At 34.9% G+C, this 144,179-nt stretch overlaps 1 protein-coding gene across 1 annotated transcript; it reads left to right on the forward strand.

The window, feature by feature from the left end:
- The first annotated feature begins 55,552 nt into the window (after positions 1-55,552).
- LOC118202999 (uncharacterized) lies at positions 55,553-109,945 on the forward strand. Its single transcript, XM_035375242.2, has 2 exons — positions 55,553-56,402; positions 95,576-109,945. Exons 1-2 carry the CDS (start codon positions 55,734-55,736, stop codon positions 95,843-95,845), a joined length of 939 nt encoding a protein of 312 aa, XP_035231133.1. The 5' UTR covers positions 55,553-55,733; the 3' UTR covers positions 95,846-109,945.
- The last annotated feature ends 34,234 nt before the right edge of the window (positions 109,946-144,179 follow it).

The following is a 144,179-nucleotide window of genomic DNA, read 5'->3' on the forward strand; positions in this document are numbered from 1 at the left end:
GTCTCGAAGATTTTGTTTGAGACCATCAACGACATTTAAAGATATAAAAGTGGGGTCGGACTGGTATTGAATAAGACATCGAACCAGTTCTCCTAACATTCTTTTCTTTTTGCTTTTTTTTTAAATCATTAAAAGGTAGGCTACTTTGTTCAAATCGAGCAACATATATTGATATTTTTCTTCGGAGCGGGACGATAACCAAATCATGACTTCTTTCAAGTAGCGACGATTCTTTGTAAAGTGGGAAACGTATATTTTAAATCCTTCTCGGGTCCATAATTCATTATTTCGGTAAAACGGTAGCCAATAATTACATTGTTCACGATTCACGTCGAGGAACGTTTCATGATGGAATGACGCAATCATGGGCGAAACATACATCACTAAAGACATATTCAAAACGACAAACCAAACACCGGTTAATTTCGTGTCGTCAAAAGTAATTTCACAAGTATAAAAGTCCGATGGTATAGAATCCGTATGCAGATAAGGTGGAAGGGAGCGTTTCCACAATTTATGAAGTTTGGTAGCCAATTGAGCACTCGCAGCTTGTCCCGTTAAATGTATGAAGGGGAGGATGAGCATGGGATGTAAATAGTGATACCAGTCGGACCACGATTCCCAGACGTCCGTATTTCGTTTGAAAAATCGGAGGCGCATGCAATGCTCTAACTGGAAAGGTTCTCTTTTTATGTAGGTCATCGTCAGATCGCTTAAGGCGCGAAAAGCCATATTGCGAGGAAGTACTTTCCAGAACAAGGAAAACGGATTGATGGTCGAACAAACAAATAAGGTATTATTTTCATAGTAGACCTTGATAAAATCTCGAGAGGGAAATAAACTTTGTAAAAACTGATCGGTCGTATCTCTAGAGACGTTAATCCAACGAGGATCCTCTTTTGTTCCATGCACGCAAAAGACTAAAGACCCATGAGGAAACGGATAGTGTTTGTCTAAATTTTCTCCTTGGAAAATGAGTCGATTTTCACTGACCACGAGAATGCAAGGTGTTCGAACGAGACCCGACCTAAAATGTTTCAAAGTATCGACATGGAAGATGGGTAGTTTGAAACGAACAGCCATAAAATAATATTGTCTATAGACATTTCCATACGCTTCCACATAATCCGAAACATTGTAGTACTTTTCATTATCCATGACAGAGCTTACTTTATCTCGCCTTCTTCCTCGAAAGGAATAAGTCTACAGAGCCAACTTACACGCTTTATATATACATGAGAGATGACGTCATTCAAGGACATAAACAAGGACGTTTATGTCTAGAAAAGTAAAAGCTGGCTGGGAAAAATTTCTCAGATAATCTGAAATGTATATTAAAAAAAAAAAAAAAAAAAAAAAAAAAAAAAAAAAAAAAAAAAAAAACTTTTGGTTAATTTTTATTATGTCTTTTAGACATGATAAAAATTAACTGTCCCCTCTTTTTGTCAGGGAAGGATGTCTCACTCTCTAAAAAATAGACCTTGACCCATTCTTTTATTGGAGTTCTATTTTTAGAAAGGATGAGTCATGTTCTATTTTCCGAAAGTGTGAGACAACATTCCCAGACAAAAGGGGAAGGTAGTTAATTTTTATCATGTCTAAAGACATGATAAAAATTAACAAAAAGTTTATTTTTTTTTATATATATCTACTTTGGAATTTTTTCTGAGCTCTGGCTACAAAAAACTCTGGTTTATCTATTTAAGACGTGCGAAACGAATTTCACTTTAATTCATTCTGTGCCGTGAATTCAACATTATATAGGAACAGACTTTATGAAGGTAAAAGTGCTCAGTTTATTTATTCTTTAGAGGAGCACGTGGAGATTTTATAGGGTATTTACTTACAAAGCATTGCTTGTATTTTTTTAAGAAATATTAATCGAGTTAAAGATATATAATCATGTCGCAGAGCCTCCATTATTTAACAAGGATTAATTCGGTTGGAGATGCGCCCAACGATGCTTACATTTTCTACCAGATGTCGGGAGGAATCTTTTACTGTAACCGAAAAGACTACGCACAATTTTCTCTATTTTATACTCGAACGTCTGCCGAAAATCTTTTTTTAACGATGGATCTTTGCTCGACGACCCATCATTCCCTTATCCTAGATATTGATATTAAAACCGAATGCGATGCATCCCTTCCTTCATCTATGCTCTACGATTATGTAGATTCTGTTATTCTCTCAACCTTAAAATTTTACTTTTTATCCCTTAAGCATTTTACTTTTATTGTGGCTATTCGTCCAGGAGGTGGTATTCATGTCATTTGCCGGAAATCTCGATCGCTCATGATGATTATATTCAATTCTGCAGCCAACTTCAACCCCGGTTCTATCACGAAACATCTGAATTTGTTTTCCAGTTGGACGTTTTAGCGAATGCGACGCTTGTGAATTCGTCCAAGCCCTATACGAATAAATACGAACCCATGCTGATTATTTATGTAGACGAACAAACCACCTGGCGTTTAGATTTGACCAATCCTAATGCTTTCAGCATGCGATTGTTAGGCATTCAATCAAAATTTAAACGTCGCAAGGATAATACCAATTCCTTTTTTCGTGAACTGCTCCACCTCCAGCCAATGGATATTCAAATCCAACTTTATGAATATATGATGCCTGTGGTGACACTGTACGATCCTTTGTATCGAGTATCGTATCCCACGCTTATTAGCAAAGATGAGGAAGCTGGACCCGACGATGAAAAAGTGGCTACGTTTGTGTATAAACTAAAAACCCCGATGTATATTTACAAAGGGAAGGATTTTGGAACCGAAGGTCATCATTGGTTAAAAACATTTTACTTTATCAAGTTTAACGGGTTTGTGATTTCAGACTTTGAATCGAATAAACGGGCTCTAAAACGATGGTACCGGGAAAGTCAAAATTCTATCGTCATCGAAAACGATGTATTTCAGACGGTGAATCAAGCGCTCAAGTTAGACAATCCTAGTTTGCATTCCGATCCCAATCCCCTTCGTACGATTATGCAGTACAATCAAGATTACTATTTTTCACCTGTCTTTTGTGCCTTGTGTCAACATTTACGAATGTCCTCCCATACACTCGCATCCCATTTGCGTACGATATTAGAATCTCACGAACTCATAGATTCTGTAGAAAAAATCAACAGTAAAATTATAGATATCATTTCCCAAGATTTTACTCTCGACACGATCCTCTTTTGTGGTTCGAATCTCAATCCTAAAATTTACAAATTTAAAGATAAACTGGAAGCTATTATCAAAACCATGAAAGGCGTTATTTTATATTCGGTGTCTGGAGATCAGCTCGTGGAACAAATTCATCGAATTCAAGAGCGATATTTTCCGATTCTCGTCATTACCATGCACAATTCCTGCAAGAAACCTCAACGCTATATGTGGAATAATATCCACGAGTACTGGCAAGATGTGCCCCACCAGATAGAAATTCTAAACCTGATGAATGCCATCTGGTCCTCCATTCAGGCCTTTGCTCGGAATCAGTTTGCCGATAAAACTAAAAACATGTGTCCTTTCACAGACATTATGAAACAGGTCAACATTAATTATGTGGTCTCGTCCATTCTGAGTCGAACCAACATTGATCGTAAAATCATTCAAATGGATCGACATAAATGGCATATTCGAACCCACGATGGGGTTCTGAATCTCTTGACGGGTCATGTAGGAGGGACGGTTCCGGAATTTTACCTATCGGATCGACGTCTGGGCATCAATTTTAGTCGACACGAGTTGATGCAATTTCGTCACGATCCGGATTTGATAGCCATCTATCGTTTATTAACCGACCGGAAATTTTTTCTACAATACCTGAAAAGCTGTTTTCTCGACCTCACGGACGATTTACTGGATACGCTGCGGGAAAAAGTGCGCGAGTTTCATGACAAACTAGAAACCAACCCGCTCATTCAAAGCATGCTTCATTTTTATGTGCACATGTGTAAATATACATGTTTCGAATACGATCTGTTCATGTACCTTTTAGATGTCCTGGCCAGTCTTCTCATTGCGACCAATTACGGTCGCAAATTTTTTATTTTGAAAGGCAACACGCGCAATGGAAAAAGTAAATTCTTTCAAATGATCTCGAAGGTCTTTGGAGGCTATAGTCATGGTATTCGAGCCGTCAATTTACAAACGACGAGTGGTCAAGGACTATCAGCCCAACCAGAACTGGCCTCTTCGTTATTTTGTTGTCGTGTAGTGACTGTTGAAGAAATGTCGGGAAAATTAAACGAAAACCTCGTGAAAGAAATCACGGGTAATTCGACCACCAGTTTTCGGAATTTGTACGAGCAAAATGTAGGAGCGATTCCCAGTGCCAAACTCATGGCTTCTACCAATACGTTCCCAGTGTGTACGGCCACAGAGGCGTTTAATGATCGCGTGGTAGCGATTCCTTTTGACGCCGTGTTTACGAAAAATGCTCCATCCCTCACCTCAGAACAAGTGATGCAGGATCAATATTTACTCGAAACCAAAGATTCTATCGTCGAAGATTCCTATAAAGGTTTCTTTTTAATGATTTATCTGCATCTGGCCCACAATATTAACATGGAGGACGGCATGATCCGTTACCGTTCCGAACCTGAAATATTAGTAGAATTCAAAAAAGAATTTCTATCTTCGACCGATATTTTTACACAATTCAAACAGTATGCCGATGTACAAATCATTCCCGGTTCTGTTATGACCTTTAACGAACTGAAATCGGCCATTCGACAATTTTTGAAAACGATACGCGACACCTCCATCCACGAAACGGAACTCATTATGCGTTTCAATGATGAATTTGGACATTTGAAACGGACCGAAATGGATTTCAGTTCCTTTTCAGCCGAAAATAATATTTCCTCTTCTTTGGATATAGTAGAACCCCTTCAGTTTGAAAATGCCGAATTGAATTCGTCTCTCAAACGAAAGCATGACGACGAAGAGGGAGAACACTCAACCACGAAACATTTAAAAGTGGACGATGAACCCATTGATCTGCCTCAGCATAAAAGACAAGTTATTTATTACGATAATGTTATCATCAAAAATCTGAAAAAAGGCAAGAATTACTAAACTTTTTACATATGCATGAGGTAGGTTCCCAACATTTCATTGTGTAATGACTTGGAAAAAACAAAAGTTGACTGAAGAAAGCCAGATTTCAAGATGTTTCTTCTTCAAAAACACAGAATCATGTGAAGTGAAACTCGCAATGCTGAAATATATAAGTGAGAGTCCATTCTTAAAAAATGGTGATGTCCGGTCGATCGAGTCGGGTTGGAAAAATTTCTAACAGCTGAGAAAAAATTCTAAAGATTTAAAAAAAAAAAAAAAAAAAAAAAAAAAAAAACCCTTTTAGTCTGAAAATTGATGTCTTCAATTTTTCAAAAATTGAAGACATCAATTTCGGAAGAAAAGGGGGATTTTTTTTTTTTTAAGAATTTTTTCTCAGCCAGCTTCGAGTCATTCTTTCTCTTCTCACTGACTATATATAAGAACGTTGTTCTAACAGTCCTGGTATTGACATTAACGTAGCTGCTAGAATAAAAGCCATTGTAGGTATTTCAGCTAAGCACAAACAGAGGCATGGAAACAACTTTTTAAGAATTTCTTCAACGGGTACCGTGGATTGATAAACGCAGTTTCCTGCAGCATCGCATGTGCGTTTATAATGTTCTGAGAGAAGATACTTGTACTGTTCAAAATAATTCCAGGGAATGAGGACTTTTCCACTACATGTTTTAGCAAAGTAGATTTCACCTTGGGCATCTTTCAGGACGTAAGGTTCTTCATTTTTCACTAAATAATATTCGTTCCCTCTGAAATCCACCGGGTATCGTTCTTTTCCGTCCGCGTATTTGGCCAGAACGAATTCGTTTTGAATTTGAATAACGAGGGATTTTTTGTGTTGTAGAGGATATTTTTCATTTCCTTTCCGATCTTTGGCATAATATGGAAGGCCGTCTCGGGTTTTAGCGAAAGGATCACCTTTGTCGGGATAGATTTCCCCCTTTTGGGAGTGAATGGCATACTTTTCATGACCATATTCACTTTTCACAAAGACTGGATCTTTTTTTCGATATTTGTAATATTCGCTACCATATCGATTCGGATAAAATTCCATTATATTGCTTTATCTTTTCAAAAATAAATTTCTCGTCTAATGATTTTATTTTTACTTTTCTTCGTGAGCATGTTTAGCTAATAAATATTGATGATATTTATTGCCGTGCATTAAATAATCCATTGTGATCCAAGTATATTTCGGATTCGCGAGTAGTGCGTAAAAATATAAGAGATAGATGCAAGTGATATGGTAATGAGCAGAATCCTTAGGAAAAAACTGACTGGCTATTTTGCGAATAGGGTCTAAGACTTCTTCATTCGATAAAATAAATTCTTCATCATTCCATTCCAGGGCATTAAACAGGGGCTGCTGATCGATTAAAAGATATAGGTGTCCATATTGCGACGTATTATCTAACACGTGACGGTTATGAGCAACGGCCTGTGATTGAAAATCTCGAACGAGTCGAGGCGTAATCTCAAAAAATAAATTCAGAAACCGGTACGTCGCTTGATAGTTTTCAAGTTGAGGATTTTGCCCAATCACGAATCGGATGAGTCGATCAATCGGTAATTGAATAGTTTTCAAAACAGAAATATCGTAATACTCTGCCATGCTTGTTTAATCCGTCGAACCGAAGAAGAAAAAAAATAAATTAAATTGAAAAAAAAAAAAATGAATCATTCAACCTTTCTTCCATGGCGAATCACCGAACGGTTCAATCGACAAATAGGTCCCTCCTTTCGATATATTGTTCTTATTTCCCATACTGCCACGTTTGATTTGGAAAGAGATTTAAAATCCACCTTGGGTCTTCAATCTTGGTCCTTAATACAATTTCTACAAAAGTTTCGTCAACATCGAGTGGGTATAGAATATATAACTCTGTTCACTCGCAAGGATAAGATACGTCTAGGACCTATTGCAGTACAAGTATCAGAGCGGATTTGTTTCCAACAATTAAAGAAAAAATATGGAACTCAATCCATCCACTTAGTTGGAGCCACCTATCTAAAAGGCAAATTGAGAGATTTTCATGTGATAACCGTAGAGGATTTTAGATTCAATGTTCTCCTAAACAAGATGACCGATAAAAATAAAACATGGAATCCTATATCGTTCTCAATTTCGAAGGTTTCGAATTGAATGGTGATCCTCTCGCCAAAGAACTCAATCTTTCTTATAATGATGACTTTTCCAACTATATTATTAAAGAAGTGGCTTATATCACCCATGATCGTTCCCAAGGCATTATTTACGTGGAACCACCCATACCGTGGTCTGAATTATCCTATTCCGCCAAACAAAGTGTATCGAGGGTTCATTTACCGTTAGCGGATATAACGCATGGCTTTTCATGGAATGAGGGTCATTTGCCGTACGATCAATTAAAACCGTTTCTCGTAGCTCTAACGGCAGGATATAAAAACATTTACTGCCCTCATTATTGGAAAATTAATGTTTTGTACCAGATACTGGCCCGTCCTATTTATTTCAATTTCGTCTCCAAGAACAAGGAGGCGTTTCATACCGCGCCCATACCAATGAACTATGAATATTCATCGTTTTGTCCGAAACATATAGGTCGGACCAAATATTGTGCTTTCCAAGAAGCTTTGTTTTATTTTCATCGCCTTCAAGAGTACAAGAAAGAAACCTTTCCGTTTGTCATTCATAAATCTTTAGAAAAAAATGAAAAAGAAAGAGACTTACCTCCAACATTATCCAACACGTTATAGAATACTTTTTTTTCCTTCCCCATGAATGAGTCAACTAGGATCTAGGTGGGTCCCTCTTCAACAGCACGTACACATTTGAAGCGAAACTCGAAATACTTAAATAGATAAGGAAGAGTTCATTCCTAAAAAAAATGGTGATGACCTGTGAATCCACGCGGCTGGAAAAAATTTCTCAGAGCTAAAAAAAAATTCTGTAATGAAAAAAAAAAAAACTTTTTGTTAATTTTTATCATGTCTTCTAGACATGATAAAAATTAACTATCCCCTTTTGTTTTCAATGATGTCTCACCATGTTTCTAAAAATACACCATGACTCATTTATTTCTTGGAATTCTATTTTTAGAAAGGGTGTCATAGTCTAATTTTCAAAAGGGTGAGACATCATTCCTAGACAAAAAGAGTAGATAGTTAATTTTTATCATGTCTAGAAGACATGATAAAAATTAACAAAAAGTTTTTTTTTTTTTTTAGCTCTGAAAAATTTTTTCCAACCGACTGGATTGACAAGACATCCCAATCTTTTTAAGAATGGATTGTCTCAGATATTTTTCTTTCTCTCACGACTTTAGTTTTTAAACAGTATATTAATGCAGATTAGGAACGCAAGTATGGCCAAGATACCTATCATAGAAAGAATGATTTTTGTCCAGTTGGTGGTGGATTGATGATTATTTTCGTCAGACTGTATCGGGTTGGCATATATTTTCTTCTTTCTTTTCTTCTTTTTCTCTTCCTCTTCCACTGGATCTTCCTGTGCTGGAAGACCGCTTTCCACTTTCTCGACCACTTTACCCTCCGAGTTATTATATATAACTTTATAGGGTTGGAACCCGTGTCGAGAAGCGCGTTTAGATCTCAAATTAGTTAAATAATCCATCGGTTTCGAATGCGATCGGTACAAGTAGCCTATCAAATTTTCGGGTTCAATTCTAGGGTCTCGTATAAACGCAGGCGTCCAGGGCTTGTCATTTAAATTGGGAACAATGATGATTTGATCACACGTGATGGGGTATCCACTCGCAAAGATTTGTTCCTCACTCACTTTCTTGAACTGGACAATGTACTCGTTATTGTATCAATCGACCGGGTAGTAATATTCACCCAATTTATTTTGAGCGTACCGGTTTCCTAAAGGTTTTTGGGTAATGCGCTTATCGGCATGAATAATTTCCGGATAGATTTCATTATTGTCTGCATCTTTGGCGTATCGTTTCACGGCCGGATCTTTCATCAATTGATCGTACGATCCTTTGTCCGTCACTAAATATCGTTCGTTGCCGTGTTGATCGACCGGGTAAATAATGACCCCGTTCTTATCATGAGCATAAAAGAATTCTTTCAGCCTCGTCATGGCGAATTGACCGCTGTCCGGGTAAATTTCGCCTCCATCCGCTTTCCGCGCATACACTTGGTTCTGATCGGTATCTCTTCCAAAGATGACTTGCTGAGTGAAAGGGTGAAGGATTTGATAAAATTCATCGCCTGTAGCATTTTTAGGATAGATGGGTTTACCCTGAGAATTGATAGGATAGAACGGAATACCGTTTTTATCGAGGGCGTAAGACACGTATTCGGGCTTGTGTTCCGTATCGTCGGCGAACAAGGGATATTTTTCATTTCCTGTCTCATCTTTAGCATAATAATATCGCCCGTCGGCATCTCGAGCAATCATGTCATTCCCAAACAAATCTTTGGGATACATCTCGGCCCCGGAATGCTGTTTGGCATAAATTTCTCGACCCTGGTTCTTTAGAAAGACGGGCAAGTTATTGATTTTTCCATAATACTCCTCAAATTTTTTTCTCCACCGATATACACGGGTTTTTTAGCATAATGGGGAACTTTATATTTCTCTAGGGCATACAGTAGACTGGGATCGTCAGTGGTAATATATGTTTCAAATTCCCTTCGATCCTTTCTATATCGCTGATTTCCAAGATTGTCGACTGCATAATACTCATCGTTTGCCATCGAAGATCCTTTGGTAATCGTTTTGCTTTATTCGTCATTGTCGTCGTGGTAACTTCTCGGATTATATTCGTCCAAGTTTTCATCTTTCGCATAAATGCCTCCTCCTAAAGCATCTAAGGCCGGTTCGTCCCTATTTCCAATTCGAATATACGTTTCGAGACCGTTGAGTTGCTTGGGATAGTATTCGTCCCCACTCGCTCTCTTAGCGTAATAAGGGGTTCCATTGATGTTCCTAGCCGGCATTTCATTGTACAAACGATCTCGAGCGTAAATTTCATCGTTGAATTCGTTGACGGGATAATATTCGCCTAGCGTATTGTTTCGGAAATACATTTCGTCCTGATCCGGAGAGAGTTCAAACAGCGGTCGTTTTGTGACGAGATTAAACGGGTATTGGAATTTATTGTTCTCTAAGGGAATATAGATCCGTTGACCGTTGGAATCGAGAGGGGCATATTCGATGGGGAATTGATTGACATCGAGTTTTCGAGCATAGTAAGGCTTTTGATGCTCGTCTTTGGCAAAATAGGGTCGATGGTGCTCGTCTAAAGCATAGATCTGTTCTTTGGTCTGAGGATTTTCCGGATACCATTCTTTTCCTCCGTAGAACAGATACACCATTTTTCCGTTTTCCATGGGAAACATGGGTTCCCCATCACTATCAAATCCATACACGGGACGGTTTTGGGCGTCGACGGGTAAAATAGAACGGTTCAGATGATCGACGGCATAGACAGGGGTTATTTTACCGGTGATGGGAGAGATTTGTTTTGCAAACACAATATTTCCATCGGGATCTAGCATATAAAATTCATCTCCTTGTCGATTCTTAGCATAAATCTCATTTCCGTCAGCCAATTCGGCATAGCGCTTATCTGATTTCATTCGATCGGGGTAGTATTCTTCGTAATTCAGGAGATCTCGCCTATGCCGACGAATTATTTCCTCATCTACGTCCATGGGAATATTGCCTACATTATCATTATTAGGAGGATTGTCATGGATTGGAGGAGGATAGTTAGATGGATTGCTTGGAGGGTGATTGTTAAGAGGGTTGTTAACGACTGGGTCTCCTACATGATTAGGAGGAGCTGTTTCCGTTCGAAGCAATTTTCGTTCCGCTTTATCAGATTTGGGTTCATCCCTTCGAACCATTTTTTTTAATTAATATGAGTTACTTTATTATTATCTCTTCTCTTCTGACTCAGAACAAAGAAAACAAAAATATGGTATCGATCCTCTTATGGATTTTATTATTTCTCTTTATCCACCATCCCGTTTATAATGCTTACCAGAATATTACGTATCGGACCCTTTATTACGAGACATTAGGTCAAGAATAGAGAAGAAGAAAAAAAAAACAAATGGATTCCTTAACATTAGGAACGCTTTTAGTCGCTGGAGCGTATACGTCCTTCATGATCCTGTTTTGTCTCATTTTAACACAAAGCTGGTTCTTTCTCCTTTTCCTCCTCATCAACGGACTCATTTTTCTCTTTCTGGCTTTTGGATACATTCGCAAGCTGACGATTTTTACAACTTTCGGCGAATTGCTTGGCAGTTTGGTGCAAAACAAAGACGTGGGAGACTGGTATTGCCGTTTTCGTCAATGGTGGTTTAAGTAAAGAGAATGAATGCTCAAACCTTAAAACGTTTAAAACGAACTTATTTAGAAGATGTACCGATCGTTTCGAACGAACTCCAAGAAAGCCAGGCTCGTGTTTCACCGTTCGTGGCTCATAAAATTCATGAACTTTTACACTTCAAAACCCCTTCTTCTCCACCTCCTCCTCCGGGTATTGACGTCACCCACTTTACGACCGCTTTCCGAGAAGAAGAGCCCCAACAACGATTAGATGAAGTCGTCGTCACCTATTTATTATTCATGGCCAATTTAATGAACCAAGATAAATGGGGACGGACGTTTCTACGACCTGGAGCTTGGGTAGGCGAATACAGTTGGATTCAACTCTTTAAATTGACCACGTACTGCGTCTTAACGCTCCTGTACCGTATTCGATGGAAGAGCGAATACTTTTTCTTTTTAGACGAAGCGGTGATTGAATTACTCCAGGGGGAAAGTCAGGCGATTCGAGACTTGATGACCCGGATCGGCCTTTCCATATCCCCACAACCTTTTTCAGCCGAAGATTATTTTCATCACATCAATTACCACAACACGTTGGTCTTTGGTCCTTATTACTGGCGGCTTTTACATTGGATGGCCGAAGCGTTTTCAGTTCAGGACGAGCAGGACGAGGATATTCGTCTCGCGAAAACTCTTTGGAGAGACTTTGTGACAGAATCTTTATATCGAACTCTCCGATGCGGGATTTGTGTGTATCATTACTTATCCAAACTCAAAACGTATAAAGAACGGTTTTTAGGCGAACACTTTGCCCACGTATGGTTTCAATTTCATAATGAAGTGAATGCCAGTCTTCAAAAGCCACCTTATCCTGAATCGGAATTCCAGAAAGATCAAGAATATATGCGAGCTGCGTTAAAAAAATAAAGAATAAGAAGCATGGGATCTTTTCTGACTCGTCTCGGGAATCAAGTATGCGGAACAACCACCATGGGTTCCATTCAAGATCTTTTCAAGAAATGTCAAGACGCACCTGTGACCGTTGTATTAGGTAATTTAGGAAGGCATCCTTCCCTCTTATCCTATCATTTGGAAACCCTTTTTGTTCGACATCATAAAACGGTCCATATTCTTCTCGACGATTCCAACGATTGGTTCGTCAGCGGGTTAGATCCGTCTTACGAATGAGACGGCACGCATTGCGATCTTCTCATCTGGATCGAACCGAATTTTGGAGACTCGGTGGTCAAACCAGCCTATGCCGATCGTCTCATTGTTTTCACGAGCCATCTTCATCTCAATTTATCTAATTGTCAGTTACTGAATTATCATTTAGGCGATCCCTACGACCTTCCTTTCAGTACCATGAAACCGTGGATCGAAGATGAGGCTGAAATATATCCACACAATGAAGTGCTGTACCCAAGGAAATATCAAACTGGGAGATGGTGGAAGCAAGTCGAGAATGAAATGGATGTTGTCTTTCATTTGAAACTGTGTCGGACAGCTCAAGAATGCTATCTCAGCATGTTAAACGCTCTCGAGATTGTTGGAAAGTATCGTCCCAAAACCTGGCGATTCCTTCTTTCCGAATATATGAAAAAGTCATTGGCTTTAAATCTTCGGATGGGATTAAAGAAATGGGATGAATATCAGTCCCAATCCATTCCATCGGTTCGAGTCCAATCCCTACATCCGTCATCGGCTAATTTACTCAAACCCATCTATGGTCTCGATTCCTTTTTCCAGTCTCAATTAGTTTCCTCACTCTGGTTTTCTTCCTCAGGTTCGATTGATTCTGTTTCCTCCTCCTCTTCCTCCTCAGAAGTTTCCCAAGGTCCCAATAATTCATACATGAGTAAATCATCTAAATCAGCCTCATCGTCTGAAAACCTGATGCGGTTTTCATAATCGTAAATTACATCATATAAAAAAGAACGTCGCAAAGGGAGAAACATAGAAGTTAATTTCTGCAGGACATCTTCAAACGGTTCTCGGCAGACAAGACACGTCAATGCTTTTTTTCTCCAAATGTCAATACATTTCGTGTGGAACTGATGTTGACACGTTAAAGTAGAAATGGTTTCTACATCTTCGGCAATGAGTTCGTCTAAGCAAATTGGACAACATTCGGCCATTTTGTTTCTACTGTTTATTCTTCTTATTATAAATATTTTTTTTGATTCAAAAACCTATTAAAAAAATTATAAATAAGTAAGAGTTCTTCATTATACCAAAAATAAAAGAAGCATTATGTCTCCCTCAAAAACTAGTAAATTAGTCTACTCTATGAAAATCACTATGAAACTTGGTGTTTACAAATGCATAAAGATCTAAATCATACCGAAACACTTCAAGAATATCACCAATATCTTATCGATCAAAAACAACGTTCCGCGAAATATATTTCAAACGCTTTAAATGCTATTCGACGAAAATGGTTCTTACCTTCTGCAGATGAGGTGGTGGTCAAGAAACCTCGTCGTCGAAAACACCAACGTTTTACAGCAGAGCAGATGAATCAAATCCGTAATCACTGTCTCTCCAATTATGAAACAGATGAACTGTCGCTGATAGTCTTATTACTTTTAGAAACGGAATTGAGGATGATTCACATCTTGGGCTATCTAAACGATGATCCAAAGAAACGAAAAGTGTTTGCGTCTAAATCTTTAGAAGTCTATAAGGATCCAAATCAGATAAAGTTATTCCAGTTTCTATTCAATGCTCCTCCATCCAAACTATTTGGAAAAAATCATTACCAGTATTTATTTAATCTAAAGCGACGATTGAAGAAACAGTATAACATCAAAGGGGCTTCCTTCGAAATGCTGAAGCGGTCTCGATATCTCGTGAAAGCAAAGGCGAAAACGAATGAATCAGAACCCAGTGAGTGAAACTTATATATCGACTTATATATCGTTATCAACATCTCCAAAAAAAGAAAGTAAAACCGACCGACTGGTGGAAAATATTTCTCAAAAAAATCTAATGTGGTATTAAAAAAAAAAAAAAAAAAAAAACTTTTATGATAAAAATTAACTCTACCCTCCTTTTTGTTTGGAATAATGTCAACATGTTGTTTAGACATGTTTCTAAGTATAAATTTCCAAGAAAAGCATGATTCATTCTTAGAAATCTATTTTTAGAAAAGGTGACATCATTCAAAATAAAAAAGAAGGTACAGTTAATTTTTATCATGTCTAAAAGACATGTTTGAATAGAACAAAAAGTTTTTTTTTTTTTTTTTTTTTTTACTATCAAATTTTTTTGAGAAATATTTTTCAACAGTCGGTCGGTTTTACTTTTCCATTTGGAAATAGATCTGTTGATATAACGATGTATAGGAGATGGATCTGTTGATAACGAAATATTATACACCAGTCGTGAGTCTTACTTTTCCATTTTTGCGTACTGTATTTATTTTTATTTTAAGAATCATCTAACTCCTTCTACTTCGTCTTTGTCGTCTCATTTCTCTCCAAAATGCATTCGGTCGACCAAAATAAGGATTGACTTCCCGTTCTTCATCATCTGAGGTAGGTGAACTTTGTCTAGGTGTATCCATATAAGCATAATCTCCCACTAAATCTTCTCTTCTCTGTCTTCTGGGTCTCATTTGACTGGTACTAGGCCCTGAAAAAATGAGACCATGGCCTCCCAGATCGACTAATTCTTCTTCGGGTCTTCGTCTTCGTCGTTGCCTTGGCGGTTCTTCCACCCCTGGTTCTTCCTCCTCCTCCTCTTCATCCGAATCTATTCTTAAATGTTCCATTTGCAATGTTCCGCTGGTAAAATAGAGCATATCATCCTGGCTGATACGAGTCCGACAGGTCGGGCATTTCTTTTTACCATACTCTCGAATCCATTTCTTTATACATTTAATATGAAAGGAATGCTCACAATCGAGATTGTAGACTTTATAGCGTTTCGTTTCTTTGAAGGCCTTCAGGCAAATTCCACAGATTTCTTCCTCTGCGTCTGCCATTTTTCCCAATGATTTACTTGATTATGACATATCCATCTCTTCGCCGTTTTCGTTTCTTCTTCCTCCTCCTCCTCCTTGACATATTTCTTGACGAGAGGGAACTTGAGATTCCTTCGTCGCTACATTGAGTAACATTCTCAATTCTTTTTCCATATACCCGTCGGAACATAAGAACAGTTTCACCATTTCCATCGTCCAGAAAATTTCTTCGTCGGATTTTTCAAATTCGCGTATTTTCAAGGCCACTTTCTGTACAAGACGGTAAAATTTCTTACCCGTCGCGATCGAACCTTTCACTAATCCTTTACCTTTGAGCTTGGAAATAATAAACCCGGTCCCGAAAAGATATCCGAGGTACTCATCAATTTGGGTGGCTTTTTTCGTCGTCTCTTCGTCTTCTTTCGGAACAAACAGGACGTAGGGGAAATTTTGTTTGAACGCAAACTGCTTTATTCGATCATCCGCTTTTCCTAGGAACACTTTCGCTAAAAAGGTTTCGATTCGACTCATTTTTTCAATAAATTCTAGTGATAAGGCATCGCACGTGCCGCCTTGTTGAATCTCTCGAAGGAGGTAGTAGAATTCTGTATTCCGATGGTACGTAATTTGAGAAGTGACCAGTTTTCGCAATTGCTGGGTCAAGAACGATTCTTTGAAGAAGAAGGGGCGACGACAAATGCGAACTCCAAACTCAAACACGAAATTCGCCACCACGTTGAGTTCGTTCCGGCATAAATTGCAATAAATCATGACGTGCACAAGATCAAATAGGGTCGTGTAAGGAGAATAACGAGCCCGAATTTGATTCGAGGCTTTCATTTCCAAACATAATTGATAAGCGGGATCCTTTTCAACATCCTTGGAAGTAGGAGGTAGAAGGAACGAAGCATCGTCGCCGTCACATATTTTTACGTAGGGAGCTAGGACTTTGTGATAATAACTTAAGAAATTGAAAGGTTGGTCCTCGTCTTGATGGACATTATCCATGAGCGATTTCATGTTGGTGAAAAGAGCGTGCAGAGCCGCTTTATCGACTTGGGAGTGATTCTCTTCGTTGGCGATTTTTTCAATATGCTGGGCGTATTCGTCCATGTATTCGATCATGAACCGTTCGAGCGATTCATACGATTCAAAAGGTTCGGCCTGGGATCTAAAAGGGGCATTCACGCATTGTAATAATCGAATCCCGTTTAATAAAATACGTAACGTGACGGAAACATTACGGATCGGTAAAATACCAGGAATCCCTATGAGAGGAAATGTGCAGGGTACGTTCAAATCTCCCGTCCAATTCGCATATTCTCGAGCTAGACGAGCCGATAAGAACGGATCACTGTCATCAGGAAAGGACGCTCGTAAAATAAAAGCATACGCATCTTGAATTTGATCACATTCCGTGCACTGCAATTGACCATTGACACCTGCTACGATTTTATCGGGACCGTGACACGTTAAAATGAAATCAAGGAACATGGTAACCAAGATCCTACTTGTATTATTCTTATTCTTATCATGCCGTATACACCTATTGAAATAAGACGGGAAATTCGTCGTTCGTATTATGAACGAGGGCAAACGGTTCGTCAAATTTCTCGACACTTGAATGTCGCTCCTTCCACAGTTCAATATTGGATCTCCCGCTCCTCGGCAAATGAGGAGAACTATCAAACCAAACACAAATCCGGCCGACCTCGAGCCACGACCCAAGAAATGGATCAACGTATTTTTGAAATGTCGACGGGTGATCCCTTTTTACCCGCGACGGATATTGGTCGTCGATTACAAGTGCCTTGCACCGCTCAAACGGTTCGTCGACGATTAAAAGAAAAAGGATTAGTGTCGCGCATCCCCGTCCGAAAAGATTATTTGCGGGAGATTCATCGTCAACGACGCTACGACTTTGCTTCTCAGCGTGCGGAATGGACGGTCGACGATTGGTCCCGGATTATATTTTCCGACGAGAAAGTATTCAGTTCGATCGGGTACGGTCCTATTCGCGTATGGCGGCCTCGACAGGTCCTGCGTTATCAAGACGAACGTTATTTTTCTTCTGCGTTAGAAGGCCGTCAACGTTCCGGTCGTTTTAATCTCAGTGTCTGGATGTGCATGAGCGGAAAATTTCCCAACCAAATCCGTCGAATCGGGATCCAGCATTTAAATGCCGACTATTACCTCTCTAATATTTTAGAGCCGGTGATTCTCGATCATAGTCAATCTCCCGATGTTTCTTTAAACCCTTTGATCACCGAACACCGTCTCTTGTTCATGCACGATCTCTCTCCGATCCATACGAGTTTACGCGTCACACAATGGATTCGAGAACATGAAATTCCTATGGTCGAAGACTGGCCTCCTAAAGGAGCTGATTTGAATCCCGTCGAAAATGTTTGGGCGGAATTAGAACGTCGATTAGCGAATCGGGTAGCTCGAAACCGATTGGAATTATGGGACTTGGTCCGCGATGCTTTTTATAGTTTGCAAGAAACTTATTTTGAAACTTTAATCGCGTCCATGCCTCGACGAATTGCATCTGTCATAGAACACAGAGGAGGTTGGACAAAATACTAATCATCATCCATAAAAAAAGACACTTCATTTGGTTCTTGAATGAATATATTTATTTACACCATATTTCACTATTTGTTGCAGGGCGATCATAGCCATAAATCGATGACAATATTTCGTTCCACAATACTCACATTGCTGTGGACGACGAGAAGGTTTATAGCTTACTGTCCATACAGATTCAACACGGAGCAATTGATAAATTTTTTTTCGACAATGTTCATTCGCGACATAAAGTCTTTGAATATGAAGTTTTCGCAGATCCTCATTCAATTGCTGAATCCATTTGGTATGCGGTCGATACGTTTTCATGTCTCTAGAGGCAAACCGGACACTGTTTGTCAGAGTTTATCCATCAGACGTGATGGCCAGCACACCTATGACACTCGGATGAATTTCAGTTCGATATTTCTTTTTTTTAGTAGAAGAAGTAGAATGAGATGGGGAGGGAAGATCTTCTTCGATTGTAGAACGCATGCGTGGTGGAGAGGATTGGTCCATTATTTCTGAATAATGAGAGGAAGAAGATGAAATGGGCGATAACGGCGGATTGAAATTCAGAGAAGGAGTATCACGAATTGGATTAGGCTTCTTCTTTTTGATCCTACGGCGGACAGGTGGAGGAGAAGGAGTTGGCGATATATCAGACCACGACGTCATATTTACGTGTTTCGACGACGTATTTCAAGGTGTATTCTCCGAAGAAACACATTCATATAAAGGCGAAGAAGGTTGCAAGTCCAAACAGGGTTCATCATCGGCTTCACATGTCATGATTAAGTCTCCCGTAGCCATCTGTTCTCGACCTATCTGCTCAAGAAAATGAGCCGCGATTCCTTCTGCAATCGTTTATATAGAGAAAGATTGAGAGGGGGGAACGAAAGTAGGTAGGAGTAAAAAAGATAAGTCGTTGGGAAAAATATTTCTCTCAGAAAATTTTTTAACCTTTAAAAAAAAAAAAAAAAAAAAAAAAAAAAAAAACTTTTTGTTAATTTTTATCATGTCTTTAGACATGATAAAAATTAACTATACCCTCTTTTTCAAATGATATTAACCTGTTGTCTCGATATGCTTCTAAAAATAGAACATGACTCATTTCTTTCTTGGAAATTTATTTTTAGAAACATATTCGAAAGGATGAGACATCATACTCAGGCAAAAAGGGAGTAATTAATTTTTATCATGTCTAGAAGACATGATAAAAATTAACCAAAAGTTTTTTTTTTTTTTTTTTTTTTTTTTTTTTTTTTTTTTTTTTTAAGGTTTAGAAATTTTTTTCTTGGCTTTCAGAAATTTTTCCCAGCCAACTCGATGGACAAAACCATCCAATTTTTTAAGAACGGACTATCGCTCATCTATTTAAGCATTCCGAGTTTCGCTTTAGTTCAATCCGTGTTTCCTTTTAGAATGAGTGTGTGCTCTCCAACATGGTTCTACCCTCTCTTCTCAAGAACCCCGTCCAGTGAAGAATTTAAGGATATCTTCTACCTATCTATCAAAGAAGCTACGCGTAAATTTAATAGAGTTGAATTCAATATGAGTTTTTCTAACAGTTTTCATCAATGGATATTCACAAAATTAATAATAAACGCGAAACCACCCGTTTTTTATGAACACAGAGGCACGAAAAGAAATGCTTTACATTTCGCTATTTTGTTCTCCATGGATGATATCGTTCGGCAACTGATTCTTCTTGGATGCGACATGAACAAACATGATATTTTTGGTTTTACCCCTTTACATTATGCCTGTCAATTACGATGCAAACTCATCGTGGATATGTTGTTGCTTGCTGGTGCGAATGTCCGGTGTTGCGATCCCAAAACCGTTTTAGAACGCTGGCGAAAAAATGGAAAATTGGAAGAGGAAAATATGCGGTTACTCAATTATGCTGTTGAACCACGTATTCTTAGCCTGGAAAATTTATGTTCCATAACTATTAGAAAACATATGAGGCATGTCAAAAAGAATGCTCATCATCTCGGATTACCTGACTTAATGGTAAAACGTCTCACCCTCGAAGAATGGTAATAATATTCTTCAAAATAAGATCCTTTAGCCACCCCGCATTTCCCACTTGAAGAACCCATCCTATCTATTCTTTTTTTTAAATGTCTAGGGATGTCATCCGACACATTCTCTCCGCCCAAAAAAAAAACGAGTTCCTCCCACCTACCCCAAAAAGAAGAAGAAGAGGAAATTTCCCATGAGTCTTTTCGAGAACCCTCCCCCCTCTCTCTTCCTATATATAAAAGAAGCCGAGAGAAAAGTTGTCTTTTCTTTTTTTCCATCTCGTCCTCAGGATAGAGAGAGAGAGAAAACCAAATGCCATGGAGTGGTTACGGCGAGAGTCTTTTTCCCTCGCGATTCGTTTCCGGTTCGCCAAGACGATCCCCCTCACGTTTTACTTGGGGTCGGGCACGCTCTATTTTCGAGGATCGGAACTCGTGACTTGCCTTTCCCAGCAAGGGACTTGGATGAGTCTGAAAGGTCAACGGACCCTTCAGCAATGGATCTCTCGAGCCCCTTTTCGCCCTTACCGATCCTTAACGACGGATCTCTGGATCGATACGTCGGACCGCCCCAGCCGGATTCTCCGCCATACTCCTTTTATCACCTTCGATTCCCTGGAAAGACTGCTCAACGATTTGGGCCCAGACGCTCTCCTCTTTTCGACCTGGCTTCAGAGCGTGATGAGAGAACCTCTTCAAATCCAAGAAGATCCTCAGACAGGGGAAACTTATTTTAGTCCCGTGGAGAACAAGGTGATGGACATTCAGTTTCAAAATTTATCGGAACTGTTTCAATGTGCTTTATGTTTTTATTCTTCTTAAAGAGTGGGGGGGGGAAAGAAAAACTAAAAATTGTAGAATAATCATAAAAAATAATTTCGTTTTCTTTAAAAAAATATTGAGATAGTCCAATCTTGGGGAGGAGGTGGAAAATTCAAAACTATTATCTAAAACAGATGTGGCGATCAGTCCATTTCGATCCACGGAGGAGGATATGTGTGAGATTCTCTGATCCATAGAGAGTTTCAGAAAAAAAAACTGCGAAAGTTTCCCCCCCCTATCTCCAAAGAATGGGTATCCAGGTTGAATGCACAGTACAGACTGATGGGAAGCCGAAACTCGAGTTCCTTAAATAGAAAAAAAATGAGAGCTCCTTCTAGAAACAATTTTAGATGTCTTGTTTGGATGAGTGAGTCGACTGGCAAAAATTTCTCAGCGCTCTGGAAAAAAATTTCGAGTTAAAAAAAAAAAAAAAAAAAAAACTTTTGTTTAATTTTTATCATGTCTTCAGACATGATAAAAATTAACTCTCTCTTCTTTTTGTCTGGGAATGATGTCTCACCATTTCGAAAAATAGAACATATGCCATTCTTGAAATTCTATTATTTTAGAAAGGATGATGAGTGATGGTCTATTTTTCGAAACGGTGAGACATCATTCCCAGACAAAAAGAAGAGAGAGTTAATTTTTATCATGTCTGAAGACATGATAAAAATTAAACAAAAGTTTTTTTTTTTTTTTTTTTTTTTTTTTTTTTTTTTTTTTAAATTCAGAAAATTTTCTCTGAGCTTTGCCAATTTTTTCCCAGCCAGCTCCATCAACACCTCTCAAAATCTTTTCTCACTTATCTATTTAAACCACTCGAATTTTTGCTTCCAATGAGTCCACGCATCTTGGCCTTCTTCCACTCTGCTCTGAGAAAGATAAGATAGATTGTTTTGGATGGACCGTCCTGTTGACGCTTCCGATTTATATAGAGAGCTATATATAGATAGGGTCCCTCCTAACTCCCTCTATTATGACTATTAGTCTTTTTTATTCAAGAAATATACAAATAATGATCCACTGTTTTTTTCCGTTAATGAAAAAAATACTTTCACCTACCGACTTCTTTTTAGTACCTCTTTAGGTGTCTCCTCCTTCTGGATCTTTTCCTTCTCCTCTCTTCCTCGCGAGCAGGGAATTGGAAATGCTGTTCAAGATGCAACGCTCGTAAAGGCTCCATTTTCTTCCTGGAGAGGGCGTCTACGGCAAACACCGTCTTGTCATGAAATTGGAGTTGGTAGTAAAGAGGTCCGTGAATAATGTACACGGAGTGAGCTCGCAGTCGATAGGGAATCATACGATTCCCGTCGGCTTCTGATTCCATTTCCCATCCATAAAGACGGATAGAAGCTTCTCCGGTTTGAAGAATATGAACCCACTCGGCTGAAACGTAAAACAGTTTTAAAAAGGTTCCAGCATCGACGGCGATCACATTTTCCCATCGCAGATAAGCGTGTAAGCGAAAGGTTCCTGCCTCCATCATCGATTGGAAAGCAAAATGCTTGAAAGCTTCGATGGACGAAAAATAATGCAGGATTTTTCCATCGTAACAGGATAAATAGCACATGGTTTCTTGGACGATTTGTTCCATACGCTCAGGGTCCCGAAACCATTCTTCGAAACGGGAGAGAGGTTCCCATTGATGAGCTCGTTCGAGATGACAGACGGGCGTGATTTCCACCAGGGTAGGTAGAACTGCAACGGCATCGGTCGACATTTTGGTTTTGCTTGGTTGGGAAGGAAGAACGAGAATGAACCCTGTAGGTAGAAAAACTCGGATCTATATAAATACTAGTGGAAAAAAGGCGGGGGGAAGGGAAGTTCTTCCTTCCTCCCAAAGAAAGAAAAGTGGGTGGAAAGAAAAAAATCATTTCGCTCTCAGGAAAAAAAAAGAATTTTTTTCTTGTCAGCATGTTGTCTAGACATGTTTCTAAAAATAGATTTCCAACAAAGGTTCATTCTTTTCTTAGAAATCTATTTTTAGAAAAGAATTGACATATCCTTCACAACAAATTTTTTTTTCCTCCCTCCAGCCAACTGGATGGGCAAGCGTTTCGGGTCAGATCAGTCCGTGCTGACATTATTTTTTTTAAATACAATGGAATTAGTATAGGAATGTACTAGAAACTGACCCAAGGTTGAAAAAAAATATCAAAATCAATACTCACTTCTTGACGATTTCTTTTTCCAAAAACCTGTCGAAGAATTCTTGATGGGTTATCCACTCTCTAGACCTGTCTGAAGGGAATCCAATCTAAGGTGAGCGCGCATTTACCTGACGCGAAACTCGGAATATCTGCATAAATAACAAAACGTCCATTCTTAAAAACTCATCGTCTAGTCCATTGAGTTGATTGGGGGAGAAAAAATTCTCAGAGCTCTGAAAAAAATTTTCTAAGTTAAAAAAAAAAAAGAAAAAGGAAAAGAAAAAAAAACTTTCTGTTAATTTTTATCATGTCTTATAGATATGATAAAAATTAACTGTCCCCTCTTTTTGTCGAGGAAGGATGTCTCATCGTTTCGAAAACGAAACAAAAACTCATCCTTCTCATGGCAATTATTCCAAGAATGAGTCACGGTTTGTTTTTCGAAACGGTGAGACATCCTTCCCAGACAAAAAGAAGAGAGAGTTAATTTTTATCATGTCTAGAAGACATGATAAAAATTAACAAAAAGTTTTTTTTTTTTCATCACTCAGAAATTTTTTCCAAAGCTCTGAGAATTTTTTCCCAGCCGACTCGATGATCCAAACAAGACAGATCCAAATTGTTTCTAGAAGGAACTCTCCCTTCTCTATTTAAACCACTCGTGTTTCCAACGTCAGTTCAGTCTGTGCTGTGAATTCGACCTGGATACACACTTCTCCCTCCTGGAAAGAATTTCTGTGAAGGTATGCGAACATTTTTCTCAGCTCTTAGAACATTTTACCAGCTGACTTGATCGACGAGAGACATCGAACATTCTGTTATCTGCGGAAGCCGTTTCATTTTCGTGCAGTCCATGCTGTGGACTCACCTGAATATCCATTGCTCCCTCCTCTTCTGAAAAGGGTCGTAGCTTTTTTAGATCCTCGTCGCTCTTTTTACGTTTCGTTGGATATCTAGGAAGAACTGTTTTACCTTATTCCTTTCAAACTCTAATATTGAGGTTGGAGAGCCATCATGGAAAATCAGCCATGATCCTGACGAATCTAAACCGACTCCTTGAAAGCCGAGCTATGTCATGTTTTTTTGATGACAGATTTCCAAGCTCCGAGTGATGAGAAAGTTAGAAATTTTGTAGTGTTAACGGAAAGGAGGAGACAGAAACCTGGAGAATGGAAATGAAGCTGAGAAAAAATGATAAGAGCTCAGAAAAAAAGGCTCTTTCCAGGAGGGAGGAGATGCGCGTATCTAGGTTGAGTGCACAGCACACACGGATCTGAAGTTGGAAACGCGAGGGGTTTAAATAGAGAAGCGAGAGTTTCTTCTAGAAACAATTTTGGATGTCTTGTTGTTTGGATCATCGAGTCGACTGGGAAAAAAAATTCTCGGAGCTCTGGAAAAAATTTTCTGAGTGATAAAAAAAAAACTTTTGGTTAATTTTTATCATGTCTTCCAGACATAATAAAAATTAACTGTCCCTCCTTTTTGTCTAGGAAGGTTGTCTCACCGTTTCTAAAAATAGATCATGACTCATTCTTGGAATAATTGCCTTGAGAAAGGGTGAGTGATGGTCTATTTTTAGAAAGGGTGAGACATCCTTCCCAGACAAAAAGAAGAGAGAGTTAATTTTTATCATGTCTTAAGACATGATAAAAATTAACCAAAAGTTTTTTTTTTCAATCTGATCTAGAGAAATTTTTCTAGCCGACTCGATCGACAAGACATGACATGACCATTGTTTTTTTTTAATAATGGACTTTCACCTATCCGTTTCAACCCTCCGAGTTTGGCTTTGGATCCGTGTCCGTGCTTGCACATTCAGAGCTCTTTTCTTCAACATTTCGATGCAGGGGAAGAATCAATTCTTTCACGACGTTTAGATATTCTTTCAGAATGCTAGAAAACTCATTCAAAGAAGAAGTATCTAAGGGTGGAGTTGCCGGTTGAGGAAAATTCACGAGTCTTGGAACCGGATTATGCGAATCCGTCTGTATACCAAACTGTAAAGGAGAACCACCCGCTTTAGGAGAGCATATAATAGTAAGATCCATCTTTTTCCAATTTTTGATTTGAATATACTTGTTTCTTCTTACTCGGAACATTTTCCTTTTTCTTCCTCCTCATCCAGGAACTGAATTCCAGGTGGAACGGAAGCATTTGTAATAAACTGTTGTTTCTTGGTTCCACACGCCTGACATTTTCCCGTGACCATCGGCCGTCGATTTTTCGACATGCGATAGTGGACGTCGACCGTATCGGTCTTGGCTCGGCATTTCACACACCAAATGGAATACGAAACAGGTTCCGCGTCAGAATGCTCCATCGCAGTAACACACTCTTTATTATTTTCTTCTCTTTCGATAGAGAGAGAGATCTTAACCCGAAGTGTAGATATAAAATTTAGGATACGTTTCGGATCCGTCGGCTCTTCTCGCATACCCCACTTCTTCACAGAGGTATTCCGTTTGCTGATCCGCTCTTCGAGGATAAAACTCGTTTCTCCAAGCATCGCGAGCATAACGAATTCGATCGCCGGCCGTTAAACAATATTCGACTCCATCCGCCTTTTTAGGATACATTTCATGCCCCGATTCGTCTTTGGCATAAGGGAATAAAACAGACGTATAAAGCGAATACTCGTCCCCATTTTGAAATTTCGGGTAGTATTCTCGTCCAAAAGCCGTTCGGGCATACCGTCGAGGAGCTAAAATGTATTGGTTTCCGTTTAAATCTACCGCGTAATACTCATGACCGTTTTCGTCTCGAGCCAAGATAGGATTTCCTTCAGAATCCGTGACGTATAATTCGTAATGAGGATGTTGGGGGTCGGTCGGGTATCGTTCTTTCCCCGATGCGTCTACTCGATAAACAGACATGCTTAGTTCTCGTCGCCTGCTCCTTCCTTCTCCCATTCGAGACCCGTTGAGATGAGGGTATGAGGTTGATATTTATAAAATGGGTTTAGCCTTTCAAACTATTCCATTGTTTAATGACGGGTGGGTTAGGAAAAAAAATAATAATAAAAGCAAATATCTGAACGGTTCAACACAACGGGTGAATGGAAAAAGGAATAGTTCTCTCTCTCCACTCACAGGATGGTTTCTTCTTCTTGAACGGCTCCCACTCAACTAAAGCGAAACTTGGAACTCGAAATGTTTAAATAGATCATAGAGTCCATTCCAGAAAGAATCCGGAGATGTCTTGTCCAGCCAAGTCGGCTAGAAAAAAAATTCTCAGAGCTCTGGAAAAAATTTCTTTAAAAAAAAAAACTTTTGGTTAATTTTTATCATGTTTTATAGACATGATAAAAATTAACTGTTCCCTCTTTTTGTCTGGGAAGGATGTCTCACCCATTCGAAAAAACGAACCATGACTCATTCTTCGAATGGTTGCCATTAGAAAGGGTGAGTGATGGTCTATTTTTAGAAAGAGTGAGACATCCTTCCCAGACAAAAAGGGGGTTCATTAATTTTTATCATGTCTAGAAGACATGATAAAAATTAACCAAAAGTTTTTTTTTTCAGAGTTATAGAAATTTTTTCCAGCCGACTCGATCGACAAGACGTCCCCATTTTTATTTAAGAATGGATTCTTGTTTATTTGTGTAAGCATTCCGAGTTTCGTTTTAGATGAGTCTATGTTGTTGAAGAGGAAACATGGGTACCCTCATTTTGTTTTCCTATCTGATTTCTAAGATGAATTCAGTGAGTTCACCTTGACCTTTTAAAATTTTGTTTGTTTACTTTTAGCCCAGAGGTCGACGGATAAATCATTCTGATTTTTTATACATTTTTTGTGTCCCTCTCTCTCTAAGAAACCTATCTCGTTCCAAGTCTTCTCGAAGTGCTATTGGTTCGTTTCGAGACGAGGTCATTTCACACCCCCCCTCCTCAAAACATATATATATAAATTAAAGGAAGTGATTTTCATACACACATTTCACCTTTTTGAGTGGTGTCACTATGAGCCTATCCAGTAGAGAACGTCTTAGGGAAAGAATGCGTGAACAGAAACGACGCTGGCGAAGCAATTTAGCTAATCGAGAGCGAGAACGAATACTTCAAAGGGAACGTTATGCTGTTCTTAAAAAGAACTTCCGACCGCGAAAGAAACATCTTCCTCCCAAGCAGAGGGAAAGCTATACGAATTTGCAGTATAAGGATATGTGGTCCGAAGAAGCCTATCAAAAATGTATTCGACAATGTAATAAAGAGCAATACAATTTCCTGATCTACGTTCTCGTTCGTTTGTACACTTATTACGCGTTACCTGAATCGAAACGTCCCCCTCCTCTGGATATTATTGTGCAAGGATCTGCTGGAACGGGTAAATCTTTCCTGATCCAAGCCTTATACCAAACTCTGATTCGAACGCCCCTTTTTAGCGAGGCGTGCTCGGTTCTCAAACTCGCACTCAGTGCTCAAGGAGCGGTCTACATTACGGGAGATACTTTGCATCATGCCCTGCGTCTTCAAATTAACGGGACTTTTGTTCGACCTCTGACCCAAGAGACTTTAGACTATTACAGACCCCTGTATGCTCCTTTACGGATGGTGATTTTGGATGACGTTTCCACGATCGGATCCAATTTATTTTCGCGCCTCGACCAGCAACTTCGACAATTGTGTCATGTGCCGGATAAGCCGTTTGGGAATGTGCATATGATTAAATTCGGAGATTTGCAGCAGCTCCAACCGGTTCGCGACGCGCCCATTTTTTATTCTGAAGGGTGGTGGACGCCTCAATCCACGCTCTACTATGAACTAGTCGAATGTATGCGATTCTCTCTGGATTACGAGGAGAGACTCGATCGTTTAACGAGAAATCACTTTTTAGAACCGGACGATGGGGCATTTTTCCAGTCCCGCGTTCGCAGTTTCGACGAAATTCCTCGCGAAGCTATTATTCTCTGTTTTTCGAGCAAGGATGCAGAGAAATATAATATGAAACGTCTCCAATCCCGAGGGACGTACTGTTCGTGTCTGGCTCGAGACGTGATTTATTCCGAGAGCGAAAAATTGCGGAAGAGGATGATGAAATGGAGTCAACATTTACATCGATCTCAGATGGCGAATCTCGAATCCGTCCTCCATTTACAAACAGGAGCGCGATATCAATTGACTAAAACGCTCGACAGATCCAAAGGATGGATGAATGGAGCGATTGGAACACTACACCAAATAGACCAGGATGAAGACGGAGTTGTGACGCGTGTATGGCTGCAATTTTCCAATAGTCTAGCTCCTATCGATCGCGTCTCCATTCGTATCGACACCTGTTCGACGAAAAGACTCGCATTTTATCGCGAACAGTTTCCTTTGATGTTAGCCGAAGCGATTACGGCTCATAAAGCCCAAGGAGCCACCTTTCCGTCGATCGCAATTTACATGCACGGACCTTTTAATCGATTTCAGCAATATGTCGCTTTTTCTCGAGTGACTCAACCCCAGGGATTGTATATTCTGGACCAGTTTCGTCCCCGCATGAAATTGGCGAGCAAGCAAAAATACGAGGAGGAACTGGAGCGATTGCAAAACATGTCCCGGATTCCGTATGATATATCGGCTCGAAAAGAGAACCAAGATCCGTACGAGTTTCTCATGAACCTTCTTCAATGTGGGAATCGTCTTTTCTTCCATCTTTCCAATAGAAACATCTCCCAAGAAAAAGAAGTCGTCAAACTAGAAGAAAAACCTTCTTTCCATGTAAAACCTGTTATAAAATGTCACTCTTAAATCTTTTTTTAAAAATTCAATAAAAAGAAATATTCTCTATCAAAACCTCTCCATTCTTTCAAAGCTTCACAAAACGCTCAACAATGTCCACACAATGGGAAGAGAAAAATCTATCTCAACGGTCCACACAACATGTTGACTCCTCAAAATATGTCTCTCCCAAGTGACAGGATGCTTCTTCTTCAACGGCTGACGCTCATCTAAAGCCAAACTGGGAATGCTTAAATAGATAACCGAGAGTTTATTCTTAAAAAAAATGGCGCTCTACCCTCCTTTTGTCTGGGAATGTTGTCTCTCCGTTTCTAAAAATAGACCAGAACCCATTCTTGGATTTTTATTCTTTTTAGAAAGGATGAGTGATGGTCTATTTTTAGAAACGGTGAGACATGATAAAAATTAACCAAAAGTTTTTTTTTTTTTTTTCAGAGTTAGAAAATTTTTTTCCTGGCTCTCAAAATATTTTCCCAGCCGACTCGATTCTCCAATTGACGACACAGCGCCGTTTTTTTAAGAATGGACTCTCGTTTATCTATTTAAGCATTTCGAGTGTCACTTCAGATGAATGTCAACCGTTGAGGAAGAAAAATTTTCTCATTTCCTTCAGAGAGAGAGACCTAGATTTTCGAGACTCGATGACTTTTCAAGCACTTTTTGTTTAAGCTATTCGACTTCATATTTGTCTGACGTTCAAGATTATGATCTCTCGTGGATGGATCTCTTCCACCTCATTCTCTTTCCAGTCGATTTAGAAGGGGGAGAGGAGATTTTTTTTCCCTCATGGAGGATGTCTCCTGAATACCGTTCAAAGTGTCTATGGAGAAATTATATGGTCAGAGTCACGGATTTCCAGGGCAGTCTGCTTCTCAGCTAAAAAAAGGATCTCTCTTTCCCAGTCTGTCTTCGATTGCCTCGTTAACTGTGAAACCCATCGCTTTTCCGATTTCATGGTTCTCCCAGTATAATCAGACAGTCGGTCACAAAAGTATTCGAACACCGGTACCCTATCAGAAAATGACAAAATGGCGTTTTTCTTTCCTCTTTCTCTCTGTGTGTCGTGTTATTCCATCCTAGGTTTTCTTCTCCCCCCCCCATCTTGGAAAAAAGTGGAAAAAATTGGTCACGATCTCTTTTTGAATGGGGAGATGCCATTTTGAGAAAAAGCTGACGACCCTATCTTCGAGAATGAACATGACCGCTCTACACACCCTTTCACTCTCTCTCTCTCTCTCTCTCTCTCTTTGAATTGGGAAGCCATTTTGGGAAAAGCAGACGACCCTATCTTGTAGAATGGAAATGAACGCCTTTCCCTCTCTCTTTGAAATGGGAAGCCATTTTGGGACCCTCTATTCTTGGGGAGGGAGAAAACTGAAGTCTGCACTTCGCTGTCTCTGAATGCGGAAAGCCATTTTGGGAAAAGCGGACCCTCTTCTTCTGATCTTGGAGAACTGTAAATGAACGCTCTACACGATCTCTCTTTGAATTCAGAAGGTATTTTGGGACCTTCTAATGTTGGAAAACTGAAATGAACGCTCTACGCCTTTTCTCTCTCTCTCTCTCTCTCTCTTTGAGATGAGTAGCCATTTTGGAGGATTCTCCACCACCATCCTAAGCTTGGAAAACTGAAATGAACGCTCTACACCTTCTCTCTCTCTATCTCTCTCTCTCTTTCTCTGAAATGGGTAGCCATTTGAAAACTCCCTAACTTTGGAAAAAAACAGAAATGAACGCTCTACAACATCTCTCTTTGAAAATGGGGGTGTCATTTTGAGACCTCCCTCCTCTAAACTTGGAAAAAAAACTGAAATGAACGCACTACACTTTCTCTCTTTGGACATGGGTAGCCCTTTGGGGACCCTCTCCTCTTGGTAGAAAAAAAAGAACTGAAGTGAAGGCTCTACACAATCTCTCTTGGAATGGGATCCATATTTCGGGAAACGTGGATCACCTCATGCTGGAAAACTGAAGTGAACCACCAAGATTGGACTCTATATAATATTTTTTTTAATTGACATCATGACCCTCCTCCAATTTGTTATTAAAAAAGTTTTTTTTTGTTTTGGTTTTTATTCCATTTCCGATGTGATTTCAGAAATGCAATTCCATAACAGTTCAATTTCATTCGAGGTTAACTGATCTAAACAGTCTTTGACCCACCCATCCGTATGATTATTTTCTTCTCCTTCCTGTTCCATCAAATTTTCTAAGTCCATATAATTATTCCATACGGGAAGGGCTGGATCCTCACAAGGCTGTCTTGAAACACTTGGAGTCTCTTTGGGATGAGTGGAGGGATCTAGGATGTCTGGACCCGGCTGCGATTCTACCTCCATGATTTCTGGACCCGTTGGAACTTGTGAACCCGGCTGAAATTCTACCTCCATAATTTCTGGACCCGTTGGAACTTGTGAACCCGGCTGTGATTCTGCCTCCATGATTTCTGGACCCGTTGGAAATTGTGAACCCGGCTGTGATTCTGCCTCCATGATTTCTGGACCTGTTGGAACTTGTGGACCGGGCTGTGATTCTGCCTCCATGATTTCTGGACCCGTTGGAACTTGTAGACCCGGCTGACATTCTACCTCTACGATGTCGGGACTCGTTGTAACTTGTGGACCCGTCTGACATTCTACCTCTACGATGTCGGGACAGGTTAGAGAAGAAGAAGAGGATACTGGAAGAGGTTCTGTCTGTGAGGAGTCCGAAAGAGGCTGCCTGTTTGAACAAGTCGGGGAAGAAGAAGAAGCTTCTGGGTTCTGAAGCGGATCTTGCACGCCAGGTAGATTCCGGTAAGTCGACCGTTTTTTAAGAGGTAATTTTTTTTCTTCCTCCTCATCTTCAATTGTGATGACTTCAATTTCATTCCGTTGCCGGGTCGATTTTGTTTCGGGCCATGACGGTTTGGTCCAGCTCCTCTTATCATCTAAGGAAGGGATGGGTAAAGGTGGCGGAGGGTTCTCTTCTTCTTCTTCTTGAAACATCATCGGCGATTGGAAAGAAATCTCCTTTTTCAATTGTTTCCAAAGCGAGTACGAGCACCGATCGACGAGAAAGAGAATCTTCTGGGTCGTGACGATGAGATATTGCGTTTTCGGAGGAACGACATAGTTTTGAAAAGGTCTTAGAATATATTTCTTATATTTCATCCTGTCGCTGACTTTAAAACTTCTTTCCTTCAGATTGGGGGACGATGATTCGTAATAGGCGAGAGGAGCGGCTGTGGTTTGAACAATATGAACTTCGTCCTCAGCCGTCGTTCTCACTCCAAACGTAAAATATCGTTTCGTGAGAAAAATATTCTTCCACCGAAAACTCTTGCGCGGATCTGTATATCGCCGGTCTGTTTGAATGGGCCGTCTCAAAGCTCGATCCATCCGATTCCAAGAGAAGGGAGATTCCTCTTTCGTTTGTTGCGATTCGAATAAATTTCTGTATATATTCTGAACGAGCAGGTTGGAGGATTCGACATCTTAGTTGAAAGAAACGATCGCTTGATGAGGTGGTAAATGCGGAATAAATGTCGCAGTATGACACGCCAAAAAGATTTTCAAGTTGGAGATTTGCTTTAGCGTCTTCAAATCCTCCCCGTTCGAAATCCGTTGAGTTGGAAAAACGTCTAACAGCGACATGGCTCCCAATGGAAAAGAAATGATCTCGCCCAGTACTCTCGCCTTTTATATATATATAGACACAAACAGACACACATAGAGGCTCTATGACGTTCGTTTTATTTGTTTTTTTTTTGTTTCTCTCTCTCTCTTCTTTCCAAGAAATCTTATGTCCATGACCTCTTTTTCTTTTCTTAAAAGATGAATGTGTGTGGGAATGAGGAAGTGAAAGTAATAATTTAATAAAAAAAAAATTATCCAACCATGACCTTCTTTTTTTTTCAAAGTCACCCTTTCCAATCCAAGGACGTCCAGAGATAGAGGAAGCAGGGGGAGAGGAGGAGGGAAGGGAAGGTCACACTCTCTTTCTCTTTATAAATAAAAGGGGAGAGCCCCAAAGTCGTATTTTTGTCCAAGTGGATCATGAGGAGGCATCCCCAGCTCACTACGTGTATTCCTTTCAAATATAAATATGTTGATCTTTCCTTTTATATCATCCAAGGAGTCGTTTACTTGAAAGCCTCCGATTTTTCAAAATGTGCAGGTTATCATACCGTGGGGAGTTGTCAAAAGATGCGGGACGAATTTTTGTCCGACGAAAACGTGTTGATGGCTCGTGACATTCCACCTTTGGATGCACAAATTTTGTTAATGAAACGAGCCAAATATTTTTACACGTCCCACTTTCTAACCGTCTCGCAAATGAATAGGATTATGGATCGTCTTGAGAAGACAAAAGGGATTCTCGTTCATTTTAGTGAATGGTTGCACAAATGTCTGCACGAACCTCTCTCGATCGAGAAGAATGGGAAGAATACCTATTATATTCTTCTCGAGGACTCTCCTCCTTCGTCTCATCTTAAGGAGGCTACGACTTTTGAAAAAATCCTCGAGCAAGAAAAAATAGAATGGTGGAACAACTACCCCATCCCTCTCCCCGAGCATCAAGAGGAGCCTGTTCAGAAGAAAAAGAAAAAAACCTTTCCAAAAGCCTATCCTCATCCTCCTCGATAATGATGGGGATGAGGAGAAGCCTGTTCAGATTCCTCTCCGTTTGTCAAAACCCGTCGAGGATGAAAAACCTCTCCCTTTCCCAAGACCCCTTGAGGAAGAGAGACCCCTCGAGAAGGAGAGATCTCTCCCATTGTCAAACCTCCTCGAAGATGAAAAACCTCTCCCTTTCTCAAGACCCCTCGAGAAGGAGGGACCTCTTCCTTTATCAAACCTCCTCGAAGATGAAAAACCTCTCCATTTATCAAGACCCCTCGAAAATGAGGGACCTCTCGATTTGTCAAAACCCCTCGACGATAAGGGAACCAAAACTTCTCTCTCTTTCTCAAGTTTCCTCGAAGAGCAGAGATCTCTCCCTTTCGAAGAGGAGGGACCTCTCAATTTGTCAAGACCCCTCGAGAATAAGGGAACCGAAAATCCTGTCCCTTTCTCAAGACTTCTCGAGGAGGAGGAGGAGGAGAGACCGCTCCATGTCTCAAGACAGGATCCCCTTCTATCTCTAGAGGATCCGAGGGAAATTATTCCTATTGAAAAACCATCTATCGACGATCCTCAGAAAAGGTCTTCGGAGGAGACTAGACTTCCATGTAGAAAACGAATCTGCCACAATCATCATCATCATAATAATAATAATAATATACCCCCCTCTCAACAACAGAATCCTAAAACATTTGCAGATAAATGCATTCAAACCAATCCCTTTATAGTAACCCTTTTGATTGGAGAACCCGTGCATTAGCCTAAAAAAAATGAGATTCTAGACTGTTTCTATGACCAGAATGTTAAGCCAATAGATAAGTCTAGCTCAGAATTTTTCTTTTTAAAAGAAAATAAATAAATAAATAAATAAATAACCCAAAGACTATTCGTAAATATAAATGGTAAAGTCTTGAGTCGGCTGGAAAATAATTTTCAGAGCTAAGAAAAATTCTCCAACTCAGGAAAAAAAAAAAACCTTTCTTGTTAATTTTTATCATGTCTTAGACATGATAAAAATTAACGACCCCCTTCCCTTTTCGTCTGGGAATGTTGTCTCACTCTTTTGAAAAACAAATCGTGATTCATTCATGGAATGATTGCCATTAGAGAAAGGATAAGTCATGGTCTATTTTTAGAAAGGGTGAGATATCCTTCCCAGACAAAAAGGGAGGGTCATTAATTTTTATCATGTCTAAAGACATGATAAAAATTAACCAAAAGTTTTTTTTTTTTTCATTAGAGAATTTTATTTCAGCTCTGAGAAATTTTTTTCTCCCAGCCGATTCGAGACTTTACCATTTTTTTAAGAATGATTTCTCCCTGATCCATTATTTCAAAATTTCAAGTTTCGCCTCAGAACCATCTGTGCTGTTGAAGAAGTAACGTGATATATGTATTTTTTTAATCAGTTCTGTCAAGATTGAATTGTGCAGGATCGACCTTGCGAATTTCTTCTCTGTGTCTTTAAATAATAATGATACCGAACCGCTTTTTGTAGAGCGCAATGGAAAAAACCTTTTGTATGCTTAGGACAATCCATGTGTTCGATCCCATTGTATTTGAGAATCTCTTGCCTCGATCCCGAAATGCAATAAATGGATCTTTGCAACCATTTCTCTAAAAACCGCCTTTTCATTTCTCCTCGCACCCAAATCATGGAAAAGGGTTCCGTCAACATCGTTAACACCCATGGAAAATAACTGTACGGAATTTCTCCTTCGTACCACGACAAGCCGTGATAATAATCACTCGCCCACACAGCGGTTCGTTTTTCTTTTTCGGTGAGCATTTGCCATGGAAACGGGGGTTTAAAAACAAATACCCCTCGAGAAGTACCGTCCAATGTGACGTAAGCCAATTCTTTCACAATAAGGCTCCTTGAGAATCGTAGAAACCTTCAAAGTCGAGCACGAGTTCCATGTTTTTTATTTCTTTTTCTTTCCAAGGTGATCTTTATTATTATTATGATGGATGTGTATTGAGATGCGCACGATATTATTCAAAAACAAATATATATACGAATGTGACCTTTCCCAGAATTCATACGACCTGTCACGTGCAACCATCTCTCTCTATAAAAGAGGAGATGGTGAGAGAACGCTATCCATTTTTTCCTTCAGGACACACACAGGGAGAGAGAGAGAATTTTTTTTTTCTCAATTGAAGAAGATGGACATTTTGAGTGCCAAACCTCTCAAAGATTCCTACATTGTTCTGGACATGGAATACTTTCACTGTTATGATCCAAAGACGGGAGATATATGTTTCATCTTGAAAGAACTGGGCTACATCACTTGCGATTTAACCTTATGCGGATCCATGATTTTCTCCCTCCTGTCCATTACGATGACTTATCGTCACGCAATCAAGCTGTGGTCAACCAGACTACAAATAACCGACACGGCCTGCAATGGACCGAGGGTCGTCTTTCCTACGATCATCTTCCTACGATCCTGAAAATGCTGACCGAAAATGTGGAAGCGATCTACGTCAATGGATACGATAAAGCCGAATTTTTCAGCAAGCTCTGCCAGCGATCCGTTTGCGAGTTTTACATCCCAGGGAAAACCGAGTGGCGGAACAAGTCGAAATGCACGCGACACCAATATTTCCAAAAGATGATTCATTGTGCCGAGAACAAGGTGAGAAATTTTCGATACCATTTGATGGAGGGTAGTTACGTTTTTCGGAAATTACATTGTTACCCCTCCGAAGCAAAGCTGTCAAAGACGAAGAGGAGGTGGAAGAATCTCCCCAGGAGAACTCGTGCGACGATGAGGAGGAGGAGGAGGAGGATGAACTTTCTAATAATAATAAATGTCTAAGTTGGGATGCTTTAGAGACCCAAGAATAAGACCAAGACTGTTTTTTAAGAATGTTATTTAATGGATCGATTTCAACCTATCGAGTTTCGCTTGAGTTTTAGATGTGAATAAAATTTTACTGTTTTTTAAGAATGTTATTTAATGGATCGATTTCAACCTATCGAGTTTCGCTTGAGTTCCGGCCGTGCTGTGGGGGCACCTGGATACAAGTTTTCCCCTTTTGGAATAGAATTTCCGTCAAGGTAGGCTACTTTTCCTCTTTTTGCATTTTTCATGTCATTTCATTTGTATTACAATATACTGAAAACGGGCGTTCGAACTGATTTCTAGGCTATTTCTATACAAATGGAGCTCGATCCAAGAAAGAAATGATGTCTTTTTTTTATTTTGTGGACTGCCAATTTGTATTGGAATATACTGAAAACGGGAGTTCACGTCGGTTTTCAGTATATTTCAATACAAATGGAGCTCGATCCAAGAAAGAAATGTCTTTTTTTTTATTTTGTGGACTGCCCTATTTGTATTGGAATATACTGAAAACGGGCGTTCACGTCGGTTTTCAGTATATTTCAATACAAATGGAGCTCGATCCAAGAAAGAAATGATGTCTTTTGTTTATTTTGTGGACTGCCCTATTTGTATTGGAATATACTGAAAACGGGCGTTCACGTCGGTTTTCAGTATATTCCAATACAAGTGGAGCTCGATCCAAGAAAAAAATTATGTCTTTTTTATTTTGTGGACAACCAATTTTGCATTGGAATATACTTAAAACGGGCGTTCACGTCGGTTTTCAGTATATTCTAATACAAATGGAGCTCCATCCAAGAAAAAAATGATGTCTTTTTTTATGTTGTGGACTGCCCTATTTTGTATTGGAGTATACTGAAAACGGGCGTTCGAGTCAGTTTTCACTATATTCAAATACAAATGGAGCTCCATCCAAGAAAAAAATGATGTCTTTTTTTTATGTTGTGGACTGCCCTATTTTGTATGGGAATATACTGAAAACGGGCGTTCGAGTCCTTTTTCAGACTATTTCTATACACATTCCACTATATCAAAATGACGTCATCGTTGAGTCCGAACAGAGTCGTCCCCGGACAATTTTATACCGAATTTGTATAGAAATATACTGAAAATGGGCTTGAGGGCCGCTTTCTGGTATATTCCTATATACATTCGGTTGCATTCAGAAACAAAAAGAATGTCTTTTTGAATGGACAGGATGACTATGGAAACCGGATCTCTCTCTCTCTCTCTCTCCCAAGATTGGATGAGAGAGCGGCCCCTATTTGTATGGCAATATACTGAAAACGGGCTTTCGAGTCAGTTTCTAGACTATTTCTATAAAAATGGAGCTCTATTTACGAAAAAAATGATGTCTTTTTTATTGTGTGGACAACCCTATTTGTATTGCAATATACTGAAAACAGGCGTTCGAGTCGGTTTCTAGACTTTTCCTATACAAATTTCACCATCTATATAGAAATGATGTCCAAACAAAGTCGTCCCCGGACCATCTTGATGACCGAATATGTATAGAAATAGTCTGAAAATGGGCTTGAGGGCCGGTTTCTGGACGATTTATCTACAAATTCGGCCGCATCCAGAAAAACAAAAATACATAGTTTCTTTTTGGGTGGACAGGAGATGATAAATTTCTTTTCTCTCTCTCCCAATATTGGAGGAGAGAGTGGCCCAAAAAAATGGGTCTCGGAAGGAATCGAATGCATCTTGAAATGCAGTAATTCCTTCCAAGACCCATTTTTTTGGTCTCCTGATTCAACTCTCCAGTCTATGGTATAGGGAAAGCGGAAACGTTTCCCCTTCCTTAAGCGACTGGAGACCATAGCGCATCATCATCATCATCATCATCATCACCATCATCCTCTTTCTCATACTTTTCAACGAAGGCTTGATGTCTCTGGATGATTTTGGAGAGATGATGGATCCCGAACTGAGTGATGAAAAAGAGAGGACTCTTTTTCCTTTCTTGTTCGTCTTCATACGTTTCCCCGTCCTCCTCAATTTTCGTCAGAGGTCTCATGAATATTTTACACATCCAAGGGAAGAGCGACTTGTTATGCAGGGATTTCGAAGCGACGAAGGCCGCTTCATTCGAAGTGAGGACAATCTGTTTCGGATTACCCCATTCTTTGGAGTAGTTGTCCAAATCGCCTAGTCGAAGAAAATAGTGTCGATTAGGAAAAAAGACTTGGAGAACACTCGTCGTATGCGAGACGTTCGTAGGCAAGAGAGTCAAGATATCTTTGGCATTCCAGTACAGAAATCCTAGATCCACATACGCGTGCACGTAATAGTCATCGTTATATTCCAGTTTGAGCAGCATGGCTTTTGTTTTTTTTTCCGTTGTCAAGGCGAAACACTCGTCTGATATGAACAAGAGCTCGCTGGCGATCCGTTTATATAGACTCCTCAGGGAGAGAGGGAGAGGGGGGAGGAACAAGGTTGATGAATTCTAAAATAAAAAAAATGATAAAACATGAGTGTTTTAAAGGTCATAGAGAGATGATTATAAAGTTGTTTTATTTTTTATTTTTTCAAAAGAAAAAACAAAAAGGTTCCCATTCCATACGACATGGCCTTTAAGAAGGTGACGGGGTCATGTGTCTACAAAGTTGATAAACTCTAGAATAATAAAAAATCAGTCATCACGTAGCTTTCGAGAAGAAAATGACAGGGGTCTCTAGGAGAAGGTCATAGGTAGTATACAAAGGATGGTCGTTTTTTTCGTTCCTCTCAATCCCATGACTTTTCAGAAGGTGACGGGGTGTCCTTTAGGAAAAAAAAATAAAAGGTCATAGAGAGAGAGGTAGACAAAGTTGATTTTTTTTCTAGAAGTCAACCGTCACGTCGCCCATCACGTGGTCTTCTCGTATATATAGAGAGGCGAGTGGAAGACAGACTCTATTTCCCAGAGAGAAAGACTGCTGTGCGTAGCCGTATTTCTACTCAAGATGATGATCCGCGTCTTATATAATGAGTTTGTGAGCATTCGCTGTTATGTGGATGACGGAAGATTGTTTTGGAACGCTACGGACATTTTGCCTCTGATTCATACTTCCAGTAAAAGAACCTGGGACATTCTCTCCGTGTTTTTCGACGAACACCACGTCTTCAGGAAAATAAAAGATCTTGAGAGTCTCGGCAGTTCTCAAGAGGGATATGTCCTCTCCAGCGAAGAAATGTTACATCTGGCCGAAAAGAATCCTAAAAATAATCAGCTTCTGGCCTGGGTGTATAGCATTTTAACTCAGCCGCTGGTTCGAGTTGTACCCAATCAACCCGTTTACCGACTGCTCTATCCGGGGGAGAGATTTCCCTTCATCACCCTCTTTAATCTGGGAGTGCGCTACATACCGCCTCATCCAGGCATGACGGACTCTTCTACTTACCCTAAACAATATGCCAGCGCTTATTGCCAGACAGACCCCCGTCAAGAAAAGGTCGGACGGATCCTCTGGTGGTCTCTTTAAATGTCACTAAAGTCATCACCTTCTAAAAAAAACAACCACTACCACCCAAAAAAAAATTTGCTCCTCCTCCAAATTTTTTTTTATCTTCTCGAAAGAAAAAAAAAGAAACGTTTCCATCTAGCCTCTTTCTTTCAATCCCTCTTAAGAGAGAGAGGGAGGAGAAAAGAAAGAGAGTTCTGAGGAGGCAAAAGAAAGGGGTCTGGAAGGAAACGGGTGCATTGCGAGAAAAAGAGGGTCCTCTTTTCTTTTCTCGAAATGCACTCTTTTCCTTCCAGACCCATTTTTTTTATCACTTCTTCAAGCCAATCTTGGAAAGGAGGGGACACAATAAATTGTGCGTAAAGTCCATTTCGATCAAAACTGGATTTTGTTTTTGAAAAGAAAACATGATGTTATATATAGATAGCTAAATCTTTAAGAATCCAAATTTTCTACACAAAAACTTTCGAATAGATCCCCAACCCCCATAAAAAGCGAACTGAGGGGCAATGACTTTATTAATCAAGATATATATAACAAAAATATGGAATCGTATATTATTCTTAATTACGAAGGTTTTGAAATTGAAAATAAAAAAACTCTCAAAGAGTTGCACATGTCTTGCAGCAATGAGCTTCCCAAATACATAATAAAAGAACTGTCATATATAACAAGTGACCAGTCGAAAGGAATCATTTATGTAGAACCACCTATACCATGGACACAATTATCTTCTTCTACTCAAAAATGTTTCACTTCCATTTACTTACCTTTAGCTGACAGCACGCATGGCTTTTCGTGGAACGAAGGACATTTACCATATGATGAAATACAAGCATTCCTTATTTCATTAACTAAAGGATATAAAACCATTTATTGTCCCGATTATTGGAAGATTAATCTTTTATCTGAGATTCTCGCTCGTCCAGTTATAGTGAATTTTCGATCAGAGAGGGAAATTTTATCTGATTCAAAGGAAAATTTATGCGATTTAACGAGTGTATCTTGTACAGATACATACACATCGTTTTGTTCTAAACATTTAGGCCGAACAAAATATTGTGCTTTTCAGGAAGCTTTGGTTTATTTTCATCGTTTACAAGAATATAAATCAGAAATTCCCGAGTTTGTAATAATAGATAAAGATAAGGATGGGAAGACAAACGAAAAAGATACAGAATAGTAAAAGAGTTGTTTAAAAATTGATGTTTCAGTGTAACTAATTAATAAAAAACCCTTTTCGTCTGAAATTGATGTCTTCAATCACTCTCTTATCCAATCTTGGGAGAGAGAGAGAGAGAGAGAGATCCGGTTTCCATAGTCATCCTGTCCATTCAAAAAGACATTCTTTTTGTTTCTGAATGCAACCGAATGTATATAGGAATATACCAGAAAGCGGCCCTCAAGCCCATTTTCAGTATATTTCTATACAAATTCGGTATAAAATTGTCCGGGGACGACTTTGTCCGGAGACGACGCTGTCCAGGGACGACTCTGTTTGGACTCAACGATGACGTCATTTTGATATAGTGGAATGTGTATAGAAATAGTCTGAAAAAGGACTCGAACGCCCGTTTTCAGTATATTCCCATACAAAATTGGCTGTCCACAACATAAAAAAAGACATCATTTTTTTCTTGGATGGAGCTCCATTTGTATTGGAATATACTGAAAACCGACTCGAAAGCCCGTTTTCAGTATATTTCAATACAAAATAGGGCAGTCCACAACATAAAAAAAAGATATCATTTTTTTCTTGGATGGAGCTCCATTTGTATTTGAATATACTGAAAACCGACGTGAACGCCCGTTTTCAGTATATTCCAATACAAAATTGGTTGTCCACAAAATAAAAAAGACATCATTTTTTTCTTGGATCGAGCTCCACTTGTATTGGAATATACTGAAAACCGACGTGAACGCCCGTTTTCAGTATATTCCAATACAAATAGGGCAGTCCACAAAATAAACAAAAGACATCATTTCTTTCTTGGATCGAGCTCCATTTGTATTGAAATATACTGAAAACCGACGTGAACGCCCGTTTTCAGTATATTCCAATACAAAATTGGTTGTCCACAAAATAAAAAAGACATCATTTTTTTCTTGGATCGAGCTCCACTTGTATTGGAATATACTGAAAACCGACGTGAACGCCCGTTTTCAGTATATTCCAATACAAATAGGGCAGTCCACAAAATAAAAAAAAGACATCATTTCTTTCTTGGATCGAGCTCCATTTGTATTGAAATATACTGAAATACCGACGTGAACGCCCGTTTTCAGTATATTCCAATACAAATTGGCAGTCCACAAAATAAAAAAAAGACATCATTTTTTTCTTGGATCGAGCTCTATTTGTATTGAAATATACGGAAAACCGACTCAAACACCCGTTTTCAGTATATTCCAATACAAATTGGCAGTCCACAAAATAAAAAAAAGACATCATTTCTTTCTTGGATCGAGCTCTATTTGTATTGAAATATACTGAAAACCGACTCAAACACCCGTTTTCAGTATATTCCAATACAAATTGGCAGTCCACAGAATAAAAAAAGACATCATTTCTTTCTTGGATCGAGCTCCATTTGTATTGAAATATACTGAAAACCGACTCAAACACCCGTTTTCAGTATATTCCAATACAAATTGGCAGTCCACAAAATAAAAAAAAATTCATCATTTCTTTCTTGGATCGAGCTCCATTTGTATTGAAATATACTGAAAACCGACTCAAAGACCCGTTTTCAGTATATTCCAATACAAATTGGCAGTCCACAAAATAAAAAAAGACATCATTTCTTTCTTGGATCGAGCTCCATTTGTATAGAAATAGCCTAGAAATCAGTTCGAACGCCCGTTTTCAGTATATTGTAATACAAATGAAATGACATGAAAAATGCAAAAAGAGGAAAAGTAGCCTACCTTGACGGAAATTCTATTCCAAAAGGGGAAAACTTGTATCCAGGTGGGCCCACAGCACGGCCGGAACTCAAGCGAAACTCGATAGGTTGAAATCGATCCATTAAATAACATTCTTAAAAAACAGTAAAGTTTTATTCACATCTAAAACTCAAGGGAAACTCGATAGGTTGAAATCGATCCATTAAATAACATTCTTAAAAAACAGTAAAGTTTTATTCTATTCCAAAAGGGGAAAACTTGTATCCAGGTGGGCCCACAGCACGGCCGGAACTCAAGCGAAACTCGATAGGTTGAAATCGATCCATTAAATAACATTCTTAAAAAACAGTAAAGTTTTATTCACATCTAAAACTCAAGGGAAACTCGATAGGTTGAAATCGATCCATTAAATAACATTCTTAAAAAACAGTAAAGTTTTATTCACATCTAAAACTCAAGGGAAACTCGATAGGTTGAAATCGATCCATTAAATAACATTCTTAAAAAACAGTAAAGTTTTATTCTACTCCAAAAGGGGAAAACTTGTATCCAGGTGGGCCCACCGCACGGCCGGAACTCAAGCGAAACTCGATAGGTTGAAATCGATCCATTAAATAACATTCTTAAAAAACAGTAAAGTTTTATTCACATCGAGTCGGCTGGGAAAAGTTTCTGAGGGCCGGAAACAATTTTTGTGGCTCAAAGTTAGATATGAAAAAAAAAAAAAAAAATACCCCCCTTTTAGTCTAAAAATTGATGTCTTCAATTTTTTGAAAACACAAACCGTGACTTGGATCTTACATTGGATGCAATTAGAAAAATAAATTACCCCCCCCCCTTTTAGTCTGAAAATTTGAAAATTGATGTCTTCAATTTTTGAAAAATTGAAGACATCAATTTTCAGACTAAAAGGTTTTTTTTTTTTTTTTTTTTTTTTTTTTTTCCAGCCAGAGAAATTTTTCTCCGGCTCTCAGAAATTTTTCCGCACTCGACTGGATGAATAAAACATCCCCGTTTCTTTAAGAATGGGATCACTGTTAACTATTTCAGCATTCGACGTTTCGCGTCCAATAATAACTGCCGGGTGTTCAAGAATGCAGATGCACCTACTAGATTTTCTACAGAGAAGCTTGACTGGATGGAGAGAGTGGATAACTTTTTCCAAGATTCTCGACTTTGGACCGTCAAGAGGTAATGGATCTTTTTGTTTTTTTTTTCTTTTAAGAAAATTTATGGATATATTCATTTCTTTTTGAATGGACCTAGAAAAATAGGACAAAGTTCTTTTCCAAGATTGGATGAGAGAGGGACCCAAAAAAATGGGTCTCGGAAGGAATCGAATGCATTTGCACTCATTCCTTCCAAGACCCATTTTTTTTGGTCTCCTGATTCGTCTCTCTCTCTCTCTCTTCTCAGTCCATTTCCATAAATATAGGGAAAGCGGAGAACCTTTCTCTACTTATTTCTAAAAATCTTTTCTTTATTTTTTTTTCTCCTGAGTTTATGTATATATCAATTCAAATACTTTTGAGAACGGTCATCCCAATTCTCTGTCGTCTTTTCGGTTTCATCGTCCCAACACTCTGACATAGTCTCAGTAGATTTTGGAGCATGGGTCGTCAGTTCATTGTCCCAACATTCAGTGGACATAGTCTCAATAGATTTTGCAGCATGAGTCGTTCGTTCATTGTCCCAACACTCAGTGGACATAGTCTTAGTGGATTTTGGAGCATGAGTCGTCCGTTCATCGTCCCAACACTCAGTGGATTTTGTCTTTGGATCCTCTGAAGATATTTTGGGGGTCTCAGGAGATTCTTTGGAAGGTTCGTCCCAACAGGCTGCTGGATCGTAATGGGGAATATTTTCAGGTATGTCTCCCCAACCCTCCGTCTTCCTCGAGTTATTGGAGGAAGTTGACGACGAAGTAGAAGAGCCCATCAAGTTTAAAGGCGTATGCTCATCCGGATGTTCCATCACTTGGAAACAGGACAGATTATCCCATTTCTGGATGAGGTTATCGTACGCTTTTGGGGACGGATCCTTCTCTAACTGATCGTAGGCCTTATCAAAAGCTTGCAGAGGATTGTCTGCTTCCTCCTGAATCCTCTCCTCTTTCTCCGTTCCGTCTGGATAGACGTGATTGATATGAAAATCTCCTTCCGTAATATGCCATCGATAGTCGCGCACTTTGTTTTCGGCACAATGGAAATATTTCAACCTTTGATGATGTCGGGCACATTTTCCCGATACTTCCAAATGGCACATAAATTTCCGTCACGGGTTTTTGATAATCCAAGCCTTTAGCAAAGAATTTAGCTTTCTGACATCCCACCACATAAATCGTGGAGAAGCTGTGAGTGAGCGATTGGAGAATGCGTCCTAAATGGTTGTAGGGAATTCGTTGGACCCTCGTTCCAACGAAGTCCGTGCCGGTTTCTCGTCAGCCAGGCATTCGTCTTTTGGTTTTTGTCACTCAGTTGGTGGAAGGGTTGAGGAGGAGCAAACGTCAACGATCCCACGGTCAAAAAATCTTTTGTCGCATAGCCCAATTCTTTTAAAACGTAGGTAAATTCACCCTTCTTGTGGTTGTAGGACTGGAAACCCTCTAGATCGAGCACGATAAAGTTTTCTGAACACGCCATGGCGATGAATACGGTGATGTCTTCCACAAACAGGAGCAAAAAAAGAATCGAAAAGGTATATATGTATAACAGGGAAGATCTAGAAAGGAAAAAAAAACAATAAAATGTTTTAGAGCGTCGTCTTGAAAGAGACATTTTTCTTTTCAAAGGGTTAAGAAGAGAGTTCTTTTTAAATGAAGTTATGATTATTATGATTATTAAAAAAAAACTCAGAATCAAATCTATTTTATAGATAACCATATTCATAGGACCAAAGGGACTTACCAGCTCAGTTCACGTCTTCTTCTGTTCTCTGAAGAAATCTCGCGGAGGACACACACTTTTATACTCGCGCGACATCTGTCGGTATCGCGACCCCATCTAAATGTCAGGGTCATTCCAACCTCTTAAAAGGATCGGGATGAAAGAAACACTTTGATAAAAAATATATTTATGAAAAGATATCTGACGGTCGTGAGAACATTTTCTCTCTCCCCCCCGCCTATTTCAAAAAAAAATAAAAATTCTTTCTTGGATCGCGTCAAGATAACAAAACAACTCACAGGACTTGTTTATCCCGATCTCGTCAGGGTCACCGTTTCACATAAGAAGATGGATGGACCCTGAACTTTAGACATGATAAAAATTAACTCTACCCGCCTTTTGTCTGGGAATAGGGTCTCACCGTTTCTAAAAATAGACCAGATCCCATTCTTGGAATTCTATTCTTTAGGAAAGGACGAGTGATGGTCTATTTTTAGAAAGTGTGAGACAACATTCCCAGACAAAAAGGGGGGTAGAGTTAATTTTTATCATGTCTAAGACATGATAAAAATTAACAAAAAGTTTTTTTTTTAAGGCTGGAAAATTTTTCTGAGAGAGATCAGAAAGATTTTTCCTCCCAATCTTTTTCGACGATGGAAAGGGAAAAACTACTGATCCGATTTTCCGATTTCCCTACGCTTTAGGGAAAAAAACAAAAAGAATACTTATGAAATATTCATGTGTTGAAATTGGCTATTCAAATAAGTGACGTTTTGTTTCTCATTGGAACTGTTCAACGGCGAGTCCACTTGTTTCATTCTTTGGGGTAGGGGATGAAAGTACAGCGGTTTATTGAAATCGATGATAATTTCCTCTTTAGTCGGCGGAACTGTAAATCTATCCCGTCTTAACTCTTCTAATCTCTTTGAAAATCTTTCCACTTGCTCTGCTAAGGTTTCCTCGGTACTCATGGTCTCTCTTAGTTTAGGGAAGTCTTGACGTATTGGCTAGAGAACAGAGGGTGTTTTTCTCTATATATATATATCATGTGGGAGAGTGTGATTTATAAATCCTTGTGAAATCTTTCTAAGTCTTGTGTAACTTGGAAGATTCGTCTTGTGTAACTTGGAAGATTCTTCTTCTTCTCGTCGATTGGGGTGGAGTTATGGAAAAGAAATGGGATTGGAAAGAAATCAACACATTACAAAAAAAAGGAACTTTTTTTATTTTTTTCTCTAGGGATTTACATACCATTTCATTCATGAACATTCAAGGGTTCTCTCCAAGACCAAATTTTAGAAGAGGACCACAAAGAGTACACTTGAGGATCCTCTTTCAGGTCTAGGTGAGATAAGGGTTGAGACCAATATTCTTGAGTCTCTAAAGCATCCCAACTTAGACATTTATTATTATTAGAAAGTTCATCCTCCTCCTCCTCCTCCTCATCGTCGCACGAGTTCTCCTGGGGAGATTCTTCCGCCTCCTCTTCGTCTTCGACAGCTTTGCTTTCGGAGGGGTAACAATGTAATTTCCGAAAAACGTAACTACCCTCCATCAAATGGTATCGAAAATTTCTCACCTTGTTCTCGGCACAATGAATCATCTTTTGGAAATATTGGTGTCGCGTGCATTTCGACTTGTTCCGCCACTCGGTTTTCCGTGGGATGTAAAACTCGTAAACCGATCGCTGGCAGAGCTTGCTGAAAAATTCGGCTTTATCGTATCCATTGACGTAGATCGCCTCCACATTTTCGGTCAGCATTTTCAGGATCGTAGGAAGATGATCGTAGCAAAGACGACCCTCGGTCCATTGCAGGCCATGTCGGTTATTTGTAGTCTGGTTGACCACAGCTTGATTGCGGGACGATAAGTCATCGTAATGGACAGGAGGGAGAAAATCATGGATCCGCATAAGGTTAAATCGCAAGTGATGTAGCCCAGTTCTTTCAAGATGAAACATATATCTCCCGTCTTTGGATCATAACAGTGAAAGTATTCCATGTCCAGAACAATGTAGGAATCTTTGAGAGGTTTGGCACTCAAAATGTCCATCTTCTTCAATTGAGAAAAAAAAATTCTCTCTCTCTCCCTGTGTGTGTCCTGAAGGAAAAAATGGATAGCGTTCTCTCACCATCTCCTCTTTTATATAGAGAGAAGGTTGCACGTGACAGGTCGTATGAATTCTGGGAAAGGTCACATTCGTATATATATTTGTTTTTGAATAATATCGTGCGCATCTCAATACACATCCATCATAATAATAATAAAGATCACCTTGGAAAGAAAAAGAAATAAAAAACATGGAACTCGTGCTCGACTTTGAAGGTTTCTACGATTCTCAAGAAGCCTTTATTGTGAAAGAATTGGCTTACGTCACATTGGACGGTACTTCTCGAGGGGTATTTGTTTTTAAACCCCAGTTTCCATGGCAAATGCTCACAGAAAAAGAAAAACGAACCGCTGTGTGGGCGAGTGATTATTATCACGGCTTGTCGTGGTACGAAGGAGAAATTCCGTACAGTTATTTTCCATGGGTGTTAACGATGTTGACGGAACCCTTTTCCATGATTTGGGTGCGAGGAGAAATGAAACGGCGGTTTTTAGAGAAATGGTTGCAAAGATCCATTTATTGCATTTCGGGATCGACGCAAGAGAATCTCAAATACAATGGGATCGAACACATGAATTGTCCTAACCATACAAAAGGTTTTTTCCATTGCGCTCTACAAAAAGCGGTTCGGTATCATTATTATTTAAAGACACAGAGAATAAATTCGCAAGGTCGATCCTGCACAATTCAATCTTGACAGAACTGATTAAAAAAATACATATATCACGTTACTTCTTCAACAGCACAGATGGTTCTGAGGCGAAACTTGAAATTTTGAAATAATGGATCAGGGAGAAATCATTCCTAAAAAAATGGTAAAGTCTCGAATCGGCTGGGAGAAAAAAAATTTCTCAGAGCTGAAATAAAATTCTCTAATGAAAAAAAAAAAAAAAACTTTTGGTTAATTTTTATCCTGTCTTTAGACATGATAAAAATTAATGACCCTCCCTTTTTGTCTGGGAAGGATATCTCACCCTTTCTAAAAATAGACCATGACTCATCCTTTCTCTAATGGCAATCATTCCATGAATGAATCACGATTTGTTTTTCAAAAGAGTGAGACAACATTCCCAGACGAAAAGGGAAGGAGGTCGTTAATTTTTATCATGTCTAAGACATGATAAAAATTAACAAAAAGGTTTTTTTTTTTTCCTGAGTTGGAGAATTTTTCTTAGCTCTGAAAATTATTTTCCAGCCGACTCAAGACTTCACCATTTATATTTACGAATAGTCTTTGGGTTATTTATTTATTTATTTATTTATTTTCTTTGAAAAAGAAAAATTCTGAGCTAGACTTATCTATTGGCTTAACATTCTGGTCCTAGAAACAGCCTAGAATCTCATTTTTTTTTGAGGCTAATGCACGGGTTCTCCAATCAAAAGGGTTACTATAAAGGGATTGGTTTGAATGCATTTATCTGCAAATGTTTTAGGATTCTGTTGCTGAGAGGGGGGTATATTATTATTATTATTATTATTATTATGATTGAGGCAGATTCGTTTTCTACATGGAAGTCTAGTCTCCTCCGAAGACCTTTTCTGAGGATCGTCGATAGATGGTTTTTCAATAGGAATCATTTACCTCGGATCCTCAAGAGATAGAGGGGGATCCTGTCTTGAGACATGGAGCGGTCTCTCCTCCTCCTCCTCCTCGAGAAGTCTTGAGAAAGGGAGAGGATTTTCGGTTCCCTTAGTCTCGAGGGGTCTTGACAAATTGAGAGGTCCCTTCTCTTCGAAAGGGAGAGATCTCTGCTCTTCGAGGAATCTTGAGAAAGAGAGAGAAGTTTTGGTTCCCTTATCCTCGAGGGGTTTTGACAAATCGAGAGGTCCCTCATTTTCGAGGGGTCTTGATAAATGGAGAGGTTTTTCATCTTCGAGGAGGTTTGATAAAGGAAGAGGTCCCTCCTTCTCGAGGGGTCTTGAGAAAGGGAGAGGTTTTTCATCTTCGAGGAGGTTTGACATTGGGAGAGATCTCTCCTTCTCGAGGGGTCTCTCTTCCTCAAGGGGTCTTGAGAAAGGGAGAGGTTTTTCATCCTCGACGGGTTTTGACAAACGGAGAGGAATCTGAACAGGCTTCTCCTCATCCCCATCATTATCGAGGAGGATGAGGATAGGCTTTTGGAAAGGTTTTTTCTTTTTCTTCTGAACAGGCTCCTCTTGATGCTCGGGGAGAGGGATGGGGTAGTTGTTCCACCATTCTATTTTTTCTTGCTCGAGGATTTCTTCAAAAGTCGTAGCCTCCTTAAGATGAGACGAAGGAGGAGAGTCCTCGAGAAGAATAAAATAGGTATTCTTCCCAGTCTTCTCGATCGAGAGAGGTTCGTGCAGACATTTGTGCAACCATTCACTAAAATGAACGAGAATCCCTTTTGTCTTCTCAAGACGATCCATAATCCTATTCATTTGCGAGACGGTTAGAAAGTGGGACGTGTAAAAATATTTGGCTCGTTTCATTAACAAAATTTGTGCATCCAAAGGTGGAATGTCACGAGCCATCAACACGTTTTCGTCGGACAAAAATTCGTCCCGCATCTTTTGACGGTATGATACCCGCACATTTTGAAAAATCGGAGGCTTTCAAGTAAACGACTCCTTGGATGATATAAAAGGAAAGATCAACATATTTATATTTGAAAGGAATACACGTAGTGAGCTGGGGATGCCTCCTCATGATCCACTTGGACAAAAATACGACTTTGGGGCTCTCCCCTTTTATTTATAAAGAGAAAGAGAGTGTGACCTTCCCTTCCCTCCTCCTCTCCCCCTGCTTCCTCTATCTCTGGACGTCCTTGGATTGGAAAGGGTGACTTTGAAAAAAAAAGAAGGTCATGGTTGGATAATTTTTTGTTTATTAAATTATTACTTTCACTTCCTCATTCCCACGCACATTCATCTTTTAAGAAAAGAAAAAGAGGTCATGGAGATAAGATTTCTTGGAAAGAAGAGAGAGAGAGAAACAAAAAAAAACAAATAAAACGAACGTCATAGAGCCTCTATGTGTGTCTGTGTGTGTCTATATATATATAAAAAGACGAGAGTACTGGGCGAGATCATTTCTTTTCCATTGGGAGCCATGTCGCTGTTAGACGTTTTTCCAACTCAACGGATTTCGAACGGGGAGGATTTGAAGACGCTAAAGCAAATCTCCAACTTGAAAATTGTTTTGGCGTGTCATTGTGCGACATTTATTCCGCATTTACCACCTAATCAAGCGATCGTTTCTTTCAACTAAGATGTCGAATCCTCCAACCTGCTCGTTCAGAATATATACAGAAATTTATTCGAATCGCAACAAACGAAAGAGGAATCTCCCTTCTCTTGGAATCGGATGGATCGAGCTTTGAGACGGCCCATTCAAACAGACCGGCGATATACGGATCCGCGCACGAGTTTTCGGTGGAAGAATATTTTTCTCACGAAACGATATTTTACGTTTAGAGTGAGAACGACGGCTGAGGACGAAGTTCATATTGTTCAAACCACAGCCGCTCCTCTCGCCTATTACGAATCATCGTCCCCCAATCTGAAGGAAAGAAGTTTTAAAGTCAGCGACAGGATGAAATATAAGAAATATATTCTAAGAACTTTTCAAAACTATGTCGTTCCCCCGAAAACGCAATATCTCATCGTCACGACCCAGAAGAGTCTCTTTCTCGTCGATCGGTGCTCGTACTCGCTTTGGAAACAATTGAAAAAGGAGATTTCTTTCCAATCGCCGATGGTGTTTCAAGAAGAAGAAGAGAACCCTCCGCCACCTTTACCCATCCCTTCCTTAAATGATAAGAGGAGCTGGACCAAACCGTCATGTCCCGAAACAAAATCGACCCGGCAACGGAATGAAATTGAAGTCATCACAATTGAAGATGAGGAGGAAGAAAAAAAATTACCTCTTAAAAAACGGTCGACTTACCGGAACCTACCTGGCGTGCAAGATCCGCTTCAGAACCCAGAAGCTTCTTCTTCTTCCCCGACTTGTTCAAACAGGCAGCCTCTTTCGGACTCCTCACAGACAGAACCTCTTCCAGTATCCTCTTCTTCTTCTCTAACCTGTCCCGACATCGTAGAGGTAGAATGTCAGACGGGTCCACAAGTTACAACGAGTCCCGACATCGTAGAGGTAGAATGTCAGCCGGGTCTACAAGTTCCAACGGGTCCAGAAATCATGGAGGCAGAATCACAGCCCGGTCCACAAGTTCCAACAGGTCCAGAAATCATGGAGGCAGATTCACAGCCGGGTTCACAATTTCCAACGGGTCCAGAAATCATGGAGGCAGAATCACAGCCGGGTTCACAAGTTCCAACGGGTCCAGAAATTATGGAGGTAGAATTTCAGCCGGGTTCACAAGTTCCAACGGGTCCAGAAATCATGGAGGTAGAATCGCAGCCGGGTCCAGACTTCCTAGATCCCTCCACTTATCCCAAAGAGACTCCAAGTGTTTCAAGACAACCTTGTGAGGATCGAGCCCTTCCCGTATGGAATGATTATATGGACTTAGAAAATTTGATGGAACAGGAAGGAGAAGAAAATAATCATACGGATGGGTGGGTCAAAGACTGTTTAGATCAGTTAACCTCGAATGAAATTGAACTGTTATGGAATTGCATTTCTGAAATCACATCGGAAATGGGATAAAAACCAAAACAAAAAAAACTTTTTTAATAACAAATTGGAGGAGGGTCATGATGTCAATTTAAAAAAATATTATATAGAGTCCAATCTTGGTGGTTCACTTCAGTTTTCCAGCATGAGGTGATCCACGTTTCCCGAAATATGGATCCCATTCCAAGAGAGATTGTGTAGAGCCTTCACTTCAGTTTTTTTTTTCTACCAAGAGGAGAGGGTCCCAAAGGGCTACCCATGTCCAAAGAGAGAAAGTGTAGAGCGTTCATTTCAGTTTTTTTTCCAAGTTTAGGGGAGGGAGGTCTCAAAATGACACCCCCATTTTCAAAGAGAGATGGTGTAGAGCGTTCATTTCTGTTTTTTTCCAAAGTTAGGGAGTTTTCAAATGGCTACCCATTTCAGAGAAAGAGAGAGAGAGAGAAGGTGTAGAGCATTCATTTCAGTTTTCCAAGGTTAGGATGGTGGTGGAGAATCCTCCAAAATGGCTACTCATCTCAAAGAGAGAGAGAGAGAGAAAAGGCGTAGAGCGTTCATTTCAGTTTTTCAACATTAGAAGGTCCCAAAATACCTTCTGAATTCAAAGAGAGATCGTGTAGAGCGTTCATTTCCAGTTCAAGATCAGAAGAAGAGGGTCCGCTTTTCCCAAAATGGCTTTCTGCATTCAGAGACAGCGAAGTGCAGACTTCAGTTTTCTCCCTCCCCAAGAATAGAGGGTCCCAAAATGGCTTCCTATTTCAAAGAGAGAGGGAAAGGCGTTCATTTCCATTCTCCAAGATAGGGTCGTCTGCTTTTTCCCAAAATGGCTTCCCAATTCAAAGAGAGAGAGAGAGTGAAAGGGTGTGTAGAGCGGTCATGTTCATTCTCGAAGATAGGGTCGTCAGCTTTTTCTCAAAATGGCATCTCCCCATTCAAAAAGAGATCGTGACCAATTTTTTCCAGTTTTTTCCAAGATGGGGGGGGGAGAAGAAAACCTAGGATGGAATAACACGACACACAGAGAGAAAGAGGAAAAAAAAACGCCATCTTGTCATTTTCTGATAGGGTACCGGTGTTCGAATACTTTTGTGACCGACTGTAGTGGGAAGCGTAGAGTTAATCCACAACTCAATACAATTATTGTAAAAGGCATCCTGCAAATTATAGGTGTAGATCTGTTGTAAGAGATAGAAAGCGCTAGCCTTTTTTATGTCGCCGAATAACATTAAAGCTTGTTCTTTAAAAACAGCAAGTTTCTGGAAGAACTCAAATAAGTTTAGATCTCGCTCATATTTTCGTGAAAGATCTGCCCCATTCTTTTTCAGTTCTTCAATTGACATATTCAATATTTCACGACCATTGATAAATGCTAAATTTGAATTTAGGGTAGTAGCGCTGTTTATTCTCGTTTTAATTTTTGTTAAGATTCGATTAAATACAATTTTTATTGAATTAGAAATAGCTGAACAGGGTAAAGAGTTCGTGATTCGTCTTCGCACAATTCATCAAATTGCTTTTTGCGCTTTAAAATTCGTTTATTTGACAGGTGTAATTCTTCGGCAACTGTTTTAGACTCTTCTGTCTAATATTCCATAGGAATCAAAATCGTAAAAACAACCTTGTATTTAACGTAGGTATAATGAAACACTCAATCGATTTCGAGGGCAGCTAAAGGTCTCTCCTCATCAGGAAAAAGAAATACCTAGAAAGAAGAAAATAAAGGAGAAGGAGTCTCAGAAACACGTGGTCCTTATCAACGCTACACGTGGTTATAACTGGACAAGAAAAATTAGCGAAGTTAAAATAGGGAGCGAGGGGCAAATGCACCTTCACGCTCAAAATCTGAACTTCAAATAATGGAAAGCAACCACTGAACGGATTTTTATACCCTCTGGTAGTACCAAACGCGAGGAGGTAACGCCATCTATCGGCAAAAATAACTGAATTAAGATAGTAGAATTTTAAAGGCATTAGGAAGGACTGGATTGGACTTCAAATCATTAACTAAACCTGCTAAATCTTTGTGAATGTGAAAAGCCTCAAGAAAATCCTATTCACCTATGGAAGAAGCATTTTGGATAATTCAAAATTATGGTTAAATGTCCAACTATGATACGCTATTGAAGACTTGTTAATTTCGCCTTTTCTGACATAAGATTCATGTTTCTTGATACGAAACTTCAACGCTCTTTTTGTTTGGCCAATATATCTTAAACCACACTGACACGATATACTATAACTTCCCCAAGAATTCAAGACAGAAACGCAATCTTTTAGAATCGAAGGATGAATTTTATTAATAGGGGAGAAACCGACTTGAAAATTGAATTTTTGGAGAATCCGTGCAATTTTATAGCTAACAGAAGGATAAAATGGAAGCACGACAAGGTCATTAATATTATTTCTAACAGTGGAATGTCTTCTTTGATGGGAATCTGAAAATTTTTTAACCGCTTTATCAATAATTACGGGAGAAAATCCACGGTCAATCGCAACTGCTCTCAAATAATTAAGTTCATTGGTAAGCAAAGATTCAGAGGAACAAACTATAAGCGCGCGGTATACATAATAGTAAAAAGAAGCCATTTTTTGCTTAACAGGGTGGCATGACTTGGCATGGGGTGGTAAACAAACTGCAAAGGGTTTACCATACTAAATTAGTTAATGCTAAAATTAGTTTCATTGAGGATTATAAGAATATCAAGGAAGGGGAGGGAATAGTTGGATTCAATTTCAAGAGTGAATTGGATGGCTGGATCAATTGAATTCATAATAGATAGAATCTCGGATAAATCCTCTTTATAACCGTCAAAAAGTGCGAAAGTGTCGTCAATATACCGAATCCAAAGACGAAAAGATAGTTTATCAAATAATTTCATCTCAAAATAGTGCATATAAATGTCAGCAAGTACCGGACTGAGAGGATTACCCATAGCCAATCCTTCAACTTGACGAAAATATGCATTTTGGAAAACAAAGTGGGTTTGACTCAGAGAAACTTTAGTAAGCGAAACCAACTCATTAATTTTTTTTTTCTTTCTCATTAATTTCAGTATGTGTGAAGTTAATTTCAGTATGTGTGAAAACTTGTTTTAAAACTACTAATGTTGTATAAAAATTAGACAACATTCCAAATATGATCCAACGCTAAGCTTGAATTTGCAACCCGCAGAAGCTGCTGCTCGCGGCACAGACCCCGGCTTGCCCCCTCTCTAGGTCCGGGATTGTCACGTAGAAATAATCATAGACATGACTTAGCTTTTCTTAGTTTTATTTGACATACTATTACTTACATCTTCATTTTAAAAGGATAATTATTTAAACAACAATGTTTAATTACAGCCGATACAAAAGTTCTCCAAAATCGAGTTAAGTTCAAAATAAAAATGGTAGTTCTGTGGTTTTCGTTTGGTTTTTCTCTGTTGCCAAAACGCTTGAATCAATAACTGTTTTCTTCTTTAATCTTTTTTTTTTTTTTTCCTTTTCTTTTTACTGGAGTAGTTGCCAACAAATCGATTCGTATTTACAAACAGCTAAACTTAGCTCAGACTGGTCTTTCTCTTTAAATGTGTATATTTTAGATGGTAGACTTATAATGCCTTTTGAAAACGGTGCTATCAAAATTATAATTGGTGATTAAAGGGGAATTTACATTTCTCTTCATGTACCCCTTTCTTTTGTTCAATCAGAACTATGCAATTTTTTAACGCTATGGCATTTGGAGGCCATGAAGAAGACATTTTGGTAAAAAACGTTTATGACAAAGAGAATGATGCTGTCGGTGATCAGCTTACTGCACTCGGTGAAGAATTTCAATCATGTGAACAAAATATCCTTACTTGTGATGACATCAGAAATAACAGTGATTCTTTATCATCAAGCGCTTCCATATCTGATTCAGATTTGACGTCAACTGACAGTGAAGATTCTCTCGCCTTATCCGAGTCTGAATCTATTACTGATGTAACACCGTTAAATTCTCCGTATTGCGATAGTCCACTTCCTCAAAGTAGACATGCAGAACACAAAATTGATGACAAGAGTTCCGAGAATTCGTCTCGTGTTGAACTTACTGGAGCAAAAAGTAATTGCTGTCCTCCAGAAATGAATATATTGATCAAAGCCATAGAGAAATTGGAAATGGAAACCGAAAAAGGATCTGAACAAGCTGGAGTGCATAGCAGTAATATCAGAAAAAAAGCTGCTGGAGAAGAGCTGAAAAGAAATGAGCTAGAAAATCAACGCCTTTTTAAGCGAGTCTTATCTCAAAGCCGCATTCGATCAATGTATGGTCAAACAGGGCATAAGAATTTTACCACTGGGAAACTGCAAGATCTGGTGAAAAGTGATAGTGATATTTCTGTATGTTTTATAGTGTTAGATATTTATCATTTAATTATTATTAAAATGAATCTCTACTGAAATATATCTCTATTATACTCGGAATAAAAATATATATTTGTACTAGAAATTGCATACAGATGCACTTAAATTCTACTAAATTGCTTGAAAATTTTAAACCAAGATAAGATGATGGATAAGTTTTTTTAATAGCTATTTCAATATTTTTGGATGGTATGAAAATATTTCAAATTGCTTGTACATAAGAAAATATGATTTAAGGCATGGTGTAGTTAATTCCTTTTATTACAGTACTTAATGTAAGTGGACAGCTAAAACTGTAGGTTAGTGTAAATTTTCTGGGTGACTTCTGACTCAATTTTCCTAAAATATTATCAATCAATTTGGAAATTAAATTCGAGTAATTTTAATATCTTTTGAAATATGCGAGTGCTAAAGAGAAAACATGCATCATTAATTAACTGAAGTTACTACCATCTGTGTTAACAAAATTTATAGAGCATTGCATTGCATATCATTTCGTCTAGTTTTGGTCCTTTATTATGTGGACCTTGGCTTAATTAAGGTTATGTCATAAGAAAAATCTGTGATTTTTGACATCACACTTGCAAATGCCTATGCTTCCTGTTAAACCCATGAGCTGTACTAGTTGCCTCACTTTTGACATGAAATATTAGACTTCTGAACTACTATTTAAAAACAGTAGTATTTTGGAATGCACGAAAATGAATAATTTTAATTATTATAAGAATTAACAATTTAAACAGCAACATATTTTAAAGATTAAATGCTTTAGCAATTCTGTAAATTTTAGTTCATAATACTGAAAAAATGTATCAGTAATTCTTGTGTAGACTTTATTCATAATGGACTGTATTATTGTTCTGTTATTTATAACTTTTTTAAATTGTAAGTTAGTATTTCAGTTTACTGGCAATGACTATTTGAATTTTCATAAAGTTAGCTTTACCGGGTTTTCATCTGCAGAGAACCCGTTGGCGCTTCGGGAAAGAACCCTTTGGCGCTGTTGCATTTTTACTCGCCAAGCTCGAGCCGGGCCGTAAACGTGATATTTTATAAATGAGATTTTTAGTGTATGTAAATTCAAGTTAGCAGACAAAACACTATATTAAGCATATGGTAGTAAAAATTCACAGATAATAAGCATGTAGATGTAAAACTAACCGGTTAAACGTGATATACGAAAATAAATTTGTATTAAATTCAAGTTAGCACAGAAAACAATATATTAAACATAATGGGAAGTAAAAATTCATTTAAAAAATAAAAATTAGTATTCTTATAATTACGTTTACATTATACTTATATGTATTTTCTCTAATATTTCTATTACAAGTGTCTTTCATTTTTAAGCACTTTGCTTGTTGATTGATGTATTTCGATCAGAGCCATGCCCATGTAATAAATTAATGAAATGCATGACCTTTAGTACATCCATTTTACATAAACAGTTTTCAGTCGTTTTTTTTTTTTTTCCTTCAAGTTATTTGCATACAGCTTAAAGCGTTTTACGTTGAAACAAATACGTGTCTTTTTCATAATATATTTCACAATACAAATAACCTTCAACAGTAATCAAATTTTCTTCAGTAGCATTGTTAATAAAACTAGAACTTTATACATTTTATTATTTTTCAAGAGTCATTTGAACTGTATTCCTTACACTAGCAGTGGTTTGCTAATTTTGATGACCATGGGGATGCATCAAAGTATTCTGTCATCTTAGATAATCAATAATATTTTTTATTTCAATTTAATCAGCTATTTTTGTCACACCTGCCATCCTCTGAAAGGTTATTGTTAGCAAAGCATTAACAATATAGTATCTTGTTAAAATTTTATGCTGTAAAAATTGATTTATTCTCATAATTTTAGATGACAGTAACCAATAATAAAAATAAAAGCATTACTTAATTATTTAAAATGCACATGCAGATTTTTGTGGCCTACTAAAACAAATTGTTTAATCTTTGGATTATGGTAACTTGGCGAAAATTTGGCGACCAACTCTGCTACATCAACCCTCTATTTTTTTTTTTCACCGCCATTTTGTCTTCACGAAGTAACGACATGTTTCTTTTCTTTTTATTTACTAAACACTTTTTCCAACAATCTGCTAGCCGAATTACACTTATGCTAGAAATTTCATGGAACAAAACTGCTTAATCATGACAAATATTAACTGCAAAATTGGGAAAAAGTGCAAAATCGCAAACTCCTTGCCGCGTTTTTCAGATTCGCACATACATAGTAACCATTTACACGTCGACTTATTTTTACTTAAAAAAACATCCCAGAATTGCACAAAAATGGCATTGCGCACACCCTTGACTTTATCCATCTACACTGCTATTTTCTCATAAATTAGAAAAAATTCACGAAAATGCATAAAAATTTTGTAAATCTTTAAATTCGGCAAAAAGGACATATATGAAATTCCCTGATCGCGAAAAAGTACATACCCTTTCCAAGGATTAACATTTTCACGTATAAAATAAATAAAATATCCAAAAACTTTTACCTCTAAATTATCTATTATAAATATCACCAACGAATTTATAATGCAAACATTAAAAATTGTTGCAAATGCTTAGTGTCAAATATTTAAATTATTTCCATGCACGTTTACTTCCACTGAAACGTATACCAAATTGCTACAAACATATAATTCACAGAATAACTATCATTTAATTAAAATATAATTAAACCATGTACACGTCGACTTATTTTTACTTAAAAAAAAATTTCAGAATTGCACGAAAAGGGCATTACGCACACTCTTCACTATATCCATGTACACTGCTTTTTTCTCATAAATTAGAAAAATTTCATGAAAATGCATGAAAATTTTGTGAATCTTTAAATTCGGTAAAAAGGACATATATGAAATTACCTGATTGCGAAAAAGTATATACCCTTTCCAAGGATGAACATTTGCACGTATAAAATAAATAAAATAATCCAAAAACTTTTCCCTCTAAATTATCTATTATAAACCTCACCTGCCAATTTATAACGCAAACATTAAAAATGGTTCCAAATACTTAGTGTCAAATATTTAAATTCTTTCTGTGCACATTTACTTCTACTCAAACGTATTCCAAAATACTACAAACATATAACTCACAAAATCACGATCATTAAATTAAAATATAATTAAATTAAAAAACACTACTTAAAATATAAATAAGCACATACATTAAATTAATAAAAATTAGCTTACAATCCTAATTACTTTAAACTAAATCATTGCTAATAACAATTTTCCAATAATACCATATTAATTTATTTACTCCTTACATTTAGAACAATGCATAAAAATAATATCCTCAAATGATTAAAAATACTAACTTGCCTAATCTTCTACAAAATCTTGAGTGCAATGTCCATTTTCACCAGATTTCTTGCACCTCCATTCAAACTTATCTGTAATATCCTTCCTTTCACACAATCTCATTTCATTCCCACATGTTGGACATTCATACTTATCTGTAATTAACCCTACACTCATACACCATTCAACCAATTCTTTTGAATTATCAGATAAACGCATTAAAAATTTAGAATTCAGATTATTTAGATAGCACCATGCGATCCAAAAATTAATCAACACTCTTTCACACAACACACAATGAAGCTTAATACAAAATACTATAGTACTGCAGATATTTTTCCAAATTTACTCCCTTTTCCGATTAAAGAATTGTAATTCGTCCATTAATGTCACATGACATATCTCATGATCTCTCATTTCCCTCACACAAAATAATGTGTAATCGGAACTGAGTACTTCTCACATTATTCCCAAAGTCCTAGGTAGTAACCTTTATCGCCTCCAAAATGTCGCCAAACTACGTGTTACCATATTCCAAAGATTAGCCAACAAATTATTTTAGGGGTTGGAAACCTCATGGTTCTGCGTGCTTACAGCTGTTAATAATTAAGAACACAACGTGAACAGCCAAGTTACAAATTAGCATTCACCCCTCCCGCCATATTTTTTTCCTTTGATCTTGAACTGACGAGCTGAGAACCGACATCTATCGACAAAAACTTCTTTAATTATACGAAAATATTTCTATCTATTCGTTGTTAAAAAATTCAGATAAAATAATGTGGAAAATCAGAAAAAATAATAATAAATAAGAGAAGAATAATATAAATCTCTAAATGCGAACAACGACGGTGATAATTCAACAAAATGAACGCAAGAGGAATGGTCGCAACTTTCGAACAAGTGAATAGGATAATAGGTTTAAACCATTATTGGCAAAGTTGACAATATTTACTTTTACCGGGTTCTCTGCGGAATTGCTTTCGCTTTACCTAATAAAAAAGATTTGAGTTTTTAAAGAAAATTTTTAATACCTTAAAATTTTTTTTGCATGTAATAAGTTATGTTTTTGCATAATGTTATTAAAAATATAGGTACTATTCTTTTTCGAGGGCCGTAAAAAAATTGCAGCGAAAATGTATGCGCAAACGCGCCCATTTAAACAGCGCGCCAAATTTAGCGTACGCGCTGATTTTAGATTGCATAAGTTTATATAGTTCTATATTTCTTTATTATTCTAAAGACTCCATTGAAATACTAGTTTAAGTTTTAAATCCTTTTTTGATATCCTACGGATTTAAAAATTTGGGAATTGCCCATGATGAAAACTCGGCAATAGAATTTTGGGTAAAGTGCAGAATCACCCACTGGTTGACGCATTTAAGAATTGCACATACTCGGTATCCATGCGCACATCGATCAATTTTCACTTAAAAAAAATCCTGGAATTGCACAAAAATGGCACTGCGCACACGCTTGACTTTATCTATGTACACATCGACCTATTTTCACTTAAAAAGTAAAAGAAAATTGACAAAAATCCAATTGTTTTTACCCTTGTAAAAAGCGGCAAACAAATAAGTGAGCGATTCTGCACTTTACCGAGAATATTTTCAAAGAAAAGGCATCATTCGTTATAGAAAATTATGTTTGAACAACCAACGAGATGAAATTATGCTTTAGGGATAAGTCGGTAGCAAAATAGCGATGCAGGCATCCATTCAAGTATGTTTAGCAATTTTTATATAAATTATAATAATGATCTGAAATAGTTATTTTCTCTTATGCTTCCATTCAGTCATGTTTAGCCTTTTTCATATAAATTATAATAAAAAAGTATTATATGAAATTAACCTTTCAAAAATTAAAAAAAAAATCAATCTTAAATAGTTATTTACAATTATACTTCCTTTCTTGCTGCAATTATTAGGGTTGCTGCAATTATTTTTGGCAACTTTGGCATCAACAATAGTTTTTTTTTTTACGGCCCTCGAAACCGAATAGTACCAAAATATATTTTAAAACTTTTAAAAAAGTCATATATTTAGGCCATTTTGTATTAGAGTAATATATTTTTAGGAATATTATCTCTAGAAGAAATGGATGGCTTTTTGCATTAGTTATTTCTCTGACAGTAAGAATGATGATAGGTTGGCTAATTCCCAAAGAAAGTAATGGTGTTGACTTGAGAGGAAACATAAGATAATGCTTTTAGTGATTTGTATTTTTGAGATTCCGTTTTATTGTAACTTATTGTTGCAGAATACATGTTCTTTTGAAATACAGGGTGATTGATAAAGAAGTATATACTTTCCAGATGCTTTAAAACAGTAACAGTTAAAGACGTGCACCACCTCAGTGAACCATAAGGTAGATGTTCTATCAAAGTTGTTGTCTCGCCTGACGGAAGTGATGTAGGCAATAGCAAGCATGTCACATGGCTAGTCAATTGAAATGGCAGCATCTGCAGTGGAGAAAGCTTTTTTTATGCTTTTGAATTTAGCAAAACGTAATCTGCAACTCCTGTGTAATGGCATTTTCGATCACGATTCAGAAAAGAACCTCCAACTAGAAAATCTATCCATAAATGGCATGAAAAATTTAAAACTATGCACTGTTTGGGCAAAAGTCCTGGATGACCGACTGTATTGCAAGAAGTCATTGATGGCATTTGCACCGCCATTCAACGAAGCCCAGGAAAATCAATGTGAAGGATGAGTTGTGAAGTGCAGATTTCTCAGCCCCCTTTTGAGAAAGAAGCTGAAAATGATTCCATACAAAGTACAGGTATTACAAAATCTGAGTGACTTTGACAAACAAAAGCAGTTTGAATTTTGTGCTGCTATGTAGTTCCATTTTGGAAATGACGATTTTGCCGATCACTTAGTTTTCATCGATGAAGCAACATGTCACTGGGAAGGTAAACAAGCATAATGTGCTCTTTTGGGGAACAGAGAATCCCTAATTCGCAGTACAACACGTGCAAAATTCCCCTAAAGTAAATGTTTTCTGTTTTTTGGTTATGTTAACTTTTTGGTTGATGCCAGAGTTGCAGGACGACATTGACAACTTTATTTTCCAGTTGGATGGCCAGTTTCACTGGTTGGCCTGCGTGTGAGGTTACCTCTATGAACATCTCTCTCACCAGTGGATTGGACAAGCTGCGGACTACAATATGCCCCTTACCCAGTGGCCACCCAGAAGTCTTGACTTAACACCTTTTAATTTCTTTCTTTGGGAGTACCTAAAGTATAAGGTATTCGTCTCTCCCCTTTCTGTTGATCTAGCGGAGCTGAAACAACGTATTGCAGTCATTATCGATGGACTTGATTCAGATACCGTAACACGTGTTTGGACAGAAATGGATTACCGGCTTGATGCGAGTCATGTGGCTAAGGGTTCATACATAGAACAATTTTGTTACAGGTAATACAGTACAAAGTCCGTAATCCGGACGTCCATTATCTGGAATGATCTATAATCCAGACGTCAAAGCCACAAACTTTTTATGCTTGCACGCGTTGAAAGAAATGTTTAAGAAAGTAAACAAATATTAAGTTTTTTTTGGGTAAAATGTGATACCCTTTAGATCATAATTGCTCTTTTATTTCATAAATTATGGTTTCATATTTTTTATTGTATAATTTCTGCATGCCATCTTACCAGATTTAACTTGATGATCCGGAAAAAACCCTAATTCGGAATCGCCGAAGTGCCGGTGAGTCCGGATTACGGACTTTGTACTGTATATAATATCTTACATGGTTTTTCCTTTATAGAACATTAAAGCTATATGCTTCTTTATGAGTCACCTTGGATAGAATACCTACTGATTTAGTGCTTTCAAAAGAGGAGGGAAATGAATCAGGTTTTTCATACAGAGGAGGGCATAAAATCTCATGTAGCTATAGTATATCCAGAAAGATTGCAAACTGGCAAATAAGCAGATAAAAATTTGCTTTGATATTACTAACAGTTGGGAACTGGTCATAGTTGGGGGGAAAATGCATCATTATTCATTTAATGCTTAATATATCAAATGCATAATTCATAGTTGAGAAAAGTATTTTAAAATGGGATTTATTAGGATGTAAATATTGAAATAGAGTGAAGAGCCAAATTATTTTATGATTATTAAAAAGTAATTAGGGAAAAATATATTTCAGGGTCCCACTTCATGATTTTTTTGGCGCCATTCCTGTTTATGTGGAATGCCCTCCGAAGTAAAATGGTGTCCAAAATATAATGCAATAAAACATAACTAAGTAAAAATATATTCATGGGTGCCTCTTGGTGGAAATTGGCAATTTCTGGTGGTACATGGACACCGATTTTGTGCAATTCCTTGACAAAGCCAGAATAACAAGTAAAAAAATTGCAGAAACTTGGTGCCCATGTATACATCAACCTATTTTCACATAAAAAAATATCAGAGAATTGCACAAATTGGGCATTGCGCACACTCTTGACTTTGTCCATGTACACGTCGATCTATTTTCACTTAAAAAGTCAAAGGAGCACCCAATTCTACACTAGAGCCAAACAAAAAATATAATTTCAATAAACTACATTATAAATCAAACAATGAAATAACATAAAAAAGGAAATTCATCTTATACCATCTAAGCACTATACAAGGAAATATCCATTAACCATATTTAGGAATTTCCGCGTCTTCAGCATACAAAATTCCTAAACAGCATCCAAAAACTTTCCTCAAACCATGTTCCCTTTCTAATAGAACACTTTATATGGTGAGCATCTGAACCTTTCTTGTTACTAACCCATTAAAAGCCATCTGAATGATCATTATGTTTGACCATATGCATTTTGTTTGTACAAACAGTACACTTAAAATTCCGTTGAATTACATCCAACAAAGTTTCCTTTCTTCTATTCTCAAGCACATTTAAAAAAAAAAAAAAAAAAAAAAAAACTTCCACTCTCTTGTTCTATACCACCAAACACCCACTCTATCACCGACAGCCATTTTACGATGCACGGTACACAATACACGACATACTTCCTAACATATATTTTCCAATTCAACATATATTTTCCCATCGATCAAATTCACTGCAATCGCGTAACCAATCGCATCATAATAGGTCTCTATAACATTCATCTACTCGGGTTACCATAAACGAAGCAACAACTTCGTGATAATCCACTAGCATTTGACCTGTCAATAGCAAGCCCTCACTGCGATCCTGTCTGATCCGTTCAATCATCACTTGGTCACGATTGTCTGTTTTAGCTTAACGAATAATTTTTCTGATATTCACTGCGAATGAAATGTCGGAATCCACAAAAAATTCAAAACGTTCCTTTTTCCGTTTATGTCGGATAAAGTTGAATTTCCAATGCCATACTCCTCACATAATTTTGAGACTGATATATCTTTATCCATTTTTATTTTTTCAGCAATTCCACTTTTTGTTTAATGTGCATCGAAACATACCTTCGCTTTGTAGATCCTGTTGCAGCTCAAGAATTAGAAACTCTTTTCTACATATTCAAAAGTTCAAACTTTAATTTTCAAAAAAATTTTTGTAAAAATAACAGCCTGCAAAATAAATAAATAAATAAGGTGGATCAAATTAGAAAGTTAAGGAGCAGCGCAGTCTGCTATATTAACTGAAATTTGTGGAGTCAGTAAAGTATAATTTTAGCCTAGCATTTTAGCCTCTCACTGCATATTTTTTTTATCAAAATAGGTTCAAAAATTGCATATTTTTTATTACATATTTCAAATTTACATATATTTTAGAGTTAAAATATACAACAATTTTTTGTAACACTTTCAATATAGAATTAGATCGTAGAAAAAGGTTGTCAGAATACTGAAATTGAAGAAGAATGATATAAAAGGAAAAGTTTGAAAATTAATATTGGTTGAATTATGATTTATTCTATAAAATACAAAGGTAAAACATATATACTAATGAAAATATTTGCATAATGTAATATTTTGCATATCAATTTGGCACCACTGTTGAACGTTTTCAGTAGAAACTGAATTTTCAGATTCATCACTATCTGCAGAGGAATTCGAGAAATTCTCATCGGTTTCGCTACAACTATTTTCAATATACTTGAAATCAGAGTCAGAACTACTATCAGTGTCGGAAATATCGTCAGGAATATAGGATATACCACTTGCAAAACACTTCCTGCCAGACATCTTTAAGCTCTGAAAAGCGCACGTGAAATGCTACCTTACGTATTCTTGTGTATTTGTCAGAAATGTGGACAACTAACACCATCTGTTAGCCCACATCTAAATAAACAATTAAACATCACAGGAAAGCCGAAAGGAAACCTTGAATGGGGAAAGAGCACGTTGCACAGTTAAATAGATGGCGAAATCGCGGGTTGAGCAAATTTTGCTACTTTTATATTGCCCGTGGAAATTGTGGGATGTGCAGCGAGAGGGTTACTAGTGTCCACTATAAATTATTGGCTATGTATCATGAGATTGGCGCTGGAAGACAAGTTGTTCCGCTAATTTTTTTTTTTTTTTTTTTTTGCTTCTATCGTGCACTGGGACAATTAATCTGGAATTGTATTATTTTAATTATTTATTATACTTATGTCTCTTTCTGGCAAATGCTTATAGCTGAGTCCTGGATAAATAAATTCCCATGTATACTTAAGGCTTATCAAGTGACGGTGCTAGGTATCTTATCACCTGATGCAGGCTTTGCAGGTCCTAAATTCTGCTACCAGGGACCTCTCCATGAGTTCTAAATTTTTGCCACCCCTAAATTTTGGGTCCCAGTGTTTTACCTAAATTCTAAAAATTTTGCCATCCTTTAATTTCGTTGCTCGGTGGTTCTCTAAATTCAAAAAATTTTGTATTCCCTAAATTCTGCCACCTGGTGCGGCCATGCGAGCTCTGGCACTGGTTCTGGGTTTTCAATCAATTATTCTTAACTAAAATAGCATTAAATGTAATCTTTTCACCTATGAATATCATTATTAATATCTATTTTTAGCACATGAAAAGAAATTTTTGTTAAATTTTCCCTCGTCAACATTTCTTAGTGCATTTAACTTAAATCTGTAATCATCACCAAGCGTAATGCCAATAGAAAAAGCTGCCCGCTGCATGAGTCATGTGTTGGTTAAACATACGGTGATGAAAGCAAAATGTAATAAATAATGTTTCGCCAGTTTGGGAACGTCCGGGATATGAAATATTAGCAGGTGTAAAATCAGCAATATTTCTATGTTTCACTTATGCCAAGCAGATATGCAGCTATGGAGTCAAATTATTGATCACGTAAATTTATGCTAAAATGATTGGTTCTTCAATAATGAATTATTTTATTTAGTGCTGAAGTTGTGCTAAAAAAAAAAAGTTGGTGGTGGCTTTGAGATCCAGATTTTAGATCGTTCCAGGTATTGGACGTCCAGATCTCAGACTTTGTACTGTACTAAAATTTGCATGTTTTGAAATTTGTGGTATTTGTATTTTTGTAAGGCATGTCTGATATAATTGAATGGATTTTTTCACAATAATGTGGAATTGTGATTTATCACCCTCTCAGAAGTAATTTTGGCTGATTTCATAAAAAGACTTAGAAGTTTTTACTTTAGAAAAAAGTATTTTGTCATTCAGAGAATCATTTAAATTGATATAATTATTATTGTACATTAAAACTTAGGACCTAGGAATTTTGTATGTATATGTTTAAAATTGAACTATGTTACTAGGAGAACTCAAAATTTAGGCTGTATCTTAATTTACATCTGACATGATGATACATGATTTATATTATTTTTGTGTGCACATTTTCAGTGCTTCAGAATTATCATTTGCAAATGTGAGATGTTGCAGAATGCCATTATATATTAAAATGGATGAAACTATCACAAGTAGTTACAGATTTCTTTGATGTAATAGTATATATTTATTGTCAATTACATGTTCTTACATTTGTAAGAGAGAGAAATATGTTGGCATTGTTTAAATTTGGTATTACTAAGCATTTATTTATTCAATTTAATCCTGAAAGGAATGTAAAAGTGCATGATTACTAGAATTACATCAGTTTGTTAGAATAATTGAATTTACACACACACACACACATATATATATATATATAATAAATTCAGGAGCAGAAGCAATGACCAGGAAATTGGAGTCGAAGGCAGATTAAATCTTCAGTTTTATTTTCAGCAACATGTTGCGGCTAAGCACAAGTCGGCACATTAAATGTGCATGTTCCAAAAGACTTACATTTTTGTTAGATTTGCAGCAAAAAAGAAGTATTAGACAGACTACAGTAGAGCTAAGGCAAAGCGTAGAAAGCAAGTGCATTATTTTCAGGGTGAAATCTTATTCAGACTGAGTTAGTTTTGGTTCCCAAAGCATTTTGATTGGATAGTTAATATTGCTGTAAAATTATTGTTGGCTGCTTGAGTTTTAGTTCAATTTACATCACCAGAATTACGTAAGAATCATATGACATAGAATAGTCTTGAAATGACGCAGTGCAGAGATGGGTTACTATTTTTAGAAGAGAGAAGGGAAATTAATTTTATGCTGCTAATTTAGTCTTTTACATATTCTTTATTTTTCTTTCACATTCCCCCACTTCAAGAAGAAAAAGGCGTAGCGACAGAGAAGCCTTTTTAAAGAAAAAGCGTTAAAGCACTAGCAAATGAAAACAAACATAGATCATAAAATTTTGATCCTGTAAAATATAATTTATAAATATAAATTTTTTAAAATAAATTTTAATTTTTAGAGTCCTATTGAATTTTTCAGCATTTCAGTCCAAAAGTCTTTTTATTTGAGAGTTCACATAATCATAATTCTTCAGGGAAGGTTCTTGTTATCAGAGAATATCACAAAGTAAACTTTTACATAATCATTACTTATAATTAAATATAACGCACATAAATATTTATGATACTAATTTCCAAATTGATAAATTATATTTTTAACACCATAAATATAATAGGAGTAACAGTTTCAGAAATTATGGTTTTACCGTTATTATCTTTCATTTACAATTCCTGATTTTACCAAACTGGAAGGCCTCGCAATGCTTCTAAACAAACATATCCATCAATAGGGCTGTCCTCTTGAGCTAACCAGTGTGTTCTCTATACTAGTGGCCCAGGGTTCCTGGGCATTTACTTGAAAAGGCCTCCGTTCCTTGCATAAGGTAACTGGCCTTTGAGAACTGCACTAATATATTCCACAATACAAAAAATGTATAATAAAATTTTTAAAAAAAAACTACACACACTCGTAAAATGAGAGCCTCCAACATTATCTTACATGAAGAGGGTAAAAGGAACAACTGTACAGAGGTAATTGCAGGCCTCTGTTTAGGAACCAGTATTCCCTCAACATACTCTATACTTAATGCACAATCACCCATAAATTTTAACATGCATTTACCATAATTTCATATTACTTATCTGTGCTAGATTCACTTATTTTATACATCTACTTTATTTTTAGAATAATTATAAAATTTGTATTCAAAATTTTCAACAAAGTTTCAAAAATATAAAAACTTATCTTAATAGCCTTCTTTAAAAATAATTAAAAATCTAAGAATTCTGTACTTATTTTACTAAATTATTAGAACTCAGATTTCTAATATCATTAAATTATATTTTTTCATATCATAGTGTTACATTTTTAATGTCCAATTTATTAAGAAAAAATATCAGTTCCCAATGTAGATTGAATTATGCAAAAGCAGAAGTGAAGATAAATTTCTGGCACCTACTTCAATTGTAAATTTATTTCTATAACTGCGAAAGAATAACCTAATTTATTCGCATAAGAGCCATGTTAAGATACGCAGCTAAATGAACTTGAAAGCACTGGAATGATTTGAAACATTAGCACTCAGAAAACATTTGTCATTTTACTTTAAACAAACGCTGGATTAATTTTGGAAGGCTGGCTCTAGATTTCATTTTTAAGCACTCTTAGCAATTCTATGATTCAAATTATTTTTTCACATTTTCATATCGCAGTTTAGTTACGGCGTTGCACTTATTAAATCACCGTATATGCTAGATTAAATTTTGAAGAGTGGATTTTGACTTTAAATACACTGGTTTGGGAACGATTCAGTGTAGTTGACTTGCTGATATCAGGTTGCGCACATAGATTGACAGAGCCGAATCACCGTATATGCTAGATTAAATTTTGAAGAGTGGATTTTGACTTTAAATACACTGGTTTGGGAACGATTCAGTTTAATTGACTTGCTGATATCATGTTGCGCACATAGATTGATGGAGCCGAAGATATCTTGAAGATTATAATATGAAGGCATCAATTAACTAATTCGCTTTCACAATCGTAGCCACAATTGTGATGATAACACTTCTGTGAAGCACAGACATACTTTGATGATTTAAAATACTTTTTTCCCCCTTCTAAACATTTAAAAGATGGCTGCACACTTTGTTTTCACTGATGTTATCACTTTTGGACTTGTAGATACTCGATATACATTATGAATTTCCATTACACATGGAAGTTTGAAGAGATGATTGATTATTGTAGACACTGCGATGACATTCCCACTGGAATTCCAACACACAGGACGTGCATCCTGTCAACTCAATTGTAATAAATTCAGGAGCAGAAGCAATGACCAGGAAATTGAAGGCGAAGGAAGATTAAATCTTCAGTTTTATTTTCAGCAACATGTTGCCGCTACACGCAAGTCGACACACTAAATGTGCCTGTTCCAAAAGACTTACATTTTTGTTAGATTTGCAGCAAAAAAGAAGGAGCAGACAGACTACAGTCGAGCTAAGGCAAAGCGTAGAAAGCAAGTGCGTTATTTTCAGGGTGAAATCTTATTCAGACTGAGTTAGTTTTGGTTCTCAAAGCATTTTGATTGGATAGTTAATATTGCTGTAAAATTATTATTGGCTGCTTGAGTTTTAGTTCAATTTATATCACCAAAATCATATGGCATAGAATAGTCTCGAAATGAAGCAGTGCAGAGATGGGTTACTATTTTTAGAAAAGAGAAGGGAAATTAATTTACACTGCTAATTTAATCTTTTACATATTATTTATTTTTCTAACATATATATATATAATGCTAGTAGTTGATTTTTGAACATTGTGAAGGTTGGGGGTGCTGACTGCTTGCTCTGTTGAAAAATCTGTATACAACTTAAGATTGCCCAGCAACAACCAACAGCTTTTACTAGTGACCTGATGTCTTATCATTAGTGTAAACAGTTGTTTAGCATATGTTCATGTGTTCCATTTGTTAGATGCTGTATTGCTATAACAATACAACTAGAGAAAGGAAACTGCTACTGAAAAAAATGTTATAGAAAGGAAAATATGAGGAGGGGTGAAGTCAGACTGGGATTTTTATCTCATTAGCATATGCAGAAGTTGCAGCATTTGCTATTATTTATGTTTACAAGAAAAAAATTGCTGCTGTTACTGCATGGTGGGGCTAATGTTGCAAGTCAACACAAGCCTATTAAGGGTAAATGTAGAATATTATATTACGATAAAATTTTATGCAGTAATGATACTTGTAACCATACTAAAACAGTGTATTAATACAGACTGTTTAAAAATGGCTGTTCATTGATGCAGGATTATCCTGATCAAAGTGGCATAAGTCAGTGTTCAGTCAGTTCCTTGATCTTTCTGTGAGTGGAAGGATTGATCCTTGGACATCAATGGTCCCTAATCCGGAATCACCGAAGTCCCGAAGAGTCCGGATTACGGACTTTGTACTGTATACCTTTCTGTGAGAACTATGAATACAGTCATTCATGAACATGTGTGATTCTGAAAGGTGAATATGCTGAGTACCAAGACAGCTGTCCATTTGATTACCAAAGAAAATTTCAAATTTGCATCACATTAAATGAAAATTCTTATTCGGTAGTATTTTTTTTTTACTAAACTGTGACTTATGATGAAATATGAATACATCATTTTGCCCAGGATGAAAATGTGTAAAAATATTGGAAGCCTTTGGATTCACTATCTTCCAAATGTTTCAAACCAGTGTGTCTGTAAGCAGGCATGCTGAGTACGTTTTAAGCATGAGTGTAATCATTTATGTATATTTCCCAACCTGTGATATTATCAACTGTGGTAACTATTGTAAGGCTTTTAAGACATGTTGTTCTTTCCCCCCCCCTGCTTTTTCTGTAAGACAATGTAAATCTGCCCGCTGTTCATTATATGAATTGTAAAGGGTCCTTTTGAGCTGGAAAAACCCAGAAAGTCTGAAAAATGAGAAATTATCAAGAAAACTGTGTTTTTCAAGAAGTTGAGAAAAACTTGAACTTTTTGCAACAAGTCAGAAAATTTAAAAAAAAAAAGAAAAGAAAAATTAAAAAAAAAAAAAGAAAAAAAAAAAAAAAAAGAATGTATTAAAACTAAAATAAAGCAGCTCACTTTTCTCAATCCGTTATGTTTTAAGTAGCAGCCAATAAACTAAAATTTATGTCCAAAAATAGAAAGCAAATGAAGATTTATTGGAATCTGATTTTCATGCAGAAAGTATTTTACTCACCTTATAACCGATAAAATTTTATCAGTTTGTAACTCTCATCTCTAACTGTTAGTGAGCTGTAGTTTACCTTCTTTAGAAATATAATTATTTTAGCCCCCCTCTTTGTAGACATGAAAATACAAATGGATTTTTTGTTAATAAAAAATTACTTCTGGGTAATAGAGTTAGGAATATTGTAATTATGCACAGAGTAGTTCTTGATGTGGTAGTAGCTGCTGAAAGTATACCTAATGTTGTAACTGGTAAAAATGATATGTGATTTTTCTTTGATAGCTAAACTCAAGTATCACCATTGCAGATTTTTTGTTTTTGTTTTGTTGTGGTGATTATGTGCCATATCCTGTTGGTTGAAGAATTGAAACATTTACATCATAGGTGAAATACAAACACAATTGAAAACAAAAACAGCTTTCAGTCACTTTATTTAAATTGGAAAAAAAAAAAAAACTATTGTAATGAGAAATAATATAAGCCAATAATTTTAATTCATTTACTTTAAGATATTAAAAAACTCGATCTCAAATATTTGAACCATGTTCTTTTGTGAATATTTTTATTGCTGCATCAGATAGAAATGCTGCACTGTCATCAAATGCCTTTTCAGAGTACAACTTCATTTTATGATTTTTAGTGCAAATTTTGTTAAAGTCAAATGCTTTTTTTCTTGGAATAATAATATGGCTCTTTTCTTCCGTGCAATCAAGTCTCAAGTTTTTATCATAATAACTATTGGAATCCCGCTAATCAAACTTCAATTATTAAAATTCCATGTGAAAAATTATGGGAAATTATTGTGATGTCTGTCATAAATGATGGTGACTGACAATACTTGGCAATTTATCACCTCTCAGCTAAAGACAAAACACGAAGGAATGACATGTTCTGGTAAAACTTTATGGCACCAGTGTATGACTGATTTGGAATAAAAATATCCTGTTGCATGGTATAAAGGACTACTGTATAAGGAAATAAAATGCTTAGAAAGTGCCCTTGCAATGAAACGATTTATTAAAAAAAATGGACAAGCTATTTAAGGAAAGAAACTGCTTATTTTATTACTGATGTGAACAAATTAGTTTTCCTAGCCAGTTTTTTTTACCTCCCATCTTATAATAATGTAATTTTGAAGTTGCCATATTGTGTGATTGTACATTCTAATAAATATAAATGTTAATTAGACACTTTTTGAATCTAGTTTTAAATTCCTTAGTTTTAATTCGAATCATCATAGAAGTCATATTTGAAGAACTGGGGGGTGTGAGGAACCATTTATGTCCATTGACAGGAATTTTGAGAAAAATGAATTTTCAGTTTGTGTATAGTGATAAAGGAAATATTGTTATACAATCATGCAAAAAATTTGTAAGAAACTTCCAACCTTTATATAACAAAATTTGTGTTATAAGCAAAGATGTATAAGATATGTGTCATGATGACAAAATTAGAAATAATGATGTAAAAACACTGAGATGTGGAAATATGGATTGCATAGGATAGCAATGATAGAAACATAGACACCATAGAACATAGAATATTGAAATGCTGATCCATAATGTATAAGAAACTGGCAGCTGAGGCAGATTAAATCTTCATTTTTATTTCAGTAAACATGTTGTGGCCACAGACAATTGGCATACTACTTGTGCATATTTTGAAATGTTTACATTTTTTTATATCCTTGCAGTAAAAAGAGAGCAGCAAGCAACAGCTCAGGTAGGCTAAAGTGTAGAAAGCAAGTGTGTTGTGCTCAGGATGAAATCTTAATTCAGACTGAGTTAATTTTGGTTCTCAATGCATTTTGATTGGATAATTAATACTGCTGTAAAATTATTATTGGCTGTTAGAGTTTTAGTTCCATTTACATTATGAGTGTTATGTAAGAGTCATATGAAATGGATTAGTCTCGAAATGATGCAATGCAGAACCAGATTAAGCATTAAAGGGCTAATGCTAATTTAAGTTATAATTTATCTTTTACATATTTTCAGAATCAAAAGACATTTCGGATCACATTTAAAGATTTTTTTTCTTTTAAAAAAAGTTTAAATTTGCTTTAAATGTTCTTTGAAAAAAAAAATGTTACTTATTGTTTTGTCAATTTTACATAACTACCTACAGAAATTTGCATTTTTATGATTTTAAAAATATTTAATTTCTTTTAATATCATTTTTAAAATTTTAATTAAAAATTTTAAATTGCTTAAATTGTTAATATTAATTATATATTTATTTAAAATATTAATTTTAAATTTGAGCATGTTCATATTTTAAACAATTGAAAATAGGATAATAAAATTATGTAATATCAGTAGTAGGTTAGAAGTATTAACATTGGGCAGCCAGTATATATTATATATATAATAATATAAGTATATATATATATATATATATATATATCTTTCACATCGTAAAGATTTTATACCTTTCTCATTTATATAGCATTTGTGAATGGTCCCCTGAAAGACATATGAATGGTGGACCACTGTATTTATAATATAAAATAGAAAAGAAGCAAAGTTTCTGTTTTTTGTCATGTGACTTAAAATCTCCCCCCGCCCCCCAGTTTCTTTTCTTAATTATGGAAACAAAAATCTTCTTTGCTTCAAAAATAATTGGCTGTTCCTCTAATGAAGTTCATTTTTTTTTTCAAGTATTAAATCAGTTAGATTTTTCTTGTCCTTCATCAAATTTTTCTGATTTCTTTGGCAACTATATCAATCTACTTTCAGTGTATCACAAAGTCTATAAGTGTGCTTTCTTGGGTAACCAAATCTCATGTTAAACGCAGAATTAAAAATATCTATTTTTGTCCTTCAGCACGTTTTTCAGATTTTTTGGCATGCATGACAACCTACTTTTAGTGTACCACAAAGTCTACAAGTGTGCTTTCTTGCGTAACCAAATCCCATGTTGAACATAGAATTAAAAATATCTGAATTTATCATATAACACTAGATTGTTCATTTTGTACAAATTGTGCAATTTTGTGATGTTTCTATTCTAGTAGGTATATTTTCTTACTCATTTTTCAGGAATAATGAGACTTTCTCCTCTTAGGGAAGCTGATAAACTCAATTATTTTAGAAATAGCTTCCTCGGAAATTGCATGTTTTGGGTTTTATGTTTTCCTGTTTAGTCTATCTGTACTTTTCTTTCAATTGCCAAAGCTTCTCCTTTTAACTTAATTTTTGTAATGCTGTGTGATGAAGCTAAGGTATTTTTACAAACTTGCACATCATTACATACATTGTATGTCTTGGAAAGTATGTACTCAAAAGTAAGGTGTATTCTGTGAAGATAGCTGATTTCTCTAATGAGAGTGTCGTTGCATCACAGGCAAAAGCATTATAAGACTGCCCGAATAAGGATTCTGGATGTAATAAATCCCAAGTTCATTTTAAAGCTTTGAGAATTCATTATTTTTTACTATACAAATCAAAGAAGAACATTGTAAAAGTTTGCCAATCAAGTCCTAACTCGCATGTGGTGACGCTTAAAACTTTCATAATATCACAGATTCTCCGTGTTTTATTTCTTTTCTTGCCAGAAAACTTAGCCACTGATTTGGAGCTTGTACTGGAATCTTCACTTTCCATGTTCACAACTGAAGAGCTGATGGAGGAAACTAACTGGTTGTTGTTACAAGAGACAAGAAGAATATGAATGAACTCAATGAAGAAAGTTGGATGTAAATGTCTCTCTCATGTTGCATAGGCAAAAATGACTTTTTCCCAGAACACAAAATCTTTTCTCAGTTACAGCTATGAATATGAATATTTTTTTTTTTTTTTTGTGAAATGATTCCTTATGTTTTTTTACAGAAAATTTACAAAAAGTTTATTTTAAAGTTTATGCATGCACTAGTTTTATTCCATTGTGACATGCTCAATTTTCTGTAAATTCTTTTTATATTTCTTTGTGATGTGTATTATATCCAAAATTTTTACTGTCAGAAATATGTAGACAAATTTGCAGTATATTTATTGGAAAAAAATTATGTGTATGAAGAACTGCACAGCTGAAATTTATATTGTTCAAACATCAGCTGGATATTCTTATGAAGCTTAATATGCAGTGATATTTTAATTCTGTTAATTAATGTTTTCAAAGTTTATTGAGAAAGATTAGTATAAATGCGGCAAGCCATTTGGGCAATAAAATTTTCAAATTGGGAAATATTTAATTTTTGTTTTACTGTAGCTATGAAAACATTTTGTTGAAATATGCTACTGTAGGTTCCATTTGAAGTCTCTATAGATGAGTAGGTGATAAAGATTTCAGTAAAATGTGTACAGTTTTCAGTGTTTTGTTATTTTATTTATTATGCAGAAATTTTGATATGTGTTGTTGAATGTAAAATTTAGTCACTGTATACTAATAATATAATAGTTAAACTAGATGTTTAGTTCTATTTTTATCCTCAATATGCTTTTCTTTCTTTCTTTTCTTTTCTTTTTTTTTTTTTTTTTTTTTTTTATTCTGGTAGGCATGCTATAAATTATGAAGCTAAAATTCATCAAAAAAATTCCTAGTAACTAATGAACCAGTTCCTGAAAGAAATAAGGTGTTTTTTCTGATTATTTCTTGAATAATAGAAATTTCAGATAAGGTTTCAGTTTCAGTTCTTGATAAATTTGCATGATTCATATTGATAAACATTAGATTTAGCGATGCAAAGTCGATAAAAATTGTAATTTAACTCTTTATAAGTGCCTTTTTATGGATAGCCTGAATTTTCAAGTTATTTGGAAAAATGTATTTCTCATATTGGTTTGACATTTAGTAGAATGAATAACATATTTTTATTTCATTAAAATAATGTCTGTTTAATGGATGATTGAATTTTGAATATTACATTACTAACTATATAAACTACTACTAGTCCTTAAAACTACAGCATAGTGAAGGCAGAAAGAAAAAAAAAAACATGTTTATTTTATAAATACCTTACAATGCAAAATTAATGTGATTTCAGTAGGGCAGGTAGTTTGAATGCATGGAATGTGTAGCAGTCAGTGTTGTATGCAATCACTGTGGGCAGCAAATTGCTGTTATACAGCTGAGTATCAAACAGCATTGACAATTGTAAAGTAGTGTAGACTGCAGATTCGGCTTGAGGTACTGCATTTCATGAAGCTTTAGTTCTTTGTCAAAAAGTCCATCTATTGCTGTCCCTGGTGATCACTGTCTCTGCATTTGTGGACTTCATATGTTCACTTGATGAAAGATCTGGTAAATACACTGAACAAGACAGAGGGAGAACCTGCTATCATTTGAGGAATGTCACATTGTTTTGCTCATTGGTAGCTCTATATAGGCCTTGAACATATAGGAAAAGGGCAGATTCTAACATTTCTGCTGTGTAATGCTGGTTGATCTTGTGCTCAAGATACTAACTAGATGTGAGGAGGACCCCATACCAGATCTCCATCTAATAGCTTTATCATAACTCTTAAGTCCTAAGGCTATTATGACAAAGTGTGATCCAAGACTGACAATCAGCTCCCCTCTGTGCTGCCATATATGGGTGTAGTCTTGTATGAAAAAGTGTGATTCTTCTGTAGTGACAGTGATGTGACCATGTGTGTCTTCAGCACACCTTTATAGTTGCAGATAGATGCCTGTTATATATTGAAAAATGTAGATGAAGCAACGGTTGCCTTGTAAACAATCCATGGAAATTACAGATAATATTACATTATATATGTAGGGAAGATAAGATGCACATTAAATGCTTGTCCTTTCAAGTGTCACTCAGCTATTATAGTGGTTAGTGACACTGACTGTTGTACCGATGGGCCTAAAACCGAATCTCGGAGAAGGCATGGATGTTTCTAAATGTGTGGCAAGTGACTAATTAAATGTGTGGCAATAGTGACTGTGTGGCAAGGGGGCATTCAAAATACATGGTGAGCCGAAAGTCCTCACGAGAGGTTGGTGCTAAGGGAAGAGGGGTGGGAGACCCTCAGACCTTCCTTCCCTAGGTGCTGTTCCTACTGAACTGCCATTATTTCGTAAGGCAGGACCATATCTGTACGACCATTGCACTGCACTTCTACCTGTACCTGTCCTTTCAAGCTTTGGTATGTCAGGATCACTGTGATCCTACACATTGCTTTGGCTTTCTCACTTGGTCTCATCATTTCTGTATTTGCATAACAGCAGTTGGGTTTCCACAAATGCAGATAGCAATTTAATGATAATTCACTGTCATGGTTGTACTAAGTTTTCAGGTGAACAAATTCATATATGTTCTGGTTTCAGTTCTATCCTCTTAAAAAATGTTTGCTTACATCATCTACACAAGCAAACAATGTGCAACTATTATTCCTGTGGGAAAATCCCTCCTTTTTTTTTCTGTTTTGCTCTGCTTCTACATAGTGATATAGGTGCTCATTGATATGCATACGCATTGCATTTGTAATCATAAGTGCTATGTATCTTATGCTATATATCTCTATTGTGCTATATATCTGATGCAGATTTTAAGTTTATCTGAAGCCTTCTTTATGATGTTGCAATTTTAATCACTAGCAGTGTGGTATATTTATATGCTTTTGCATGGAAATGGGAAATCTTCTGTTGATGGATGGTTGTTGAGTCTGATGCTCTGGGTGTCTTACATAAACAGAAGATTTATTTTATTATGATTTTGAGGGTGATGGTAATAGATTATTGTATAAGCGTTATTAAACAAAGAGCTGCAAAGAGAACATCTTGCGTATTTTTTTACATCAAACCAAGGAAAGTCTGCCTTGATTTCGAAATGTTGCAGTAGACTTTAGCCAATATTTAGAGCTATAGGCCTTATATATTAATACTCAATAATAAATTCCTGGCTGTTTTATTTTTATGCACATTTTAGATTTCGGATTGTAATAAATGTTGAGTTGCTTCAGCATTCGAAGTGGGATGTGAGCAGTTGTGTAATGCAACGGCTGATTCAAAAACCTGAGCATATGTCATTTGGGTTGTATGCATTTTTAATTGTTAACAGCAATGTTTCATGTAGTACTTAAGGAAGAGAAATAAAGGAAATGTGAAGTAAAATAGAAATAAATAAATAAATAAATACTGTTGAAAATGGCAGTAAAATTTCAATTTGTAGTAAGTTAATTATTTTAAATAGTGGAGGACAAAAAGTTTTCATTGACCAGAATGAAAAGGTAGAAATAAGCAATAAGTTATGAATTTAGCTACAGAAAAATTTAATCCAAAGAAGCAAAATAAAAATTACTATTTGCTAGTAAAATTTCAGTTTGTAGCAAGATAGTTATTTTAAATAAGTAGGGAGAAGTATTCAAACTAACAGAACGACTAGATCGAAATAAGCAAAGAGTTAAGCTTCAGAAAAATTTAATGCCAAGGAGCAGAATAATTTGTGGAGAAAAAGAAATAAATAATAGTGTATAATTTTGCTTCCTTGTTAGTAAAATCCTAGTTGAAAAGTCGAAAAACAGTGCATTGGAGTAAAATTAATGTAGAATATTTAGTTAACTGTGTAAATTGTTAAAATATTTATAAATAAATTGACAGAATGCAAAAATTGACTAAGAATATAATATGAAAATATAATGATGCTGGAGGTAAGAATAAATTCTTGATTATAAACTGTCCTGTTTAAGCAAATTAGTATCTTGATGCTAAGCTAATATTATATCATATCCTAAGATGATAAGAATGCATATAAATTAAGAAAATTTAGTTTTCAGTAAGCTACCATTTTTCATGTAACTCTTTATTCCTCCTAACAGTTTTCATATATTATTTTTGGACAACAAGTGCACGGTATCATTGCTAAAGTTTAACTTGTTTGCTGATTATTTATATGCTTAGGTTTAGATATTCACACATTAATATAGCTGCTGTAAAGTAACCATACAATTATTGCAAGAGCTAAGAAATACTGAATTTGTTATTTTTCCAAAAATGACTTATAACTATTAACTTGAGATTTATGTTTATACTTGTTAAAGGCTAAATTTAATCACTAGTAATACTCTTGATGCATGGTGAGGATATTTTTATATATAGTTTAACTTTATCTGTATTACTTTAAAATGACAAGCTGATAGAACCATTAAGACAGCAGAGGATTCATCATATCATCTAACGTCTAACTGCAAGAATCACAAACTCAGAGTGAATATTTGAAATAAAATCTGTTTATTAAAACGTCAACCTGATGGTTATATATACAAAACTCAGAAGAATAACAGAAAGAAATTTATGTTACTTGCAGGTATTTGAGGATGTATGTTCAAGTGTAATTAAGTAAAAATATAAATTCATCATATCCTAATAGGGTCTCTGCTCTACTTATTTGCAAAGCAAAGCAGTTTGTCAAAGGTAAAACCTATAATATAAAATTCAACCAGCAGGATGCAAAATCATTAATAAATGCTGACAAAAGCTGTCTCTATAAACTCAAGAACTTTGCACTTTTTTGTACTTATTTTACATTCTGGTGGGAGTTGATGAATGTAGGAGTGAAAACACAGGCAGACTAAAAATATAACTGGGTTAATTAACATGAAACCTAATATTGTAAACTGAAGCGGATTAGGGGGGAAATTTTTTCTTTTGTTTGAATAGTAATAAATTTGTCTTATGCAGAAAAGTTAATATTTTTTTCACGTTCAGCATTTGGTACTTAGTTTGATTTATTTAAAATCTTGACTTACTACGATTCAAACAATGTGAATTCTGCTGTGTTACATTTCGTTTTTCGCTATTAAGAAATGAAGTATTTCGGAAGTTATAATAAATCATTATTGTAAGAATTTCTGAGATAATTAAAAGCTATGTGCTTACTTTTTAATATATTCATTATCTCATAAACATCATTGAGTAATTCAAGTATATGTATTGCTCAAAAATTCATGTAATCTTTTTTTTATTGAAATTGCTAGGTAAGCATAAGCATATTTTAACACCCAGTGCTCTGCTAAAAATATATTTTAGGTGTACTTATATATTGCATAATTTTTTTTAATAAAAAATTAAAAAAATGTTGACCTTTAAAGTTAGAATTATGTTACTTTATGTTAAAAGCAGTCGTCCAACTTTTAGATGTCGTATGAGTGATCTATTTAAGAAATAGGTAATTAATTTTCATTTAAGAGATAATAGAATGAAATACTATGTTCATAGACAGAACTGCCTATAGTTTTACATTTATGCATATGAAATAATGTATTTGATTACAATCACAAAAATAATCTTGGGTTCTATATAAAATTTTTATATAATAAATGTCTAATCACCAGTTGAAATCACTGAAATTGATATAAATTTAGATTTTTTAATATTTTAATAATTTTCCATCTTTATCTTTTCTTCCATTATTTGAAAATTAAAAGTTTTTATTTATGATACATTTGAATTGTTTTGCTTTTAATGTTTTTATTTCTTTTATCGGTTTTCAATATGTCTTAGTTTTCAATTATTTTCTTTTTTCTTTCCCCTCCCTTTTTTTAACGTTAACATCTTAAATTCCCTTTTTTGCAAGGAAATTAATACTTTATTTTTGCATTATAGTCCATTGCTCTTTTGTTCTCAATGTGTTAAGCCGGGGAAACCGTATTGCAGCTTGGAGAAATGTTAGATTTATGGTTTTGTTTTAAGACATGAAATTTAAAATCTACAGGTGAGTGATCTTTTAAAAAAAAAAAATCTATTTGGAAAAACAAACTTTCTGTTTCTGTCCTTATGAGCAACATACTGAGCAACGATGAGTAGCTTTTAAATCACTCTTTATTAGTAGATTTATTTTGTTATATATATATAAATAGAATTATGCAAGCAGTTTATATATGCAGCTCTTTGAAAAATGTTTCCTTTAAAATATATATATATATATATATATATATACTGTTTAAACTGTTTTTATGTGTTATGATTTTGTTAGACTTTTTTGTATATTAAATGAAAAGCAACATATATTGTTAATATTTAATTTTTTAAATAAGAAGTTGAAGAATTAAAAAGTATTTTATTATTAAAATAAGGTTTTTTATAAGATTTGTAACATTTCTATAACTCTGTGCTGCGATCATTGAAGAAAATATTTTAATGTATTTTACTGTTCACTATTTAATATATCCTACTGTTAGTCTATTTTACTATTAATATCTTAATGTTAGTCTTTGCACATCAAAGCTAAGCTATAACAAAGTATATGTGAATTTAAATCATAGGATAGACATAAAGGCACACATTTTTTGAATTTTTTTTTATTTGGAATTAAAAGAATATTAATTGTAAAATAGGGATTCCATTCCCCACTTCCATCTTGAAAAGCATGAGGCATTCTTTTAGGTATCATTAACTGAGAAATTATAGTAGCTGTGTAATTACTGAAAATAAATCATAGCAAATATCTCTGCTTCTAAAGTTTGCAGCTGTTTAGTAAAAGAGATAGATTGCATTTGATTTATAAATTATTTTTTAAAAAAATATTGTTGTATTTTTTAATATTTTAATTTTAAGATGCAGATGACTGGAATATTTACTTAATCAATACGGTAGAGATTTGAGATATCTGCTGAATCTTCAAGATTCAATGTTAAAAATATATATATATATATATATATATTGATTAAACACATTGATTTGTAGTTAAATTTAGATTTTAAAAAATTGAAACTGAAATGAAAACAACCCATTTATTATTCATTTTTGCAACTGACATAAGTTGGGAAATTTGTTGATTCTGATTTTTTATGTTACAATTTTTTATAAGACGCTTTCTTTTTCTTTTCTTCCTTTATAAATTCTAGATGGAAAATAGTGACAATTTTCTAGATTATAAAAATACTTTTTTGTGCTGACTGAGAACTGTAAAAATCATAAATTTGTGATTACTCTCATGTTTGTTTACGTGACTTTATCTGAAGTGTAGAATTGTAGTTTTCTACTTCTTAAAATCAGATTTCAAAATAAAAGGATGAAAATCAATAAATATGTAGTAAAACATAAAGGATCATGCATTTATTTTTGATTAAAAAGGCCTTTTTTGGGTATGTTTTCAAATGAGAGTGTGCGCTATAATACAGTATTTCATACTGAATGGAACAAAAAGAAAGCATACCTCTGAACACTGTAATTATGATAAATCAGATTAATAGCAAAAGTATAGTTATTCAAGTTTCCATAGATGTTCTATGTGTGCCCCTTCGGTGACATAGCAAATATCTGCAATATTCCAGTTCATGCCACACATGTGATAGAATAGCCTTTGTTAATAATTCAAGCACTTCAGTTATCTGCTGCTTCAGTTGCTGTAAGTTCTGGGGACATAGAGCTACTAGTCTTTAACAAAACCTCATAGGAAAAAATTACGAAAGTTATATCTGGAGATCTCAGTGGCCAACAAAACAATAGCATGTTATTTGACTCAGCATGCCCAATCCAGCAATGAGGTACACTATCATAATCGCACTGGCATACATTTTTATGGCAGTGTGATGGAGTATCATCTTGCTGCAAAATGAAGCAGGGACCTGCTTCCTCCATTTAAGGGAACAACCATTTTGATAGCATATCTTGGTAAATGCACCCATTAATTAATTTTCCCATGAAGAAAAGACCAAAAACACAACTGTTGGAAATGGCTCAGAAAATGTTCACCTTTGGAGAATCATGCTCATGTTCCATTACACCAGGTAGATTTTCTGTGCCCCCAAATCGTAAATTATGGTGATTAACTTTGCCGAAAACATGAATTGGCCTCAACTGTAAGCACAAGCCTGTTTGCAAAACCATCCACTTCCATCTTATCTTAATTTTCACAAAAAGCTTTATGCTATGGCTTGTCGCACTATTTTAACATCTGCAAGGTATATGGGCAAATTGTAGATGTTTCCGTAATATATGCCGCACCATTACATGAGGCACATTAAGTTCAGAACATGCACGATGCTTTGATTTTGTGAGACTTTGTAAAAACGTTTCATGAATTCTTTCAATCACTTCGGTTTTGCTATTGTTTGTCCTGGCCTGATTTTCTAACACAAGTAGCCTGTACCCTGAAACTGCTTCATCCATTCTTAAATGTTGAGACAATGTGGTGGTTCTTTCCCAAATTTTGTGTGAAAATTTGTTTTCCTTCCAAAAGTTCTAAAATTGAAAACTTTTGTATCTATGCTTTGAAAAAGTTTGTGGTGTAGGTATATGAAATAATTTGGAGTGCTGATGTTTTGCAAAATGTTATAAAGATGAAGTTGCTGTCATGGTCCATTTTTAATCTTTCTTTACTCTCCTTGACAAACATTTTTAACCGTATGCAGATAAAGTGGCTGAGTAAGCACCTGTTTTTGAAGAACTACTCCAGTGCTGTATAGAATTTTGAAATTCGTAGAAGCAGTAGGCATTAGCAAGTTGACAGCAGTGAAGCAAGAGAGCAAATGTGACATATTCAAAATAAAATCTTGGTTCAGAGTGATCTTGTTTTGATTTACAGTTTTCTCATTGCTAATTAATAACTCTAAAATTATCATTTGCTGAAGTGGTATGCAAATATCTGCTTCATGAGTTTATGTAAGAATCATACTCTTGCAGTTCATTTTGAAGTGGCGCAGTTTAATGTATTGTATTATATGAAATTACTGTTTATAGGACCGAAAAAGGAATAGCCAAATTAAAGTAGTTAAGGTAACTTGTAAATTAAAGTTAGAATTTTGATTTTTTTTACGTATTTATCTTACATATATGCCCAAAATAGTGTGTATGAAACAAAAGGGTTAAGTATCTTAATATACACTGGTGTGCAAAAATTAAGGACGAAGTCGAAAAATTAGCATATCGGCTGAACGAAGAGGTAGAGCGGACAGAAAGACCAATCAGAAGATTAAGTAAGGTGTTGTACGGTAGCACATGCGCAGATATGCAGGTAGACGTAATGGGGGAGTGTCTGAGTAGTATAAAGCATCTTGTCGGTGTAAGATCAGTATTTCTGGCAAAGAGATTGCATGCCGTATAGCAGTTAAAATCACACCGAGTTGCTGCCTCAGCGAGAAATGGCGAATAATCAATCTGTTAGACGACATCTGGATGCTTTTACCCGAGGTCGAATCATTGGGAAGTTGAGGAAGGCCGCAGTGTGACAAGTGTGGCTGCAGAGTTCGGAATTGCTCACAGCATCGTTTCACGACTTTGGAGACAATTTCAAACTACAGGAACAGCTATCCGGGGGTTTAGTAGTGGTCGTCCATGAGGAACCACACCCGCAGATGACCGGTATATTGCCTTACAGGCCAGAAGAAACAGGCGGCAGACAGCAGGAGAAATCGCTAGACACACGACACAGGCGACTGGATGACCGATATCGCGTTTTACCGTGGCCAGAAGACTGCACAGTGGTGGTCTGTTTGCACGACGCCCTGTACGGTGTGTACCTCTAACGCCTGCCCATCGAAGAAGGCATTCTCTGTGGTGCCGGGAACACCGGAATTGGAGAGACAATGAATGGGGACGAGTACTCTTTACAGATGAGAGCAGATTCAGTCTGAGTAGCGATTCTCATCGCATACTCATATGGAGAGAGCGGGGAAGCCGCAATCATCCCTCGAACATCATTGAAAGGGACAGGTATGGAGGTGTTCTCGTTTGGGGAGGCATCATGCTTGGTAGTCGTACAGACCTTCACATCTTCGACGCAGATTCAGTCAACGGGACCCGTTATTGTAACGAGATTCTTCTTCCATATGTGCGTCTTTCTAGAGGCGCTATGGGTCCGCAGTTCCTTTTCATGGACGACAATGCACCATGTCATCGCACAGTAGCTGCCGAACAGCTCTTAGAGAGTGAGGGTATTGAACGTATGGATTGGCCGGCACGATCTCTGGATCTCAATCCCATCGAGCATGTATGGGATTTTCTAGGCAGATGCTTGGCAGCTCGTACCTTACCACCAGTAACGATTCCGGAGCTTCAATTGGCACTGCAAGATGAATGGGCAGCAATGCCTCAACAACTCATTGACACTCTCATTCTCAGCATGGGCAGATGCTGTGAAACCTGCCTTTTCTTGCTGGACACCCATCACAGGGATGTTTCGGCCTTCAGTCGCATTGCGCTCCATGCTACTTTTTCAATAAAGCTTCTTTTTATCCCTCTGATTTCTCTTTTAGTAAGTGTACATTACTCATGTCCTTACGTATTGGGGATCTTACGGTATTAAATGTGTTGATTTGGAAAGCTTTTGTACAAAGTTATATTGAAAAAACCATCTCGTCCTTAATTTTTGCACACCAGTGTACTTTAACATTAAAATCAATGATTGTAAAGTCTCTGTACTTTTACAAAAACAGGAAAAAGTGCAATGCACTTTCCTAAAGATTCTTTAAGAATCCTAAGAATGTTTTCTTAAGACTGAAACAAAATTTTATAGAGTTTTTGTATATATATATAGACCAAAAGTAAGAATATTTAGAACCCATTTTACACACAGACTCCCCAAAAAGTGAAATTCAATACCAATAAATTTCAAAATATCCAAAATAAAAATTAAAGATATGTGAAATTAAAAGCTAAAAATTATAAGTACCTGAAAAAATATGCCAAAACCAATACCAGAAAAATAAATAAAGAAGAGAATTCAACCAAATCTGATGTAATGTTATGTAGAGGAGGCTACTTCTGATTCAGTAACAATCTCCCTTCCACTTGAAAGCCTTTCGTTTCTATTAGCTCTTCAACTGTTCTTAATTTTTTTTTTTTTTTTATAATAACAGTTCATCCAAAAATTTTCAAATGGATTCTAAATTTCTTACCTTTTTGTCTGTACAGATCAATTTTCGGCAGCATATTGTATGAAAATGCTTTGAATAATTATGTTTTAATAAAAAAAATTGATACTATATATATATATATATATATCTTTCCTAATGTATTATCTCCATCCTTTTTTAATATTTTAAGTTTTAAAGTTCTTATACAAAACTTTACTGTATTGACCAGTCTGGATTCACTCTTTTAAAATAATTCTACTTTAATTAAACTTAGGAGATAATATAATCAATTAATCAATATTGTTTAGGAAATAAATTATTATTAACTAACTTTGCAGCAATTGCGCAAGTAGTAGTAACTTGTTTTCGCACTAAATGAATTTAAGATCATACAACATTATATATATATATATATATATGCCATTATCTAAAGTGCTTAATGTCACAGTAATGCCTTTGCATTCATATATACAGCTGTAGTTAAATCAAAAATCAATTTTTACTCTTTTCAGTATTATAATTATGAGCATTTTACCTTTACATAAAAATTTTGGAATTTTCAAGTATTAACACGTGAAAAAGATTTCTTTCAAGTAAAAGATGATCAATTGACATGATTAACCCCTTCGCACCGACTGTCACGTCTACGTGCCAGCAACGAACACACTCACTTCCCGGCTGACACGCAGGCATGCCAGAGCGTTTTCCTGTTCAGCCCCGAATGTCAATTTGTAACGTATTTGTGCTAGTGTCCTGGAACGTTTCAAAAACTAAAATTTCTGCCACAAGATGGCACTGTATGTCCATATGGTTTCAGATACATGTACATTAGACTTTCTACTCGAAATGAGAGAAGCATGACTCACATACACATGTTTTTGATTATATAAACAAAAGGGGAAATAAATTTTTCCAAATGGCGTGATTTATGACGTCTCTTTAAATTCGCACGTGGTAGTTGTTTATTGTAAGTAGAGAAGTTTTATTTTCACTAAAGTGTTTGGGTATTTCGGTTTGCAGTTCAGTTTTTAGAAAATAATTAGATCTTGTTAGATGTGAATTCTTTCTATTTTTACCGTTGCAATGTTGAAGCGTTGAAAATGTTTAACAGAGCATGAAATAGCTGAAATAATGCAAAATATTTCAGATATTGATTCTGAAACAGATTCTGATAGTAGTGATAGTGATACTATGATATATTCTGATCATAAAGAATCTGGTGATGAGTTATTACGATTTGCCGTTTGGAGGATTTTTCCGGGAATGTGAACTACGATGCTTCGTTTGTTCACATTCCCAGAAAAAGACTCCAAAACGGCAAATGAGTTATTATCAGTGCAAGGAATGTAACGTAGGACTGTGCGTAGATCCCTGTTTTCAAATTTTTCATACGAAAAGAGAATTTTAAGTAATGTATTTAGTTTTCAGATGTATAATGTTAAAAGTCATAAAATGGTGAGTAATGAAAATAAAATGTGCAAAATATGCATTTAAACAAGAAATAAGGTAATTAAAGGATGTATAAAAATATCTATAAAGCCATTTAAATACTCTATAGAGCATTATTAAACAATGCGTTGATACTTCGGAAATTTCATGGATTTAGGCTTAATAGCAAAAAAGCCCCCGGCCCTGGACAGACGCTCATGTAAGACACTGCCGGCCTCCGCGATAAGCGCGCGTTTGCGCTACCCGGCGCGAAGAGGTTAAAGTAAAATAATTTTATAATGGAGTATGTTCTGGCATCAAAAGACGGAGAAGAAAGTACTTTTTTATAATGAAGTATGTTCTGGCATCAAAAGACAAAGAGGAAAGTACTTTTTTATAATGGAGTATGTTCTGGCATCAAAAGACAAAGAAGGAAGTACTTATATGCTGTTACTATACTAACTTTTAGTGGTAAGATAAAACATATTAAAGGCTAGGTTCATTACTTTAAGGGGCCGACCAGCGGCCGAGCGGTAAAGTCGCTGAACACTGGTAGTTCGGTCCGAGGTTCGAATCCCGCAAACGGGCTGGCTGCATGGGCGTTTTCGTGGTTTTCCCCATTTGTAACGTGTATACGAGCCAGTTTCCCTTAGAAAGTCCTCCACGAAAGGCATCCCTCCCTTTAGGCAGATAGCCTCGAGGCTTTGCCATAATCACACACACACACATTACTTTAAGGGAAATTTCTATTAATTTTAAGGTAGGCAGGCATGAGATTCCTTTTCTTTAAGGAGGAAGAATGTTCTGGAGTGCAGGCTAGAGATATATTATTAAAATTGGCGAAGTAAAAATAAGTAATTGAAAAAAAAAAAAAAAGTAGAATTCAAACTATCATAGCACCATCTACTAAATAAAATAGAAATTAAGTGAATCATAGCTGTATGGTAAGGCTTTTATAAACTTCAGGAAAACTAGATTGCAAATGATATCTTTAACTAAATTTGTCAGATTTTGGTCAGTGTTGAAATCTGAGAAAATTAAATCCTCCAATTGAAAAAGTAACCTTAATTTTATTGAATTCTGCCTAATTTTCAGTTGGTGTGTCTCCTTTTGACATAAATTTTAATGGGTACTTTATCATTTTTAATCATTAATTTGTCTTTTAACCTTTACTGAACAGTGAAACGCATTGTTTCTCCGTAATTTTTAGAAAATACCTTTTTTGTAGACTTTCTCTTTTGCTTTCAGATTAATCTTCCTTCAATGCAGTTTTCTTTTAAACTTGTTTCATGGATAATGCATAATTTATTAAGTAATATAGAAAGAAATATAAGCTGTTTTATTTCTCATTGAGCATAAAAAGTATGTAATTTAGTATCTTTAATTTTCAGTACAAGTTAGGGGAATGAATGGCCTTTTTTTTTTAAGTTGATGCTATTTATTTATTTATTTATTTTTTTTCAATTTTTAATCTTAAACTACTTTTAAAAGTTTTGTGGGCATTGCAGCCCTATATAATATTGCAATTCTTTAATAATAAATTACTTTTTTTTATCTAAGAGGAAGTACTCTTAATTTAATTTTGAGAGTAATACATTAGATAGCTGTCATAAATCTAACAGTTCAGTGTAGCTTATCAAATGTTTTAAGAGAACTTCAGAAAATGGGTAGTATTTTCTAGATGCTTTGTATTTGAAGTACAGTCAAAAGTCTTCAATCCGGACTCGTCGGGACTTCGGCGATTCTGGATTATTGGTTTTTCCGTATTATAGATCATAAGTTTAAATTTTGTAAGATGCCATGCAGAAATTATAAAATTAAAAATATGAAACCGTAATTTATGAAATAAAGAGCAATTATGTTCTAAAGGGTATCAAAATTTACCAAAAAAAAGTTTAATATTTATTTGCTTACTTTATTAACCATTTCTTTCAACACGCGTATGCGTAAAGCATGCAAGCATTACGCATAGTCGAAATTAGAAAATTGCAACTAGAAAACTATTTCATGTGTATTCGTGGTATTTATAATGACGAGGAAATTGATTTAAATTATATCAGAGTACATCGAGATGAAACACTACATTTAGTGAGGAATTATAAGCCGAATAAAATAAAAACATCTGCCCTGAAGATGAGGATAATGCTGACAGATCAACTTCCAGTTCATTGCACACCGCTCCCCCCCACAGAGCGGCGTGAAATTGATAAACAGATTTCAGAATGGTTAGAGAAACAAATCACCTCTCTGTCACTTTCTTCATGCCTTTATCCATTTTTTGCAGCAATTCCACTTTTTGTTTAATGGACATCGAAAAATGCTTTTGCTCTGTAGATCCTTTGGCAGCTCCAGAATTGGAAACTCTTTTTGACATAATCGAAAGTTCAAGCTTACTGTTTATAAAATTGCTCTAACAGTCTGCAAAAAATAATAAGCCGAATCCAGTTCGAAGATTAAGGAACAACGCAATCTGCAACATTAACTGAAAGAGATAATTAGATAACTTTAGCTTAGCTTATACCATCTGTTATACATTAAATGCGCATGCGTAAACACATTATGTGTTTATGCATGCGCAGACAGTTTGTAACTTTGAGGTCCAGATTATGGATGTCCGGATTAAAGACTTTTGACTGTAGTTAAGATTTCCTCCTTTCTTCCCCGTTCTCTCTTTTTTTGGGAGTGGGAGGGGATTCATTCTAAATTGCTAAAGTATTTAAGGTTTGTTGCTGTGATATTGTGCTAAGTATAGTCAGTAGTTTGTTATTCTGTTGATCTGGTCATTTCCCATTGTGTACAAATTATGTAGAGTTTTTATTATGTAAGATTAATATGCATGGTAATTATTTTTATCTTGTTTCTGAAAATGTTCAAAGTTAATAAGTTGAACAAAGTCTGCATATGGTTCTTATCTTTTAGAAGCTTCAATTGCAGTATTGAATGCTTGAATTCAGCTCTTATATGGGCCAACATGTATAGTTACACCTAAAAAGTATGGAAACACTTTTGTTAAACATTTTAAAGCATTGAAAGGGAGTATAAAGAAAAAGTTTTAAAGCTGGAAAGTTTTATGTCATGGTTGGAATCTCATCGTGGAAGATCTTTCTTTTCTCGATGATGATTATTTTTGAAGTTGTAGTGGGGGTAAAATCAAAGATTCAAACTTCCTGAAATAGGCTGTAATTCAAAATTGCAGTTTTTAAGAAATTAAAATGAAATTTAGGATGCTGTTTTTTCTTGGTTTATTAATACTTATCAGTTTTAACATACATAAAATATGCTTTATTTGCTGGTAAATAGCTGATTTTATTATTCTTATTGGTCTTGTCTGAATTGAAAATTTATTTAATTTTTTAAAAAATAAGTGAAGTATAGGCAAAAAATTATTAGTATCATTTAGCCCAATAGAGATTAAGAAATATTTACTAATAAACATTGGTAATTTGTTTGAGCCTAGGTTTTTGGTGACTGAACAGGGACTGCATAGTTTCTTTTATGATATTTCTAATGTGTACATTAATATGGGCCAGTTTCCGTAAGAAGGTCATCCTCAAAGGTGTAATTTTGAAGGGAAAAAGCCTTCAACTATTATGCTGTAATAAGCAACAGGAATAACATATAGTTGTCAAGCAGTCTGTTAGTTCTCAACCATTTTGTCTGGTTTTTTGACTCCCTCACTCCAAATTTCTGAATTTTTCTAAGAATAGTTTCACAAAGTAATATTGCCTGATAGTATTAGCAGTTGCCTTAAAGGGCAGTCTGAAGCTGTAAAAGCAAGCATTGCTTTATGAATTCAATTGCTTTATGAATAGCTTTTCTTAGGAACATTTATTTATACATGGATGGTAGGAAATTGACAGTTGCTCAAGCCATTTTAGAGAAAGTCTGTTGATACTGATGAGGAGGATATCTTGAATATTATTAAATTGAAGTGTTAAATGTAGTATCTCAAATTTCTAATTTTTCAAGTACTCAATTTGTCTAGTACATTGCATTTAGTTTGCTCTTCATTTTGTTATTTTCAGGTTTGAAGCTGTATTGCAGAATTATTTACATTTCTGTTAAAATATACATCTTGTACTGTTTTTATAGTAGCTGTTGTTTAAGTTTATTGTTTTTCAGAATATATTGCATTAAATAATGTTTCCTGCATTTAACTTATATATCTGTTTTAAGTTTGCACTTTGCATGTTAAACATTTTAGAAATGTATACTGAGTAATACTTCTTATAGCTAAAACGTTTATTTATTAACCATAACATTTACATTCACAATGCTTCCCCCCCCCAAAAAAAAAGACATACAGTTAATAGATATAATCATGATAACTCTGTCATTTTTCCATTAAAATTGTTGGAAATTCTTCAGAAGCTTTAAATTTCAGGTCATTTTCTCATTTATCATTTAAAATTTGTTTGATTTTCAAAGATCCCATCTGATTTTTAACTCTCAGGGAATTAATAGCATCTTATGAGTGTTTCTTAGCATATATCGGATCTAAATAAGCATTTACTCACCTAATTAGATTTGTTGAGGTAAATAATGTAAAGCACCATAAATTAGAAAAACTTTAAAACATTTTTATATACATATAGAAACGTTTTTAATTTTCTCTTTAAATTTTTTAGCAGCTGAGAATTTTAAGTGTTTTCCCTTTAATTTTAAGATTGGACAAAGTTTTTTACATTGAAAAAAAAAAAAGCCTTTTAATTTATAAAGTACCGATTTTTCCGGAAGAAAGGCCGCATCAGCATAAACGGCACTTTTGAAAAAAATGGCGGGAAAAAAATTAAAATTGCACAGAAACGCCGCATCAGCGTAAACACCACAATAGATTAAATTGCGGGTGACGTCGTTGTGGCCCGTATAGATGCAAAATCTCAACCTAAGTCCTGATATATAACATATCAGTTAAGAAAAATGCATGAAATGAAACCATAACTCAAAAATAAATTTAAAGGTAAGAAATGTTGAAAATATATTTACGTTCACGTATATACTTATATTTACCCACCAAAGAAGTCCATATTTGTAATACTCAGACTATATTATAAAAAATGTTACAACAATGAAATATTAAATTTGGATGACAAAAGGAAATTTTAAATTTTACTTACAAAAGGAATTACAGCACACTATACATCATATGAAGACATCAAAATCTGATTCTTCACTATCTGAATTAAAAAGATTTAGTAAATCTTGATCTAAGTTCAAGTCTTCCAGATCGTCACATTGATCATCTTGGTTTACAGTCTCTTTATCTAAGGATATAATTTCAGCCTCTTTGAACCCTGCTATTATTGACGATGTTTTTACCGATTTCCACACACTTCCTATCCACTTTGCAACTTCTTCATAAGATGCTCTATGCATTTTACTGCTTTTGGTATACGTATGCAATCCTTCACTCATCCAACACTCCCACCGCTTTTGGACTTCAGCTTTGAAGGATTTATTACCTGACACATCTAATGGTTGTAAGATTTTTGTCAAACCACCAGGAATTATTGCTACGGTCGTAGATAATTTATGACATCTGGTTTTCACTGACTCAAGTAAATGAGCATGCATGGAATCCATTATCAATAACCCTTTTGGTTTGTCATCGTATGCGGCACAAGCTAACGCACATGTAAATGACGTTCTTTCATGCCCCGTCATAAGCACAGATACAGTTTTTGCACCAATTTCATCAACAGTTCTGTTTGCAAGCTAATGGTGTTTCATCCATATTTATTATCTGTGACCAAAGAAGTTTTTTTGTCAATAATATCTGTCACATATTTTAGAAAAGATGCCTTTTTATCCTGCCAGTCCATTGGTAATTGTCGCCCGACTGTTGTTCTAGTACGCACAGAAATATTTTTTCTTTTCATAAATCTGCTACACCAGCAAGGCCCTCCTTTGAAATCATTTATGTTCATTTGTTTTGCTATAAATTTTGCTTGTAAGCGAATTTTTACGGTCGAAATTGCCATTCCCTTTCCTTGTTGCTTTTTTATTCAGTTTGCAAGGTTGGCCACCTTACAGTACCACTTCTTTTGGCTCGTTTCTGCTGTGGCATGTTTTTAATAAGTTCTTTTTCAGTTCTCCAATGTCGAATACATCTCTCTTCCACTTCAAACTCTCCAGCTGCTGCTCTATTTCCAATTTGTTCAGCACATGAAATTACATTAAGCTTAAAACCTGCAGTATAGCTTCTGTGCCGTTTAGGTGCAACTTTAAAAAATTTTCCACTTCCTTCTTACTTAAAAACCATCCAACAAGTACTCGTACTCAAACTGATGGGATCTGTATCTGGCAGAATGCCAAGAAAAATTGATTCATGCTGAAGGGGAAATAGTCAGAGTTTGTTATTGCAAGGCAGGTGGAGTCGTGTCTGCCTTTGAAAAAAATTGCAGAAAAGGCAGAGGTAGGGAGAGGATGGGTCCTGGAAGATTCATCGAATAGCAGAGGAGAGAGACTATTCAAACTGATGAGAATGTTGATTTGAAAGGGGGAAGAATGTTATTGTTCTGAGATCCCATTTAGGGTGAATAAGACACGTAGGTCCGTTCAAGGGAAAGAATGTAAACAAAATAACGTTTGCAAAGAGCAACTGAGTGGTCTTTTGTGTGGGAACAGCACCCGTCTATGTACAATGACAAGGCCACCCAAACTATGTACGATGACCATCATAGGAAATATTTTAATTTTAGTGCATCTAAATGCCACATGGGTAGAAACGCCGCACCCACTGAAAATTTAAGTTTTAAACACGTAAACACCGCAGCATTTCTGCCGGAAATTATGGTAAGTACTATATATAGTCTGACATATATAGGTAGTGGCTTGTTTTGTTCAAAGAAAAGATTTTTGGTTCACAGGGAGAGTAAAAAAGGCAGTTTGAGAGATAAATAAAATGCTATGTTGTGTGTTGTAAGATAATTGTGTGGTGTAATTTTATTCAAAAGTAAATATTTTGGCTCTTTTTGAAAGAAGGGTTACTTTAATATTTTCTTCGCATATGAAAGATGTTTATCTATTTCTTTTTGTATATTTTATAGAATATAATATAAACAGTAAGATTGTGTTACATTTTCACCAAATTAATTCATATTCTTTTTCTAGATTCCAAAGAAAACGCATGTATCTAAGTCACCAAAAGAAGGAGCTAAATATGCGCGCCGGCAACAGAAGTGTCTGTCTCACCCATCGTACACCTATTCCTGTGAGCAGCATGTGAATAAAACACTTCTAAGAGATGGTATATCTATTAAAAGTGCTGTGAAAATTACTCATGAAACACCTGTTGAAACAGAAGTTTCATCCTTTGTTTCAAATGCTGATATTAATGCAGATGAGGCAATATTGTGCCATGAGGACATAAACCTCAACTAGCTGTTAAAAGGATTGCTGTAATCTTAGTGAATAATTATTTTGAATCTGTGATAGCATAAAGCTACTTCACTAAAACATTTTCACTTATATCTTTTACATTAGCGTTTGCTCAATATTCTGGTAGGAAAAAGTAATTTAGCATTTGAAATAATATTTTCTTTGCATATTTTGTGTGATGGGTTAGTAAAAAAATAATGTAGTTTGTTGATTAGAAAACTTCAGTTACTGTTCCAATACTGATTTTTATTTAAATTTTATGGTAGCCAAAATCAGTGTTGAATCTTAACAGCAAGAAATAAATGTAGGTAGTTGTTAAGTTTCTTATTTTTATATTTATGGATAAAAATCATTGCACAATTTAATATGCGTGTTTTGTTCATATAGTGTATGCTGTTGTTGAAATTGGACTATGCATAACAGTTAGTTATGATATGGCACTCCTTATCACATAGCTTCCTTTTTCAGTGCACTGTTTCTTATAATATTTTAAGAATAAGTATTTTTTTATTTAGATAAGCCTTCGGTAGATGTGGAATTTATGTATCCAGTGCTCAGATTAAGCCGGAATTGAGGTACTTATAATAAATGACTAATTATTATTCAAACTTAAGTTTCTCATTGCACAATAGAAGGAAGACAAAATTTCATGGAACAACATATCTTTAGCATGTTTTCTAATGTATCTTTAGCACATATAGCATTCAACATATCTTTAACATGTTTAAGAGGGAACAAATGCCAGTCTTATGATACATTGTGAATAATGTATAGCAGACACTAGTTAAACATTAAGCTATGCCAAAATGAGGCAATACTTGAAATAACTATAATATGGTTTTAAATGAAGAAAATATTGCTGCCAATGGTAAAGAAAAGTGGCAAAGAGGTTATTCTGTGGCCATGTGTTTAATAACCTTTGCAGCAAATGACTAATAAGAGTATTTTAAGGTTCAGAAAGATGCAAGCATTATTATTCTTGCATCTTTACCTGAATTAATCTCAGTAAGAATGCATTTGTTCATATTCTTTCTTAAAAATTACGTCTGTGCTATGTCTTTGGCATTTGTTATAACAGACTTCTTTATCATCGTGTGTTAGGTTCTCTGGGTCATTTGTGTATTGTATTTAACAAAAGTGAAAAAAAGAAAATGCTGCGATTTGTAAGATCATAACAGATTTCAAACTGCAGTTGAAAATATGTTAAAGTTTTTGGATTGGAAAGGTAAAAGATGAGCAAAGTACATAAAAAATTTGTAAGTATTGATGTTCCTTACATATTGTGTGCTTTTTGTAATGTAACATAACATGATAGCACTGCAAATAAATGTTATTTGTGCAGAAATTCAGGTAACATTTTGTTTTAAAGCTAAATTTCATAAATTATAATTGTTGAGAATGAGAATTCAATAACTAAATCATGGGTTCACATCTACATGAGGCAGGGTGTTTTATATTGTCCTGAAAGGCAAAAGTCATTTCAATTTCCAGAAAGACAGTTTATTGAAGCACAAATGCATGGACACAACAACCAAAATGTTCGTTTCAAAACTTGACCCAAAAGGCCACAAGCCACATTGATTGATCTGATTTTTATACTTTAGAAACTGACATTGTTACCCCAGCTTCGGTTAATTTCAGTTCACAACATCCTCCCTCCATTGAAGCTTGGGGAGAGTCTCAAACTTATAACAAGTACAATTGAATAAATCCAATCTTTTAAGTGCTTTCACACACCTACCAGCAGAAATATATATTTCTATTATTACATCGTTAGAAGACAGACTAGTCTTAACTTCAGAAGGTCCCTGAAAGCTGGAACCACATCTCTCCCTTTTTCTTATTTTCAGTTAACACTGTTCCAACCGCTTATAGCTCTAAAGGGAAGACCCGCTGCACTGGTCGCAAGACACTTCCATGTTGAGTGTGCCTTTGGTGTGAACTTTCCCATCCTGACCAGGAATCAGTTCAATAATCTTTACTATAGGCGAAAATAAACGCTTTTTATTATCATCACCAATTAAAACTATTTCACCAATTTTTGGTTCATGAGGGTTTTTCATGGCGTTTCTGAATGAGCTCACTGATATATTCTTTTCTAAAATGTTTCCTTAAATTACTAAAAAAAAAAATTTCCGATGTTTTAATTTTTGGGAATCCAATTCATCAATATCCCTAACATTGAAACTGTGGTTTTCGATAAGAAACATAGCGGGTGTAGGAGGAATCAATTCCTGTGCATCCTCTGATACATATATTAATAGTCTACAATTAATGGTCGATTCAGTCACCAATTACAGTGTTCAAGCCTTCTTGATTCAATACCGATTTACCTAAAGCTTGCTTTAACATTTCTTTTACAATGCAAGCCAACCTTTCCCACCAGGCTGCTACGGGTGGTATAAATTTCCAAAATATGTATGAAACTTTCTCTTGAAATCTTATCCCAATTTAATTTAGAAAGATGATTATATGCGCTTCTGAAAGTCCTTCCATTGTCACAATAAACTATGCTTGGCCTTCCTCGCCTAACGATAAACTGCCTAAGCACCAAGTACCAACAGAAAAGGATCTGAATATAAAGAGTATACTAATTCCAAATGAATGGCTCAAAACGCAGCATAAGTAAATAATGCTATTCACACTTTTCCCTCAGTTTTCAAAAACAAAGACCTGGTCAAATCAATCCCTACAACTTTAAAAGCTATGTAATCTGAAACTCTGTCTGGGGGCAAAGGTTTAGGTTTGCTTGACATAGCTTTAACATTAAAACATTTACATCTCGGACAATTATATGAAATATTCTTAATTGTTTTCCTAGCTTTAGTTATCCAATATCTTTATTGTCATAGAGTTTACATTATTTGTATGCCAGCATGACAATTTTGATCAATAATTGAATAAATGGACATTTGTCCAGCAATAATGTTGGATATAAAAAGGATTCTTCATCATCTTGATGAATTATCATAGTTCTTATTCTTAAAATATTGCCCTTATCTTTAAACATAATAAATTTCAAAGATTTTACATCAGGTAAATAGTGGCTCTGAACTAAACAAATCAAACACTTTTCAGAATTTTCAATTTTAGGATAGGAAAGTTCAGGGTTATTACACTTAATGCAACTTTGCTGACAGTTATTCACAAATCTTAAAGCTGAAGCTAACACTTGAATCAGTTTATCAGAATTTGATATATTGTTTAGATGCCAAAGGGGTGGATCTTTTGCCAAATCAGTAGTCACCATTTTAATAATTTTTCTTTATATATCTAGTTCTTTAGGCTGACTATCAATTTCGCCAACTGACCAACACTCAGGATTTTCCTTTAGCCACGAAGGCTCTTCTCACCACTGAGGAGCAATCATGCTTTGAGCAGAATTGCCACGTGACAGTAAGTCACCAATATTCATACAATCCAGTACATGTTTCCGTACCTGAGGGTTTGCCAAATGATGAATTTAACATATTTTAAGCTTTTTTAAACAAGAATAAAGCAGCAATGGAGGCATCATGCTGAATTTCAAATGTTATTGCACAGAATAAGATACCATAAGAAGGCAGTGAAATAATAAAAACTAGAGAATATTAAATAGAAATAAACTAAAAAATAATAAAAACATTTTTAGAAGTTGCAGATGCATTACGTAATAGTTTCAAAAATAAAAAAATCTATTAAATCTGTATAGCTTTCTGCAAATACTGTAATAAGAAGGGTTGAGGTTATGAGTTCTGATGTTACCTCACAACTTAAAACTGACTTTGATCGCTGCAGCTATTTCTCCCTGCAATTTGACGAATCAACTGATATAGTTGATACAGCTTAGTTGACCGTTTTTGCTAGAATGCATTTTGATGATTTCTGAATAAGAAGGAAGCTAGATTATACTATTAAGAGGACAGGACATATTTTTAGTAATTAAAGACCTTATCAACTCTGAAAATATTCCTATAAATAAGTTGGTGGGCTTAGCAACTGATGGAGCTCCTATGGTGGTAGGCAGAGAGAAGCCTTGTGAAGTAAACTTTGTGTTGTAAAGACAACTGCTTTCCAAAATTTCTGTAATACACCAGGAGTCACTGTGTGGGAAGTTTTTAAGTATGAACAAAGTAAGGGTCTTCAACGCCTCTATTCAACAGAAAACAATACTTCCAAATTATTTCAGATTTCGGAAGTGAATTCAACAAATGCTTCCAGAAAAAAAGATATCAAAAGGATTTCAATTGTTGCACAGTTTGTAAAATTGACTATTATAGAGATTGATGCTCAAGTTTTCTCTACTTGTGTCATAGAGCATTTTGATTTTCAAGAAGACACTGCTACAGTGGAGTTGGAACTGATTGATTTTCAAAAAGGTAAAATCGCTTTTATCAAGCTATGAAAATATTTGGCCTCTTGTTCCTTAAGAAAAATATCCAATTTTGGTCTAGGTTTGCTTCAAAGTGAAGGCAATGATCAGTGCTATGTGTCTGTGTGAGATTTGTTTTCCAGTATGAAATTTATTAAAAATAAGTACAGACTCAGTGATGAAGACTTGAACAACTGTATTCGAATGGCAGCCACTACCTACTCTCCCAGCAGTAAAAAACTTGATGATAGCAAGAAAAAGCCAAGAAAAGAGTTTCATTCTTCTCATTAATGTTAATAAGTCTGATTTAAAAGTCTTATATTTGCTATTTGTTACTAATTGCACTTCAGTTTCTTTTTTATGTACAATTCAATTTCAGCTTCGTTTTGTTATACACAGTTTAATTAAAATAGATTTCATATTTATTAGAAATGTAAGTTTATAGGCAATAAACAAATATACATTTTTTAAAAAAAAGTTGTTAGTTCTTTTGGCTAGCGCACAGGATTTAAAAATGGTATGGTAGCTCAGAAACTTCATAAGTTTGGCGACCACTGATTAATGGCCACTGATTCATCTGAATTGAATGTTATACCATGAAAGAAATTTTGAAGAGAGCAAAACAAGTGAAAGTCTGAGCGCACAACATCAAGTGAGTATGATACGCGAGGCAATACTTTTCATCCAAACTCCAATTAATTTTTGTCAGGTGATCAAACTTGTGTGTGGTCTCATATCATAGGGATAGAATGTAGTTCTTATATGATTAATGAGCTGTGGAAGATTTTGGAATGGGGATTTGTTGAAACTGTCCAGTTAGCAACAGCACATGTTTGAACTGAATTGTTGGCTCATCGGTAGGAGCTTGGAAAAAAGCACACATAAGTTTAATCATTGACAAAAATTAATTGGAGTATGGGTGGAAAATGTAGCTACACAAATCATACTCACCTGAACATGTGCCCTCAGGCTTTCACTTGTTTTGCTGTTTTCAGAATTTCTTTTGTGATATAACATTTGATTCAGATGAAGCCATAAATCCTTGTTCAGTTTGCTGATAAAGTTAGGTTCTTTTGTGGATGAGGAATTATGAAACCCGTTAAAAGATAGGAAAAAGTTATCAAACAAAATGGGGTGCATGCTATTGACTGATCATTGTTCTTTATATAAATAAAGGACTTCTGAAGAGCATTGAAAAAATGCATCATGACTTTTCAGACAATCCAATATTCATTCAAAGGTGTTCTCAAAGCTAGTATTAGTAGAATACTGGACAGCAGGTCTTGCCGTCAGCCTAAGCTTCCTTTTGTGGCTCTCTTGGAGCTGCTCAACTGCAAATTCTCATAATGCTGATTGGATCTCATCTCTGTAGTGAGTCAGCACAATGATCTACAGTCTTGATTGGCTGCAGTTCTTTCCAATGGAATATATGGTATGAGTTCATTCATGTTACACGAAGCATAACACAACCTCTAAGACCCTCCTCCCTCCCAAAAGGAATAAATCTGATTTTTGAACAAAAAATCAGCATTTCAATCTGCTTTGTATACTACTTTTGCTTCGTGCATGCTTGCATATCGCAATGTGTTTTGCCTTTTTTACAAATTTCATGTTTGTTTTGAGTTTACTTCATGGTGTAACAATTTCAGTGAACATAAGTGTCTTTTCTGTGTCATATATTTCTTGGTATAGAATAATTGTTTGTATGCTGCATAAAGAGTTCTATTATTTAAATACATTTTTCTTATATCATTGAGTAGTTTTTCAATTAAAGTCAGAGAATGTTTAAGATATAATATTAGCATTTTAATGTTTCATATGTGCTCTGCTTTGCACGTTCTTATTAAATGTTTTAAAACATTTTGAATTCTATTTTTAACAATATTTTTTAAATACCATGTGTGTTGTTTGTAGGATTTCCCTCTGGCTTACTCAGAAAATATTCAATTTTAATTACATTAATTAGAAAAATCAAATATTTTAAAAGTATTTTTGGAGTTTGCCTGAGTACCAAAGTTTAGATGACATAAATTCAGATAGTTGGAAGTATAAACTATTTCTACATAGTTCTGTTTGTAATCTGCAGAGTCATTTTATTTTATGCATTTATGAAGAACATGTTTTGTACAAAGTGCTATTATATGTTTGGAACTAGTGTGCTTCTGTGAAACTTCCATTGCGGTTTATGGGACCCAGTTTGTAATTATAAAAGGCTTTATAAGAACTCGCATGTTTAATATCTAAATTTCTTTCTAAATAAATGTTTGCCAGTATTAACCCTTTTAAATCTTTCATGTTTTGCTAAGTACTGTGTACTTTCTGTTTTTTTTTTTTTTTTTCCATATATTTTTTATTTTACTGAATGCTGCAAACTATAACTAGTATTATTTAATGAATCTACAAGAAAAATGTAGAACTTTAATATGTAAAATTCACAGGAAGAATATGAGTATAATTTTCTACAGTTGACGTGTATTCAGCTTCGAGATAAATTGAAATTTCTAGTAATATTCCAGTACTTGATGATTCTTATATCGGTAACTTTTTTTAATTGGTTAAATGCACTTCTTTGTAGCATTCTAAACACATAAGTGATGTTAAAAGCTGTGTATGGTTATTTAATCAATAGAAATGGGAAGTTAGATATAATAGAACACCAGTTATATGAACTGTGATGTTATGAATCACTGTTTATCATTCCAGGTCAATTAGAATAATGTTTCTATAATTTACTTTTGTTTTCTTCATTGATTTAAATAATGTAAAACAATAATGCAATGTAGCACATATTTAGTTAGTTTAAATTCACTAAAATTACAAATGATATTGTTTACTTGTAAATAAAATAAATAAAATCATTTATTTTACATGAAATAGAAATGGGGTATATGTTGAGGCCAGTAAAAATTTCGTTGTTAGGGCAAACAAAATGTGTTTTGTATATTATTGGAAATAAAAATACTTTATACTTTTACTCTGAGTGGTTAATGAAAAAAAAATAGTATTCCCTTGCTCACACTTTAGTAAATACGGATATGATCTGCCTAAAAAAAGGTAATGCAGTTATTCAAACTTTTTGAAAAGCAAATGGACTGTGAACTCAGGTAACACAGATATTTTTAAATCACATGTAATTTTGTTCTGTAATTTTTTAATCACATTTATTTTAGCTTGTTAGATTCAACACTGGTTGTAATAGTTCAAAATTCTAATCAGATGTGAATCATTTGTTTATGATAATATAACAGATACAGCTGCATAATTCAGCATACTTACTGCTATAATAATGTGCAATAAGAAAATTTTGATGTTTTCCTATAAGTCTTTTTTCAAACATCCACCTTTGGTAGTGAAACTGGAGCTAGTTTTATATTATGATGTTTAACAACAAACTGTAATGCCTGTGCCATTTTTGTTTTTGTACCTATTTTTTAAAGTTTACTTAAAACAGTGCTACATATTTATAATAATGTAATATTAGTAATTTTAAGAAACCTGTTCTATTTACCTTTCCTCAAGATCTTCGAATGATTTTTGGAAGAACTGCACAGTTTGCTGTTGAAAATCTGAACAAAGATGTGTGCATCTATGTTTGGATTATATTTAAAATTCCTCTGGAAATAATTACAGCTTCTCATATACTTGGAAACATATTTAAATGAGAAATATATCCATTTTTCAAATCTCTCTTGATGTATCTTTTTTTTGGGGGGGGTGTTATTTTTTCTGCTCTTTCAATTTAAAACATTTCACACATTCCGGATCATTTAAACACACTATAATTAAATTATATAAGTGCTATCATGTATAAAAATTGTATGTAATGTTTTGTAAAAACTTTTTTCTTTTAGGTAAAACATACATTAAATTCTTATGCAATATGAAAAGGAACATGCCAGTTTAAAAATAGTTATAAAAACTGTCTAAGTTTGAGATCTTAAAAAAGCACCCTTTCAAAATCTATATCAGTTTAATATTACTTATTCACAAACTTTAAGTTTGGCACTATGTAATAGTAATCTTGCTATTAATCTTTTGCATTTAACAATGTTTTCTGTTTTCATTTTTATGCCTCATGTCTCTTATAAATTAGTGTGTCCTTTTTTTAATAAATGCAAAATACTTTAAAATTTATATTTAATTGCTTAACAGTATGAGATGTTGCTGGAAATTTTATATTAAATTTTATAGATTTTGGAAAGTAATTTTGTATTTTTCTGGGTTTTGTATTTCTTTTGTAAATTTCAGATGAATTAATCTCTCAGCTTATAAATAAAGACAGTTTTATAATCTTCAGAACCTTTATCAGTGCAGATTTATAACCAAAACTTTTATCAGTGCAAATAAAGTTCTGCTGTTAAAAACAGTAAAAAATGCTGGTAGAAAATCCTGTTTATATTATGCATGATTACTCTTCTTTCAACATTTGTAGTCAAGTATAATATGTAGGAATGGCCTTAATAATATTTTCAAGTATTAAATGCAATATGGATTTTAGTCTTCATCTGACTCCAAGTTAAAGGTCCTTGTTAAAAACAGTAATTTCATAGGAAATGGAATTGATCTTTCTGTGGTAGAGAGAACATTTTTGAAACATTTAGTCATTACCTTCTTTCTAGCTTAATTTTCAAATGAAATCAGTAGATGTAAATTGCAGTATTTGTTCTCATTCATTTTTCATTTCCATTCATTATTCGTGATTTATTGTAATAGATATATGTAGATAAAAATGTAATTATAAACTGATTGAAGCAGTGTTCAATGATCTGCTTAAAAAGGTGTATTAAGAACAATTCATATATTTCAGAGTTACCTGTACTGCAGAAGCTCATCTCTTTATTTAGCATAGGGTAGTGTAACTCTTGGTACAACATTGTTTAGTAATACATTTTATGGAACTTTATGCTTGAGCGTTATTGTCAATTCATTTCTTGAAATGCCATAATCACACACACACATTTCTTGAAAACAGCATTTTGTTATGACAGGCTTCTTGATGTAATGATATTTTCTTCCGTGCATTGTATTCTTATGCATGGTGTTTGAAAATACTTGAAGTGTTATTTAATTAGTCATTCTAATTTTTTTAAATAATTACAAAGCAAGGTAAAAAAAAATTATAAAAAGGTGTAAGAGTAATCTAAGAAGTATTAAATGAATATAAAACCCATAAAGTTTTTAGAGGAAAGTACAAGTAGTAAAATATTCTTTATGCTCTAATAATTTCAGTTCATAGCATTCTGTACCTTTATATGCAAAATTCGGGGAGATGTGCAAGAACAAATTTGTTGATGTAGATCGCTTTTCAATGCTTTTCGCTGATCAGAAGCATCTTTCCTTCAAACAAGTTTTTTAATCGAATGATAAAAACAAGTGTGTCGTTTTGGTGATTTATGTTTCATATTGGGTTAAAGGGCATTCAGTATCAAATTTGTAACTGTCATTATGAAACTGTTATTTATATCACTGTGAGTTTAAAGGTATGCATTTTTTTATTTAATTTTAGCATAATGTTAGGTTAGGTTAGGTTACTTAATTACGGCAAAGCCTCAAGAGCTATCTGCCTATGGGGAAGGATGCCTTTGTGGAGGACTTTCTAAGGGAAACTGACTCGTATATACATTACACATGGGGAAAACCACAAAAACACCCATGCAGCCAGCCCGTTCGCGGGATTCGAACCTCAGACCGAACTACCAGAGTTCAGCAACTTTACTGCTCGGCCGCTGGTGGGCTTTTAGCATAATGAATGTTTTACTAATCATAATTTGTTCTATTGGGATTGTTTAAAAAATTACTGTTCATACAAAATTTGATTCCTTAATTTGAGGAACTTTTTATTTGAAACTACACGTCTAGGAATAATATTTAAGAAATCAAAACCTGTAGCCACCTGTTTTGAATGCCTAATATCTCAAATAGCTATTTAAGACTGGTTTTTCATTATAAAATTCAAGAATATTTCTTTGAATATGTATTGCAATCCTAAAACAGAAGTTAATTCTACATTTGAAAACTATTTATTTTGATGGTATATGCTTGACTGAGCATTGCAAAATGAATCTCTCTTAGTTTATCTAAGCTGTATAAGTGCATAATTTTTGCTATAATGTGAACAAAATTTTGAGTAATCCATCAATAATGACTCAGTCAATATTTTTCTTTGTTGCTTATCATAAACAGTGTTAATCTGGCTCATTTATTTTTCATTAATGAGCAAAAATTTTAGGTACTTCATCTGTGAAATATATACTTCATCAATCAAAATGTGTTATCAAGGACATACATTTTGTATTGAAACTGATATCATGTTGCTGAGGTCATTTTAACAGGCTAATGAATCATTTTCCTTCACATCTTTTACTGCATTAAATCACATGTTTCATCATAGGCAAATAAACATATATCTGATTTTAGAAAGAATAAATATCATGAATTCTAGTTTTTATCTTTTTTTTGGGGGGGGATGATCTTTTCTCACTAAACTTCCATATAAAGAGCCAAAATTATGTATACTTCTAGTTCTGTTTTTATGTACATTTTAATTACATTTTGGGGTGAGAATCTTAAGTGTCATTTTACATGTTTAGTTTTGATCAAACATGTTTCTAATGTCACATTTTATGACTTTAATTCTGAATAAACATTTGTAGAATTTATAGCAAATGTTGTGCATTATGGTCACATTTTCGTAAAGTAGTTTTTACATTGAAAATATACTAACGATTCACATTATGCACTGAAGTCCCTAAAGTAAAACTGCATTAGCATAACTATAAGAGAGATCTGCTTTATGAAAATATTTACAAAATTTTTCATAATTCATAAAAAAGTGGCTACATTAAGTTTAGGAAAACCCGTAATTGTATTGAATTGTGTGGAATTACTGGTTTTACACTCTGTAGACACAGAAAGGAGTTTTCTGTCTTTCTCCTTTTCTTTTTTGAACTCAATCTATTGGTTGGAGTGAAATCTAAAATTTGGACTTGCATCAACATTTATGTGTCAGCACTTTAGTTTGAATGGAACTGCCATAAAAATCAATTTAAATGAGGAAAACAAACAGAGGTCTCATAAAAGTTTTTGGTAACAGCAGGTTCTTTTAAATAAACTAACTCTTTATGTGGGATTTTCAGTTTGAAACTTCTGTTTTATTTTTCATATTAATTGTAATTTTTCTTTCTTTCTTTTTTTTTTTTTTTCATAGTTTTCAGGAATATAGATACTGCATAAAAATATAAGAAAAGGGTGTGTTTCATTATTCCCCATATTGTTGTATTTTAAAGATTACAATTATCTTATAATTCTTCTCAAGGTTTCTTTAGAACTAAGTAGCTTTATTATTTAATTCCATGGCCAGGTGCAAAATATTAGTAGGTGTTACTAATTTTTGAAAGGATGTGCACCTTGATATTCACACTCAAAGTGATAGGAGGGTTAGTTCTGCTATAATTGCATGCTAATGCAAGAAGACTATACGGCTTAAGTTGTGAAAAATCCAAATTTGTCTTTTCCGTCTTTGTGATAGGTCAGCTGCATTTTATCATCATTTCATAATTAATTTTGAAGATTACCATTATTTATTTCTGACTGAATATCACTATCCATGGCTCCAAAGTCACTCCTGTTAAATCATGGGATATTGTGAAAATATGTTGTTATTTTACAAAAAAATTCAATTTTCAAGCATTGTAAAAGATCATATAAAGTTGTATGGTTTTAAGGTGGCACATATTAATTAATAATAAGCTGTTGTTATATTAATTAATAATAAGCTGTTGTTATATTAATTAATAATAAGCTGTTGTTATATTAATTAATAATAAGCTATGCCTTCTTCATGACATTTGAGAGAATGTGATCAATAGTATTTTATCTGAGTGGATCTTTCAGCTGTGTGTTTTGTATATTCTTGCAAGGATCAGTACCAGAGCTGGTGCAGTCAGTGTAGCCACACTGGATGACAGAATTTACAAGCAGTAGATTGCACTGGGCAGTAAAAAGGCCTACTGCTAAACCTGGTTCTGCAGTATACTGTTGGAAGTTGCTCATCTGTTGTCAAAGCTGAAAACAATTTTAGCTATAAAACAATTTTAGCTAGAGATGCTTCCGTGGATAAACTTTTGTAGGCAAATTGCATATACTCATATAACACAGGAAAACCATGAAAACATGGAGAAAGTCCATTCACTGAGATTTTAACCTGAGTTAAATTTTTTTTGAAAGTTATTAAAATTATTTTTTTTTTCCAAATCAGTTTAAAACTATGTATAGGAAGTACTGTGGAAATTTGGGAAAGCATTTTTAATTAAACAAAAATTTGATCGCATCATTTGTACTTCTTGAATGTATGTTATTTTTGCATTTATAAAATTAAATGAACATATATGTATATAATCTTTATGTATTTTATATCATTTCAGATATTTTATTAAAATTTGTCTGTATTTATTCAGATTTTATAAATTTTATGGCAAAATATTTAAAATACTTCATTTTATAGAATAGTAATTCTTGTTGATATGTAGTAGTATTATTTCTTCATAGAATCTGAGGGGACACCAAGTTTGGATTTCCTAGTTATGTATATTATCTAAAATATGTTTTTTCTTGTATATTGTGCATTATTGTTATTGATGTAAATTTTATGGTAAATATTTACATCACTTAAAATATATGAGGATTATTAAAAAAAAAAACAAAGACTTTTTAAATAAAAAATGTAGTATGTGTCAGTGACAGTTATCTCCAGTAGTGCTTTTTAAGTATGCCAGTAGTATTTTTTTGGGAGTTTCTGTGTTTTTGCTTTAGTGAATTGACAGTTTTGCAATCTAATTAATGTATAAGCAAAATATATACTGCTTTATAATGTAGATGCCATTATTCTATGTGTTTTGTAATTGTTGAAGTATTATTTCTTTTATGCATTTAACCATTTATCAATGTAGGAGCAGTGTGTCATATTATTGTTGTGGTCTGACATGATCTCAGTTATGGTAACTAAACAGTTGCTGTGCTTTGAAAACAATCTTTTTTATTCAACAGGTGTCTCTTATAGTTTGTAATTGCATGCAGTTACTTTAAGTGATAAGTCCTAGTCTAATTAATCATCTGAATGAAGGAACTTGAAATAAAGTTGTAATGTGTTTAAAGTGCCATAGGAGGTGAATCTTTGTTTTGACAGCAACTGTTTGAAAATGAATACAGTATTGCCTTTTTTTGGCATCTATCCTTATAATTTTGCCTTAAACTGCTTATGTGGAATTCTTGTTGTATTAACATAAATCAAATAATAGCTTTCATTGGGATCATTATTTCCCAGCTTTGTATTTTGTAACTAGTGATGTAGAGAAAAAATATTTGACACATAAAGTCATTTCACTGAATAAAGATTATAGTAAACATTAAAAGATAGTTTTTATACATGTTTCTCAAGGCTGATTTTTATATGCCAGAACTGTTTCATGGGATTTGAATCAAAATTATGATAGTTGTAGTCCTTCTTTTGTTTTATTTGTTTGTTGAATAGAGTGTTAGCATACTGAAAACTTAACCCATTTCATAAAGCTTTATTTCATTAAGAAAAAGCTATATACAAACGAGATTCTAAATTTTTTAATAGCATGTATATTTATTAATAATGCATATAGTTATGTTCTGCTGTATGAAATTTTATTAATATGTGAGAATTTTTTATATTATGTCACTGTATGTAATAGCTTTTGTTTCTGAATAAAAAATGTTTATATGCATTCTTTTTGAGTATCATTACATCTTTTTCGTATATATCAATTGCTGTACATGGTTTAAAAAATGGTATTATTATTGCTTGAAAGACTCTAAATGTTTATTTGCCTCAGTAATTATTATTTATTTATTACTTGCTCTGCCATTTGGCACTACACAGAAAGGGAGGGATGTCCTGTGGAAGAATTTTTAAGGGAAACTGGCTCATATCTACATTACACATGGGCAAAACCACGCCCATGCAAGCCAGGGCTGAAACCCCAGACCGAACTACCAGTGTTCAATGGCTTTTATAGCTCAGCTGCTAGTGGGCCTGATTGTAGTTGTGCAGAGGAATTTCATTACTTTTGTAAATTCCGTTTTTCACAGGAAAGTTTTTGGTTTACAAAAATTCCAAGTGATGAAGGAATATGTAAATATATATGTATCTTATGTTATGGTTTCATCAATATATGCTTGCATTTTAATTTAAGAAGTTGTTGTTCAGTGTATTAAGATATCCAGATGCTAGAAAATTATTTTGAAAATTTCCAAAATTAAATCTAATGAAAAATAACTTAGCAGCTTAAAAAGTAAAATTAAATAAGCTCAACATTTGGAACTCCAAAGCACATTGTGCTGCCATATGTGTTTTAGTTACTTCCACCTGTTTCCTGATAAATGAAAGGTGAAAATGTTAATTCAGTAAAGGACTAAAGATGTGGGTGCTTCTTTTCACCCATGCTTACATTTTGATCAAACTAAATTTGTTAATCAGTTGAGAGTATATCAAGCATTTTGGTCAGGTATAATGCCCACCCCCCCAAAAAAGTGCGCTAAATGATAAATTTGAATTAAATAAAGAATAGAAAGTCAATTTCTCAGGCTTCTGTTAACCGACCAATGACTGATTGGATGAGACTTCTGCACAATACTATGTGTGCCGCAGGTTTTTAGAGATCTCTTTAAAAACCATTCTAGAATAACAAGGAGAAATTTGCCCTTTATTGAAATAAATGACAGGTCACACAAATTAAACAGCCTTTGCCCAATGAAGCTAGAGAGTTTAAGCAAATTTTTAACATGCGAAGAATATGGGAGATCACCAAAATCACTTCCAGAACAGAGTCTAAAACAGTTATCATCAATATACATAACCTCATGGTTGCAGAACTTTAACTGAATTATTCAGCTAAACTAATTGACTCTAGTGGCTTAAACACAGTGGCACTTATGCAGTTGCCGAGTACATCTGAAAAGTTCAGAAAAAATTGCTCCCATGGCTTCAAAAATAGGGTTTTTAGGAAACTTCCAGCATGCCACCAAGTAGACGAGAATTTGCCGCTGAGGAAAGTTTCAACCCATATCTCAGGTTCTAATTAAGCTAGCTTCACAATTCATGTATCTATTTCAGAATTCTAGTATCTACAGCATAACACTCAAAATAAACACTTGCAAAACCACTGAATGGCCAGAGATTTGATTAAGCAAAAGTACGTGATAAAATTATCACATAAAAATGCCCTGAATAAATAAATAAAAACAATGCGTAAACTTTTTAAAATGTCAGGGGTGTTTGTGCTCCGGGGAAACCCCGGAATTCCGGGGATTTTGAACTTCGATACCCGGAAATTCCGGGGATCATCGTTAAAAAAGAAGTAGGAATAATAATGAATTTTTTATTTTGATCTGGGTAATTTTGTTTGCTTTGAAAGCAGAAAACGCAAGGTCAGTGTGTGTGGTGAAAACTTTTCCTTTCTTTCTCCAAAGGCAGTGATAATGCGTGAAAAGGGGGGAAAAACTTCTTTTTTGTTCTTTCCTTATTGCGAGTTATGACTCATTCCCCCGGTTCTCGGACATTCTCTTCTGGATTCTTTTCGGCAAGTAGGCGCGGTAGAAAAAAAAGGGAGAGACTTTGTTCGACCAGATGTGCGATCACGTGACTCTGGGTTCAAAGGTCTTATCTCTCCTGGCGTGGCGCCAATAAGTAGAGAAGGGGGATTTTTCCCGTATTAGCTATTTGTCATTGATCGCTTCTCAACTTTTTTCTCTCCGCTGTGTAAAATTTTCGTTTCATTTATTGATGCACGTGTAAATTTTTTGTTTCGTTTATTGAAATATTTTTTTTATTTATGTACGCAAGAGAATTTCACTATGAAATTTCTCGATATAAATAGTGATATTATACAATTAGAAGAAGGTGTCCGGAATGCATTTAGGTGGAATTGGATTGAACGGAGAGATGGTAATGGGGATACCATCGGCACATGGTGCAAGAAAATAAATGTTGCTGGACAAGCATATTGTGTTTTTTGCTGCTGAAGTATGGTGGGGAAGGATTCAAGGCTTTCACAAATCATTCTAAAACTGTGACGCACATAAAATATTCAAAGTGCATTAGACATTCAATAACTTTAAGTAATTATGCTAATTCAAAAAATACTGATGACTTACTGGAGACTGATGCTCGGCCATTGGATATAGAATAGATGCTCGGCCATTGGATAATGGATTTATCGCCGAGAATTCTCTTTCTTTCGATGTAGCTCCCAATTTAATTGAACTCTGCAAACATTTGAGCCGCGATCAGACGGCACTAAACTCGTTGGAAATGTCCAGGACTAATGCATGTTATAAGATGAAATATGGGCTCGCAAAAACTATTAAGGAAAATATCATTAAAACTTTAAAGGAAACTCCATTTTCTCTAAATTTGGATGAAAGTACTAGCAATGCTCAAGAAAGTATACTGGCAATATCGGTGCAGTTTTATGACAACAATCAAAATGAAGTTGTAGTTCATCATTTTGCATCTCTAAAGATGGAATCTTGCAATTCAGAAGCTGTTTTTAAAGCAGTTGTTAATACTATTGAAGATAATAATATTCCATGGGCAAACTTAATTAGTGTATTAATGGACTCATGTAACACCATGCGTGGAAAAAAAAAGGGTGTTGAAACCAGACTACGATCAAACAAAGCACCCCACTTATTAGATATTGATGGTGACACATGTCACACAGCTAATAACTGTGCAAAAAAATTTGCTTCATGTTTTGATAGATACTTAGAAGATTTGTTTGATGACATCTATTTTGATATGAAAAGCTGCAGTAAAAGAGAAAATTTTTTCAAAATCTGTGAATCCCTTGCCATTAAAAAACTTAAAAGAGGACTTAAAAAACATTTATTTCAGATGAGTCACCTATAAAAGTCTTTGAAAAACCTACATTAGCAGAAAAGCAAACTGCTTCTACCTCTGCATGTGCAGTTCTCGAGGAAATTTCTTCAACTGTAAATGAGGAAAATAAAAGTCAACCTTCCTACAATTATGAAGTTCACCACAAAAGAAAGACAAGCCCACAAACATCAGAAAATAAAAAAAAAGCAGCAGAAATTAGATAATTTTTTTTAAAGAATTAATTCAGGTAATTTAAAATATTTACATAAAATGTAGTAGTTTATATGTTTGAAAATTTATGGTTATTAATTTTGCAAAAAAAGTAATTCATTGAACTTTTATAATTAGGTCATTCAATACTTCATAATTGTAATTTTTCATTTCTCTCCCCTCCCCCTTCTCGAAACTCCAAAATGTCGGTAGTAAGTCCGTAAAAGTTTCAGGGGATTTTTTGGGGTCCCACAAACACCCCTGAAATGTGCTGTGCAGCTGGGAAAGTGGTTAGTGACTCTACTGTATCGAAGGGCCCACGCTCGAATCCAGAAGGCGGCGTGGATGTAATTTGCCCATTTCTTCGTAGGAGGCACCGGTTGGCCACCTTAGGTGCTTCCATAATAAACAAATAAATAAAAACAATGCGTAAACTTTTTAAAATGTGTTGTGCAGCTGGGAAAGTAGTTAGTGACTCTACTGTATCGAAGGGCCCACGCTCGAATCCAGGAGAAGGCGTGGATGTAATTTGTCCATTTCTTCATAGGAGGCACCTCTGGCCACCTTAGGTGCTTTTATAATAAAAAGAACTCCACTTTTGGCCTTAGTAGCGGAGGATGCCTACAAACGTCTAGAGCCTGCCATTTGGGGGGGGGCTTATAAAAATGTAATGAAGTGAACAAAAAATTTACAGCAATATAGTCATGCATCCTCGGTTCTGAATTAATCATTCTATTTTCTTGGGTATAGTAGAACACATTTAGTGCAGGGATGTGTTTACCTTTTTTTGGGGGGTGGATCACAGTTAACTCAGGATACATTAGAGGGATAATATTCCCGCTAACCTAATTGCTGGTTATCCAGATGTGTTACATGCACCTTAGAAATTATCTACAATATTTCAGTTAGAATATTTTAAGCTATATCATTCTTTCTTCCATTTTTTCCTTCTGGTTTTGTAACTGCTACTAATAAGCATTTTTATTTTGTGAATTTTACTATATCAGAAATATTTTCTACGCATTTTTCACTTAATTTTATATGTGGTTTGCGAATTGTAAATTTCTGAATCTGTCATTTAGATAGGCTTTAACTTTTTAATAACTCCTAATTTTTTTAAAAAGGCATAATATAATCAGTTCATATATAAAAATTAGGCTTTTATTTCACATATTTGTAATTATAACATAATTTGAAGTTTTTTAATTATGAATTTGCCGTGTGTATTTAATTTTTTGAAATATGTCATAAAAGTATTTGCTTGCTTTGTAATTTTATTTGTTGTTTCACATGGCATCATATTTCAGTTTACTCAGTTTGAAAATTTCAAAAAATTGTCAAATCAAAATTCCCTATTTGTACCAATCAAGCTGACTTAAAAGTTTTAGCGATCGGTAATTTTTCTAATAAAGGTATAATATCTTTTAAGTATTGTTAAATTAGCATATTAGCCCTCGGCTTGCCCAGTATTCAATGAAATTTCTTTGAAAATTTCGACGCGGCTGAAATAATGCATAAAAACTAGATGGCGCTGCATTCGTACGAGTTTGGGTTTAATTTTGAACAGCATATTTTAAGGTTTAAGAATAAAGTATATATTGAATATCAGACATAGCTGATGTAAGTACATGAAATGTTATATTTAGTGTTAATAATGCAATACAATACAGATTGTACTTTAACTAATACTTTCTTTGTTTTAAAGCTGGAGTGTGGCCAACCTTCTTGGGATGAGTGCCACTTCCAACTTTTCCACCATACTGAAAAATATAAAAATTGAAAAAAATGTAATTTATAGGTTGATCATGGGATTTTTACGCAAATAGCACATTTTTTTTTCATGTAAGCCTGAGTACTGGAGATATTAAAAAACTATATCTATAATAATAAAAGCAAGTGTAATGTGTCTGTCTGTCTGTCTGACCGAGCTCTCCAGCCAAATCTATCGCACGCAGGGACCTGGAATTTTTTATACGGAAGCACAAAGGGGCTGGCCACCAGACCTCGAAGCCCGATTTTCGATTTTTGAATTAGAAAAATTTAAAAAAAATTATTTATAATTAATTAATCACGGTTTTTTTGACTCACTGATATTATTATTTGTTTTCAAATAACGTTCGATTGTAACAATTGATTTCTTTATTCTAGCGTTAGTTTGCTGTTTTGACGATACATTAAATCGATTAATTACAATTCATTTCTTTTTTGTAGCTTGTGGGGGGGGGAAGAGAGAGAGACAGTCTACATGTCCTACACTACTATTCCTGCGCTATTCACTTATCTGCATTTTCTAAATGCACGGGCAACGCCGGGCGGGTACACCTAGTAATAAATAAAATAAAAATACAAACTTAGTTTTTATTGTTAATAAACATTTTTAAAGGTTTTGTCAGTTAGGTTATGTATAAAAATTAAAAACTTCAAACATTTAATTATAAATAATTATTAAACAGTTAGTACTTTATTAATAAGTCTATTGAATTTGTAGTTTTTTTTTTTTAAACCAAGTCATCTATATTAGGATTAGTTCTTGAAGCTGCTAATGAAATTATGTGTTTTAGATTGATATCACTTAATCTTCAAGGATATTTTGATTTTATTATGTTCATAATAGAAAACATTTGTTCATAAAGATATGTTGATCCAAACCCACAACAATATCTGACAGCCTAATCATGTAAATTTGGCAAATAGCTTGTTGGTACAAATTTCCAAAATTCAATATAATTTGGATCATTTGTTATTGAAATATGTACCTTATATTTGCTTTTCAGTGTAGTATGGTGCCACTTGCTCTCCCTCGAGAACGGACAACCATCGCAAGTGACAACGGCGCTAAAGGGACGTCCCATGACCACGCTATCTTACCTCATCGTTTTACTGGTGTCAAGCGGTGCCGCTCTTCGGCGCTGTTGTATTTAGTAGCCTAATGAGTATTCAATAGCCAATTTCATATGAATAGAGTTTTTACGGATTTTGACAAAGTTCCTGAAGATTTAATTATTTCTTGAAATTTTTTAATTTTTCAATATGTGGTATGCGTGCCGCGGTTGGCCATCCATATATTAAATGCTTTAATTTCATGGGACGCTACACTTTTGGCAAAATCTTTTTTGATCATCATGGTACCTAAATAAAAATACTATTGTTTGATCAATTCAGCATGTAATAATAACTTGACATCAGGTATATAAGTATGGTGCATTAAATTACAAAAAATTGCGCTTGAAACTGTTTGTTATAAATTTGCATGCAAAGTTATTTGCTGTCGCTAATTTTACCGAAGTATACGGCCTTCCAGATTATTCAAGGAAGATTCGTAACTGCTAATGCACTGCTGAAGACGATATTTATGTGTGGCAGTACTAACAAACTCGAGGCTGATTTCTTTCCTTCGTAAAACTTTCGGACGGAAGACCTTTAGATGACAATATTTATATGTGGCAGTACTAATAACTGATAGCAAATATATCAAACTGAAGGTTGATTTCATTCCTCTGTAAAACTTTCGTATGGAAGATCTTTAAATCTATTTATCAGAGAAAATAGTAAAAACTTTTATTTATAGAGCTGCTAAGATTTTTTTCTTTCACTCTAAACCGATTCCAAATGCAAATTTACTCATAAAATAAACGTATATTTTACAGATAAGAGAAGTATTAAATTAAATGTGACTGGCTTTTTTCATTTTTTAAATAATCTCAATACATCAAAAATTTTATTTTTTCATTGTTCCTGAATGATGGTAGTACAGGGTGGTCAGATGTTTAACAATGTAAAAGGGTAAGATATTTAAGTTTTGAATCTCCTATCCCGATCATTGATATGACAAAAGTGCTCCTCTTGTGAATGTCATCGTGATTGCCCGGAAAGGAGAATCAAGTGTGTGCGTTGGCCTGTTTATTGTCTCCATCCTTGGTGTTATGTCGAAAAAAAAATAATATATTTTTCATTTAACTTTTATCTCTTTACAACTGACTGCTTGGTGCCGCGATAAAAAAAAACAAAAACAAACTAACTACTACTAAAAACTACTAAACTTTGTACTTAGTAATCAAAACTTTTAAATCTAAAAGACATCAAAGAAAGATATCCTCCCTGGTGTTTTGGTAGAATCACGATTAATTATGTACATCCACAACAAAATCTTTAACAGGCTATCTCTCACTAAATGAAAACTAATTTATATCTCCAACCTGAAAACACATAAATTTGAATACCAAAATCTAGAGATAGCCTTAAAACTTTAACATTTCAAATACCAAACAGAACTCTTCAAAACACCGGGGAAAGATACAATCTCACAATTAAGAAGTTTACTCAACATAATCAAAATAAATTCTGTAAACAGATCGCATAGCCTCCAACACTAAAATTGATTTTTTTTTCCTACTACCGCAATATAATTACCCAGGTTCGGTTGAAAAACCATGTTTCCGTTAGGATCACATGGGTGACCTACAGTAGACCACAATTAATACACAAAAAAAAAAAAAAAAAAAAAAAACATACAATATTAAAGATAATAAACACATTTATTGAAAATTCCCACACATTATAACTTAAGATAGCTGGCCAGACTACCCCTACAAAATCTTTTACAGTTCCTCATAGTTTTTTTCTTTTCATAGCAATCTCAATTTAAACATTATTTCATTAACTCAAAAATCATAGGGAAACACGTCACAGTTCTTAATCATTTTAAGCAGGAACTCAAGAATATTAAACTCATTTTAAAAAACTAATTTAGAATAAAACATATTGAACATAGCACTTAAACATTAAAACAAAGATTCACTTCCTCCAATTAGTTCAATTGACTTCTGACTATTAAACATTAAATAAAAAATTACTTTCTCAGCTAGAAATTGTAAAAAATATTCAATTTTTATCTACTTAACATGTCAACTCTTGCTTTAGTATTAAACATTTCCAAATTTAAAAAGATTATGTATCAAAATAAAAAGTCACTCACGAAATCGGCGTACCACCTTTGAGAGAATCAGGGAGCTGCCCAAATCCATTGATCCAATTTCAAAACACCGAAACAATAACTACTAAATCTTCATCGTTGTTTTCCGGAACCGGAGCCTTTTCATAGTTCATAGTTTTCAATTTGACTCAGGGAGCTGCCCCGATCTAAATTACAAATCCCGAAACAATAACATCCAAATCTTCATCGTTGTTTTCCGGAACCGGAGCCTTTTCATAGTTCCAGTTTAAAGTTTTCAAATTCCTCCGTTAAGCAGCACTTTCACTCAATCATCTTCCCGTTTTCGAAGTTCCACTGAAGATAAGAGAAAGAGGTCGAAACTGGAGACAAAAGACCAAAGCAGACCTCAGGCGATGACGACTTTCCATATTTCCACCTTTTCTAAAGCAAAATAGATACTCCAGCACGAACGAGCAGTTCAGACTGTTCCACAAATGGGAAAAAGAGATCTCAGCGACGAAATTGAAAATAATAGGCCGCAAGAATTGCCGCCGTCACCCTCCGTACCCAGAAATCTCGGAGATAAAAACTTAACTGTATACCGCGGTCGACCACGGCAGAACCGCTGCGTTTTCCTCCGCACCATCTCAGCACCTCACTGACCGCGGCCGGCCCCGTAGGGGCCGCCGTCAAAGTAGCAAACCCCTAAGGCTCCAAAAAACCTCTTCAAAGTCTTCTCTCCAAATCGCTTTTTTTTTCAAGTCCAAAAAAAAAAAAAGATTCCCTGCCTTCCGTGCAACGGCTTAAGAAACCTCGGTTTACCCACACCAAGAAACGCATCAAAATTACTATTGGTTCAAACAACACTAAAATTAAAAAATTTAGCCAATCTTACGAAAACTCCCTTTCGCCAATTAAAAGAAAGGTCATAAATCGCCACTGAAATTCTCAGAAATTCAGAACTTTCTACAAGAAGACAGACCCTTTCTTTCCCACGCAACAGAAGAATGTTTCCAACCTATAACTCTGTCAAAATATCGCTGCCCCTTAGAACTATTCTCCTCTGGACGAGAAAAACACGTGTTTTCAACCCCCGCGAAAAAAGGGAAAAAATGCAGCTGGACAGTGACCTCTAACCTCCAAAGACGCCTACGCGTGAGAAACGGAAATACAACCGCGCCCTTTTAACTGTAACACATATTCAGCCAAACTTAAGGGAGTTTTGCCGTAAAGTTTAACAATATTAAATATTAAATATTATCAATTTTAAAATAAGCTCAATACAAATTCATTAAACACAGTAAAATATTATAATAACTAAGAATACATTATTCACAGTAAAATAACATGCAATAATTATATACAACAAAAAAAAAATGCATAAGAATTTACATAACACTTGGTGAAGAACAATGGCATTATACCAGTAAATTCGCTTTGGAGGAGCGTCTAATTACAAGAGTGTGGGTCCACGAATGGAAAACGCAGGTGAGGGAGGGGTTTCGTGAACGGTTTGGTAAGGAGCCACCAAGTCGCCAGACTTTGATCACGTGGGAGAAGAAAGCTTTGGGAAGAGATAACTGAAAACCGCATCTTTGGTCTATACTTCTTTGAGCTTTCCGTGACACAGGTTACTAATCTGGAGGTGTTGGATGACTGACTTCTTCCACAGCAGCAGAATTTGGGCATTAACGACACGGTTGTTTATGAACACGATGGAGGTCCCGTCCACTTCTCACTTGCTGTTTTTGAACTGTTCCCTGGCCGGTGGATAGGAGTGGGTCTTAAAATTCACCAGCTTCTTATCCTTGGCCGCCTCGAAGTCCGAACCTTATAACACAAGACAACATCCTGTGGGAGATCATCAAATCATAAATCAGGAAAAGTGGTACGTGGACGGTCATGCTGTGCGCGCAAGCGTGCTTAACCCGTTCAGGACCAGGGTCGCGTATACGCGACGCAACGATTCTGCTCCTACCAGCCCAGCCTCGCATATACGTAACATTAAAACGAAACGATTTATTTGAATTTTTAAAAGCCAAGAGATGGAGCTAAGTAGTAACTGCTTTCACATGCCTGATTCATGCGGCATTTCTCCTTCATATGCTGGCATTTGTTTCTGTTTTGTGCTTCTGGTTTTGATTGATTTATTGAAATAAACAAACTGGGAATCACGACTCTTTATAAGTGCGCCTGTGAATTAAAGGGGAACAGGTGTTTTTGTTTATTTCGTTAGGATTTTCTTTCTTTCTTTTTTTCTATTTATTTTGAAACTTAACATAAGCTTTCTTGGTTAATTAAAAAGTAACATTGCAACATTATTACAGAAGGGGAAAGACTATCAGCTTTCTCGACTTGTAATGCGTCTTACTTGCTCGCAATTCTCAGGAAAGAGCCAGCGTTTTCGGGTTTGTTACTCGATTTAATACGTCATTATATATAATGCCTTGAATGGCCATTATATATAATGACACAGGCACCTATATTTTGGTATATAATGTATTTACTTTACATATAATGTATATGATCAGTAACGGATATCCCGCCAGTGGGGATCTTTCCGGTCATCGTGGACACTGCTTTCGATTTAGAAAAACAGGAAGTTTTCTTAAACCTGATGTCACACAAGGTTTGAGGATGAATATTTCTGTGTGTCTTTTGAAGAAGTTTTGGGACATGTGTTAGGGTTATATTCAGTTTCATTCCCTTAGCCATGGATAAGAGACCTTACTTAAAAACTTGTCAAAAATCACCGGACCCACCTTTCCGTCTGACTGGAAGACAGTTTCCGAAAACTTACGTTGACGGAAAAGGTAATAAATAAAGGTAGGATTGAATTGGATTATTTAATTATGGCAAAGCACACGAGGGCTGTTTGCCTAAAGGGAGGGATGCCTTCGTGGAGGACTTTCTAAGGGAAACTGCCTCGTATACACGTTACACATGGGGAAAACCACGAAAACGCCCATGCAGCCAGCCCGTTCGCGGGATTCGAACCTCGAACCGAACTACCAGTGTTTAGCGTCTTTACCGCTCGGCCGCTGGTGGGCCAATAAAGGTAGGAGCAGATGCGTTGTGTATGCTAAAACCACGGAAAAACGAAAGCAAACAACGTATTTTGAATGCAAAATATGCAATGTAGGACTGTGTGTCGATCCTTGTTTTGAATTATTTCAGTCAGCAGAATTTTTAAATTGGAATTTAATTACCTACAGGTAATTCTTGTTTAGTTTATTTATTTATTTATTTATTTATTTTTTAAATTTTTTATTTCGTATTTGTACTTTTTTTCATGTTTATAGTATTTATTTCTGTGTGTATAGTTATGATTTTAGTATTTTGCCTGTTTAATTTATTTCTATTAATGTGATGTTCTTTATATTAATACACATTCAAAACAAGTACATTAAATACGCAACTTCAAAAATTGAAGTCATAATATCAAAATGCTGATTTTATACGATTTTTTTTTTTTTTTTTTTTTTTTTTTTTTTTTTTTGTAAAATTAGTCTTAACTGTTGAAAATGCGCGGGCCGGTGACGACGATCCATTTCAGCGGGTTCGGTCCCGTGACTGCGCTTCGTTCTCCCGGCCCTGGTAAAGCCTTTTAGCATGTGACATTGCAGCTGCTTTAAAGCGGATGAAAAGAGGAGCATTTAGTCATATCAAGCTGTGCAGGGATAATGGTGGTGCACATACGGACATTTTGGACAAATAACTGTAAGTGTTACTAAAATTACAATGCAACAATTGCATGTGTAAAGGGACTTTTTGGCCAACCTATACAAGGTATGTCTGGGGGGGGGAAGAGACATCACAAAGTTAATTAACCATTACTCAGGTACTAGCAAACTGCAGGGCAGCAAATATGGCACGAACACTAAGTGAAAATTATATGTGTGCCAAATCCAGCTTGAAAACAAACAAACAATTTAACGAATTTTTAAGGACCAGGAGGTAAATTCTTAAAATCATAAACTCGTAAATGAGAACGCTACTAAGATCGTAAGCATTCTGAGGGCAACTCTGTAACTTGTAAAAATTTAAAGTTTGTAATTGGATTAGTAAAATTGCGAGTATATTGTATTTCCACTTTTATTACTCTAAAATGAAAATAAATAAATAAATAAAAATTCATTTATTAATTTTTGTCAATTAAATCTAGTTTTTGCTCCCCCCTCCTAAAATTCTTATAATAGGCAAAGAACGTTAAAGGCGGTGAATTCTGCGCTGACTTAAGTTCTTTTAAAATGATTAAATAATAAAGCCAGTTTTTTATCTATAATTTACAAATAATACAAATAGTATTTTTATGTAGACATTATGCGCTATGTAATTTAACACACTTTATCGAAATGAACGCATTTTGTCTTTACTAAATTTTTATTTAGTATAGTTAGCATTTCAGTTTAAGCATACTTTAAGAAATAAATAACGAAAGGAAATTATAAATCTTAGAAATGAACATCATTGCCATTTTCAGATCTTGAAAATTTCGTTTCGTTATGATTTTCATCTAGTTAGAGTGGTAAAGAGTATCTCTTTATTGCTGTCAATTGTCGAAATGATTTTGGAAACTTCCAAATTACAAGCATCATCTTTATTTTCCCTATATCTATAAGTTGACTTGGATTGCAGTTTCTTCAACGCAAATGTTATAAATGGACATACCAAGTATACAAATTCTAAAAAAAGACAGAAACCCGCAATGATGAATTTTATTGCTGATTTTCTTTCTCTTCTTTTGCCGCAAGTTTATCGTTCACGCGATAGAATATCTTCATTCTATAATTTTATAAAAGCAATGAATTTCAGCTTATGTTTTTCACTTATATTTATAAAGTTAACTGAAAAAAAATGAAGGTTTTTCTTATTTTAAATTTATTATTATTGTTACTGACATCCATGACAAGCTATTTAAACTATCCATTATTATGTTCAATTTAATTTAATCTATCTATTTGGGCAAGAATCCATTGTATAAATGTAACTTTAAATTCAACTCTTGTTGCTTCTCTTGCATCTGTGCCATTTACTTGACTGATAACCAGATCTTAGTCTGATAACCAGGTACAGTAACAATGTTATCGGCCATATAACTTATCATAATGGATTACTTGGCAACATCTTTATCTGAATAATTAACACTCGTGGAGCAAAATGAATCTGCGCCCTTCAATCTAAAACAAATCCTAAATTTTTACATATGTTTCCTACATCAAGGAATCATTTTTTCGTTTCAACTCATTTTTTTTCGTTTTGGACAATGATGTGTGTGTGTGTTATTACTTATCTCACTTGTCTGACAGTAACATCAGAACGATCCCACGAAATTCATCGCGGCAAGGAAAGCGAGATTGCGCCTGTCGTTGCCCAAAGCCCTGAACAGCATACAGGTGACAGTGAGACTTCGCTCAGTTCCGCCCTAATTTTAATGGAGAGAGCACCTAGAGGGAATGAGTCCGAGGGTCTCCTATTCCTCTCCCCCCACCTATTTCTCAAGATGGCTTTCGGCTCGCCATGGTTTGGTTTAGTTTATTTAATTATGGCAAAGCACACTAGGGCTATCTGCCTAAGGGGAGGGATGCCTTCGTGGAAGACTTTCTAAGGGAAACTGGCTCGTATACACGTTACACATGGGGAAAACCACGAAAACACCCATGCAGCCAGCCCGTTCGCGGGATTCGAACCTCGGACCGAACTACCAGTGTTCAGCGACTTTACCACTCGGCTCGCCATGTATTTAGAGCGTCCCACTGGGATTCGAACCCGGGCCCTTCGGTATCGCAGTAGGCTACCCTAACCACTATACCGTCAGGGCGGGCTATCATGTGAGTTATACACATTCCTAATATATCAAAGATTTCCATATTTTGCATCTGCGTAAATGTTTATAATTAATCTTAAAACTGTAAATTACTTTTATTCAGTAAATTGTTTCTTAATTTTAAAGTCCAAGTCGATGTGTTTTTCTTTTATCTAACAAAACATTCTATTCCATCCGGGTCAAATATCATTTTCATATTCCCACGTGAGTCTGATAGATAAATGCCCGGGCTTTAAAACTGTTTAGCTGTTTGGTGCTTCTTTTAGGTAGTGAAAAATGTCAAACATAAAATTCGATAATATCTTCATGTTGTATCATTAGAAGCAATGCTTCGTACAATACTTGTATTTATGTAACAAAAAATTATAATTCATCCTTAGAATTTCGTAAACTTCCTTAGAAGAATCTCTTATACCCATTTCGATGTGTGCTTATTTATCGTTTTAATTATCTGGAACATCTTCTTTTTTTTTAAACAGTAGTCCATTTTTTTTTCTTTATGCACCAGCCAATGTAAAACAAATCATTTTAATGCTGCATATTTTAATTAAGAGTTACTTGAAACTAAAATGTAAAAATCCGAATCTTATCTAGTAATTTTTCACGACCTATTTTTAAAAACAGTAGTAGCAATTCGATTCCTCCTTCTTCTATAACAGAAAATCATTAACTAATTAAACTCGAACTAAATATGACAGGAAACTTCCTCTTCTTTCGTTTACTCATAGTGTGCTCAAAACATTATCTTAGACATTTTTTTTCCATTCAGTGACATCAATGCATACAAAATGCTGGTTGTCTTTACTTCTTTTGCAATGATACGACTAAAAAAAATAAATAAATAAAGGAGGAGAGAAAATATTGATTTTTTTAATCACTTCTGATGCTCCAATTCATTGCATAAAAGTAGCAGACTAACTGTGTACTACTTTTCTTCAATGACTAAATAAATAATAGTATGCAAATATTTATTTTGATATCAAATACAAACAAAAGTATATATATTAAATACTACAAAATGTTAGATAAAAAATATCAAATACTACAAAATATTAGATACAAATATTAAATACTACAAAATAAATATTAGTATGCAAATATTTTATCAGAATAAATATTTTCATGCTATTATTTATTTCTAAGTAATCTAAACAGGAAGACGTTGCAAATTTTGACGCATATAGCTCCCACAGCTTGAATTAATAGCCATAATAAACGAGCCTCTCTAATTTTGATCACTTTCTAAATATGATTGTGGTTCATATTAATGTTTTATATCAAATTATTTTACTGGCTAACAGATGAAGTCATAAATAGAAATTATTGACTTCTTGCAAAAAATATTCTTGAAAAGAAAGCAAGGAAACAGTTGCAGGTTATTAATGAAGAAGTGAAAGCGCAAATAAAAAGTGCAGTAGTAACAGAAAGATGATAAGTTTATAAAACAAAGTAAGAATGAAATACTGATTTGTGTTTCATATAACGTAAAATTAACTAAGATTACAATAATAGATACTGGGAGAATATTTCAATGTTCAATGATTTTTTATAGTTTAAGAAAACCTTAAAAAATATCAAAAATAAATCTGTAAGCAACCAAAAATGGTGAATAGCAATAAAAATGAAATCAGAAAAGTCCGCAGTAGGGGGGATTATTTAAAGCTGCATAAATATAAATAAGTTGTAGAGCATGGGTGTCTAAAGTGCGGCCCAAAAGTCTTTAAAATGCGGCCAAACGCAAATTACGAAGGTATTTAAATTTACACATTTTTATTAAAAAATTGAATGTTTGAATTTTATTCAGATATAATTGATTCGTTGACATTTGTTTTAAAATAAAAATTTAGATAATTTAATCTCTGGAAATAAGTAAATTACCTTCAGATCTTCAAATGGAATGCATCGAACTGCAAAGTGACATACAAATGAAAGAAAAATTTGAAAATGTTTCTTTACTGGAGTTTTATGAAGATTACCTACCCCGCTATCAATATCCTTTTCATAATCATGCTTTATTAATGTCTTCAGCTTTTGGCAGTACCTATATTTGTGAACAATTATTTTCAAAAATTAAACATACAAAAAACAAGAATAGGACAAAGATCACTGACAAACATCTTGAAAATTTATTAAGAATTGCAAACTCCCGATATCAATTTAATTGAATCCGATATCGATATCGGTAATTGAATCCGATATAAATTGAAACCGATATCGATTTGCTTGTTCAACAAAAGCAAATTCATCCATCTCATTAATTTGAATTTTTTCCATCTTTATGAAATCCACTAAAGGAAACGAAACTTTTACAAATTAATAATAAATATTTACCTATTCATATCTAATTCAAATTAAAAAATAACAATAAAAAGAAGTTAATTTATTTTAATAAAACAACATGGAGCTAATTTTTATATCAATTTGTTAAAAAATATTGCATGTGTGGCCCCCGCAATCTTCTTTTCTTTGCAATGCGGCCTTCAAACGGTCATAGTTTTGATAGCCATGTTGTGGAATCATTAATTTTTATTTATTTATTTATTTATTTTAAGCAGGAGACGTAAAATATATGCAATGCCCTCTTTGGGACTCGAACCCTTGACCTCTCGAATACGCGTCGAGTATCTTTCCAATCACACTACAAAGGCATGCAGAAAGAAGGGAGAAAATACCCTACATACTACCTCTTTTAAAGGGCAATGGGGAATCAGGAGGCCCAATCACCAAATCCTGGTAGTGACGAATTATCGTCCACTACCTTCTAGTTCAGGCGCCACTGTAGAGTCATTAAGTTATTTTTGAACTAGGAAACATGAAAAATGTGCCTCCCAGGACTCGAACCTGGACCTCTAGAATACGCACCGAGTGTTCGAGATACGCACCGAGTGTGCTACCGTTATACCACGAAGGCATGCTGGAAGGAATATGAAATTGCCTTATAGAGTAACCTTTTGAGTTTGCTATGTTTTTTTTTAATGTAATTTTTTCCCCCTCTGTTACTCGAGGCTCTGACCTGGTTTCTCTGAGACTAGTTTAATTTTGTTGATTTGGTCTTTTTTGGGAGGCTGCTGCTGGCTCCCCTTTTTATGATTAAATCGACCGGTCCTCCTTTGAGTCATACAGCCGGCTTATGCCGGCTAGGTGGACTGGGGGGTTGCGTCCGTTAAATACTATACTAATACCTTATAGCAGCGGTTCTCAACCTTTCGACTAACGCGTACCATCTTAACAAAATTTGAAGAAATTTAGTACCACCACTACGTTTTACAACGATAATTTCTCAATAGAAATATTAAAAAAATATATTTTGCCATCGTACAAACTATTGGCTATTTGTATTAAATATGCACACATAAAAAATAATCAGATTAAAAATTGGTTACCATTTTAATTATCAAAATGTCAGTTATACTATTTTAATTCTAAAATTTAGTGTGAAATTTGGGCCTGTTTAAGAGAGATCGATTTCTTTATCTCTGGTCTTATTTCACTCAGTTTTAACCCTAAATTAGAACCCACATTTAATTTTTTTCTGTATTTAATTTTCAAATATAACATGGAAGAAAATACTTGTTTCCACACAAACAAGTTGTGCGAAAAAACAATAGAAATTTAATAGCTTTATTAGAAAAGCCTTTGAATTCTTTTTTTTTTTTTTTTTTTTTTTTTTTCCCGATTCAGCGAAAAGTTAACAAGCAGCCAAAAGCGTGTTATTTTTGAAGTCTGCAGTTAGAGTTTGATCACAGGAGATTTCTGTCAATTGTTCATTTTCTGCACGACGTAAAATTTCAGGTACATTTGAACAAAATGGAATTCTAATCCAATTTTCTTTTTCATAATCCTCGCGTAAAATACGTGTTGAAATTATTTATCAATGAAAAACAGTGATTTTAAATGTCGGATGCTAATTCTTATTTTATTTTCAAAATATGTTTGGTTAGGAAACTTTCTAGAAAGTTTCAAAAGGTTAAAATATTATTATCCAATTCTTTGCTTATTAGTTGGAGATTTTTTTTATTATTGCGTTAATTTTATCTCTAATGGTAAATAAAATTAACACTTTTTCCTTATCCTAAATATAACTCATTAAATTTTCCAAAATTATCAGCTAAATATGCTAAACGCGCTAACCATAATTCACTTAACAAACTTTTTTGCAATTCAAATTTTGAATCACAGAGTCAAATTTGAATTTCTTCTATCAGAAATTCAAATCTCAAGTTCGAAAAGGCGATTCATAACTTTGCCTCTGGATAACCTCACTTCGGAATGAAACAAAAGCGTTTTATGTTAACTTCCTGTCTCTTGGCATAAAATCACAAATATTCTTGAATTTAAAGCAAAAAATTAATAATATTACAATTAAACAAATTACACCTTTTAATAAAACTAACAATTTTCACAGCTTGATTCAAAACGATTTTCAGATGTTTGGGGATTGTTTTGGCTGTTAAAGCTTCACGATGAATGGAGCAATGTATAAATTGAGTTTCAGGTGCGACTTTCTTTATTTGAGAAATAACACCGGAATGTTTTCATATTAAAGCCGGTGCTCCGTCTGTGAACAATGCACTGTACTTGGAATATCATTCTTTGACATAATTACTTTGAAAATTTCATTTGCAGTATCACGAAGCGATTCACAAAATACTCTTCGGCAATTTGTTTATGTCCAAAACGTATGCAAATTAATAATTAAACAAAGTTCATAGTATCAGTACCTTCATCCAACTGCAATGCAAATTACTCATTGTATTTTATTTTTTTAATTAGTGTCTCTTATGGAATTTGCCAATTCATGAATTTGTCGACTTACTGTATCATTTGATAACTGAATATTATTAAGTCCATCAGCCGCTTTTTCGTTCAATGATGTTAAAATGATATCTTTAGCTGCTAGTAATATAAGATTTTGTCCAACAGTGTGAGCCTGCCCAGTCTTGGCAATTTTTAGGCTCACTATGTAACTAGCTTCCAAAGCTTTTTGTTTATTATTTTTGAACTCCGATAATTTTCTCTTAAAACATTCTTCAGATTTATCCTTTAAACTGACATGCTTAAATTAAAGATGGCTTTAAGAAACGATGGTTTCATACTTTAATTGGATAATAGTTCGCCCGAAAGAACACATTGAGGTTGAGGGTTCATTTTATCTCCACTCCAAGTAAACCCAAATGATAAATAGCTTTCATTATATTTTATATAAACAATTTTTCTTTTCTTTTCAATATTCTTAATGCTAGTAGATTGTCCTCGATCCATTCCCTGCGAATCATCACTTTTTCACTTAGTCAATGAGCCATTTTTTTCATGTTGAAAATCTAGATTTGTTTTATTATTTTTCACAAATATTTAAATGCACAATATATTACGAGTTCTTTAAAAACAAACGACGATATTCTCAAATCGCGTACAAAAGTAAGGAATACAAAGCAGCAAGAAGACAAAATACCTAATCGACGTAAAAAAAGTTATTCTAATTGAAAATAAAGCAATATGAGCCCGGAAATAGTGGCGACGTAATGTGTAGAAATGCTAATAAATTGGTCAGCTCTAAAAGAATTAATGGGATGCTATTATCTTTTTATACCAACTCAATTTTTATTTCCTATTAAATACGAAATCCATTTCTATTCCTTCTTTTAAAAACATTATTTATAACAAAGTTTGTCATGTCTATGGCTAAAAGAATATTTGTGAAAATAAAAACGGTTTGCTAAAGTCTGTGAGCGGTTACTGACCCAACGCTCAGATCGCATACACTTAGAGAAAACTCTTAAACAGGATATTGGGGGATTTAATTTTTCAATTTAATAGTTAACAATACTTTGTTTCTTTGCTTACCTCCTATTTTTCTCTTGCGCACCACCAGTGGTACGCGTACCACCGACTGAGGAGCGCTGCCTTATAGAGTAATGAAAGGAGCAGTCCCAGGAAAAAAAAAATAAATAAATAAAATAAAATAAAATAAAAGAGTAAAAAAAATATTTAAAAAAAATTCTGAAAGCTTTCACATTTTATATTACGCCCAAAGGGGCTTTTTTTTAACGTTTCGTGTGTTACTTTTATTTATTAAATATCATGTTCTTCATACTTTAACCATAAAATTCAATTCAAGAGCAATATTGCGAAAGATTAAAAAGAGCATAGCTTTAGAATTTCCGATACACAATCTCGCGCGCTGGAGATATTTTTTTTTGGGGGGGGAGGGGGATACAGTTTTGCCAGTGCTGGCTTTGAAATCGCTGAGTTTGTCAATAAAAAATTTCATTAAAGTTTTACAAAATATGAAATAGTTAATAAAACAAATTCCAAATTTGGGTTTCTAAATGCCTATATTCGAGAGGAGGACTACATTATTCAAAATTTGATGTCTCTAGGTACCGCTGTTTTTTTAAGGTGCGAGAAACATGCATACATTCATGCGGTTTCTTCATTATATAATTTCTTTAAATATAATGCGGGTCTCTAATATTGGGTGGAAACAATTTGAAAAGCAAAAGCCGTTTTATAGTGGGTGACGCAAAATACCAAAACGAAATTAATAACCCCTCTGGGAAAATTGTCCCTCTGGGCTAATGAATGATCTACATTTCTCCTTTAAGGACATAGAACTATAAATCCGTCGTTCAAGTCCAAGAAATTTGCGTTTCTCACGATTATAAGGAAGATAAAAATTAAATTTTAGTCCATAAGGGCAATACATTTCAGGTACAATTAATAAGATTTACAGATGTTCATCTCTTCCACCCTCGTACTAAGTGCTCGCAAATAGTTTGAAAGAATTTAAGATGCTAATTTCTTAGTAACCTTAAATTGAGGAAAATGTATCAGATATCTATTGGCAACACAGGCGCCTTCTTAATTCAAAATCTTATTCTGAAGTACTGATCCTCAAAAGAGAAATACTTTCCAGAGCTGTAGTCTTCACGTCGTCTTATTTTTATAAAAAATAGTGAACATAACAGACCTGAACATTAAAAAAAATATTTTTATCAAACTATATTCAAAATTACCTCTTGTTAAAAAAATTAAATTATTTTAGGTAACAATAGCAATAAAAATAAAAAGTCTTATTTATGTAATTAGATGGTTTGCGGTTCAAGTAACGATAAAAAAGTTCTTTCGAATTTTGATTTTAGCTTGCGAAACCCTTAGAGGTGTCGGAATCCCAAGGTTCCGTAGAAGACAGTTTAAAGACCACTGTTTTATAAGATAAAGTTATAGAATCCCAAGGTTCCATAGAAGACAGTTTGAAGACCACTGTTTTAGAAGATAAAGTTGTAGAGTCATTAAGATTTTTGAAGTAGGAAACACGAAAAATGAACAGTGTCCTTGCCGGGACTCGAACCTGAACCACTCGAATACGCGCCGAGTGTGCTACCTTTACACCATGAAGGCATGCTGGAAGGAAGAAGAAAATACCTCATAAAATATCCAATATATTATTCAGTTTTTAGTCTAATTGAGGATTACATTTTAAGACCTATCGTTAATAATTTAAGATCCAAGTTAAATGATTGATAACATAGTATAACATCAGATGAAATTGCATCATAAGTTAAGTTGTGTTGATATTTATGAAATTACATCAAATAACATTAAGTAAATCTCTGTAACTTGAACTGTAAAACATATAACAGCAGTCGAAATAGGAAACGTAGAAAATTAATGTTAATCTCGTCGGGATTCGAACTTCGAATATTCCTTATGCTAGACGGATGTAATTCTAGTTAAATCAAAAATGCATGCGGTACAGAAGGAGAATATTTTTACATTCTCCCCCACTTAAAGGGTGCCTATACGAGGAGACTTAGTCCTCAAATCGTAGTGGTGATGAAATATCGTCAACTGCACTTGGCGCTCAGGGTCACTTGTAGAAATCATTAGGCTTAAATTGTAGCAAGGAAACATGAAAAATTAGTAATGCCCTGGCCAGGATTCTAGCTTCGGATCTCCTGGCTGCCTGCCGGACGTTCTTTCAATTACACCTCGAATGAACGTGGTAAGGAAGGGGAAATGCAAAATAATAGGTTATTAGAATTTATTAATTCTTTCATATTTGTGATAAAAATGGACATAAATAATAAATCTCTATTATGGATTTATAAATTTTGTAAAAACAACAATCAGCGCAGGAAAAAATAAAAATAATATTTATTTCAATAAAATCTTTAAAGTTTATTTCAATAAAATCTTTAAAGCTTTAGTTTCTTATTTCAATAAAATCTTTAAAGCTTTAGTTTCTTATTTCAATAAAATCTTTAAAAGTTTACGGTTAAGTTTGAAAATCGTTTAATTAAGGTTGATGACTCAAAGAAAAATTTATGTTTGAAAAACTGAACTCGTTAATTCACAAATGTATTATGTGGTTGAGGACGCGGATCTCTTGGGTTATTCATTCAAAACAAGAATCCAGTAATAAGTGCACAGAAGGAAACACGGAAAACAGTAAAACAAAAATTTAAAGGCATTTTGTACTAGCTTACAAAAGCATGTATTTTGAGTATTTTTGCCTTTATATAAATTTAAGCCCAAACGTGTAAATTTGGGTATAATAATAAATCTTATGCAGGGTTTTGAATAGTGTTGAAAGCAAGTAAATTCTTCAGTATCGCTGTTTATTATTTCACATGAGTAGTTTGATATTATTCATTCAGTAGAAACCGCACCTCTAGTTTTGAATCTTAAACATTTTATAGGTTTGGAATATGAATTAGACAATGTACAACGTTTAAGACAGCAAGAACATTGGCAGGCAGATGCACTTTGCCTCAATTCATAGACATATTAATTTTTTTTTTTTTTTTTTTTTTGGTATTACTAATTTTTTGGCACTGCTGCTGGATTTTACTATTACTAATTTTTTATATTCTTAACAAGAGGAAATGAAAACTTTATACAGTCGGAATTTGAAATCTTCCTGTAAATCAGACTGAACCCCCAAGGAATGCAAATGTCCTAAGTGCCGTCTTTCAGCCCTCTTGAGCCTCTTTGAAAGAAAGTGAAACTACTGTTCTTGTTTAACGACAGCATCCTCGGCATCCAGAAATCAAGTTTCAGGACTGAATGTATTCTTTAAGATTAAGCAGTTTCACCTGTGCGAATTAATGACTAAACAACCATACAGTCATACTGTTTTTCGCTTTTAGTTCAATATTTGATAAATTGCATCATTTATTGAGCGTTTTATTATGAAGCAGATTTTGATTAAATTATTTCACGCAATTTTAGACCAACGTAAGGATTCTGACAGCACTTTCATTGTTAGCATGCATTTAAACTAATGTATTCGATAGGTACTAGATTAGGTGTACTCGATACATGTTCGACGTACAATATACCTAATTTACGATGTGTTAATTAAGATGTAACCACATCGTAAGTCGACAAGCAACTTATATTGTCAATGAAGGCAAAATACAGACATCTCTTACGACTTACCTAACAAACTTTTTAAATGAACTGCCATTGTTTACCTACGTTTAGTGATAAAAGACCAAACACTGGAAGCTTAAGACGAATTTTTACTTTCATACATGAAAGATCTTCTCGTATTGCAGTGCTCAAAGTATACATTAAAAAAATGTTCTTCTAGATATCTTTCCAGCGACTGTTCGCAGACCTGTATTCTAATCTAAGAAACGAGTAGAGCAGAATTACCTACATTAGATTTTCCTACGGCATGTATCATATTTTTGTAAATATATTCAAAATTAAAATTTTTACCTTGTCCCTTCTGCATCTTCATAGACTATAGTAATAGATATCAGCAATCTAATTTTTTAGTTGTTCCTTACCTTACAAAAGATTTTTTCAAAAGCCGGTTTTGCAACACGCAAAACTGGCCTCAAGAAAAAACTGTTAAAACTGTGAGTTACGACACTTTTAGCTGAAGAAATGAAAGTACAAATTAACGACTTTAAGGCCGTATAAAACTTAAATTATATTACATTAAAAATTAAATTTTAGCATTTTTACCAAAGAAAATGGAAATCGATACTCTTGTAGTCATAGTTATCTGACATAAATAATATTTCCCGAAAACTAGCATTCATAAACTTACATCCGTGTAATTTGACTTGTAAGTTTTCCCCCAAATCTTAACTGATGATATCTTGGGTCATTTTTATTAAATGAGGATGCTTGTTGGGTAATTAAACTAAGATACACAAATTTCTTATCGAAATTTTTTTTCTGCGAATGCCATTAGAATTTTAAGTGTAGTAAAAAATCGACTAGGCCATCATCAGCAATCGAACCAGGGGGGACCTCCCAGTTGCTATCTAGATATGCTAACTGTTTGCATAGCAACATCAAGAATGGGTTAATGAGATAATTCCTTATAAACTATATAAAGTCTTTATCACTTGTAAGGGATATCCCCTGACCACAAATATCGTTGTCTGAAAGTCAACTTTCCTTTCTTTAATTTGAATCATGGTCTACGACCAGTCATTCAAAAGACATATAGCCGTATAACTATTTTGAAACACGCTGCATACTCTGATTGGTACGAACACTCGCAGTAAACTTTTTATAATTTGACTTTCGACATCTGAGCGCACAGTTAACAAGCCTGCGAGGCTCTGTCAAATGAATTAATTCCTATTTTCTTCAAAAGAGAGAAAAAAAAGAAGGATTCATGGTTTGTTCTGCGTTAAAAATATCAGTTTTTAATGGAGTAATAAAAAACTACCTTATACAGAATGAACCGGATTTAATAGTGCATGAAGAATATTTTCTTTGAACGGAATAAGAACACTTCCTTTATTTGATATTTGGATAGCGAAGTACTACGAACTAAGAAAATTGAATTTTTTTTTTATGTATAGACAATAAATTTTTAACAAAAAATAAGTCGCAATTTTTTCATAAAACTGAGTGAGGATTCTGTAGTTATAACAACGAATATCTTTTTTAAACTTCGAAACATGAAAACCTAAATCTTCCCTTCCTACGTACCATGCTGTGTTCAGCATACTCAGTTGATTTGAATGGGCAGTATGCAACTTAGAAGACTTTTAGAAACAAAATGAAATTAATAAATTTTTAGATAGATTGCTAATTAGATGTATAATCCTTAGAATCTCATATTTGCTTGATTAAGCAAAGCGACAGAAGTTGTTCCCTTAAATTTTACACATGTAATCGCTGTATAAATTCATTACATTTTAAAATCTTTTATTTTAAATTTTTTAATTAATTTTGCAAGCTCTAAAACACTCAATCGCAGGTATTCAAAGTTCAAAATTTTTCAATATTGTGTTAATTATGGTAACATTCATTCCAGAATTTACATTTTAATGAAAAGATTTTTGATATTTTGATCAGGTTTCATTTTATGCGAAATTATGACTTAAATAAAATTATGACGTATATGCCACAAAAAATGACAATACGAAACGCTCTATAAAAATCAAGCCCTCGTTTATCATTAGATTGTACTACATACTATCATGAGAATTAGATTTACAACAATATTTTGATTTTTCCATTTTGAATGATTATAATCGGAGACATCACGGGTAATCAATAATCGGATAACACGTTTTATGGGAAAGAAGAAAAGTTATCGGTCTATGCAAATTATCAGATTGGGCTTATTTTCTATATGCGAGAAATTTTTAACTGCAAAATTTTAACAGAAAGTGCACTCAACTATACTAGCACCCTATTCTCTCTTTATCTAAAGGCAACCATTTAGTATCCGCAACCAATGTACAGAAGATTAGCTGCCTATGTTTACGGGCTAATATCCGTTTTCAAATGCGAATAAATTTTTCTTTAGAAATTATACATAAAAGCATAGCCTACGACGTACTAGGTGGGAAAAGCAAACTCGAGGAGCAGGAGCTAAAAGGAGAAGACAACTAACAGATGAGAGCGAACGGGGTGTGTTTCTTTCAAAACAAGGGACATATAGATAATTATATATCTTTAATGAAATGGGTTTGTATAATCGTTTTTGTAAAGAAATCTGATGTTTGAACGTTTCACTTCAAAATGGTAAAAATTTACCCATTGAACTTTTTATGAGAACAATAACATTTCACATTTTGACTGCAAGTAAAAAACACCAATTCTGCTAAAATCTGTAGATGTGTTTTATCGTTTCATATCACGGGAAAAAGGCATTAAAATTCTAAATAAGGTAATAATAATGTCCATGATTTACTATCAGTGTTAGTCATAAAAAAGAGTTTAATAAAAATCTGTGTAAAAGCACTCAGTTTTTTAGTTGCAGTACTCAGTGCATTAAATTCATGTTAATTACGAGGAAGCTTTGGAAATCTTTTTCATAAGTACTGAAACGTAGAATTTAAAAATTTATTTCTTATAACTTTAATAAAACTGAGATGAACTATCCGATTTTTTCTTTTGCTTAACCAATTGTCTCATAGATTAAATTCGCTCAGAAAATTGTCTTTTAGAAATCGTTTTGCATTGAACTTCAGGATTGATACAAAAGACCACTATGTGTCTGATTCTAATATATTTTCATGAACAACTTATTTTAGGACGCGAAATATTTAGAAAACATATATAAAGTGCCTCAATTTAGGTGAAAATTACTAAAGCATACAAATTTATGATTGACGCAACACCAGTAATAAAAGATTTATGTTTGTATTATTGAGGTATGGAAAAAATTATCAAAACTTCCACGATTACAATATTTATGATTATTCTATTGATATGTACTCCTAGCAATTAAGCAAAAAATTAAAGCAGCTTAAACTTGTAATGATTCAGATACGAGGCCACAGAAAGAATTTACATTTTTGTTGATCCATCGCATCCAACTTAACCGACCCACGTGACAATACGTGTTCAACGTAAAAATCGACAATTACAAATGTTGATTAACAAATAACTTCGTTGTAGCTCGATTTTTATTATAAGCACGTAAGACGGCCTCTTAAAATCACGCATAAAAATATATTAAAGGGTTCAAAGATAAAAAATAAAGCTAAAGCATAAGAAGTTAGCGAATTCGAATAAATTGATCCAGAAACTAAATTTGTGGAGAATGTTGCGTTTTTTGAAACGAAAAACTTAAAAAATTGATTGTGCTTTCGCTGGGACATGGATCTTCAATTCCTTAGTTCTCGCTCCCAATTAAAATGCAACCGAGGAAGGGCATGAGATCCAGTCGATCAAATCTAGATAGGGGACGAGTTATCATCCGCCAAATTTAAAATTTTAGGGTCATTCTAGAGACTATTGGGTTTTTTTGAAGTAAAAAGAAAAAAAAAAAAAAAAAAAAAAGGGACTATGACGTCGTCAGGAACGGAACCACAGATCTCCGAAGTCCTAGTTTAACCACTTACATCATATCAGCAAGAAAGGGTTAATGTGATAATTCCTTAAAAATTACAGAGCACTTTTTTCTATTCTAATTTTATTTTGGCAGTAATTTTTTTTTTTTTTTTTTTTTTTTGATAACTAAAAAGAATGAGAATTTAAAAGACTTAAAACGAAAGAGCTTTGTAAACTTGCAAAACTGAGAAATTGAGAAACTGCGTGTTTCTCTTGAACTAACTACAGTTTGTAAGGGTCTCAAAGCACATGCTTATAGACTGTAGAATATTTATTTATTTTTATTGACCAGTTATTTTATGTTAATTAGCTTTTCTGTCTTTCTCGCTTTCAATTTTCTTGCCAGAATGCTAATTTTCATGTTTGTGCTTATTCAAATGAGGTAGAAAGAGACAATATTCAAAGGAAGGTTTCAGATGATAGAATCAGAGGGTGTTCAGCTTGAAGGCCACGTTTACTACTTGATTTTCTTGAGAGCAGTTTATATGCGGTGTTGTACTATTCTCTGTATTAGGCATCTCACGGCGATATTAGGTCGAAGCCAGTTTTGCGCGTTTTATGTCTATGTAGCCATTGGGCTAACTTACATTTTACTTAGCTGAATTTGAATTCATTGCGTTTTTTGATTTAAGCCATAAATTTTGGCTGTTTCTGTAAGCATGAGTGGTGCCTTCTGTTAACCTTTATCTGAGTGAAACAAGAGGGTTTTTCACAGTCTCTGTTGTAATTTCGATGACACAGTGATAAGCCGCTTACGTCTTAAGTAGAGTTCTCATAGTTTATGCTACCAAAGAGAACGAAACTCTGTAACACTTAGAACAGTTTGTCGATTAAATGCTTCAAAATCGCTCGACCGAGATTAGCACCTGATAGTTATAATGCTTCCCTCATTTGTATACAGGTGAGGAAAGACGGGAATACTTGATGTCTAACAGGGATAAGCAGGTATTTATTCCCCGTCTTCCACTATCTGGAGATGCTAACACCTTCCGTGAGGTCCCTAAGGACGTTCTATCGGGAATATATAAACAACAGATTCATACATAAATCTGGAGGTGGCAGAAGCTCTGCTCATACACAACATCTTTTAATGTTTACAGAGTCCAATATTATACATATGAAATAATATGTGTATACAATGTATGCAGTATATAATATAAGTATAAAACTACACTTAAAACATAACTAAATAACAATATAAAACTAAATAATTAAATAATATTATAGAGTTTGACTTGTTTTGGTAGCATAAACTAGAATCAAAGCCTAACAGACTTGATGCGAATTACCGCTTCATCTGAAAAGAGTCTTGAGAAGGTTTTAAAATAACCCTTTTTATTAAATCAGAACTTTAACATAAACGCTCGAGTCGTAACTAAGAAACAACCATCACTTGTGGGGATGAAACTTAAAGTAACAGTAAATTCAAATTTTAAACTAAGTAGCCAAAGGCTATACAATTGATTTAACGCGAAGTTCGCTCAAACTTCCCACCAATTTAAATGACGGTAGGTATAATGCAAAGCCAAATAATGCAATGTTATCTGAGCTAGAAAAAACCTAGTAACAGAAGATCGAAACAGAGTAACGAGTAAGAAACCTAGTAACTGACAGAGCGTGTTTCTACCTCTCGAGGTAGAAACACGCTCTGTCTTAAAATCTAAAAACCTCAGCTTAAATACTCTCAAACTAATTTACATTCTGGTAATGAAACGAAAAAGAGAAGTGAGAGTTAACATAAAATAATGGTTAAGTAAAATAATAATAACCCTACAACATAACTAAATAAATACAGCTAAATAACAATACACTTAAAAGATAACTAAATAAACATAACAATATAACTAAATAAAACGCTTAAAATATATCTAAATTAAACAGTAAAAGTACGGAGAAATTATAAATTTATGATCACATAAATTAAAAAATAACTAAAGTGCTTAGACTAACTACAAATCCATTTAAAGTTTTTCAATGCAAACAGGTTTTTCACTAATACATTTATAAGTACAAATATACTTAAATATTTAAAATTATGTTTTAAGGTGCACATGTTATAATTATTACACTTAAGGTAAAATTTTAATTATGATACTTAATAGTTTAGTGTCTATGTGAGTACTTAGAATTAAAGTTCTTTAGAGAGTAGTTTAGCACTTGTTCTATTGCAGTTATCACTTCTGAATTTTACTGGCGTCTTCATTCCGTTTGACAATTATCTTGCCCCATTACTGATATACTGTTGATTCTATTGCAGATGCTTTAGATTTATGGAACTCGTATATGTTGGAATCAATTAGCTAGGAAATAGATAAATAACTAAAACCAACTTTGAAACTATTTCTCATCAGAGCTGAGTGGTTAAGAACGCTGACCTAGGTTCGATCCCAGGCGAAAGGGCTGACTACTTGGTTGATTTCTGTAGATTTCTCCATCTGCAACTTGAATATGAGCTATTTTGTCTTAAAGTCCTCCAAAAAGGCATTCATTCCCTTAGACAGGTAGCCAGTAGTTTGGTGTGTTAAAATAATCTTAAAAAAATCCGAAACTAATCTTGCAGAAATAAAAGATAAGATATACATACGATTCCGAGATTACACGTTTTGTAATTTAAGGACTAGCAATTTACTTTTGTTGTTTTTAATGCTCCTGATTTGAACACAAGCCAGATCAAGTCCAAGAACAACACGTAACTTTCAAAAAGCAAAATCATGAGTTTGATATATTTAAAATGTGAAAAGTATATTTATTTGTAAATAACAAAACACTATGAGCTTATCACAACGAGATTTCAAAAACAAAATGTTACAAAAAGCATTTATTCTGTGAAGTGAAACAATGTATTATATAAAACGAAGAAAAAGGAGAAGAAACTACTTGTGCCAAGTTAACGACAGGCGAGGTCATCTTATAAGCTCTGACGTCTTTGTTTTTCCGATTAATGATTCCCACGCTTTTCAGGATCTATACGAGGTGTTAGTTTTGGCTGCTTGGGACACGTATGTTATGGCACTGCGTAGAACTCTGAAACTGGAAATGATTATATCGTAAAAGGAGTACACAGTTCACTGAATTTTAGGAAGGAGGATAAGAAAAATTTGTTGGGAAGTGTACAAGAAAACATTTCTAACTTTCTAGGACGAAAGAATTGTAGAGGAACCTTCGGTGAAAAAGGACAGTTTTTAAAAATCGTTATTGTTAGTAGATAAGTTTCAAGAACTAATTTATTAAAATTTAAAACAAGAACACATATTAATAACAAAATGCAAAGGTATTTTAGTTTTCTCAGGAATTCATTTTCCAGACTCTATCGATTTCGGCAAGCCCCATACCCATATTGAAACCGAAAGAGTTTTCCTGTAAGACCAACGTCAGTTTGAGTGTGATTGTTTACTTTTTCCATTTTTTCCCATGTTCTAATCTTCTTTCCCCTTCACAGACATTATTTTAGCAATATTCATGAAATCGTTGCTATAAAGTAGCTTCTCAATTCCTCTGGCACTATTTTCTTCACTTTAGCAGGGAAAAAATTTAAATAATGAAGAAAAACTATTAGTATAATTTAATAGATTAGAAAGTAGCACCTAAAATACGTGTATTTAAGTATAAAAAGTAGAGTATAAAAGGCAAACTTAGAATGTCTTTCTTTTTCTTGTTTTTACTTGTTTCATAGCCTGTTTTTTTATTTGGCCTCTTTCTCTTCTAATTATACGAATGATATACTGTGTAACAGATTTCAGATACCTTTAAGATTTTATTATCTTAAATTTAAATATTCTTAAATTGTTGTCACGTAGCATTAAAATATTTGTGACTCGGTTCTTAATAACCAGATGTAAAATTAGAAAGAAATAGGAAGGTAAAGTGGCTTTAGACTAAAACTCGAAAAAAAATTTGTGATCGAAATGAAGTTCGTAAGATGTGCTGATTCTACAAAAAGTTCATTAGAACATCTCTCCTTTCATATATTGCTTCAGTCTCATGTTATGTGAATAAGCATGATCCTAGCGTAATTTTCTTAAAATCTATAAATTAAAGTTCTTAAAACTGTTGCGTTCAAATTAATTACCTTTACTTTCTAACTACTAATTTTGCCCAAAATAATAGAAAAACCATTACTGTGTTTTGATAGCATTTACAATGATTCTTTATGAATCCTAGTTTAATGCGTAGTGGGATTTTTTTCAGGATTCAGGTCAAATGCTTTGGTGATAACATTAAACTTTCCTGTGCAAGTCGTCTTGATCAGTATTTTCTGATGTAGGAATTTTTTCTATCTCTACCGTCCAATTTGTAAAGGGAACCGTAGATTTTCTGTAATCAAGCTGTAAAACAAGAAGAACAATAATTGTGTTCAATCCCCACTAAATATTCTATCTATATTTTTCTTGCTGGATATCTTGCAAAACTGTTTTCGAACTTTTGCACAGTTTCTGAATCTTAAGCGTTAATTCGTTATGAATGTAGCTGAAGGAATCGGTACACATATTCTGAGCACTAAAACTACTTTTAATATAAGTATCAATGCATTTACTTTCAGGAAGTACTGATGAGGAAAACAGAACACAGAAACATTGGCACCCTAGAAAGTACTAAATTCTCTTTATTGACTCTTGAATCCGGTTACGGAATCAACGCGACCGGAATCAACGTGAATCCGGTTAGTGGTAACAGTTAACTGAAAACTGGAAGCTAGAAGCTGGGTACGTATGTAAAGATATTCAATATCGTTGTAGATGTAATGTATGATGTATCGCCGTCCCATAAAATAAAGCATTTGCATGCTAACAGGTGGTGTCGCGTAAAAACTGTGGGTCATAGCAAAAATCTGAGTGCATATCTGAAATCCATGTACACGAATGCATTGAAAATAATTCTATCTTATTTCGTGATAAAAAACCTTTGTTCACCAGTGTTGTGAATGACCAAGGAAAAACTCTGAAACTGGTTTAAATAAAAGTTTGCATGTAGTTTGCATGATGTTTGATCACGTTGTGTAACCTTCAACGAGCGCGAAGATTTCCATTTCATTTAAAAGACTTATCAGACACAATGAATTTAAAAAGTACTTAACAAGTCTAGTATCAGTTCGTCAAGACACCAATGGCAGAGAATTTTACGAAATTAAAACGCTAAATCTCTGACTTGAAAAATGTAAGTACTGCTCTCGAAGTTATAATATACTATATAAAAGCAAATAATTTCCGGAGAGAGGTAACAGGTTTTAGGATTGCTCTAAGAATTTTCCTTAGCGACAGTTGCTTGCCACTAAGAAAGTTCATTAAACTAATTCGTAAAAAAATTCATATGGTATCTAACATGACAACCGAATACTTGAATTTTGTTGCATTCTTAGCAAAAGAAAACAGTAAATTTTCGTAGATTCAGAGGCATGATTATAAAATTTTCAGAAACCCTGATTTCTTCCTAAAATGTAATTACGTACAGAAATAAAGAATTTCGAATTATATTCAGTTATTGTATACTTAACTTTATAGTCAGTCTCTAACTCGTTTTATAATGCTGACAAATGAAAACAGAAATTTGCTGTGCGAGAAATTTAAAATCCTATATTATTCAGGAAAAAGGAGAAAGTATATTTATTATCTGCGCTTATCTTTCTTTATGTACACGCCCACACACAAATATACACTCACTTCCAAAAGTTAAGCACGGAGAGAAAAATGCTAATTTCCGAAAGCCAAATAGAATTGAAGAGGATGCAATTCGATGCAGAGGTAGATAGAAGTATGCAAATATGTTAGGTAACAGCCAATCGCGCTTTCATGTCAAGAAATATGCAAAAAAGGCAGTCTTATAAGAAGCCAGCTTTATGAAGGGGGTTACAGAAGTTGATTGTAAGTGCTGACAGGAGGTGTTTAAAACTTTCGTACAATTTGTTTCAAGACATACGTGTTTCTATGACTTTCAGAAGACGAATGGAAGGTTCTGAGCGCTGACGTGCTGTGGGGCGCATTGAAGTAGGACAGTCGAACACAGATGTTGCTCTTTTCTTCGGCGTTCATCCTTCTGTAATTTCACGTTTATGGAAACAATTCAAAACCCCACAGACAGTTGTCTGAAGGCCCGTAGCCGGCCGCCCAAGGGTTACAACCCCCGCGAAAGATCGATATATTGCTATTGTAGCCAAGCGGAATCGCAGAGCGACCTCCACACGTGTGAAATCTATGGTTGCAGCGTCCATTGGTAAGGCGATATCTGCAGCTACTGTACGCCAAAGATTACATATGAGTGGAATGTACGCCCGGGAACCTCTAGTTTGTGTTCCTCTATCCGTCCAATCAAGAGGGGCATGATTACAGTGGTGCCAGGAACATGCCAATTGGAATGTGTCTGACATGGGCAATGTCATGTTTACTGATGAGTCAAGATTTGCTCTGGAGTCGGATGACAAGCGTATAAGGATATGGCGTGAACAACAAACACGCAATCAGTCCCAGAACATCACCGAACATCACGCATTCCGAGGCGGAAGCATTATGGTGTGGGCAGGGATTTCATTAGGATACCGCACCGACCTGCACATCTTTAAACGGGGTTCTTTGACGGCTGTCCGGTATCGAGATGAAGTCCTAGAACCCATTGTGAGATTGTACTCTGCAGCAGTTGACCCTACTTTTGTTTTAATGGGCGATAACACACGTCCCCAAAGAGCTGATATCGTCGATGATTACCTGGAGAGTGAAGGGATTGCGCGTATGGCGTGGCCAGCATATTCGCCCGACCTTAATCCCATTGAAAATCTTTGGGATGCTCTCGGCCGTG

The sequence above is a fragment of the Stegodyphus dumicola genome, chromosome X2 (genome assembly GCF_044657685.1).
Source record: "Stegodyphus dumicola isolate Sdum_Otavi_A_Nest chromosome X2, ASM4465768v1".
Classification (NCBI taxonomy): Eukaryota; Metazoa; Arthropoda; class Arachnida; order Araneae; family Eresidae; genus Stegodyphus; species Stegodyphus dumicola.

Excerpts from the sequence above, each read along its gene's own strand:
- LOC118202999 (XM_035375242.2), top strand. The coding sequence starts at position 55,734 with ATGCAATTTTTTAACGCTATGGCATTTGGAGGCCATGAAGAAGACATT. Across the intron at positions 56,403-95,575 it reads AAAGTGATAGTGATATTTCT|ATTCCAAAGAAAACGCATGT; the intron begins GTATGTTTTATA and ends TTCTTTTTCTAG.